At 41.2% G+C, this 144,179-nt stretch overlaps 3 protein-coding genes across 4 annotated transcripts; 2 read left to right on the forward strand and 1 right to left on the reverse strand.

Annotated features, from left to right (window-relative positions):
* Nucleotides 1-867: 867 nt before the first annotated feature.
* igdcc3 (immunoglobulin superfamily, DCC subclass, member 3) lies at nucleotides 868-68,706 on the reverse strand. Its single transcript, XM_004543237.3, has 14 exons — nucleotides 68,415-68,706; nucleotides 62,678-62,983; nucleotides 37,263-37,407; nucleotides 37,038-37,168; nucleotides 36,554-36,691; nucleotides 32,802-32,960; nucleotides 27,625-27,790; nucleotides 15,624-15,871; nucleotides 11,987-12,151; nucleotides 11,527-11,715; nucleotides 11,212-11,316; nucleotides 9,297-9,432; nucleotides 8,938-9,148; nucleotides 868-8,816 (listed from the first exon to the last, which is right to left on the reverse strand). Exons 1-14 carry the CDS (start codon nucleotides 68,476-68,478, stop codon nucleotides 8,691-8,693), a joined length of 2,289 nt encoding a protein of 762 aa, XP_004543294.1. The 5' UTR covers nucleotides 68,479-68,706; the 3' UTR covers nucleotides 868-8,690.
* An 11,310-nt stretch (nucleotides 68,707-80,016) lies between these two features.
* On the forward strand, nucleotides 80,017-111,031 carry ano5b (anoctamin 5b). Of its 2 annotated transcripts, XM_004543238.3 has the most exons (21): nucleotides 80,017-80,312; nucleotides 84,940-84,984; nucleotides 90,471-90,529; nucleotides 95,157-95,264; nucleotides 98,648-98,716; nucleotides 98,893-99,177; nucleotides 99,369-99,488; nucleotides 99,564-99,670; nucleotides 99,751-99,885; nucleotides 103,348-103,453; nucleotides 103,726-103,786; nucleotides 104,105-104,256; nucleotides 104,582-104,656; nucleotides 104,742-104,988; nucleotides 105,087-105,265; nucleotides 105,391-105,488; nucleotides 106,920-107,050; nucleotides 107,156-107,361; nucleotides 107,482-107,660; nucleotides 108,414-108,519; nucleotides 108,637-111,031. In XM_004543238.3, the coding sequence occupies exons 1-21, from the start codon at nucleotides 80,246-80,248 to the stop codon at nucleotides 108,862-108,864; spliced, it is 2,763 nt and encodes a 920-aa protein (XP_004543295.1). In that variant the 5' UTR covers nucleotides 80,017-80,245; the 3' UTR covers nucleotides 108,865-111,031. The 2 variants fall into 2 exon arrangements, with proteins under 2 accessions (XP_004543295.1, XP_004543296.1); XM_004543239.3 differs by lacking the exon at nucleotides 84,940-84,984.
* Nucleotides 111,032-113,029: 1,998 nt separating this feature from the next.
* slc17a6b (solute carrier family 17 member 6b) lies at nucleotides 113,030-129,261 on the forward strand. The gene is made up of 12 exons (XM_004543240.5): nucleotides 113,030-113,720; nucleotides 115,752-116,007; nucleotides 116,859-116,977; nucleotides 118,658-118,772; nucleotides 119,949-120,036; nucleotides 120,150-120,236; nucleotides 120,645-120,787; nucleotides 120,985-121,134; nucleotides 122,317-122,449; nucleotides 122,804-122,914; nucleotides 125,409-125,536; nucleotides 126,275-129,261. Exons 1-12 carry the CDS (start codon nucleotides 113,647-113,649, stop codon nucleotides 126,614-126,616), a joined length of 1,746 nt encoding a protein of 581 aa, XP_004543297.3. The 5' UTR covers nucleotides 113,030-113,646; the 3' UTR covers nucleotides 126,617-129,261.
* Nucleotides 129,262-144,179: the final 14,918 nt, after the last annotated feature.

A 144,179-nucleotide genomic window follows, 5' to 3' on the forward strand; every position in this document is an offset into this window, starting at 1 on the left:
AAAGCTAAATAGAAATCCTTGGCAGTTATAAAAGGGTCATTTTATGTTGACTTAAGTGGAATGTAAAACTGAAAAGTGAGCACCCCCCCCCCCCCCAAAAAAAACAAAACAAAACAAAACAAAACAAAACAAAACAAAACAAAAAACAGAAAAGACAGCAGGACTGTAAACACAATAGGTCAAATATAGCTGAGGAATTAATTGAACCAAGGTCAAGAGCAAACTTAAAAAATGAGAATTGGATGCAAAAATGCATAAAATGTCCTTTGACTGCTCAGAAATTCAGATTGAATAATCAGTCTTCTAGAATTTAATAATAAACGTCCCGTGTAAGCTTTCCACGTTGCTCTGCAGGACTTATTTATTATTATGTTGCTGAATTCACGATGCATCCATGAGTACAATATATAACAATATTACTACCAACAGGTATGCTAGGAAAAAAAAAAGCAGCAAAAACAAGCAGACAAAAAAAAATGGAATCATATTAAAGAGAGAGTGAGAAAGAGAGAGGACGTTGATTCATACTGGACTCTTCCTTTGTCTGCAGTCATGCACTGGGATTTACAGTGATTAGAAGTCCGGCACCACCCTTTATTGACCAGGAGCTCTGGGCCTGGTGCTCAATACTCTTTGTCTGGCCACGGAGGCCATGAGTTAATGTGCTGAACACGAGAACAGGATGGTGATGTGGGGAGGGAGAGAAGCAGCCTGCACCAGATTGATCTGCTGCATCTCAGCGGACTGCAGGAAGCAAGCGAGCAAACTCACGACTGTGCTGTAAATTACACTATTTTGCACCAGGTGCACACACTCACTCATGCACACTCACACACACACACACACAGAATAAAGACAGACTCTGGATTCATTATCACTAGAGCTAGTTTATTATCACTGTTATTGTTTTTTTTTCTCCTATCAGTGTTGCACAATGAACCCTAAAACAATACAAACCACTAAAAATGGTCTATTTTTCCTTTAAAGCATATACATACACACATACAGTATATACACTATATGTGGATATGTATGCAGATTACAATTTATAGTTGCACCAACATGGTCTCTAGAGAGAGCATAGAAACAAAACCTTTTTATACAGCAGTGATCCATGACAGCTCTCTGAGAACACTTTTAAAACTATCTAGTGTTGACCTGAAGTAAACTGTGGGAGAGAAGCAGATATCGGCAGTGACCTCAGCAGACAGACGGACAGACAGACATGATTATGCATGATCATGAGCTAAATGTAAAATATTGTGCTCCTTTATTCCTTTGCAACTTTTTTTTCTTTAACAAAATTTGAGTAACACAGGCTACACCATATAGTTGCTCTTTTTAAACTTCTGGCACCTCATTTGAACCCTGCTGGGAATAAATGGTTATAGAATAGAACAGAAATTTTGCACATTTTAATACAGCATGTAAAGCCAGTAGAAACAAATCTACAGGGCAGATTTTTCCTACGGTGCCCTTTATCGTAGTTCAGACTTGGACCATAAAGACACTGCTTTTAGAACCAACATTAAAATATAATAAGACATTTATATAATGATGCATTTCTTAAAAGATGTTGATTCAAAAAAAGCATCATGAGCCAAATGTGCTTAAAAGTAATGCCTCCTCTGATTAGAGATTACAGTGAGCCCCAAGTCAATGTTTGACGCAATATATTGACAATATATCAGCATGTAAAAGAAGATGCATTTTTACCAGACAGCAAATTGAATGTTTTTGGATGAAGCAGATTAAAACTGAATAATCAGGGAGGTTTCTTTTCTGAACTGTTTGCTTTTTATTTATTCGTGAATATTTAATGTACTAAGGAAATGTGTTTCGTGGGCTTTAAACCCAGTAATTAAACTTCACCGATGGAGCAGTCTCGAGCTCTGCAATCACTTCTCAGCTCTGGAGGTGGTGACAAGGTGTGGGAGGTTTAAATCCTTGGCGTGGAAACATAGTTCATTTAAGAGGTTTAATGATTAAAAATAATCCCATCAGCATTTTTTTCTACTTTTATACAAAATTCTTGGTGAAACCAGAAACTCTGGGTAAGAACAGGTCACACATTCATACGCCTACATGGTTTAGTATGTCAACATCATATTGACATAACTTTCTAAATTTCGTTTTGCCTGCAGTGCTGCAAGTTGAAGTTGCTGTGCATGTGGAAATTTAGCAATGCATCTCTCGTACGAAGCTGTTGCTCACTACAGTGCTTGGCACTGGGGTTTACACCTGCAGTGTAGATCCTACTCAGGAGCTCTTTTTTTCCATTTAAGCAGCTGATTAAATGATGACTGAGCGGCTTTAGCTCATGCTGACAACATCAATATAAAACACACATTGTCCTCAACCGCAGATGCTTTGTGAAGGAAAACAAAGACACCTTTTTCACTTTAACTGTGACAGCACTGGCAGGACCTCAGCCTGAGTCACTCATGTGAGGATGACTGGTGGGAACAGGATGAGAATGAGGTGATCATCAGGCATCAGCGAGGACAAGAGAGACTTAGATTTGTCAACAGAAAAAAAGGTCACTCAGCCTATTTCATCAATATACACCAGCAAAACAGACTGACAATCAATAGTACCATATTGAGAATACAAGATTTTTTTTTGTATTTTTTTGTCATGATTTGGCTAAATATCACAGTGTTGCCAATAAGGATTAACTAAAACTTTTCAATTAGGGCTAAAAAAACACATCAGCTTTTTGTTTCTCATGCAGACTCACTGTAGGGTTTTTTTCTGCCTTCTACTTTTAAACATACTGAATTCAATCTGCTTTCTCAACAGGAGCGTGTAAAATATAATACTGATATCAAACATTAAAGTACAGTTACAATAAACCACCATTTGACAACAGTATAAATCACTCAGAAAATCCTGAAACTCAGCATTATTTGACACATACAGTCATCAGTGTATCAGAGCAAAACACCATAGAGATAAATGTACTGGAAATGTAATCAATTTACAGTCAGCTCAGATAGTCATTTGGTGCCACAACAATCAGTACCACATAATGTAAAGGACTTTTAAAAAAGGGCAAAGTTTAATTAGAAAAAGAAAAAAGTTAATATTTCGGGTGTGCTAAACGTCTTTGTCACTGAGATCAACCACAGAGTCACTAACACTCATAACAGACATCATAGAACAATACAGTGCCAATCTAGCCAGACTAAGCCTATCTTACCCCCCTGACTTGATCTGGTTACCTGTGTTTAGTCAATGTATTATAAGAGCATGAAGAGTTGGAGTCATATTGGCACCATATGTGAAAGAAACCCTGCACATTCCCAGTCCAGGATGTTTTATTTTTAAGAACCTGAGGGTATAAGTATGAAGAAATGACAGGTTTTTTTTGTTCTAAACACTTTCTTAGTCAATTTGATCAAATATTTGGTCCATCTAAATTTAAGATAATGGTGCTTTTACTAATTTTTCTAAAGCTCAGTTAACTTATTTAAAATGTTTTTTGTATTTTTGTTTTTTCTTGCCTGACCCAGAGTCGAACCCCCAAATTAATCCATTTAATATACAAAGTAAAGAAAAGCAGCATATTCTTATAAAAATCTAGATTGTCCTTGTGAATGTTACTGTTGTCACATGATTTCTTCTGCCGAAATTGTAACATGATGCTAATGTGCCTCCCTGTTTTCATCACCCCTCAGTACGCTTAAGAGGCGGATGAACTGTTTTATGACAAATGTTCCCTTTCCTATCAGAGGAGCCAAACAAAGGCAAAATGACAGTTAAATAACCATTATCCTGCCAACACCTGTGGACCTATTATGCTCATTTATAATTGAATATGTTTGATGAGGATAGCTTTGTACGATTCACAGTTCAGAGTAAACCTTACCTATCTTATGCTGGGCTTTGATGAAGCTCTTAATTTTATCTTGTCTGAAACAAGTAGTACAAACTTCAATTACCAACTTTCTTCTGATTGGCTGCCCTTTGCAAACACGACGTTTAAACATAGCCGGAGAGACCTGGTATGGTACCTGAAGTGACCATACCAGGTATATCCCTCTTTTTTTTCTCTTCTTTTTAGAGTAGAACGATCTGTCTGAAATTGAGAAATTAGAGCAGAGCCTGAGATTTTGGGCTTACTTGCAGATATTTTGAAACCACTGTTTGAATCTTTGGTCATGACCATTGCGACAGCCATTCATATCACAGAAAGCAGTAAAAGCATAACAATTCCAGTTTTAATGACAGACAACGATGGCATTCCTTGCAGCAAATCTGTCTGAACTGGGCACAAAGCAGAAATTGAGGAAATTCAAGTTCAGTAGGCCAACTGTATGGCCGGCTGAGATGCATATAACACAGGATCAGAGAGTCCCTGAGCACACGCCCTCCCTGACCAAAGGTCAGGATTCTTGAACAAGGAACAAAGGAGGCTGTCTCATTGACAAGAGCAGCGTTTAGTGATGAAACACTTCTCAAAACTGCAGAATACGTAAGACAAAGGCCTCAGTTTGACTAACCATATCAGCAAAGGAATCATCTGCTCCCCACAGCTGATGGATTACAGCACCAGTCAGTCAGTGAGTACAGCTTTAAGCACCCCAATAAATCACACAGGTTCTAATATTATACAGCTATATGACAACCTGACCTATCAAAGTCTAATCAAGTAAACATGATGATCACCGCACCGCATCCACGGTGAATCAGGTTAAACGTCCGTATGACACTAACGCCTGTCAAATCCACAGTGGTGTACAATTTCCTGCAAGAGGACATTAACCTTAAATGACACCAAGGGACTGAGGAACAAAGTAAGGAGGAAAAAAATACCCATTGTGTCCTTTGTGAAAGTTCTCTCCACAGAGGTGAAAACACTGATTAAAGCTGCAGGAGCCCCGGAGAGAAACTAATCTGCAGTTAGTGAATATACACAGAGGAGACATTTAGGTCAAGCATTTGTTCTACTGTTTTGACAGTTGCCATTTCTTTTTTCCCCCAGCGCTGGTTATGATATCAACAACATAGTGTACAATTAAATGCAGGAAATAGATACCAGAGAAATGCAAAGAAATACGCATATGCAAACAAATTAAAAAGGCATAAAACATAGTACCTAGGATGATCACTAAAGTGAGATTGACTCTAATGCTGGTTTGCATAACACAATAAAATGACAGGTGAGTTACTGTTTTTGTGGGGACACGTACAGCTCTCAGTTTGGATGTGGTGGAGGACCAGACGGTGCATGCTTTTCAAAAGTACTCCTACACTGTATGTATGATGCATAAGTAGAACACAGGTCATTTTGCATTAGTTGGCTCCACTGGACTCAAAAATGCTGTGACCTTTAAACCATTGCATGCCCTGCCACCTGTCAGAAATGAAGCTGTTAATATGCTTCTTACTATTAAGGCTGATGAATGGATAACACAAAGCTGCCTGAGGAGTAGCACCAGGAAGCATTTTGCATTCAACACCATGGATTCAATCAAAGGTGTTTGCTGATATTAAATGCACTCATCTTACACTAATGTTAGTTACTTAGGGCAGCAGAGACATGACAAGCTCATTTTCATAAAAAAAGTGCTAGTGTCAGCATTTTACTGTTTACAGTATCCCATACCTGGATGCACCAAAGAGGTCTGAAAGTGTTTTTTTTTGTGTGTACATGATGTCGAGTTGTACGTGCCACCCACTTTTGATTCAGTTAAACTTATTTATGTCTAGAGAAGACATAAAGTAAATCACTACCGAAAAAAATTGATGTGCTAGTAATAAAAGTAACAATCACTACAAATTAAGCATGAACTTGAACTGCTTAAATAATTAGTGCTCAACATAAAGGTCCTAAAATGTTCCCCCTCCTATTGTGTCTGTTTCTATTGACTCTGTCTGTCCAGCATATTTTGCCAATTGCAATTTTTTATGTATTTATATTATACAGTCGTGTGAATTTATTGATCTTTTGACATATTGGGGGAAACATTTGGTCCCTTAGGAAACAATGCCTGTAGATAAAGGTGATATCTATAAGGGGGGCGTACCAGTTGAAAAATCCACCTGGGAATTCAACTAAGACGCACCACAAGTAGCCACAGACACACAGCTCACAAGCCGCAATACAAAAAGGCTCTCTGGCACTAGAGCGCTCCTCTCTCTGGCTTTAAGCACTCGCCACAGAAATAGCTGCACAAAGATTTGTTACTCCAGGCTGGAGAATGAGCCGGATACATCCTCTGGAGCAAAATCACAGCAGGCCCTGCTAGGGTGCCGATAACAGGCAGCTTTTCAGGTGAAGAGCCTCGTTAAAACTGAGCAGGTGGCTTACATGATGTAATTACTGCTATATTGGGCAACACTAGCTTCTGATGTATTTGATTTTAAGCTTAACTTCTTTTGCTATTTTTGTTCAGCAAAAAGTTGAGCGATTATCTTCAGGCATTATTTCAAAGATGACCTGGTTTTTGCTTGCTCCAGTATGTAATAAAAGCTAGCAATTTCCATGAGATATACTTACTGTGTCACACGACTGTAGATATATATATACATTAAGTTCATTGTTTATACTCTGTACGTGTCCTTCATTAAGACCTGAGAGAAAGGCCAACAACAAGATTGAGGTAGGTAACCATAATGCATCAAATCAGTACTTGTGCAGCAAGTGACAACACTGAGCAGAGAGCCGGCGAGAGAAAAGCCCTGTAATTGTTTAGCTACCCAACAACCGTCCATCTCCCTCAGCCAGCTCTCTGTCTGTGCTCGTCAGCATTCAAAGATATTATAAGCACCTGAAGCACATAGTCAGCGTTGACAGGAGGGAGAAGGCCGAGCAGCAAGTATAGTTTTGAGAAGAGTAACAGTAAACGAGCTTAACCGGCAACTGTTACGTCTACTGGGCACCAGAAGAGAAATAAAAGGCTACTGCTGCGTTCGTGAAGGAGGCTGGAAATGTGATGTGAAAACAAAATAAGAAAGTGATGCTGACACAAATATTCAGAAAAAGTTTAGAGATACACTGCTGTCAAAAAAAAAAATTAGAGCTTTTTTTGCTTTCTTTCCAGAGGTCAAATACCGCTCTCATATCTCTGTTGTCAAAACTACAGTTAAATATTAGATAACAGGACAAAATAAAAGCAATAGCACATACGTGCATTTAATACATAAATCTCTTCCAAATAGTTGTTTTTAAGCTTTGGCTTTTTTACATATTAAAAAAAGATATATTTAATAGCATGTGTTAGAGAATTTAGATTTTTAATAGCTCATCTAAGCGTCTAAGAGACCGGGGATGGTTAACAACAATTTTGGAATTAGGGCTAGGCTACTTGCCAAACAGCTATGACCTTAAAACTGAGAAAGATCAAATGAGAGCGGTTTCATCTGCCAACAAGAAAGCCAATAAGCAGATTTTCCAGAAATATGATCCAAACTATTCGCAGACACAGGCCATTTTCTGTTAACATTTGTGCTCAATTTAGCTTTATCTTTTTAAAAACACATGACATCTCATCTCATGCACAGTTAGTCTTTAAGATGTCATTGACAATGCAGTGTATCTCTAACAGCCTTGTCATTCAACTGAAGCAATTACGGTGGAAAAAAGAAATTACAATCTTTAAAATAAAGTCAAATCTATCAAAAGGCTTACAATAGATTAGCATAATTCATACATATTTCCAACACACCGTAACCGTACAACATGTTATCAGTCTGTCAGCTTGCATGAGGTACTGATGCTGTATCTACAAACACCATATTCACCAACAGAGGGAAGCCAGGACTTCACAAAGGGCCAAAAGAGGGTTTTTCATTATGCAATAAACAGACAAACAACAACAACAGCGACAACATTAACATTGTTATCTTGAGGTAGAACATTAATTTCAGCATTTGGAAGTGCTTTATGTTGGATACTTTTTTTTTGTTTTCTTTATTTTTCTGTTTTACTTCGACAAGCAGGAGAAGAGAGATGATTCTTGACATCTGAGGTAGAGCGGCACCTGATTTTGTCACTTCCAAACCAATTCCTCTGCATGTAAAGTAACTGTGAGCTCAGGGGAAGGTAAAGTCCCTAAAAGCTTCCCACTACACATTCATTCCGGCTGAGGTAGGTTTCTTTCTTTTCTTTCTATCGCAAGGTTCACGCAGCCAAGTCTAACGCCTGCATGAAGGCCGAAAACTCATAAAAAAAATTTTCGAAATCACTGAAACAAAGTCCTGAGGCAGAATATATCGAATCCCTGGAAGAAGGCTGAGATCTTCTGTGAACAAGAAGGTGGAATCATTGGTAGGTGAGAGTAGGCAGCAGGAGTCTTTGACATCCACAGAAAAGTAGAGATAAGACCAATAACTTATAACTGCTTTGACATATAAGTGATAAAGATATAGTGTATATATTTATATATATACATATATTTATAAACTTAAAAATAAAACCATTGTATAACAAGGACATTCTGGGGCCTCTGTCTTAGGTGCTGCCCAACACCAGCAAATTAACCAAAGACCAAAACAAAAACTAAAAATTCATCGGGCTTCAGATATACAGTCCTAGATCCTCCAGAACTCCTTTATAAAAGAAAAAAGTCTTTGCACAAAAGGAATGACGACTTTGAAAAAACAACAACAATCTGTCAACCTGAGTGAGAGAAAAGTCTGCGTGGACACTGGACAGTGTCGTGTGAATTGGCCTTCATACATTATTAGCCTTGGTCCTGCTGAGCTGCTCCTGCTACAGGAGTCTCTCGGAATTGGGTTTCCCTCTCCACGGCAAACTCATCCAGCGGTATCGTAGACAGCTGGGTGTTATTCAGCATGTAGGAATCAGACTGAAAACACGTGCAAACAATCAGACTGAGTATATTTCATTTAGTTTCAGCTTAGATAGAATATACTTTTTTTCCTTTAATTAACATAGCTTTCCTCACTCTTTTCACTCTGAGGACCTACCATGCACATTTCTCTTGTGTTCGGCTGCATGAAAAGGCTCTCGAGCTCATTGCTGTCAACCGCTTTCTTCCTCGCCGCGCTGCCATTGACCTCCATCTCTCTTCTGGCAGCCCCGTTAAGCCCAGAGGCTCCCTGGGAAGACGAAGAAGAGTCCACAGCAGCGCCGTTCCCTGCCTGGGGGGTGGCCTGAACTGTCTTACACATCATTAATCTGGGGATTACACGAACATGCACACATTAAACGTTTGCCTGATTCTATACACACGATAGAAATAGACCCTTTAACAGCAACTATTGGCAAGTTATTTCACTGGCACCATTAACTGCCGCATGAATGTGCACGTCGTGCTAGTTCTGACCTGCCACGGTAGCTGAAGACGAGGAAAAGCACGCAGAAGATGATGCAGGTAATGCCGATGTGAATGCCGATTATGATGCCCGTGGTGGATGTTTTGCCCTGCTCATCTTTCACACAGTCGCACGGGCCGTCCAACACTGAGGAGATATTGCACACAACACGGTCACATCACAGCTGGGTGAGCTTGGACTGTTTATGTGGCATGAAGGTCAACTTGACTGATACAAAAGATGCTATGTGAGACTAATCTACTTTCATGCTCCGTATTGATGTGGGCAGTGTGTAGCGGTGTGAAAATATTTCCATATTTGGTGGGTCACTGCAGCGGTATAAGGGGTAGTGGCAACAAGTAAAGACATCTCTTCTGTGAGATCGATATACGGTCATATTTAGCTCAAATCCACACTGTACTCCAACCACGTTTAGCCCTTATTTTGAGTGATGATTCTTGTGATTTATTGGGTTTTTCGAGCTGTCATCTCAGCTAAACCATGCCTCAAGTCCTGGACCAGTCTGATAAAGATTAAACTTGGAATCCAAGTAACAGAGAAACAACTTTGTGGAGGATGGCTTTGGTGATGTACACCCACAGCATGCTAGATGATGCAAGATTTGCTTGGCCTTCACTACACTTCCCCAGACTGCTCGTAGAATCTTGCAGCCCACACTGGGCAGACCTTTTGTGTTAAAGGTCCACTTCTTCCAAGATAAAGTGGAACGATAGAAATGCAGCAGCAATACTTGAAAAAAAAACCCAGCGAATCATTTTTAGTGAGGATGAAGTGAGTCAGGTATGTCAGCTCATATGCGCCATACTGAGGATCAGAGGGCAGAAATCATTTGATGAGCCTGTGTAGGCCAAAGTCTACACTTTCAGACAGATACGAGATTGGGAGAAAGAGAAAGAGGCGAGAGCCCCAGTAAAGATACTCTTTTTATAGCAAGATCAAAGGAAGGCGTGATATAACTGTATTTCTCTTTATCTTTGTAGTACATTAGTCTCTTGTATTCAAAAAGCACACCTCGAGAGATCCAAATTGCAGGATTGGCCAGGACTTTTCAATTTTCTACATTAATATTGGGCAAACACTTTTTCTAAATAAATATACTAGACAAACAGACCCTCTGTGATCTAGTTTTTCTCGCTGGCATCACTGAAAGCTTAAATCCTGTAGTTCAAAATGCATTAACTCAAAATGCAGATCCAATAAAGAAAACATTTAAGTTTTTCAGAGACACTTCGCTTCTCTCAAATGACCTTTAACCATTTATTTCCACAGTTCATTCTGGGATTCAGATCATGAGTCCTGGTTTTGGATTTGTCTTATTTGCTGACCCATCTTGGAATGACACGCCATTCATTACTTTTTTCTTACATTTCCAGGCAAACATTTATTTTTCTTGAAATATTTTTCATCCTACCTAAATACCGTCAGAAAGACTTATCACATCAGGCTCACAAAATCAATCAATATAAAAAGGATTAAACCCGTGGACACGTAGTCTATGATATATAGAGATGATGCATATGGGAAGCCTCTCCACCTCTGGAAATAGACATTGGTGAGATAATCAGATGACCTGTGGGACAGCGCCATCTCACTAATCCATACATCATCATGTGCATGATGATAATATTTGATTTATTTTTTAATTCACATCATAGTATTTGATTCAAACTTCAGTTTTGTTTTTCCAATGAAACAATAAATGCATTTCTATTATTCTCAGTTTATTATTTTCCTTTTTGTTAGGTGTATTGTTATAATCTTTTTTCTCCACTGTCTGTCTTCCTGAGATTTTTTTGTCCTTGGACAACGTGATATGGAAATGTGGGCAGACTGTACATTTCCATATATCCACATTTCAAGATGACTGTATTTTAAATGATGGAAAAATGATAAAGAAAAATTCACCTGATTTGGCCACTGCCTCCCGAAGTGAAACAAATCGTATGGTGGCATTCCCGTCTCCATGCTGGTTGTGAGCAATCAACTTTATCTCATAGACCAGTGAGGAGTCTGAACAAAAGGAAACAAAGAAAGCAATCAAAACTAAGCACCACGAGCTGTTAGTGACACATATTTTTAGCTCTTGGCAAAAACAACTATGTAAACCCACTAAAGTGCATTAACAAACCATTCTGCATCACAGGCCCGCTCATCAGCGCTTACGACGCGTGACGCTAATTACCAATAAAAGCAATGATACAGTCAGCTGTCATGTCTCACCCAGATGAGTGATGTTGTACTGGGTGACGTTGCGAGGGAAGGCGATGGGCCCAGTGAACAGTGGTGTGTGCGCTCTCCTGTAATACAGTCTGAAGCCCTGAGGCTGGCCCATCTTGGAGGAAGACTCCCATGTTGCTTGTACAACACTACCGTTCACCACCTTTGTGTAGAGGGAAGGAGGAGCTGGCACTGCAACACAAAACAAAATGTAAGCCAAAGTAGTTAAACAACTATCAGAAATTTGATCAGGTGTGGGAAAAATAAAATGTGAGCAATAATATTTTTACTTTTTTCCTCAGGATGAACAAGCTCTAAAATATAAAGCAATGAGAGCAGCCCAATTTGTCTTATGTTTTATGGATGTTCTGCAATAATTAAGGTGAAATCGTGTGTTTTACCTGTGCTACAAATCTTGTGGGAGTCTTGATATTTCTAATTTTTTTTTTTTCCGCCAACTCACCCTCTCCGTGAGTGCTCTCTGTGACACTGTCCGAAGGTTTGCTGGCCCCATGGGATGTGTAGGCCTTCACATAGAAGGTATAATTGGTGGAGGGCTCCAGGTCCCGGATGATCTGCTGCAGCGTGACCTTACTGACAGCCTCCTCGTATTCCATCTCCGCCGGGTCTGAAGGAAGAAGGGTGGAGGGAGAAGAGGGGGAATAAAAGAAAGGAGGAGCCAAATTTTGAAACGATTTGTAAGAAAAATAGGAAAGACATAATTGGGAAAAGGAAGAAAAATGGAAAATAATATGTTTCTATTAGCACTTGTGCTTACTGCCCACTTCAGTGGGTTTTATCAAAGCATTTACAGTATTTAATAGCTAATTTAGTATCGCTCTGGGCCTCAGGGTGAATTGCAGGGGCGGCATAAGAAGATGGAGGGAGGAATCGGGAGAGTTGTTCAGGATGGGTTAAAGCATTTTATTGCTTTTAATTCAGCAATTCATCCAACCATAACCACTATCTACATCTAGCCCTCAATCCATTGGGCCACGCCACGCTGGAGAGGAAATTACAGGAAATACTATTAGTCGTCTCCCAGGTCCCTTAATGATCAGTTAATAGATCAACTGAGGGGAACATCAGCAGGTGCTACAATGGTCTCCCCATAAAAACAAGTAAAAACATACATAGTTAATTGTACCATACCCACAAGGTAAAGAAAATAAATAAATGACACATGCATTTATCAAGTAGGCATGTAGGGACTTTTCTAGACACCAACTGACAGCGGAGAACCAATGTAAACATCCAAAACAGTTGGGGATCAGAGATCAGTCAGTCTGTAACCCCCTAACACAGAGTGTTAAGTTGATTCTGTTCATCTGGACGTAGCATTTTCAATAGGAGACACTTTTCATCATCCAAGTGACTTCTTCAGTGCAGGTTTCCCCACCTTATAAACAGTACATGTGCATAACAGCCGACACTGGCACCATTTGAGGCAAAGTCGGTTTCATGACCTTTAATAAGTAAATTGTCATGATTATTGACCAATGACCATGGTGAACCTACAATGTTCCTACAATGGTGGATTCTGAGTTGGTCTTTCCCTTCTCACGTAAATGGCATCCTGGACTCAAAGCTCAAACTAGCCTTCCTCTCTGTCCCGGATGTGTACATCACAAATAAAATGCAGATATAGCAAATATGCTATAAATTAAAACTCATATATGGAAATTTTTTGTGAGAAGGTTTAATAAACACTCCGGCACTTATTTCATGGTTCAGGCTTTAAAGGGCTAATCTACAATTTTGCAAAGTTGATTTCTCCCTGGAGGTTTGAGGTCACGTTGTTGAATTTTGCAAACAGTTTGATTCAAGGTGTGTGTTGGTTGCATCTTGTGAGAAAGGAAAACTGAAAATCACCACAAAAACAAATTATCCTTAAATATTATGAAGCTGACATGTGAAAACAGCTTCTTGTTGTTTTTTGATTTTTTTCCTTTCTGTAGACCTTGGATCCACCTCTTTGTTTATCTTTAAACAAAAGTATGTGTCAAGGTAATTCAGTGTAAAATACTAAAACATGAATTTTCCATAGGCACCATATCACCTTGGTCGTTGTTTCTTGTTTCTCATTTAATATTGACGCGATAACTCTTCCAAAGTCTGACACACCAAACTACACATGAGATTTGACATCCCTCATACTCTACTACTAGAAACCTGCGCTTACCACTAATGAAGGGTTTTACCTTACCAATAATTTGTATGACTGTTACAACGATGGCTGCTAGTTTGAAGTGGCGTGATAAATAAATGAAATAAACTGAAGTAAAGCATTAGCCTGAAGTGATGTGTGCGTGCGTGTGTGTGCTTACAAATCGCTTTTGTGCCTCAGGACTAGAGCTGGGCGATATGAGATTTTTTCATATCACGATATGTTTTTTTCATTTCAGTCGATAACGATATCTATCACGATATAAGCCAAATAACTATATTTGTAAGATTTAAATGTGCCGTTGCTCACAAGTAAAATGTGAAATAATCAGCAGCTTGTTTTGATTTAAATATTTATTTCTCATAATAAGTTCAACAGGGTAGATGTACTTAAGGAACATGAGACTTTTTCAGATAAATAAAGGCAAATATTGCAAACTACACAAAAGGCAGCCGCTAAAGCGTTTAAGTTTCAAAATAGAACAAACAAAACAGACTAAATTGTCAATTCCACTTAGAAACAAAATATTAATTCTAAAAATAAATCTTAGTTTGTTTTACAGAAGAAGAGACAAAACTGACTAACTTTTGTCAATATCAAATAAACTGAGAACTAAAAGGAAATTCTCAATCTCTCCTTGTTGTATAGCTTAGCTTTTCAAACAGTTTTAACAGTTACTTTAGTCTGACAAAAGCCGAATGACGAATTAGCGCTTCCAGTCAGAGACTGAGGCTACGTCCACACGTACACGGGTATTTTTGAAAACGGAGATTTTCCGTTTTCGTTTTAAAAAATAATCCCGTCCACACATAAAGGCAGAAATGAAGGAAAACGCTGCTATGAACATGCCAAAGCAGCAGGTGGCGCTAGATTCCTAACCGTGCAGAAATGTTGGCCAATCAGAAGTCTAGAAGCCTCGGTGGGAAAAAGTAAACAAAGCTGGGGCATAGAAGCAGAACCGGGTCGTATGTGTGGAGGGACAGTAACTGTGTGTATATATGTAAGCATTTAAACACTGCAGAGAGTAGAATTAACAGTAACAGTATTGTAGAAATTCATTTCACCGAAACAATAACGTGGCGCACAGTGTGACGCATGCACCAGTTTATTGTATTTCCAGACTTGCTTTCGGCACAATTTACAGTGCACGCTACTCTGTTTTTTGTCAGACTTGAAATAGCCGAAATACCTTCACACTACGGAACTTCTATGGCTCTTCCGTTCAACAATCTCTCCGGCGTTGGAACCATCATCTGTTTTCTCTTCGGTCACGCTCGGTTGATTTTTCTAGTCGGCACACTCATTTCCTCCATTACGCGCTGGCTCCATTACCCGCTGGCTGCTTCCCAAACAAACACACGTGCGGCTTGGCACTTGTGCTGTACGTAACAAGTCACGCGACGTGACGCTGCGGCTGTGATTGGTTCGGCTCTGCGCTACTTAATTTGGATTGGCTGACCTTTTTTTTTTTTTTTTTAAAGAGGACAAGAGCGGCGAGGTCTATCGCGATAGCTTAATTTCTCTATCGAGTAAAAGTTATATCGCGATACATATCGTTATCGTTCTATCGCCCAGCTCTACTCAGGACCATCTTTGCCTGTGTCAGTGCCGTTCCTCATCATTTCATTACTGTAGCAGCTTATTTACATAATTGAATTATAATGAAAGTGTGGCAGCGTTCTCTTGTTTGCTGCCATTTGTAGTTATGCGAATGAATTTAGCCGCATCCATTCCTAATTCTTCAGTGAAAATGTCATGGGGCTCCTCAAACACTTATTTACTTTCAGAGCTGATTTATTCCACGTTAAGAGGCCTGTGTTTTTTCTGCCTCCTCTCATCTCACCTGGCATGCCTTTTGACACTGACATCATGTCACACTTGTTTTAACTAAAGCTTTGCTTTAAACTGTATCTGGATCTTCAAGAAGCCCCACCTGAGGTCCGGCGGATGTGGAGCACATAACCGATGATGTCCTGAGTGTTTTTATCAGGTTCCCTCCAGGACACCTGTATGGTGGTGGGGGAGAGGGCCTCTGCTTCCACGTGGGTGGGAACGCCAGGCAGTCCATCAGCCCAGAGCACCGTGAGGCGGGCACTGGCCTGCGTAGAGCCCGCGCTGTTCTCAGCGATGCATTGGTAGATAGCCTCGTCATTCTGACTGATGCCATATATTGTCAGTGTGCTGTGGAAGCAGCAGAGGAGAGAAGCAGGAAGCAGAGAGTGTGGGAAAGAAGAAAGGAAACAAGGAAGTTTAGTTTCTCTGGTGCAAATGTGGAACATAAGATTCTTACTATTGCTTTACTAGCAGTGCAATAGCTGCACCTCGTGTTTGAGCAGGTGAATTCGCTGCCTTAAATTCTAACTATGAGGAATTTAGGTGCCTTCTTTAGCCTTTAAACCTATCACGTTGATTCAGTGCCAGTGATAGCAGTAATGCTTCTTACAAACTGTAAGAAAGAAACTGTTCTGTATTATGTGACTCACATATTTGAAGTTTAGATGAAATGCTACAAAAACTGTTAAAATCTGGGGAAAGTAACTGCCCATGTTGGCTTAAAAAAACAAAAAAAAACAGGAGTTGCAAACATTTTTAAGTTTAGATTTTGAAATTTTCTGCTCACAGCGTCAACAACATATCCTCTTTAATTATAGCATCGGGGGCAGACCCATGGGGTGGCCATGGCAACCAGACTATAAAGTCTGACCTCCACACAAGACCAGTGGTAATGACTGGTTTTCTCCTTGGAACTTTCTGTTTACAGAACTGTTTCTCTACAGCTACTTTTCCTTCATGTACTCATTTAAACAGTGAACTTTTTAAAATTGTAAATATCTTATGAGCTTTACAGTATCAGCAACGGTTCACAATTAAAAAGGAAAAAAATGTAAATCGTGTATATTAAATAAGAGCGAGTGTTAACAAAGAAAACCCCAAAATACAAAAACTGTTTTTCCTGTAGCGTTTTACCTCATCTCTATGCAAGAAATGAGCTCAACCTCCCCACCATTATAAAAATTGTCTTGCTCCAACACTGTGTAGTATTCTCTGTACTGCTGTCCAAACATTACTACTTATTTTCACAATTTTAATTTTCAAAACCAACTTTTGACAGTTTACACACATAAATTGCAAGAATAACGTTGGAACATTTTTTTTAAAGTTGTCATTACACAAGTGTAGCACACCGTAATGTCTTTGTCCAAGAGAGCTGGTAGATTAAAGAGTGCTTAAGCTGCTAGCTGAAAACATCAGCCATCTATACAGTAACATGCATCTCTGATGGGCAATGTCTAGACAAGTCCTTCTAGGCTCCAGCGCACCTCGAGGCTGAAGTCTTTATATGTCATAAACTAAAAAGTAGTGTTTTTAAATAAAGTCTCAAGAGGTATTCATGCTTGAATAAATCCATTTAATGTAGTATATCTTTCTCCTGGTAAGGACCACACAGAACAAAAGATGACTGTGACATAAAGTCAAGAGCACGAGTTACTGTGTTCAGCTGGGTGAGAGAAAAAGTGATTTGTGGCACAGACAGCAGGCAGCAGCAGTAAGAACAGAAGGTCCTCAATCATGCGGAGCACATACTAGATTCATCATGAACTGAATCTCCCATGGCAGTAGATAAATTTATATCAGTGCTTCAAAAAAATCAAATTTGCCCACATCGGTATAAACTGTGACATTTCCATACACACATGTGAACTCTACCTATGGACACACACAAACACGCACACACTTTTCTATCAAACCTCTGACACGCTGCTCTTTGTCCTCATTTTTCTCTACTTCTATCGCTTCCCTCCTACCTGGGTTGTCCTCAGTTATAGAATAAATATAGGGGAGCACTGTGTGTGTGTGCATGTGTTTACCTTATGTATGTACATGTGTAGGTTGTGTAGGTGTTTTTAGACAAGAATACATAATCCACTTTTCACATTCTGCCTGTCTTCAAGCAAAAGAAATAAATAGTAAAACATTTAACATACTACGGAAATGAGGCACTGCAGTGTAAAGCATTTCTTCATGTCATTGTTATGTCAAGGCCATTTCTGCTGTATTTAAAGTATAATATATGCCGAACAAAACATGAATATGAAATGGACTGAGCTATACCTTGAAGATGGTGCACCCCTTGGTCATATTATTTCTCGAGTTCAGAAGCATTTGCCAGATAAAGGGAAGTAAACTGTCGGGTTTGTGGCTCTCACGCTGTGTTTTAACTTTAAGCGAGGAAACTGAATGCAAACTGCAATATCCCGCTACTCCAGTTTGTATGAGTTGGTACATCAGAATGTGACTTTTCTTTGATGAACAGGAAGCATTATATTAAATAAACTTTCCTCACAATGCTGCTATGAGGAAAAGAAATCAAAATATAGATGGGCTATTAGAAAGTAATGAGTCAATCTTGAACTATCCCTCTTCTCTTTATATTTTGCAGGAAAAATGGGAAATAGATGTAGTGATTTAACAGTTTTAACAACTCTATATATTTTTATGTGATCACCTTTATTATTCAATGAACTCGCTTAGGCAAGCTTTCCTGTAACTTATTGGTTGGTCTTTAGGAATAATTCCTGACATTCAAAGTTTCAAATTTCATCACTCCATCAGACCTCATCCATTTGCTTCTGCTTATCCTTTTTTAGGGTCGCGGGGGGCGCTGGAGCCTATCCCAGTTGACATAGGGCGAGAGGCAGGGTAGACCCTGGACAGGTCGCCAGTCTGTGGCAGGGCTAACACACAGAGACAAACAACCATTCACTCCCACATTCACACGTATGGGCAATTTAGACTGATCAATTAACCTATCCCCACTAACTCCATGTCTTTTGCCTGTGGGAGGAAGCTGGAGTACCCGGGGAGAACCCTGGCAAACACAGGGAGAACATGGAAACTCCACACAGAAAGATGGTGGATGGATTCCTGATGGTGGAATTTAGGCCCTTCTTGCTGTGCGGCAACACTGCTAACCACCATGCCACCGTCCTGCCACGGTGCTGCCATCACACCTATTGCCACTAATTTTCTGTCCAGTTCTTGTGTAATTTGGCAAAACTCAGCCTTTTATTCCTGTTTCCCTTCCTTAAGAATGGCTTCTTGACAGCCAGCACTAGATGGATCAACTGAAGAGCCAGATGCATCTGTTAGGTCTGTGTCAGGTCTTTGCTGCTTATTCAGATACCCTTCATCAGTTTTTTAGGCCACTTCTTCTTTTGTTTTCCACTTGTCTGGTTTTATCAGATTTTTAAAGGACATGCTGCACACCATGTCTGACAAACTGTGTTACTGTTCACAATTTTCATAGAGTCGCATAGATGGGAACAAATTATGTGTTTTGTGACAGGCTCGTCCTGTGCTTTGTGCTTTAAGATAGAATTTGTTTTGGTTGTTATGTGTAGACACAACGCAGGTTCATCCTTTGAGTAAGGTGCCCTTTTTATGGTGACTTATGGTTTAGGGGTCAGTGTTAAATGGCTTAACAAACAACAACAAATTCCTCTAAAAATTGTATAAGGAATGGACTGAAAACGAGTGAAATAGCAGGTATTGTCCAAAGACCCCGGTAACATTACAGGGAGTGCAGAATTATTAGGCAAATGAGTATTTTGTCCACATCATCCTCTTCATGCATGTTGTCTTACTCCAAGCTGTATAGACTCGAAAGCCTACTACCAATTAAGCATATTAGGTGATGTGCATCTCTGTAATGAGAAGGGGTGTGGTCTAATGACATCAACACCCTATATCAGGTGTGCATAATTATTAGGTAACGTCCTTTCCTTTGGCAAAATGGGTCAAAAGAAGGACTTGACAGGCTCAGAAAAGTCAAAAATAGTGAGATATCTTGCAGAGGGATGCAGCAGTCTCAAAATTGCAAAGATTCTGAAGCGTGATCATCGAACAATCAAGCGTTTCATTCAAAATAGTCAACAGGGTCGCAAGAAGCGTGTGGAAAAACCAAGGCGCAAAATAACTGCCCATGAACTGAGAAAAGTCAAGCATGCAGCTGCCAAGATGCCACTTGCCACCAGTTTGGCCATATTTCAGAGCTGCAACATCACTGGAGTGCCCAAAAGCACAAGGTGTGCAATACTCAGAGACATGGCCAAGGTAAGAAAGGCTGAAAGACGACCACCACTGAACAAGACACACAAGCTGAAACGTCAAGACTGGGCCAAGAAATATCTCAAGACTGATTTTTCTAAGGTTTTATGGACTGATGAAATGAGAGTGAGTCTTGATGGGCCAGATGGATGGGCCCGTGGCTGGATTGGTAAAGGGCAGAGAGCTCCAGTCCGACTCAGACCCCAGCAAGGTGGAGGTGGAGTACTGGTTTGGGCTGGTATCATCAAAGATGAGCTTGTGGGGCCTTTTCGGGTTGAGGATGGAGTCAAGCTCAACTCCCAGTCCTACTGCCAGTTTCTGGAAGACACCTTCTTCAAGCAGTGGTACAGGAAGAAGTCTGCCTCCTTCAAGAAAAACATGATTTTCATGCAGGACAATGCTCCATCACACGCGTCCAAGTACTCCACAGCGTGGCTGGCAAGAAAGGGTATAAAAGAAGAAAAACTAATGACAATCTGAACCCCATTGAGAACCTGTGGTCCATCATCAAATGTGAGATTTACAAGGAGGGAAAACAGTACACCTCTCTGAACAGTGTCTGGGAGGCTGTGGTTGCTGCTGCACGCAATGTTGATGGTGAACAGATCAAAACACTGACAGAATCCATGGATGGCAGGCTTTTGAGTGTCCTTGCAAAGAAAGGTGGCTATATTGGTCGCTGATTTGTTTTTGTTTTGTTTTTGAATGTCAGAAATGTATATTTGTGAATGTGGAGATGTTATATTGGTTTCACTGGTAAAAATAAATAATTGAAATGGGTATATATTTGTTTTTTGTTAAGTTGCCTAATAATTATGCACAGTAATAGTCACCTGCACACACAGATATCCCCCTAAAATAGCTAAAACTAACAACAAACTAAAAACTACTTCCAAAAACATTCAGCTTTGATATTAATGAGTTTTTTGGGTTCATTGAGAACATGGTTGTTGTTCAATAATAACATTATTCCTCAAAAATACAACTTGCCTAATAATTCTGCACTCCCTATATTGCTAAGAATTTTACACAGTACTGCAGGTATCCTCCTAGATTGGTGAAAGGGAACATGAGCAAAGTGGCATTTCAGTTCTCAGCAACACTGACATCACGCCAGCCTCAGTGCGTTTCATGCAGATGGATTTTTAAGGTCAGGCGAGCCTCTTCTGGGTCAGCAGGTAGGACAAAGAACTGAATTATTCCATTTCCTTTTCAAAATTGAAGTGTTGTTACTGGAGATTTCTAATCTGGGTCAGAGAAAGCCGCGAGATGGAAGAGTCATTATTCGCTCCAGGCTGCCAGGTGGACTCAATCTGTATAATTATCAGGTCAAAGAGGTGTTCTGCATTGCAGCCTCTCTGAGCCAATCTCACCTCTGACCCCTGAAGTGGCAGCAGTCACCAGCCCTCAGCTCGCTACTCAACCATCACGTTTCTGACAGCCTTTCATATCAGCGATGGATGGAGTGTTTGCAGACAAGCAGCCTGACCAGACGCAGCAAAGAGGCCCCCAGGGATGCCCTACTCAATGCCACCGCGGCCGGATGCGCCCCATGAGTGTGAGAACGGAAGGCAGCGAAATTTCACAAGAAGTCGCTTGTTTGAGGAGGTACAGTAGCGTCCAGCTGCATGTATGCTAATTCACACACACCCACGCACTCACACATACATTTCATAAACACATGGATGGACGCTGTTAGCTGGTCACTTGTGAAATTCCACAACTGCTGTCAAAACCTGCTTTATAACTTCCAGGAGGAAAGCTCTAGATGTTTTAGACATTTTAGAGCAGGGATGTTAGTTAATGGGGCACAGTCAGTCGACTTTGATCCTATATGTGTTGTACTCCCCCCCCCCCCCAAAAAAGGTGAAACATCTTCAAGAAACTTGATGATTTATATGATTATAAAAAAGCCGCAAAATTTCCGCTTTTTGTTACTTGATGCAGAAAATGGTCAAATTTAACTATTTGTCTGTATTTTACTTCTTTAAAAACAAACCAAATAATTGCAGGAATTTGAATCACTTTCACTTCACTTCACTTTCCAGATGTTCCAGCTATTAATAAGAACCAACTACTAATAACTTATATGTAATTTTCATTTCACATCTTGTACTGTTTGACGCTTCTGATTTAGAGTTTCATTATCAAGTTCCTGTTTGATCTTGTAATCATATTCATGAAGATTTGCTTTTTTATCTCTGTTAATTATCACTGCACAGTGATGACTGCATTAATTTAGGTATAATGATTTCAGTGCTGATGCACGTAATGTCTTGCATTTAATTTTGGCTTAATGTCTTTAGTTCAGCCTCAGTGTCATTTGACAGTTTAGTGACACGATGTTTCGTTTCTGAGGTCTTTTTTTCTCTCTGTTGCTTCAGCTGGAAATCTAAATCACATTGCTTTTTGTATCAGATCACTGCTGAGGAATGATGTGACAGATGGCGGATGTTTAGATAACTACGTCACAAGTATTTGTAAAGACCAAGAGGAACAAAACATTCCAGGAAACTGTATTAGTTATTGAAGAAATTCTCTGCAAGGTTTGATGCTGCTTATATGAACTCATATATGGACAACTCTCCTATCGCTACACATTAAAAGAAACTTTTTCCCATTTTCATGCACACAAGTTGATGAAAGGTTTTACAAGTGGCATGCCCTCTTTATTAATGATGTCAAGGTTTTCAGCACCGACTGATTTTCTAACAGAAATATTAAAAATGACTTGTTTTATAGATGCACTGTTGATGAATGGCAGCGGTAAATGCTAAGCTTACTCAAATCAAAACCTTTGAAACCTTCGCCATGTTCAAATACTTTCTGACTCAGTTTCTTTTCAAATAGATCGGTCTGTATTTATAAGCAACACCTCACCAACGATCCAAACATATGTGAAGGGGAAAAGCGAGTGACAGAGTTGAAAACACACGGGAGGTGTATGGCCTAAATTTGGACTGTTTGCTTGTCTCATTGGAGCTCCTGAACTGAGCTGTCCCGTCCTGACAGGTTGACACCATCATTTACTCATCAGTTCAAGGTCACTTCACAGATTGACAGATAAGGCTGTGGACCGGGGGGGATAGCTGACAGTGGGGCTTTGGGTCTGTTGTTCAGCTGCTAAGGCTGTGTTTACTCTCCGTTGTCTCCGAGCAGCACCCCATCAAAAGCCAGCTTTGCCATTCTGGATTCAGTGAGAGTGAAAGGAAGAAGAAGAAGAAAAAAGTCTGGGGACAAAGAGAGAACAGGAGGAAGAGGCGGGGAAGGGTGGAGGGGAGGAGTGATGAGCTGTCTGTGGCCTGAGAGGAGGGAAGGGCCCAGGGATATGACTGATTACAGGCGAGGTCAGAGTTCAAGGCCAATGCTCAGGCCAGAGCTCGCTGTAAAGTGGGCAGGAAAGGGGGATGTGGGGCACAGAGAGGGGCCTGCAAACAAGAAAGGCAGGTCTTGGTGAAAGAAAGTTTAAAAAAAAAAGAAAAGAAAAAAAAAACCCTTTGAAAGGATTCTGCTACAAAATGACCAGGTTTGTGTGGTGCCCTGTTCCTTCAGATGTTGGCTATTAATTTGAAAATACACCACGCCTCTCACACACAATTGAAAATGTTCTTTTAGTTACTACATAACTTTCTAAACAGATAAAAAAGGATTGTTAGTCGATCTGAATGATTAAAATTTAATGATTTTTGTCATTCTTCTCTTTTTTTTACCACAAGGGAGAATTTAATTTTCATCCACTGCAGTAAAACTAAACAGGCTGACTTTCAACCTCTCAATTATTAAACTGTCGGAGATCACAGCTTGTGTTTGTCGAGGGATCACACACGGCAGCTTTGGTGATGTAAGAACAATGTATAATGATCCAACTCTGAGAGGGTTTAAATAACCAGGATAGCATATTTCACAGGAGGCTGGCCAGCAAACACTAATAATGAAGGGGCTTCATAATAATGCTGGCAGTGTGTGTCCGTGGTGTCACATTTGTTGGGTTGTGTCAGGAAGAACACACGCCTCGCGTGTTTACAGAAGCAGCCAATCAGCTTATTTCTGACATCACCGCATATTGCCGACACAGCCTCGTCGGTTTCCTGCATTTGGCGAGAAAAGCGTTCGTGCGGCTGAGGAGTAAAGGGCATCACACTTGTGAATTGTCATGTTGGATTATGTGTGAGTGCAAAATGAATGATGGCATGCACCGTGGGGCTATTTTGCACATACAGACTTGCTTTTTGATTAATGTGTGTGCGTGTGTATGAATGAAATGCACAATCGATTCCCCTTCCTTCCCTCTTTGCTCTTGAAGGTCAGCATCATGAGAGTCGGCAGTGTGTGTATATACTGTTACACCGACCACACACATTAATTAAAATCTCTCTCCTAGGTATGTTGCATTGTGTACTCAAGCCTACACTATCTGATAGCCTCTGAATATATCTATATATATGTACGTATCTGTGAAAACAGAATAATTGTGCTACCCGGAGCTGTTGAATGAATTTGCATATCATTATATATCATTTGTTTTAGCTTGGATCAGCAGGTAAATTCTGCCTGATCCCATATATATTTTTTAGGACCTCCAGAAAACACACTACATCATAGGTGTCAAACTCTGGCCCGCGGGCCAAAGTTGGCCCGCAGCCTAATTACATTTGGCCCGCGAAGCCATACCAAATTACTATTAGAGCTGGCCTGCTGGTATTATACAGCTAATATATATATTGTTTAGTATTAAGCTTTGCTTGTTCCATATTCAGTTTTTCAGCAAAACGTGTTTGAGTCCATAAGAAAAGATTCATTCTTATATCTTATATTTTTTTTCAATAAATATTAATGTTAGCCTGCGACTTTGTTCCAGTTTTGAAATTTGGCCCACTGTGTATTTGAGTTTGACACCCCTGCACTACATGGTCTTTCAGGCTCTCGGTAAAACTCACCCCACTGTGAATTGCCAGCTGAGTGAATTTAATATACAGCTAAAATCTGCAAGATGTTTATACCTCAGTGGGAAAGTCACATGTGTTTTTACCCTTTTGCCCTCAAATGTATACACATGAGATATAATGAGTGCAGTAGATGAGTAATCTTATGTAATTATGACTAAAAAATGTTCTTTTAAATATCCAGAGATTGACTAATGAATCTAAAAGTGTTCAGAATTTTTTTCCACATCATCAAATCTTGGCAATTAATGCATGATTAATCTTAAATGTAGACATAACCTTCAATTCAGTTCTGCCCATGTTTATTTATATAGCACCAATTCGCAACAACAGTCGCCTCAAGGTGCTTTAAGGTAAAGCTTTACCTTTACCGTATAGCACCTTGAGGCGACTGTTGTCGCTAGTATTTTGGGAGAAAACCCTGACAATCAGACGAGCCCCAATGATCAAGGACTTTGTGATGGTGGGAAAGAAAAACTCCCTTTTAACAGGATGAAGGATTTTATGACCTGAATGTGTTTTACTAGGTAGGAGTTAAACCAAGTGATCAAGACCATAAACTCACCAGGAAAGACTTTACAGAGGATGTAAATCAAGGGAGAAGTCAAACATGTGTCTCACAATTTTCTTTACCATCTTATTTAAGTTGCCCCCTGCTGGCCACTATAAAGAATGCAGACTTGAGGCACTGGCTTCACTCTGCAGACGACTACACCCATCTTTTCAATACAGGCTATGTCATTTACAGAGGTTTTTTGTTTAATTATAAAAGGTTGACTAATTCATAATTTTTTCAGCATAAAGGACTTTCCCCTCCTACACTCACCAAATTATTTTAGCAAAATATAACTACTGAACAAATATACAGCATCTGTGAGGGGAAAATTATACAAGGAACATATAATATAGATTCTGGATTTACTACTGCTTGAGCCTTGCAGCATATGTTTATATATGTTATCTGTCAGTCAAAGAGAAAATTTTCAGTTTCTAAGCACAAATTTCAACATGATTCAGTTGTTTTATAAATGTGAGAATTTCTTGATTTTCATTAAACAAACTCCCTGAACAGAAAGAGTTTAACATTACACTGCAGACAGACAGTGCAGAGTCTTAAGATGCACAACAAGCTGCTCGGTTCTCTAAATAGCTGATTGCAATTCCTGTTTAACCAGCTGAGTTTGTGATGTAATTAGCTAATGGGAGATCTCAAGCTGAGGCCTGCCTCCTTAACCAATCAGATGGTTTGCATAAGATTCATGTAACAGCAGGTCATGCAGTAATGGTGTAGAGTAGAAATACTGTAATGCTCTGGCTACCCTTTTTCTTTTTCTCGTCTCATCTATTCTTCCTGCCAACTCATCACTTCTCTATTGAACACAAAGTGAGATTCATTTTTCTCACTTTTTCACCACATCTAAGTCTGGCCTCTCATTTATATCTTCCCACTCTTCTTTCCTTCTTTGTTAGCCCCTCAGTCCATCTCGCTGACAAATAGAGACTGGTGGAAGGCAAGTAGGAGTGCAGCAGTGTGTGTGAGCGATGAAGGTGTCTGCTCGCATCACTCACTGCGATGTAGTGTGAGTATTGATTCTTTTTGTTGCATACTGACTTCATATTTCGTATAATATGAATAATAACAGCATATAAGGATAATTGGAGTATCGCAGGTTGAAGTTATGCCTAGCAGTGTTAAGAAACAGGCTGGAAACTTTGGGTTTCTCCAGAAATATCATAAAATCAAGCATGGATTTTTAAAAAAGCCCAACTCTTGGCCATGAAGTGTTAACAGCCAAATATACTATACACACACACACACACACACACACACACACATATATATATATATATATATATATATATATATATATATATATATACACATATATATACATATATATATGTATATGTATACGTATATATGTATATATATGTATATATATACATATATATGTATATATATACATATATGTGTATATATGTGTATTTTTGCATCTTTATGTGTGCGCTGTAAAGGCTACATTATGTATATATGTATATATACACGTGTATATATATATATATATATATATATATATATATATATATGTGTGTATATATATATATATATATATATATGTGTGTATATATATACGTGTATATATACATATATACATAATGTAGCCTTTACAGCGCACACATAAAGATGCAAAAATAAATTGAGGCTCACGCCTTGGCAGGAACGTATTCCAGCAGCTGCTGCGTTATAGAAGCAACACAAATGTGGTGAAAATGAGCATTTGATGATGCCAATGATCAGATCAAGGCAATAGCAATTAATACTGACAACCATATTAGTCCTGTTAGCTGGGTGCAGCTTTGTAAGTGATGGCTGGAAAGAAAGAAATCTGATCTGTGATAAATGCAGTTATCACGTTATGTAACAGCCCAGATGATGATGACTTAATGAAATCGCTGTAACATGTGACAGATTCGTTACAGATCATTTTTAAGAAGAGTTTTTGGGTTGTCATTTTTGTTTTTCATGTAAATATAATATCATAAGCATATGCGGGGTTTTTAAGCTATAAATAAGTTAATATGAGTTAATAAGTTAATAAGATCCTCTGTAGGTTGTTGTACACGGTTCAAGTGGCAATTTCTATGGGAGGAAATGCACTTGACATTTTTGTTGGGCTGCCTAAAGTTTTAGGTGAGGAAACAAACAGCTGTTTAAACAAATTTATGGTATCAAAAGGGACCATTTTGTAGAAAACCTCTGACAGAATGAGCAAAAACTGAGCGAACTGTCTTACTACAGAGCTCTGTGCCTCTGTGAGCATTTATGTATATATGAATAAATTTGAATATGATTAAAGTAAATTTTTTTGTTTTTTTGTTTACCTGTTGTTGTTTCTGAGTTTGACGTGCCCCCCAGGCTCCAGAATCTGCCCGTTCTTCAGCCAGGTGAGCTGCGGCTCAGGCTCACCCCGCGCTTGACAGGTGAAGATAGCGGTGGTGCCGACGGGGCGGGCGATGGACTGTGGAGGCTGAACGAATTCTGCTGGAGCTGTAAGAGAAGGCAGACTGAGAATCAGATCGAGTAACCTCAATCCGTCAAGCAAAAGATGTTGCTGGATAGATCGGTGCCAAAAAAATAGAAATACAATTTTGGCAGAATTAAGAGGTGCAGAAAAAGAAAAAGCCAAAGGGTGAGAATGAGGAAGGGAAAATATGAAAGCCTAGTGTATGCATGAATGGTATAAATACTGCTGTAGAGATATAATTCAGGGTCAGTTGGCAGGATTATGATAGACACCAGATCAATGCAGATGCAGGAAAAGGGGGAAGCAGGAAAGCAAGATAAAGCCATAAGACTTGTGCAACCAGAGCAATACTTGGGAGTAATTTGCCTTAAAACAGCAGTTCAGTTTTTATCATATCTGCTCTCATCACTTGATTCAGGCTTCCAGCCATTATTCATTATTCAAAATGGCAGGTGCTCTATTTTAATTTAAAGAGTAATTAAAATTATACCTGCTGGATTATAATTTTCTACGTTGGTGCTTTTGAATTATCTCCTCTGTGCTTATAATTGTCCCAACAGATGTAAGTGATCTGACAGCCTAATTTATTTATGACAACATTAGCCGAGAAAATTTGATGGTATTATATATACACGGATTTATATAATGCCTTTACTGGAGGCGTATCATGATGCCTTTAGTAAAAAATACCACACTGTTCCACCTTTTTTTTCTGTCCCTGTCATTTTCTTCATCATCATCAAGAGAGGATGAGCAACCTGAGAAAACCTGAAATAACTTGAACACAAATACCGTGAGATCAAAGTGACTGAATCATAGAGGTGACTCTTAAAGAGAAACTTTTGGACCTATAATTTGATGGGATTATAAGATTGCTTAAAAAAGTATTAAAAAAGGTAATGAGTAATGTGCAACAGATTACTGTTTATAAAAAAAGGCTGCACTTGTTTTAAATAGGTTAAGTAATTTTAGCTGGCTCTCTTAGGGACAGCACATTTATGACATATATGGAGTATTGAGGGCTACATATTAAAAGTCCAAACTAAGAGGAATGAATGAAGAAATACAGTATTGTGCAAAAGTCTTTAGTCACGTCTTAATATTTTGCTTCCAATGGATCTAGACTTTCCTGTCTTTTTTTAAAGCGGTCATGAGCCATAGTTCCTGTAAAATGGACCTAATATGCTCATTTTTATGCATATTTTTAATTCTTGGCATCTATTAGTGTACATTTACATGATATACTTTTTTGAATAATCCTTATTTATCCTATACTGGCCCTTGATGACCCTCAGTTCACCGTGTCTTCTGTTTGACTGCCTCTAGCAAACAGAAGGTTTTAAACAGGCGCTGCGCTGGCCAGAGCTGTACGCTTGAGATAAACATATTAACCACATCCTGCTTCTACTGACATCATACAGCCAAGAGTGGGAAAAAATCCCTCGAAATAGGGTCTTACACATACGCTGGCCTTATTTGAAAGTTTGGCCATATATAACGTGGGCATCCACCACTCTATGTGCCTTTATTTGACAAAAAAATAAAAAATATATATACTAGGAACAAGTCAAACAGGTCAACTTTAAAAGATCTGTCACACTTTCGGTTGTCAAGTTGAATTCCTGTTTATTTTGTTTTCCCCGCTCTTCTGCCCTCCTTCTTGTTCCAACACTAATAAATAAAATGTTGTCTGACACTTTCTCAATGTAAGCATTTTCATTCTTCCCAGTGGAAAAGCTAAGGGGCCGTTAGGCACTTGAATGAGGGGGGCTGACAGCGTGAGATGGTCCTTTCATTCATCTCAGTCCTTCCCAGCTTCATTGTCTGTTTTGTGCACACTTGCTGTGTGCTTTGAGGGCTGACTTGAAGGTGAAGGTCAGAGGGAGCTCAGGAAGGCATTGATTTGCACCTGTAAGGGTGTGGGGTAAGACCGTGAGCACCAGCTATCCATCTTACGCTTGTTTTTCGCTTCTTTGGCCGCTACAGTTTTACTCTTTCATTCTTTGTTTCTCTCTTCTCTCTTTTTGTACCCCAAAGGAGCCAACATAAATCCAGCTTGTTTACTGTGTAAGTGCTTTTTTAAACTGTGACTGTCTTCTTAGCTTTGTGCTTATTGAAGTTCCTAATCAGTGACAGCCACTGAAGCCCTCTTATAGTAGCTTATTATCTATAGAATAATGAGAATTACTAATTAAAGCACACTATTCCATCATAATGGAGCAGTTCTAACACATGTGTTTATGTGTAGTTAATGAGGCATTTGTTGTTTCCTTAAATCAATAACAGAAACCAAAAACAGACAGCGGCACATCATGAATGTCCACATCTTTTTATCCTTAGCAGGTGAGGGGCTCGTCGCAGACTTGACAAGCAGATGAAATGAAATATTGTCTGCGATCGATGCTGCTATAGGCTGGAGCAAAGTATGGTCCGTCTGATCAATATGTGAGTGAGGCAGACACTGGATGTTTCCTGCTTGGTGGCAATTAATGCACAGGGCAGCCCACACCTGCCATATCCTTTTGGTCAAAAGCACCTGTCTCTTAACACTAACATCAAACACCTTCATGATACTGGCTCCAGCTCTGTGGAGAATAGATGAAAAGAACAACAACATTTCAATCAAAATGTTAGAAAGCACACAGAGAATGAAACTTCAAAGGACTATATTTCTTCTGCATGCTGTGGCAGAGCAACAGATTATTGACCTTTAAGTTTTTGTCTAATATTAAAGTTCCCCACATTACATAAAGTATATTTTCTTTAAAAAGACTTATAGGATGTATTAAGAGTTGATTTGTCTTGTTTTCACATAACCTGTACATACAGTAGTGTGTAATCAGCTAGTACAAATAAACTAATGACTATAACTACAGGAACACCTACACGTAAGACTGGCAAATCAAAGATATGTTATTATAGGATATTTTGAATTTGGATGTATCTTATAGTATCTAGTATATTGTATTATATATTGAGAAGAAGAAAAAGAGAGGTGCTATGGGTTTACCACTTTCACCAGATGATGGTGTTACTTCTTATTTATTGTAGAAAATCTGCATATTTATCTCCTGTGAGACTCACACAACTGTGTTATAAAACAAACAAATCTAAAATTGAATGCTAATGGCCTGTTATTAAAAAAAAAAACTGATTATACATGTCATTTGAGTGAAGAAAGGCTCGCAGATACAATACTGCAGAGGCATTGTCTCTTGTTGCAGAGCCTGTGAAGAACCGCGGAAGAATTTTAAAAAGCTGCAGACACGAAGGCGCGGCTTTTGAGCTGAGGATACCAGTGCCAAAACAAAGACACAATAAATCAATTTCTAGGCATTTTGAAAACCAACAAACAAAGAAGAAAGAATCCGTGTTGCTGGGTTTTTTTTTTTTATCCTTCTAGTGTGGCATCTAAAATCTGCAAATCATATCTCCATATGTCATTCTCTAATTTAAATTTGATGGTTATATTTATAGAATTTCCCAGAAGTGCCCACAGTGTGCATCTCATTTTTGTAGCTCAGACTGTAGTATAACAATTTTTATAACGTGGCTTCACTAAACCTCACCAACCTGAATCGAATAAACAGGGCAAACTCGACTGGGCAAATCAAGCCAGGTTTGCAATGTCCTTTAAAAGTGGGCAGTGCTGATGTTGATGTACATACTTTTCACAGGACTAGCAAATTATAATGGCTGTGAAGGCTGACTTGCACATCTTAGACCAACAAGTACAAGCACTTTGTAGTCTAAGGTGCTTTCAGTGGTCAGCAAGACGAGAGAAGTACTATATAAATGCAAGTCCATTACATTACAAGACAATGAAATTGCTCTGAAACTGCTTGCAGCAAAGCAAGCAGAAAGGCTGTGAATCTGTATCTCTTAACGATGCTTGTCAGGAAAAATGAAAAGGGGTTTAAAGAGTTTCTAAAAAAAAAACAAACTAGAGCTCCTCTGAAAACGCATGGTCTATAGGATCTTCTAGGAATGGTGTCACAGAACTGATTAGTTAGTAGGCTATGCTTTGATACAACTTGATCTGTAATCTCCAACATAGCCTCTTAACCTCGCTAAACCCCAAATCCTGCTTCACGGTACACGTCCCCTGACTCTCCAGAGTCCCATCTCTAATCATCAAGTATCTCTGTGCTCAGTGCCTCCAAATACAAAACAATCTTTGTTCATTCTATCTAAAAAAAAACCCTATTTGCCATAAAAGATTTAATCACATGTGCCTCCACAAATGCAATATACTGTACATGATAACTTCCCAGGGTTGGTAAAAACTGCGCCTGGTCCCTAAAGTGTATTTCAGAGACCACAAAAGCCGATGTTGCAGGACTGTCTGCTTCTCGGTGTGATGCTGCAAATCTATTTTGCTCTGTGTTTTTGTTCTCCAATATTAAAGAAATGATGATTCAAATAAACCTCTGCAGTTATTTATTTTTTTTATCTCTTCCTAACAGAGTGTTGAGGATTTGAAACCTGAAACTATTACTGAAATTGCAAAAGCTGAGAGTCGGAACTCTTTGTGAAATGTTTGTAATGCCTACCATACAGACTCTAGCTCTGAGCAACAAGCAGAGACATTTTAGTGGTCTTGTATCTTGCTGGTGGCACAAAAAGGTGTAAAAGTATGCTTGGTATACCAGAAATAGCTGATAATTACTGCTTGGAAGGTAGCAAAATAAAAATCAGCCTGAAATGTTTTGGTATGCTTTGCTTTGCTTTGCTTTGCTTTGGGGGAAAATCATTCAAAACCTTCTCCCTGAAAAATCTGCACCAACCACTAGATCAGAATGAGGGTTTTAAACTAAAGACCACCTACATAAAACACGCTGGTGGCACAGGAGCAAAGCACTTGTTTATCAATGCAGCAAAACTGAGGTTTCAGTCATGGTACAGTAATCATGTTGCCTGATCCACCCACATAGTGCTGAGCTGTACCTCGTCACGTTCCCCAGGATGTTTCGCAGGTGCTTTTAGTTTCACCCAACTGAAAAGAAAATGTCATTGCTTTTATCCAGAGCTCACCTTGGACCACCAGACGTCCTTGAGCAGTCCTGCGCACACGGGTCCCTGGTTTGTTAGCGGCACATACGTAGACCCCGGAGTGCTCCACACCAACATCTGAGATCATCAGGTTTCCTGTGCCGAGCACCTGGATTCCCTCCACCCCGATGGGACGGCCATCTAATCAGGGAGAGAGAAAAAGAAAACAGTTGAGAAGGATGAGTAAGAATCTATGGAGGTCAGCATAAAAAGAACCAGGTATATGGGCACAGTGGGTGTTTATGTTAGATGGGGGTCAACTGAACTATAGTAAAGATCAGAGTGGGTGTAAATCACTAGCAAGACATCTAATTAACATCATGCAAGTTTACGGCCACGAGCTGACAGAAGCAGCGCTAATACTGTCCCCCCAAGGATGCAGCGCTCACAGCGTGTGTTCCTCAGGACTATAATGTGATAAAGCTGCCAGCACACCATACACCAAGAAAGGTCAGCGAGTTTGTGTTTGAGTCATGTACATGCTGCAATTTTTTAAAACTTAATTGGGACTTTGTGATAGCTTCCAGTGAGAATCATCTGGCTTTTGGGTGCTTTACAGTAAATCAATGCTGCTTTTCTGCTTCTCCCTAACGGATGTTCAGCTAATTAAAACTTTTATGCTCCAGTTGAGACATTCACCTTTTTCAGGAATTTGTCTGAAAAATCCTCAGAGTACATTTTCTTTTAAGCTGGTTTGCTTCTTGGCACTGGAAATGTTTCAGCTGCCAGTCTGGGACCAGAAATTCTAACTGTAACTTCTAATCTTATATCTACACAATCCATAGCAGCCTCCTCTCTGCTTTTGCTGTAATTACATGATAAGCTCACACACTTTCCTGTGCTCCCTTATCTGCAGTGTCAACTCCAACAATGGCTTCAGTCTGCCTATGATGTTAGCTATGGGGCCAAAGGGGCATTTTAATCCCATCTGTGAGTTCCATCTGCAGCCTGTAAGCCTGTACGTTCCAGATATGATACACTGAAAGGCCAGGAATGGAGGGAAGGGAGACAGGTACCACAGCGGACAAAGGAGCTCCAGTCAGAAATGCTAACTATGTGGTCAATAGTCAGTGAATACTTTTGGGTTCGTCCCTTATCTTCAAACTTAAAGCAAGTCACTTTTCAACAGAAAGGTTACTTTGGATAATGAGTTTGACTGAAATTCACTTGCACATTAGCAAGTGAATTTCAAAATAATGCCACTAAGCCTAAAAATGAATTTGCTAATCAGGATTATCAACAAATTATTTTTTTAAGGTTTTATTAGCAAAAGACTGTGAAAACATATTGTTAGTTTCATTTTTAAGGACTAAGATATATGATGTTGAATGCCCATCACAAACGTTTAAGTTTACTGTCGTGACCCACATGACCAAGAGTTTTGTGGAATACTGAAACTGCCATCAGAACAGCCTTCTATCACATACTGCTGGTTGCAAGACAAATGAGAGATGATGGTCTATGGGACTACAGATCTCAGAGTCCTCTGTGGTGGTAAAACTGTTGCTGATGATAACAGTATGATCACCACTTATCTAAGTGAAAAAAAAGACTAAAAAACTGTAAAAGCGTACTTTGAAAACATAATGGCATACTCCAAACCAATACACTGTGGCATATGTTGGCCTAATCAAATTATATGATGACAAAAATGATTACCAGACTCATGATTTTGTGTGTATATTGTGCATGATAATATATCCCATTACTGCACATACAAATGTGCTTGTATCAAAGATACTTAGATTATATAATGGTGTGTATTTTACATTACAGCCATATGTGACATGAATATCTCACTAGTGTGTCTACACAACGAGTTGATGAATGTCTTAATTCATCAAGAGTACATGAAATCTTCTAATATTTTAAATTTTATATACACTGCCTTATCAATGTGGCAAAAACATGTTATTACTGTGTAGCTAGTGCAAGTGTGTAGGCATTATGAGCACCTTTGTCTTGCAACTGTTATTTTGGTTTCTTCAGCCAAACTGTAGTGATGACACATAGTGTCATGAAATGTAAAACAATGAAATCAAAGCAAGCCTTTATTCTGGGTGATACAACAGGTCCAAAACCTAAAACTCCAAAGAAGTGCAGGTAAAACAGAAAGCAAAACATACATAGAGCCAAGGAAGAAGGCTGCACAAACAGATAATTGCTACAAAAGGGTGACAAGATGAAATTAATAAATGCAGGTGAATACAACAAACAGAAAGTGACCCAGATCATGACGCAGGAGACACCCAGCTACTGGAGTACAACAGGAAACGACCAAAAGACAACTACACTGACACCAAACATGATGACAGAGAGAAAAGGAACCCAGGAGGAGAAAGGGACAAGCCCTGTAACAACACAGAGATTTTGCACACCAGGTTTTGCTTTTAAATCAGATATGATCACCAGCCCTAAACTGCAAAAGGAAATCATCACAGCAAACACACAGACCAAACCTCATCACATCTCAAGCTCACCATTCAATTCATCAGAAGTGATGAAAAAAATCCTTTGAGTTCGCTTGAATCTTCAAACCAGCCAACACACACACGGCTCGTGTGATAAATGCCGCAGCTTCAATTAGTAAATGTGCAATTATGTGGCGATGCCTAATGAAGACAATACATGTAATTAATGCAATTAATCACGACAAGTCATTGAGATCTAATAAATGTCTCCAACTTGTGTGACACGTGTTCGTCTTCTTCTTCTTCCACATTTTTTTCATTATCGCACTGGGACGTTGTCCTAACAGAAGCAGTCTTGTTCTTTTCTTGCATTTTCCTGTTATATTCCTCTCTCTCTCTGGCTTTGCCATCACTTTCTCCCTGTCAGAGACTAATTAACTTAGTGTCAGAAAAAAAAAGAGCACAAGCTAGGAGGCCGTGGTGCCGCTGTTCAATGAATAGCAGCAAACCAACTCTGGCATTAAGGAGTGACTGATGTGAAACTATAAGATTCATTATGCGGCTTATCCTAGCCTCCCTGCTGTAATCTAATACATACAAATCCCATCGTGTTAGCATTTCATTCTGGTAACACTGTGTAAGGCAATACTGGCAATCTGATTACACCCAGATGCTGGGGAGGGGCTGTGATTTACATTTGGAACAGAAAATCAGATTGAATGAGAAGTAAAGTAAACAGATAGGAGATTGAAAAATTGTTCACGACAGAATCTGAGTGGTAGTCAAGAAAAGGAAAAATCCGCATGAAGAGAGCTGTCTGTGCAGCAATTACTCAGAGGCTCTCCGCTGCTTCCAAGGAGGTTTTAGCATCGTGAGGACACGAAGCAACAGAGTCGAACATCATGTTTAGCCCTAAGACTTAACCTTCAATCCCACTGCCTCATGTGTACACAATAGATCTGTGCTGTAACAAATATATTCTAGTAGAGTATGACCAATATAGGAATTTTACTGACCGATACTGATACCGATATTTGGTGATTTAAAAATCTGACATGAATATCTGATATAGTATGAAAAACTATGCAAGCATCAGCTTGTTTGCACATGCTGTTAAACTTTTTAAGTTTCGATTTATCAGCTGCCATAAATGCTGATGCCAGTGAATTCCATATCGATATCAGTGAATAACCAGTATCGACTGATATATCAGTCTGGCTCTGTATACTTCACAGTGGAAGACAGAACACACAAATGCCACCTAATCTCTCAAACACAAAAACAAGAACACCAGGTCTGATCTGATCAGGACTTTTTTCTCACCTAGTCTGCTCCATGACACAATGGGCCGAGGGTATCCAGTGGCAACACACTCCAAGATAGCCGTTTGGTGAACAGTGAGGGTTAGGTTTTCTGGACCGACCACGATGACAGGTTCTTTGTAAACAGATGACTGAGAGCCTGAAGGGAAAAGGGAGACGAGAATTCAAGATTGGAATGAGCATGATGGATAGCTTCTTTTAATTGGATTTCTCCAAGTGCATTAGCTCAATATGCTGTATCTCTTAGATCTGGCAGCAGGACAATAGGTTTGGAAAAGTCTAGGAAATGTGCTATACAGATAAGCAGAGGCGTATTAAGTGACTGTATTTGATCAGTGATACAGAAAACTAAAGATCCGAATAAAGAAAGCTCATTTAAACCAAAGTCAATTTACAGTGAGGATATGTAGGCTTTCCTCAAATGACAACACACAAACAAAAAACCAGAGGTTTACTCAGATGCGTGCTCAACTATAGATACCAACCGGAAACTGTTAGGAGTGCCTCAGCACTGTGTTTCACTCCTGCACTGTTATGAGCCACACAGCAGAACCTTCCACTGTCCTCCTCACGCACTCCTGTGATCTGGAGAACGCCTGTGGGCAGGAGAGTGTACCTAAAAGACAGAAAAAAATCATGAGACTTGGCACCTTTAACCAAAGTGCTGCAGTTTCTTAAAACAAGAAGCCCAAGTGGTATTTTGATCTAACCTCTCATTACTGGTGTCCACTGGACGGCTGTCTTTTTCCCAGCTGATGACCGGCTCTGGCAGGCCGTGAATCTGGCACTGGAATCTGGCCACGCCGGACTCCTCAGCGTGCACCGACTCGGGTTGGACGTGGAAATCTGCCATGGCTGTGAGATAGAAAGAGGAGCAGTTGAAATATTAGGTCATAGCTTCACAAAACAGCTACAGAGCAATAAGCTCAGTTGCTTACAGAAAAAATAAGCAGCGCTGCAACAGATGGCGTGGCCCCCACAGATCCCAACATCAGAGAACCAATCTTGGACTACATAAAGAGACAGAATATCTACCAAAGGAGTGCTGCAACATGCTTGGAGCAACTGGCACATTTTCTGCAAGGGAAATTTATTTTAGTATTTATATTTATTTTTAGTGTGTTGCTTTTTCACAAATAAAGAGCAAGTACTACAATTTCATGGAAAATCCACACTTCAACTGTTGACAGAGATACTTGGGTTTTTGCACAAAATGGCACTGATTCACTAAATGCACTTCATTGTTGAGAGCTTTAACCTACCTGCTAACCTTACTATTTCACATAAGCCAATTCAGAGACAAGCAGAACGTTTCTGACATCACTACAAATGTGTAAAAGGAAGCTTTTGTAAAAGAAAACAATCCTACAAATAACAACACAATGAAACACATTCAAGAAGTAAAAGCATAGCTATTTCTGTGAGAGCATGCAACCTGCTTGAGAGGATGTGATACATTTTTCTGCTGCCACTGTGCCTGTCCTTCATATGCAGCTGATGAAACATTTTGTATGCAGGTAAGAAACATATGTTTCCAAAATGGATGCTAACGCAAATAAAGACAACATAGATAAGGCCAGCACCATATAGCCAAGCTAGTATCAATATCCCCACAGAGAGCCTCATTCAGCTGCAGTTCACATATCCACTCCCTGCAGAACAAAGGCGGCATCGAAGGTGGAGCCAGCAACAAACTCAATTAGAGAGAGGCCCTCTTCTTCCACAATTCTCCCACCTTCTTCAACAGAAGTGCATTTAAATGTCAACCATAATTAACTTGGAGGAAGAGGGGTTTCTCCGAAAACTGTTAGCATAACAACGGGAACAGACCCCTTATTATTTCATAAGACCCCCCCCCCCCCCACCCCCTTCCAACATGTAGCCTGCATTAAATTATTACTTGCAGGACCTTTATTTTGCAGGCAGCAATACATAATAAGCGTATTTATGCTTGGTTGCTGTCTGGTAGTTCTTTCTCTGACTTCTTGGGCTGGTGTAGCATTAACTTTGTTGTACTGAACTACGGACTGTGTGCACTTTGAATGTTGTCAAGGTTTTCCTGTTGTGCAGAACCAGAAAAGAAATATGTATAGTTTAAAATAAGCATATAGAAATGAAGAAAACAAACCTTAACCACTGATGCTGAAGGATGAGAGCACAGAGAGAGAGTGGATACTTCATTTAGAGAAGCACTACTTTATACCAGCGGCTGCAACACTGTGATTATTACATTTCAGAGCTTAATGAGAAGCGTGGCATTCTCAAACACGACTTGACCTTAGATCTTGGAATAGATGCATGGCGCTCTAATGAAAATTAAACCATGGTAATCTACTTTTCTTCCAGTAGTTCGCTCTTCATAAGCCATGACTTATGAAGCTGTAGCATATTTCTCTGAAGATACCATGTGAAATCATTTCTCTTAAGAAATGATAAGGCCTCACAAAAGCAGCGGTCCATTTTTACTGGGGTAATTCAGTTTGTTCGTCAGTCTCAAAGGGCCACACGGCCCTCACAATGCCCTACCTAATAAATGTAACATCACTCTGAAGCATACGTGGCTTTAAAGTCACCGAGAGCATCGGAAGTATTTTATCACCAAATCACCATTATGGTCCATTTCAGCTCTTTTTTTTCAATTCTTCCTTCTGACACAGTAAACTGCAAGCTTGGGAACACTTCAGTTTATAAAATGATGAAAACCCACTGTAAAGTTGTCAGAAGTTATTATTGTATATTTCAAGTTGCCCCATAGAAACACTTTTATGGGCTTGCACTTCATTTCTAGACAAAAGCAATCAACAATACGTTCTGCCCTGGCCTGTTGTCATACTGAGCCTGGGGCAGAAAGACTGGCAGAAGGCACTGAATTAAAGCCCTGAAGGTGCTGCCACTGCTGATGAAGGACGCTTAGGTGAAATGGCTAGAAATCCTTCAGAAAAACAATGTGCGGAAAACAAGAAGGTCAAGGTGACCGATATGATGCAAGACGAGCGCTGTCCTGGAATAAAGTCTCAAATTAAGATACAGGCATGCACGCACACAGCTGTGTGCACTGTCCGTGTGTACTGGGAACACTGAGGCACTTGAATGCTGCAGGACAAAGGAGGACCAGTGTCTATAGAAGTCTTTCTTGTGCATCTCTGCCAAGTAGTCAGGATGTCTGCTGATCTGGCTGTTGTGTGTGTCCACTGACACAACCCCCTAACGGGCCCCACCCTTTGCCCTCATGCATAAAACATAGTCTCTCTAAGAGGCCCACAGTCCTCCTATTATTGAACCCTCGCAAAATCAGACACAATTTCAAAAATCACAGCGGGGTCACACCCACAAATGAATGCATGCGGCAGAGAATTTGATTAACTCTAAAGAAAAACAGCCATTTATAATCTGCACTTTAGTTGACTTTTATGGTGTATGCTGCAGAAGCAGATCAACGTGATTTAGCAAAGCTATAGCAAACGCATACGAAGACATCCAAACACACAACCCTATCAAACCTCCTCCTTGTGCTCAAAGCACAATAAAAGCAGTAGACAACAACAATTCATTTTACTCATCCAAACACACACCTCCAACAAAACCTGTTCTGCCATTGTTTGTCTATCTCCTGCTCTGCTAAGTGTTGACAGACACTCTCACATGATTAAAGACTGTCCACTACCAGCGTGATGCCGCCGGCTTAAATGGAGCAGGTCTAATTACTGCAATAGGGGAAAGAATGGTTGGGGTGCATACTAAATGGAAATCCATACACAGGCGCACAGTGAGGAGATCACTCCTCGAACATATGTTTGACAGTTTCTCGGTGACAACCACAAAAGAATGATTGAGGGAGTAATATGAGGGAAGGTCACAGAGAGGAAATGTGAAACAAGGAGCTAAGCTGTAAATCAGATCTTGTCAAAAGTGACTGGCACTGTCCTGCTGCGTTTTGCACAATTTACCATGAAGTCGCATAACAATAAATCGGAATCGGGCAGAAATTAACATGAAAATCTCTTTGAAAGGAAAAAATGTCACCCCCGCTTTCCCACAAAGACGCACAAAGGATGAAATATGAAAGCAAGTGAAAATATACCATCGCTGACTATCAGACTTGAGGGCCGATGATGATGATGCTAAATGAGAAAACCAAGTACAATGGCTTCAACGTTTCGATAGCAGATTTTTAGCTCTGTCATGTGAGCAGCTTGTATCTATCTAATGAAGAAACGTAGATTAAACGGTGATTACTGAAATGACCCTACTGGTGAAGTTTTGGCTAATAGCCCCAAGTAATGATCCATTTCTTTATCGCTCTGTGAAACACTCACACAAATACTCCACAGATAATAATTAACACCATTACTAAAAACTGCCCAAAACTACCTTATTTTTTGGCATCTCCAACTGCAACAACTAAATCAGGCAGCCAGATGAGAAATTTTCATGATTTCCAAGCACCTGTGGTCACATGTGGGTGTTCAGTGATATGACAGCGCTAATGATGCTAGCAGAGGGGCAGATATCCTGCAGTACTGTTCAAAACAGCAGCTGTCGTGAAAAAGCTTCTCCGGTGAACCCCTATGTTGTAATGTCATTGCCCTTCCTTCCATTTGCCTGCGGCCACCCTCCTGCCCCACTCCACATTTTAACCGTTCCCAGCTCTTCATCGCACCTCTCTCCCCACCCCCTCGGGTCCTCTCAAGTCTGTGACATCATTAAGCACATGTTGTTTGAAGCGGCAGTGATGACTGCAGTGCCCACCCCACCCCCAACTCAGTAAACCAGAGATGAGACCCATAAATAATGGAGATGGTGTACATGTACGCCGCTATAACGGCGTGCAGAGTCCGTGCTTCCACGGCCTTTAAATAGGTATCCCTGAAAAAGCAGGCCGTGTGCTGGGACCCTGGACTTGGCATTTTAATGCAGATGTGATATTTTATTAGCTCCCTGCCCCACTAGCCCCCCCACCTCTTTCTCACCAGTCCCGCTATCAGGCTTTGGTTTGTGGTGTGTGATGCTTATCACCTACGATACGTAGGGCTACACCTGGTCTTGTCTATCTGCCTCTGACACACACACACACACACACACACACACACACACACACACACACACACACACACACACACACACACACACACACACACACACACTTATTTCCCTCCATTAATGCTTCAAGCCGACACATGAACATCAGAACCTGCAGGAGCAAAAGCATGAGCTGAGGTGCAACACCTGCCACCTGAGCCCAGAAGTACCAGATGTTCACATGAATGTGAAGCTGAGAATCCAAACTGATTGATCATTTATATGACAAGTACTCCAACTAATATACTATATGGGTAACAAGATTTATAAGGCAATTTGCATGTGTACGATCCTCTTATTTTTTTTCTGTCAGCTTCACTCTCCATTTTGAGAAGAAAAAGGCCCTGTTTACCTTTTTAATTTTTTTGTGATATCACCTACAAATCGGATTTTTATGGTTAATAAATATCAGCGGACGACTAAAATGAAAACAAAATTAAATCCCTTCAAATCTCAGCTTGAAACACAGCAGTTGGTAAACCACTCAACAGACTGACACTACATTTCCAGGACCACACCGCTAACACAGTGCGCAGTGTGACTCTGCTCCATATAGACGGAGAATGAGTCATAGTCTTGTAATTGAATCAAACACCAAGGTATGAGGCCTTTGTGCACAGATGGCATTGAAAAAACACAGAGATTAGCTAAAATTTATACAAACTAAGCATTGTGTCCACTTCAATTTTGAGTGTAATTTTTCTTAGAGGGAATTACCAACCTTTTCTTTGCTTTTCTAACAGCTAAACATGTGAACTCTGCCCCTCTCACATTACACAACAGTTTTAATAAGATTATAATGGTCTTCTCTGATTGTGTTGCAGGCTTGTTTGGCTTTCCGGTGGTGTGATTGTGTGCAGTTTGTTGTGCTGATCAATAGTGTTAAACATATTAAGATTGATGGCTGCTATTAGGGGTCCCTGTCGGAGGTAGAGAGAGCAGCAGTCCTACAAGAGTTATCCCTCAGGAGAATGAGACAATATAAATCATGACAAGAACGATGACAAAATATGATGACCAGAAAAAGTGATGAATAAAATCATTTTCACAGTTAGACAGCTAAAGTTTGAGGGAATTAAAGCCAGTCTGGTGACAATGAATTGAAAGATACAGTAATTTCTCACAGCACTGTACTGTATTACCTGGCGATGAAGACCTTAAAAAAATTAGTCAATTAATGAATTACAGTACAATGCAAAATATTGCTTCCAAGAAGTCAGACTTTCTTGTCTTTTTTTTTTTCAAGTCAACTCATGTAACAGTTCCTTGACACTGGCTGCTTTTTCAGAAGCACCAAATGTAACAAAGTAACAAAACCTTTCAGAAGAATGTTTTGTTACTTTGTTAAGCCACTTACTAGTGACCTATGAATCCTTCAGGTATAAACAAGGGAACTAACTGAAAGGATGAACCCATCTTTGTCTACACGTGACCGAAAACTTAGTGAAGAACTAATTTTAAATTAAATCTTTTGTCACTTTGTTACAATTAGCCTGGGACAAAAATTTCAATTAGTCCCGAGTCTGTAAAAAATGCCAGTTAGTATTTTTGTATCAAAAAAGGTGTTTCCCAAAACTAAATACTGTCCATTTTTTTCCACGTTTCGTCCACATTTCTCCTGCCTCTGCTCCACCCACAACACCCCCCTTGCACTCCCACTCTAGACCTTAGCCCCAAATCTCCATGCTCACTACTGCAAGTAGACCCTAATTAAAGAGAGCAGATGCTGTAAATTAGGGGATTATTCAAATAATTCCCAGGCACAGCTTGGGTAAGATTAGAGACAAGCAGGAGAGACAAGAGGAGAGTGAGAGGGCTGAGTGAGGACAACAGAGAAAGGAGGCTAAAATAACAGACAAGCCCATAACAAGAAAAGTAGAACTGATTTGAAATTAACTGCAACTCCTTCTCCCTGTAGCTGTCAACCTTGTTGATACCGTTTCCTTTTTACTGATTGAGGAAAATAACAACTGCCAAATAAGAATTTTGTGTATTCAGAGACTCGCGAGCAATTAAGAAGGGATTTGATGCAAGAGAACAAAAAAAAAGTGGGCCTTTTGTAACATTTAAGGCCAAACTAAGCGTAAAACTCCACACTCATTAAAAAAACTTCAAACATCTTCTCATGACCATCGCAGCCGGCTTTCCAAAGACTTACGTTGTTTATTCTAGAAAACAGCTGTCTCTCTTTAACATGCAGGTGCATGGGCCTAAGCTTGTTCTTTTATCGCATGAGCACATGTCCAGGCTCAGTGTCGCCCAATGCCTGGATTATACTCTGTTGGACATGCACGTGGGCAGCTGTGGATAGCGTGGACGTTTTGTTGTTTGTACTCTAATAATTATAATTCCACTTGAAGGATGCGTGCGCAGTTGGTGCCTTTGCAGCTTATTTTTAGGGCAAACACCCCCCCACCCCCGGTGATAAAATTTGCATCATCCGGACACTAGAGGACCCTCGCACACTCGCAGGAGAGGAAAGTATATCAATAACAGTGACGCAGGGTCTCGCGGGGGTTCATCCAGTGTGCACTGTTTATCGTCTCAGACACAGAGCCCAAGGGCCTGGATGAATAAATGATGAGTATGCACAAAAACCATGCGTATGCTTTTTCCCACACGTGAAATGGCATTCATAAAGAAAGAATGTGTAATTAGATTGTGTGCATTTAATGCATGATTCACACCATCTAAACCTTTTTAGAGATTAAGCCTGACGTGGTGAATTAGACAAAGAATGAAGTAAAAACAGAAACAAAGTGGCCAATTTCTTTATTGGTTATAATGTTATTAGTAATACATTTTTAATGCTAATTGTTAGGGGTGTAAATAGCTGCAGCTGTGCATACTAATCATTCACTGGTCTGATGACCTTGCTTGCCTCTCTTCCTACTGTGACCATTTCTTTTGTACATCTGCCAGAGTCCTTTGCTCTGAGCTTACACAGTTAATAACCTCAGTCCCTTTTTTTAGTCTTTGGTGGTTTTTGTTCAATGTTTTTTTATCATCCCGGAAAACCACCTTTCTTTTTCTCCAATTTTCCAATGATCATTTAAAAAATCACATTCCATGAAATTGTGTTTCTTCTTTGCTGCTGTTTTCATGGGTGAGTCTAATAACTTGTGGGATTGGGATGGAAATCAGTCTTGATCACATGCATGCAGCTTCACAGTGATTGAGATTTATCAAAGAGGACCACAGATACACACGGCTTTACAAAGCTGCCAAAAAGAATGCAAACGCACATTTCTGCCTGTCGTGTGACTAAAACGCAGTTTTAGCCGTTAGCCAAAGCATTAATAAGGTTTGGCCCTGCTGGCCGTCTTTATTTGCGTGCTTACATTTTGTGCACTTTTGTATTCTGTCCTCCTGCTGAGTATAGAAGAGGAGAACTGAGTTATAGGATTAAAGCATGGCACCAAGCCACCCTGTCTTGCTTTAAGTAGGAATGAACACAGCAGTGATGCCACTAGAGTACATGGTGAAGGAGAGCTCCACTTCACACATCACACATGAAGAGAAACATTATCTGTGCTCGCTTTCCAGGTCTTCAAAGTGTAGAGGAGGTGCTGTGACTCAAGTCATGTTTGCATAATTGTTCAGTTTGGAAGCAGCTTGGCGTCCTCCTTGATATGCTGCTCATATTTTCCACTATATTGCCACTGTCTGTTGCTCTTTCTGAGTTTTGTTTTTATCAGTCTTTCCCTGTTAAATGTTATTTTTTTGCATATCTGAATCAAGAATCCAAGGATGGGGACCCCCCCAGGGTATTTTTGTGTAATGTTCATTTAACCAGGAAATGAAACTCTTCATATTTAGAATCTCATGCGCGAAAGTTTCTGGGGCCATAAATAGGCGAGAATGCTTTTTGTGGTCGTGCGTGAAAACAAATGCTCAGAGAAAATGTGAAAACATCAGACATCACATAAATACCATACAGAAAGGACCAGAAACCCGAACACAGGGAACCAAAATCACTAACCAGTGAGCCCCTGTGCTGTCTCTGATATGAATAACATTCGTCTTGACTTGAGTTTGTGCCTCTTGTCCACAATCTAAATTTAGATTAAGAAAAAGATCAAATAAATGAATAGTTAAAGAGGACATGAGGACACAAACGGGTCAGTGAATGAACATTTCTCCCATTAGTAGAGCCTCTCTTAAAGAATGTGATCTCTTCTTGCTTAACTTGACCCACTTCTTTGTTTATCCCTCGGACACATTACCATGTTATTATGTGTGATGGCCTCAAACACATTAATTCATATGGCTCAAAAAAAAACTAAATAAAAGTACCAGCAGTCTGGTCCAAGGTAAAATCATTATTCAGCTTACTTATGTTGATACAGGATGCATGGGAGGAAACTAGATGTTTTGTACCTTTACAGTACAGTCCTATAGATAATTCGCAGAAAAGCATATTCAGTTTTTCGGAGAAGATAATAAAAGAAAAATGAGCAGACAGTTGAAAGCGGGTCAGGTTTTGGGCTGTTAATGTCTGACTTTTTCCTTAACTTGCGAGGCAGCTGAAAGTAAATCCTTAAACATAATGAAATTCCTTTCTCTGGAGCGTTTCAGGGAACAATGGGCGCTTTTTCGTAAGCGTCCTCAAATTCATTTAGTCGTAGAGGAATACATTTCACTCGCAGTTCCACTCATGCCGTAAGCATCGTGATGATTTTCATGTTTTCCAGTTGATTTTTTCTTTTTTTTGTTAAACCTCCTACTCGCCGCACATTTATTGCTGACAGTAAAAAAGACAAAAGAGTCTACAATCTTTTTCACACCTGATTATTGCTGGGAAGCACCATATGTCTTCTCCATGCAATTGTCTTCTTCCCCAGAAGTCACATATCTAATTATCACCAATACTTGTGCTTCAGAATTCAAATGAGTCGCCTCTCCTATCAGCCACATAGCTGCATGAATTATGTGCTGTCCTCCATTCAGCTCATTCGCCGTATGCTCTCTGCACAAAAGTAAAACTCTACAATTCTTAATCCTTGACTTGCCGTTTGTTGAAATATTTTCCAACGTTTAGAGTTATCTGGGGTTAAATGAGATTTATATTCAAATGGAAATGCCACTAAATTCCTCTTTGGATGGTCTACGCCTCTTGTTTTGTGAAGCCAGAAATGAGCGAGGACCTCGGACAGCAGAGGCTCTGAATAACAACCTGGGTGAACATTTGGCATCACAATTCTCCTCAGTCTAACACTCATTACTTCCCCCTCATTAGAGGACAACTGTTGGGTTGGTAAGCCACGCTGAAGAGGCCACGATGAATCTCCCACGAAAAGGTTTTTTTTAATTTGTGCTGCTGTGTCTTGATAACAGAATGCTGATGAAAAGAACACAAATGTAAAATTAGAATTTTTTTAGATACATATGAACGTGTGTGTATGTGCTGCTTTCTGAGAGTGCAGCACGCAGCATTAACTACACATCTGAAAATGACTTTGAAGGGAGGCGCTTGGTCTGAACCCTGAGTAGATGGATGACCCCACATCTGGCACTCCCATGGGAAATCTGAAAGACGCAGGGCGGGACCGGTCCGTGCGCTCCACTGCATCTCATAGCACCCTTAAATGCTTGCTCCCCAAATGGCTAAAACGGCTGTGTAAATCTCACCTCTGCATCACTCCATCCCTTACAACACAACAGAAGTCCCAAAAGGGAGGTCCAGTTGGCCTGGGCCCCCAGTTGTGCAGTTACCACTGGGAATTTATCACATCACAGCTTCCAAACATGCAAACCCGCGAAAAGTTACCCGAAACAAATCAGTCACTGTGACAGATTTAGAGTTTTAATCCTGCTTGCGGGGTTTCCAATACATCCACTTTTTGTTTCCCCCAACATTGTGGATCAGAAAAAACCTTAAAGGATTTTTCTTTGCACAAGCTAAAGCTAAATCAGCAAAATATGGATTCTTGTTAGGATCGATCGCTTCTTGAAGCTATACAAAACAATAACGGCGTCAACAGCAAATATAAGCACTAATGCTTTTCTAGATTCAGCATTAAGACCCATAAATTTCCCAAGACTGAATTATAATTTACTATAAACAAGATTTATGTGGCTGCTTTCCATTCAGTGTATGAGTGGGCTTTGCCTGAAAGCAGGTAAACAGCCACTGTAGACAGCAAAAAAAAAGATACATCTACTGAAATAATTCATCTTTTATTGGCTTTTTTTTTCTTACTCTATCTGCATTCATAAATAATGGCTGACTCACAGAACTGTAACTCTTTGCCCTGATATCGACTGGTTACACGAGAAGCGGTGCCCAGAGACGATAATGGATGGGTTTCCAGGATTTCAATGTAACTTCTCAAAAATACAAAATTTTAATTGTTAAACAGATCTGTGAACAAGGTCTCTCGTGACTGTCTGCATTAATGGAGAATTTAGATAACATCATAATTATGTTATATGGAAATAACATGTAAATATACTTAAAAGAAGCTGATTTCAGCATTTTCTTCTCATTGACATTAAAATATATTTGCTTTATGTAGCACATCAGAGTATTCCAACAATGAACGATATCATAGTGATGCTACACAGAGTGAAACCCCTCAGTGAACCAACTCCAACCATGTACTCTTAGTTAGCTGTCCAACAAGCTGATATCTTTGCATCTTTTAAATCTCTGCAAGTCCATACCTGCCATTGTCACTTTCAAATATTCATGTATTTGGTGTTTAAAGCAAATAATTTGATTTAAAAAAATGTTTGACAGAAAACTAGAAAAAGAATCTAGAGCAATATACTGACACTATGTATATTTTGCAGGCACCAAACAAATAGAATAACTTTATATTGTTTCCAATCATGACTCAGTGTCCTGAACTATACAGCAAAGCCACACATGCAGTTAATTTTCATCCATGCGGTCTGTCTGTACGTCCTCAAGTCTTCATTTTCCCCCCTTTGTGGTGTCAGTGAATGTAGATAGCTATCTCACAGGGAAAAGACACATGCATTTGCTTATCCGTACTGTGCAGACTTACTCTCATTTTAGACATCTTTCTTCCTTTTTTATCTTCATTCTTGCTTCACTCTCTCACCATCACATCCTCATCAATAAGAATAGAGAGGTAATTATAGTTTTTAAAAAGATTTTTTGTCCATTATTTAACAAGAAATTACTTTAACAGAGGACACAAAGACGTAATATTTAAATCACCTGTTTTGTGCATCTTAGTAGCGATTAGAGACTGTTTTTATGAATGGCAGATTATAAAAATAAGAATACATATATATGCCAAGTATATCTAAGATATTATAAAGTAGAATGGTTGTTTGATGAAGCAGTGGTGTGCACGAGATTGTCCATTAAAGACCTGAAGCTGTGGTGGTTGTGTGCGGTGAGTTAGGCTCGTTCATTTCTCAGAAATGATCCATGTTACTTAGACACCAGCCCTGGGACACGCTGTCACTTTTACCCTCAGCTTAAAACACGTGGACACACTTATTCACGCATGATGGCTTCTATATGAAAAAAGGTGAAGAGACTCAGTAACATGCACAGAAATTAGTTTCTCTCCCTCCCTTGCACGGACACGCACACGAGCACATGTACAATTGCTCACACCCGTCTCTATGCCGTCAGCTCAGCTGACAGCAGTAATGAGTTTCTTCTCTGCGTAAGCCAACTGGCACCCACTCAGGAGAATTTATCAGGCTGAATTGTGGCCATTAATCACAATCCTGGGCAACACATTGCCATCAAGTGCATGGCAAAGAGAGATGCATTGATGGGGGGGGGGGGATACACTGATGAGAACGACATGAGAGAAAAGAAAACATAACAGTGCTGGTTGGGTAAACCGCCTGCTTCTTTTTGGGCTTTGCCTGATGCTGAGCTAAATGGAGGATGAAAAGACTGAGAGAAAAAAGATCAGACCCTGAATGCTGTAAATATCAGCTCAATTACTCCAAGAAGAGATGCTGTGACATCAATCACGGCGACAAGATTGGTGGAAGATATTTCTAGCAATTGCTTTGTGCTGTTCTTAACTTCTCACAGCAATACGCACACACATATCCATGTGCACTGAAAGAGATGAAAAAAATGTATGCGCTGAAGACTGGAAAATATTGCGTAACAGGAAGAGAAGCAATAGGGAATAATGTCACAGCAGCTTTTAAAGCCTAAGGAGCATCTTAGGTAACAGCAGGTGCTGCTAATGTATGGAAAACTGCCATCACCTCGTTTTCCAATACTGAGTCACTGACACCAACACATCCTCTCGGTGAGATGCCTGGAAACTCAAAGCCTGCCTCCCATTCCTCTCTTTTGACTATCTTTTTAACCCTCCCTTCTTTCCTCCATTCATGCTGCCAGCTGACTGCGGTCACCAGGGATATTACTGCCCCTTGCTCATTCAGGGAACCCAGCCCCCAATGCTCGCCTCCACCCTGAGCCCGATGAATCCATGATAATATGCAGTCAGTAACCTCCCCCCCACCATAGCCCCCTTTGTACGCACATGTGTGTCTCCCCCTGCCACGCCCACCGCATGGAGCTTAGCTCACGTGAAATCATGAGAAAAAAATTACCACAGAGGAAGAAGAGGAGCAGAGACAGGGAGGAAAGGCAAGTGCAGAGCCTGTCACGACCACTTAGTGTTACAAGACGGTGGGTGAGAAATGAAAGCCCTTTGTCTCTGCCGCTACCTATAGCGGGTGCAAACAAAGCCTGTGCAGACACTACATTCAGCGACAATTTGCTCCATCTGATAACGCGACACTACATGCGGGGCCCGAATAAACAAAGAGCAGCTTTGGATTTACATAAATTGAGAGAAATATTTTGTTTCTGAGGTCCAGTGAACAATGAAATTAAATGAAGGCCTTATCTTTACAGTGATTCCTGTAAATCAAATTCCTGTCAATCAGTGAGGATTAACGCAAGATCACAATGATTAATTGTGTTTTCGAGCAGCCGAGAGGGATAATTTTAGTAACTTCCCTATATAGTCTCCTGTCAGGAGCACGCCTCTGGGCTGCAATTACAGATTATATTTATGGTCGATTAATCTTCACCCGGGAATATGGAAAGCCACCGATTGATTAATTTAATAGCACTAAGAATACTCAGTTGATATTTCTTTTCCACTGAGATCACTTCTTTAAGGTGAAATTTTGTGACATGCTGTAAAACGCGTCTTTAATCAAGAGTCCTGTCTGAGGAAATCCCTCTCAAAAACACGAGTGTTTCAGTATTCATATAATTTATGTCCACTGACAAAGAACGCAAAAGCAACCTGTAACATGGACTCTGTTGACAGTCATGCTCTCATCTCATCTGTTCCTTGCAGTGGATAGGAGGGGCACAACTATAAGCTGTCAGACATAAGCACATATCACCGACGCGTCCAAATCACCATCAGCCGCCTAACCCTCTAAAGCTGTCTTACCTCTCACAAATAATGCCCATGCTGGAAAATGGAGAGGGCCATTACACCGCTAGTGTCATGTTTCATCTTTTCAAGCTGTGGCAATGAAATGGTCTGCCTTATGACTTACTAACACATGACATGAAACCACTTCTGCAAAGAAAAAAAAAATCTGAGATACATTCATAAAAATGATTAAAGACTGCATTCAGACGGATGATACAAATTCTTTATAAGTTTACAAAATAAACACATCTCGCCTCGCAGCGCTCACTGAAAGACGAATTTTATAAAACAGCTCTTGCAAAGGATCCGACACTCTCAGCTCCGTCACTTGAGGATTGGAAATTAAATGTTCCATTGATCCTTTCAGAGTGAAACACACCTTCATGTTAAGGGAAAGCGGCAGGTCAACGTATTGTATGTGCAGTCTCTGACCGCAATCCTGCGCACATGTCCTTGTCAGATCATTTAATTGATCGCAAGCGAAGGTAATGTGCGAGTTACAGAGATGAATTACGAGCCCGGGGTCGGGGGAGCAGTTTTCCGGCATGTTCAAACGGCAGAGACGTGCTTCTTTGAGCTAAGTGAGCCCGATGTTGCCTTGTACCCCTGGTGACTGTCGAAATCAGCCCTGAAAACAAAGCTGTGGGGGTCAGAGGTCCCGGCACAGCATCGGAATGGAATGTTCCTTCCTGGTTCAAGGTCCAGCCTTCAGAGCCGGAGAGGCCGAGGGATCACTCGAGACCACCGCCACATGCTCCACCTATTTCACTTCCTGCTGCGCTCCACTTTCATCTGTCTCACCTATTCCCTGCTTGGATTTTCACGCGGCTTGTTTTGCTGTGGCCTTAGGAATATTTTCTTCATCCCTCCCCCCGTTTTAAATCATTTAAAATGCTCAAAGATTTTATAAGTCTCTGAGCATCATCCGCACTTGTATAATGTGTTGGCATTCTCAAATGCTTTATTTCATACAACCCAGTGTCCAAAACCTGTGGACTATCAGTTCACAACAGCGGAAGAAAATGTTCTACTATAACCTCGACTGCTCTGTATCTAATGTATACTGACGAGAAATCACTCTAAACAGCAGAACTCATAATTTATAATGCAAAATTGTAATGAAACTGCGCATTTTTCAATTATTAGATTTCCCCAAAGTCATACAGAACAAAGCTAACAGAACTATAGACACTGCAAACAGGTTGCCAGCAGGAAACTGGCCATCTCAGAAATCTTTCATCCTATGCCAGCAGTAGCCGCTTCTAATTGGTTCCTGTGGAATTCGTTTTATCCCTGACGACCAACTCTGCACACACTGTGGAGCCTGACAGGCTTTTACCCCCAAACGCTTCAAATACGTGTAGTTATAGAGGGAAGAAAGTAAAGATTATGGACCTCAGTGAGTTTATGCTGTTATAACAACTCCTCGTTTCAGACTGACTGTAAATGCAACAACAATGCATGGATGCTCACATGGAAGCTAAAGGATTTCAACACGGCAAAAAAAGAAAAAGTTACAAAAGAATTTGGTCAGCCCAACTTATCTTACCCCAGTTTACTTATTGAAAATATACACACTTTATTTTTTTTAAATCAGTTTAATTATCTAGATTTTATTTTTATTTATTTATTTATTTGCACTGCTCAGAAATGGCACAAATGGCTTCACAGGCTGTGAGTTGCAACCACAGTTGTAAGAGGCTGGAGACAATAGCTGACCCAGGACAGGCTGCGAGTCTGTCACAGGCCAACACAGAAAGGCACACACTTCACATCTACTCCGCCGCCAATTTAAAATCAGCAATTAACTTAACATGCATGTGTTTGGATGGAGCACTCTGAAAAAAACCCACGTAGGCACACACAAAGGCCCCAGCTGGCCAGGAAGTCTGAACCCAGAGCCAAAAGTTCTCAAAGTCAGCTGAAGAAGAGTGTACGCTGAACCCTACAGTATTCATTTTATATGAAACTGGCCTATATAAACTATGAAAGGAAGGATAATTAAACTTAGATAAATTAAGTTTAAGCATTTCAACAGACTTCCTGTGACACTCATAAACTTCTTTTCTCTTTTGAAAACAGATATAAAGGAAATTAGACAGCTTTAACATGTTTTACGATTATGTCACAGTTTTGTGATGTCATGATAACAAAAGTATCTAACTACAGCAAAGGTTAGCATTAAATTCAGTATCTATGGAAGCAGGGTTGCAGGCTGTGCAGCAACATGTAATTCAAAAACAACTTATCTGTTCCATTTAGACGTTACAGTAGCAAGAGCGCTCATTTTTTTTATATGTCTAAGAATGGAATTCCCTTTTTCTTAGACTAAACAACAATATAAAGTTGACATGTTTACTTTGAGGTCATGACTTAAAAGCTGTAGTGTGTAGTCACTCAATCCTGTCACTTTAGGGCAAAAATAGCTCTAATGCGCAACTCAGTCATTATCGTCGCATGAGCAGTGTAAAACACTGCCATGCATCTGTTGTAGGTTGTGTATCCTTCAGGTGTTAATGGGGTTATTGAAAATGTGTATATGTGCGTATGTGTGTATATACGTAGGTATGGATAGATAGAAACATATATGTGTATATATAAAAAAAAAAAAAAAAATTACACATAACATATAATGTAATTACAAGGAGGTATTTCTGTAGTCTATTGATACTAGATAGTGGAAAAGGGGTGGGATTAAATAAGCTTATGCTTCTTCCTGCTCCTTTTTGAACATGGACGTTATTTGGAGTTGTGGTTGCTCGTTTTCCTTTTGTTTGCTTTGTTCATTTGTCTCTTTTAATTCTATTTTTTTTTTTATACTTTTTCAACATGTTCAAAATAAAGATTCAATCAATCAATCAATCATCTTCCCTCTTACTGAATCAATAAATTAATCGATCAATCAGTCCTGCAGCCAGTATTGTTTGAAACGTGTAAATATCAGCAAAAGCAACACTGAAAATGTGACAGGCACAAATAAATATCTTTACTGATATTTACAGAAAAAAAGACAGGCTGCTGCATCGCTTATTTGGGAAAGGGCGGGCTTAGTTCTCTGGTGCAGTGGCAGGGTTGGGTCATTTTATTTCACAGCCAAATCCAAGGTCACTGCCATTGCCCCGGGGCAATCATACTAGGGGGATGGGTCCCCACTAGGGAATAAGACCGAGTGTTGGAAGAGGCGAAACGTGATGGGAGTAGAATTTAAAAGAAAAAAGGGGAGGGGCATTCTGCCCTAGTGCACACAAAAAGGTCACCGTTTCCCAGATAAGGACCCCCTCTCATCGTCCAGCCCCTTATGACCTCTGACCCTTTTATTTCTACGTCAATGCCGAAACAGAGGGGGAAGAAAGAGGCAGGAGGGAGCATGGGGAAACACACCCACCCAGAGTCAGGAGTGACAAAAGGGGGCCTCAGCCACAGCTAGCTGTGTTGGTCAGGAGAACAAACGGTCAGGGCCACCGTCACAAAGCAGAGCCAACAGAGGCTGAACATCTCCACAGCCTCTGCCTGTTCCCAGCCACTCCACTGCCCCTGCATTTCATAAATGACAATAGCTGCTGGTCTGCTCCGAGAGGTACCCCAACACACACAAACACAAACAGAGCCGAGATAGTGGGAAAGAGATGGCAGAGGCCCAAAGGAGAGCTGCTGCCTGCCCATCACTGACAGGCCTTTGTCTCAGACTCTTCTGCTTGTTGGCAGAAAGATTTCCTGATCCCTGCTTAAACAAAATGCAAAACTGGACTGAGGGCCCCCCTGTGTGTGCATGTGTGTGTGTGTGTGTGTGTGTGTGTGTGTGTGTGTGTGTGTGTGTGTGTGTGTGTGTGTGTGTGTTTTGTGAAAAACTGAGAGGGCGATAATAATATCCACAACTGGCTCCACCTCCCGCCTGTCTTTGTCCTTATTACACATTTTCACAGATGCAAAAACAGAATGCATGCCAAGAAGGAGACAAAAAGAGGGGCCTTATGTGTTTTTATTGGTGGATGGTGCAGACCCCTGTAAAGACTTTTAACTGCACAATCTGGCCATAAAGGCTCTGTTAAGTGTAGTGAAGCGCGGTGACGGGGCAGGAGCGAGAGCTAACCAAGCCCTTCGTCAAGCCTGGAATCACAGGAACAACATAACACGCGCTCAAAACAAGCTCACACATCCTTATCTTTCTATCCCTGGGAGGACGCGATTGATAAAAATGACTTCCTGCAGCCAAAAACCTACGTGGTTCAAACCATAATATAAAATCTTAATGATGTGGGGCCAAAGCAAAATTCCACATTTGGAGACTAGTCCGCCTCTTCCAACCTTTGGCCCGGCCTCTGCTCTCTCTTCTTTCACCTCTCACCTCTATTACTCAGGAATTCCTCCCATGAGCCTTAAAAGCAGACAGAAGGAATTTTAGGCCCCCTATTCATTTGTTTGTTTGAGAATAGCTGGGGTGGTCCAGAGACGGCCGCAGACTTCATTAACAGAGTGCCACTTTAATCAAGACACACAAGCAAAGGTAGCACCATATGTACGTACAAACAGAATCGCGTACACGTCCACTGACAGTCATAGACAGGTTGAACTTGAATTTGAGACTAGAGCTAACCTTTTGTTTCTTCCTTTTCACTTGTTTGTTTACCACACTGTCAAATTCAAGGCACATCGAATAATCTACATCGAATAATGTCTAGAATCTACCCAGCGATGAGCTGTTTCTTTGAGGCATTTACTTTCTAAATTATGTTATTCCAGTCTGTGTTTTCCAGAGACACAAAGAACTATGAAATATGTAGAACAATGAAATCTGAATGAGCTACAGCGTACACAGCTGCTGAGAGCAGCTGCTTAGAGAGTTGGCGCACTGACAAAAAGAAGCAAAGTTTGTGTATGCGTAGATATCTGTTTTATCAATTTGTTACATATGGTGCACGCGCGTGTGTGTGTGTGTGTGTGTACAATGTGCGTACGTTTTTTTCTTAGGTTTCTGGCGGACTAAGTTAAACACATTTAGTCTCTGAGCGGCATCGACACCTTTCTGCATCCTTTTCCTTGTTCGTGGGCTTCACTTGCCAAGTGATGCTGTTTATGCAGGCAGTTATTTTTAAAGCTTAAGGATGCTGAATCCAGCTCATCCTTCACATTATCCCATATGGAAAAGATATATATAAATCTTATAAAGTTTTTATCTGTCTTGTATGAAACTTGTATGAAAAGCATACAAGAGTGAAAACACATATAAGATCCCTTGAAAAATTATATAATGAAACTTGTATGTTTTGTATACTTACTAAAAAAATATATGAAAGTAATGAGAAAGTGGCCACTTTCATGAGTAAATCATATATGTTTTTACTATTTTTTTTCCATATGGGATGGAGCAGCTAACAGTGGATATTTAGAGCTCTCCATGCATGTCTGTGCTCTGTACATGGCTGAAATCGTCTGAGCACAGCTTAGGACTTGAGCACAGTGGCAAACATTGCACTCTTAATTTTGTTGGTTCAGAAATTGTTAAATGGATAGAAATTCCAAGTTTTTTTTTAATAATGAGTAAATGAAGATGATAAGGCATGCCATGAGCAGCATGGAATCCCTTGGCGATTTTCCACCGCTTTTAGGTGAGTGACGTGCCATCTTCAGACGTAATAGAGATTCACTCCGCTCCTTCCCCACAGGACTGCTGGACAAGTTTCAGTGTTTGTCAGCATAACTACCCACGGGAGGTTTTTAGTATTGCTGTTCACTTAGCTTGCTGACAGCAAACAGCATCTTTACTTGAAGTGGAGCGTGTTACAGATAGTCAGATGACCATCGTCGTTGCCTTTCAGAAAATGAACCTGCTCTCAAATCAGAAAAATAGCGTGCTGTAATAAAACCGCTTTGTTGTTTCCGATTTTTTAATGAGCCAGAACTGAGCATTCATAATCAAGCAATGAGAGCTGCAGATTGAGTCAGCAGGTGCAGAGTAATAATCGGTTTCTGGTGCAATTACACAACCGAGGTCAGAGCTCTCATTAGTTTAGCTTGCTCGTTATGAGCAAAAAAAAAAAGATATTCTTTCTCCATCAGTTCATCTGAGCTATGCTGGCAGACAGATGGAGGAGTGCTGACCACACAGCAGGAGGGAGCACTCTCAAGTTAACATCAGCCTATGTACCTGCCCACACGAAAGGGGGCAACAACAACAAGTCTGCAATGTTTTCAAAGGGATACAGATGGATTACTGTTCTATAAGTGAAAATATGCTGGGTGCTTTGGGTGCCTTGAAAAGGGGCAGCACGGTGGCACGGTGGTTAGCACTGTTGCCGCACAGCAAGAAGGTCCTGAGTTCAATTCCACCATCAGGCCGGGGTCTTTCTGTGTGGAGTTTGCATGTTCTCCCCGTGTTTGCGTGGGTTCTCTCCGGGTACTCCGGCTTCCTCCCACCGTCCAAAGACATGCAGCTTGTGGGGATAGGTTAATTGATTAATCCAAATTGTCACTAGGTGTGAATGTGAGTGTGAATGGTTGTCTGTCCCTATGTGTTAGCCCTGCGACAGACTGGCGACCTGTCCAGGGTGTACCCCGCCTTTCGCCCTATGACAGCTGGGATAGGCTCCAGCGCCCCCTGCGACCCTGAAAAGGATAAGCGGAAGCGAATGGATGGATGGAAGTGAAAATATTTATATTAAACTCATTCTCATTTGGCAAGAGACAAAGGAGCCCGCCAAGAGGCTTTATGTTAAAATATTAAAGCTATGTTTTGCTGATCAATATGACAAAAAGATCACTTGCTTCACGGTAAGGCTAGGAGGAGCAAGGGAGGTGGAACAGGGAGGGGGTTGATCGAAGGCAGGGTTTGGCCTGCAGACAAAGGGAGCTAACAGGATGTAAGGATGGAGCTTCAGCGGTCACCCAGGCAGGAGCTCATTGAAAGGGGTGGGGACAGGAAGGTCGGAGCGTGATCAAGAGCTACACGTGCACGCACAAGTACAAACACGCTCATGAAACCTACCATCAGCTCCACATAAATCACTCTTCCTCGCTGCTGTCTGAATCTGAGTGGCCGCTTGTGGCAATCTGTCCACAAAGCTCTGAGGAGTGGCGAACTGCAATTTTGCAGCTTCTACCACATGTAGACTGATGAAAACATGTTTCTTTACATTTGCATCCAGAGAGGAGTTAAAGTCACATGAATGAGTGGCGTGGGTATAAACTGAGGCACTTTTACAGGCTTCCTCTGTCATGTCCTTTAACCCCCCCCCCTTCTCGGTTTCTTGTTTTTTTCATTACAGTCTTGTTGAGAGGCCTGCCATATAACAGTAGTTCAATGGTGGTTTTCGGACTAAACAAGGTGGATATTATGCATACTGAAGCGATTTGTAAAATAATAACATAGTCACGTGCACATATGATGCTATTTTACTACTTATTACTTCATTCCCGACTCATATTCACAGTGAACAAGCTTATTGCGTGCACACTGCTGGCTTTTTAGATCTCTTCAAACAGTCCCTGAGGTCAACTGCAGTCTCTATATAAAAGTCGAACAGGGTGAACACATATTTCCTACCAAAGCTTCAGCTCTTTCCAAATAATTCCAGACAAACAGACAAAAGCAAGTCATTTCAATTGATCCTAAAAGCTATTTTGTAACAGAGGGCTTTTGTGGTGTGTTGCCTGGTGACGAGGGTGTGCTTGTGGGGGAGGGGTGGGAGCCCTGGCTGGGTCCACTGTACCGGGCTTGTCATTCATCCAAATGATGAAAAGCTTCCGGAGCCTAAGCTAATGAGGAGGTCTGAGAGAAAGTGAGGAAAGAGAGAGAAATGGACTATCAAAGAGATAAAATTTGGGAGGGAAAAAATTCCAAGTGTTTCCTGGACCGACTGTCGATTTAGAGGGGCAACAGGGAGTCAGTCCTGCACCAGCTCCCGACTGTGAGCTCACACAAACGGTTGTCAAGCAAATAAAAAGTAAAATTTATGGAGGGTGGTAGTGTGCAATAAGATGGAGGATTCATCCACTGGGAGGGCTATAAAGAGGCTTCAGTAATCGCACCACCTATTGCATCACAGTGGTGCAAGTCACTCTCTGTTGTGAGAGGGACTATAACCCAGCAAATTACCACTAAAACACAAAGACAGAGGCAACATTAACAAACACTGAACAGGAAAAGAAACAAACACGAGTCACTGGCCCTGTTAAGGAGAGCATTTCCTTATTTTGTTCCATTTGTCTTTGTAAAAATGTTGAAAACACTTTGTCCTATTTAATCCATGCCCACTGCATAACTCTGGCAGGCCAAGACAAGATGAAATAGAACAAGGTTTTATGTTATTTACCTAATACCTGGTGATGAGTGCCACGAGAACACATCTGGGCTAAACAGGTGACCTCAGAAACATGGAGTTGGAGGAGTGCCAGAAATTAGGTTTAGTAATAAGGAATACTATTTCACTCTTTACAGCAAATGTATAGTATTTCAGACACATACTGCAACAGAAATAATACAGGCATGAAAGCCACGTCGTGTTTCCTGTTTCAAGATTGGGAAAAAACAAGATCTCAATTACAACAATGAAGAGAATGAAAGATAACAATTAAATGAAACTGTAGTATTTTATGACATATGTACTAAAAGTATCAAAGACATGACAGATAAAAGAGTTTATTTCATTTTAAGACTACAAGTTCTTGCTTTTAGTGATGGCTTTTCATCGAAACTCTATTAAGGAGGAAGACTGACGACAAGAACAAAGCCTTGTCTCATTCAACGCTTTGTCAACAAACTGGTCAACACAGCTCAGAGGGTCAAAGCTCAGAGGTCAGAATGTGACTTTCAGTAATTCACTAGTCCCTACCTAATCAATACCAATCAAGGGTAAACCCGAAAAAGGTCAGAGGGAGAACAAAGCCAAGTCAAAACAGGATAAATCAACCGTGAAAGATTTTGAACTTGAGCTACCATGTTCACTCAAGATTTGCTTTGAGGTTTGCTCCTGGTTAAATTTATTCACTGTTCACTCATTAAATCTGTTTTCATTCATCGAATTTTCCAGAAGCAGAGGGAGCGAGAGGACTGCTTCACACTTGCATAATTCTTAATTGTTCATGCTAAAACCCTAATGAACCATTGAACTAAAGAAAGATTAATTTGCTTTACAGTTAAATAACAATTAGAAAGGCGTAGCTTGACGTTGTTGCGCCCTTAAAATTAAGTGTGATTATGATATGGTTTGGAATCATCAGAAAGGATTTCAGATATATTCAAGGCAGATTAGTAATGCAGAGTGTTGCATGGTTGGAGAGTGGAATAGATGCTTTCACTGGATCACACGTCCATCAAAAAATATTGCTAATGGAATCGACCCAGAGAATAATAACCATGTAGCTAATGCTATACATACTGAAATATTTAACAGCTTTACATAAAAATGCAAATTAACTATATTTGAGAATAGTGTATTTTAGGTCACAAAACCTTATTATCCCTCCAGGACCATGTGTTAGTCTAACTGGGATTCAAACTGAATCTCTAAATGAGTAGAGCCTGACTCATATATCAGCTTGAGTCAATATATCGCCTATTTCCCGGTATGTGTTAGCTATTTGCCGTTATATCTGCGGAATCTGCATTTCTAATTGTCGATAAATACAAAGAAAAGCAAAAATGGGGGAAACAACCTTCAACCACTGTATAAGTGTTGCCAGCAACTTTTCTGCTAGCAACACATGTCCTTGAAATGACACAAAGACAACAACCAGCTGATCTGAGCAGAGTTGGGTAGAGTATAAACGAGCAATCCACGACTTTTTGTCACATTTAAACATGATTATTTTTAAATTGTGTTGTTATATTAGATCAGCAAGGATTTAGATCTAGTTACACACTGCATGTGTGAGAGAAAAAAATATTCGATGATATATTGTATTTTTCAAATCTCTAAATATCGGTGTGGGCATTGTTAAAAACCGTACATCAGTCAGGCTCCACAAATTAATGTGGGGGGGGTTTTTCCACCAAGTTTTCCTACCCCTGATTCATTTTGTGAAATGAAGGGGCACTACTGTTGACTTTTCCCTCATGCAGAATCAAAAATGTGCCGCAACAGAGGATTCAATATGACCTTTGAAAAGAAAGACCTTTTAGGGAGGCTGTGAAAGGTTGCATGTGCTTGACAACGCCAGCCACTGAGCTGCAGTGACTTTTCCCTCTGGCCAGTGAGACGTCCATGCTAACCTCCCTATCCCACTGGGTTAAAAGCTGTATTGGGCACAACAGCACAGCAGTACCCTGTCTACATATAACCACAGGAATCAACAGGCTTCTGTGAGCCTTTGTCCATCTCTGTGTTTGAGAATATACATAACAGAGCCTTCGAAAAAGACTTAACTCGGCACAATGTGGAGCAGTACAGTATCACTAAAACTGCAGGAGGAGTGTGGATCCTGGATGCCTTTGACTTAAAGTAAGTGGAGACATGCGAAACGGTGACAAGATTAAAAATGCAGTAACAATTAACCATGGCAACAACGCAGGGAAAACGGGGTTGAACTAGAGGGACTTCAAACAAAGGGTCTGGTCGTCATGCTTGAGAAAATGCACCTTGATGCCTCTACCACTGAGTGGGTTGCTGGGTTTCTTCGAGCTTATTGCACTCTTACAAAGCAGCTTGGAGACTCTCAGTATGAGCGCTTGTTAATGCTAAATTCAAAAGGCTTCTATTTCTAAGCAGCACTGCAGATGAGCATCAGAAAGTTCATTACACTCAAAGGCGTAGATTAAATTATTCAAGCAGCTGGGGATATATTAAGAGCATTTACTTGAGCATGCACAGCAGCAATACAGAGACTAAACCAAAATACCTGAGGTAAGCTTCCATTACAATGTTTACATTTTATTTATAGAAAAATGATCATAACTCAAAATCACAAGTAAGTGCTTGTGATTCTGCTTGTGTTGTAACTGCATTGACTTCCATTCAGTTAAAACAATCAGTTCGAGACAAACTGATATATTGGTATCCTGATATAGGATAATGTAGGATGATGAAGCCAGTATCTCATAATGACAACAAAAGAGCAATATAATAAACAGAGACGTCAATCATAATCATGGTCAGCTAATTCCAGAGTGAAGGAGACTTCCTCTACACGACCATCAGCTGGACTCTTTTTTTTTTAAGTCCAAAAAAAAAAATTCTTAGTGTAATTCATATATGTCGTCAACTTTTGCTGTTTATTTCACCGTGCACTTTAATATACTGCAAGGGAGCACCGGTGTATTCAAATAAGTGCGACGCATTTAAACCAACCCATATGGAAAAGAAATAGTAAAAACTTATATATGATTTACTCATGAAAGTGGCCACTTTCTCATTACTTTCATATATTGTTTTAGTAAGTATCCAAAACATACAAGTTTCATTATATAATTTTTCAAGGGGTCTTATATCTGTTTTCACTCTTATATGCTTTTCATACAAGTTTCACACAAGACAGATACAAACTTTATAAGATTTATATATATCTTTTCCTTATGGGAAGAAAAATCCTCCCTGGCTGAAAAATTTCACTTCCAGAAACTACCCCCCAAAATTCAGTAGTTACTGGGGACTGCTCGCTGCTACTACCATTTATTTATGCTGATGACCAAAAGAAAGACTTACTGGCTGCCTGAATGCGTGCCTTACGGCTCACCACCAACCCAAAGGAATTCTGGGCGATGCACTCGTAGTCGCCCTCATCAGAGGAGCCGTCAGATTTGGTCTTCTGGAAGTGTGCAATCAGCAGCGAGCCATTGATGAAGGTGGTATGATGCTGGTCCTGAGTTAAAAGTAGGCCATTACGCCTCCACTGTGTCGTAATCGGGGGGATGCCATCCACCTGGCAGTGGAGCATGAGAGGCTGCTCCTGCACAGCAATAATGTCACTGGGCTCCAAGGTGAAGGACAGCTCTGCCTCGCACATCACACCTGAGGAAACACAAACACATACATTTTAACACAAAAATAAATGGTAAAATGGACTAATGTTTATATATTTATATAGCGCTTTTCTACTGTAACTCAGGACTCAAAAGGCTTTTTACAACAAATTTCCTTCAACCAATCACAAACTGTTTGTTTCTATACCTATTCACCTGGTCACACAGATGCACCGGGCCAACTCAGGGTTCATCTTGCCCAAGCCAGGGACTGAACCACAGACCTTGCAATCAAGTTCCATTACAGCTCCAGATTGAGCTATTGAGTGTGCGTGCAAAATGTGGTGGCGTTGGCTGTGTATGATTACTGGAAACCACACGAGCTCGAGTTGAGTAACTTGCGTTACCCATGTTATGCTCTCACTTCCTTTAAGTCTATTTCATTCACACATTTTTACTGTTTCTGCTTTACTAAACTACAATCTCATTTTCATTTTTATCACCAATTCAGTGCTCTCCATTTAAATGTTAGCAGGAAGAGCGCTGCAGAGTTTGGAGTAACTGTCAGTTTAAAGATTCTTCACAGCTTTGCTTTGACCTAACATTAAACACAGGTGCATATAAAGCTCAGAGGAGTCAGCTTTAATAGTAATGAGTAAAAGCTGAATTCCTAACATTAAAAAAAATCTACACAGTGAGTGTAATAGTTGTAAAATATGTGTTATGTGACCTCCGCGATAGTCCTTCGGGGCCTTACTGCAGCATTCTATGTAAGGTGGAGAGATGAATGGACCCAATACCTATAATACATAATCCTTATGAAAACTCCTTGTGAAATCATACATTTATTATCTTATGTGCGTCACAAAATATCTTCCTTTTAATTTACATTTATTTTTCTCTGTCAAGTTAGTGAAGCTTTTTTAGCCTTTTTCAATGCCATCCATCCTTTTCAACAACCCTTACTACCCGGGGTCACAATGGATGCCAACCACTGCATCAAAGCTGATAATTTCCACATTAACCTCTGAAGCAAACAGTAACCATGTTCCTAATGTCCTTATAGCTGCTCACCAGGCCTCACACCTGATGAATACCCCTATGGAAAAGAAATATTAAAAACTTATATGATTTACTCATGAAAGTGGCCACTTTCTCATTACTTTCATATATTGTTTTAGTAAGTGTCCAAAACATACGAGTTTCATTTATATAATTTTTCAAGGGATCTTGAAACAGGGGATATCTGTTTTCACTCTTGTATGCTTTTCATACAAGTTTCACACAAGACAGATACAAACTTTTATTTATATATATCTTTTCCATATGGGTAAAACGCCTTGGCTGAGCCACCTCCGGGCTACAGTCCCAAGAGGATTCACCGTCTGTGGAGTGAACGCACCCCAAGCGAGTGTATTCTTGTACTAAAGAAAAGCACTTGTAGTCTTCTAGTGACTGTACCGTTTAACCTGTGGCTGTAACACTGTCACAGCTCTTTCGCACTTTCATTTTCATCCGTCAGCACAAAATTATGCAGTTTTTCTTAACCGCGCTCACAAATCTAATGTGGTTAGTGCAGATCAGATTTTCAGTGTCTGCAGTCTCTGAGGGTAAAAGAGGTTGCCGGGAGAATAATAAATAAAGGATGTAAACAGCCTGACTTGGCTTGGTACTATAAAAGAGGAGCTTAGCGAGCTCTCTTGGTATCACGTTTCAGCTGCTGATGGACTGAGCATTACCAGTTTCTGCCCCAGGCCTTGGAATCTGGTGGGACGGGCTAGGGGAGGGCAGCAGAGGGGGGCAAAGCACAGGGGTCAAAACACAGAACCTCTGGCTTCATCATTTCAAATTCCAGAAGAGAACCACTTCCCCTGAGGAAAAGGCAGGGAATTCACTGACACACTCCACGAAGATCACATATGGAGCATAATGTAAAGAAGCAGCTCTCCCTATGTTCTGTGTCCCTTCCTTACTCCCCCCCCCTTACACTCAACAAGCACGGTAAGTGAAATGACCATGAGACCAGAAGAGACATCAGTGGTACCACTTGTGAAAAACAAGGGGGTGGTATTGGAGGAATAATTAACCCTTAGCTGTCAGATCCTGCTGCCTGAGCTGCTGCTCTTTAAAATGATGCCGGCCACAGAGCTCCATCTCGTTTGATCCAAATAATATCCCGCTTTCAAACAGAATCAGTCGGCAGATTTAAAAGAAAAAGAAAAAGGCAGCAGCCACACACCCAGGATGTTTTCCACTCAGCTCTACATTATTTGTGTAAACTGAAAGTATATTGGAGGCTTTTTATTCTCCTCTTTCAAAGCTGGCAAAAAAGACATTAATCAATGTTATCAAGCCTCGGAGCAGACAGGATAATAACATTTTAGTGTTCAGTGTGTATACGGGCTCATTGATCTGGAGTGGATTAAACAACTTTAATGATTTTGTGTTCAAGCAATCAGAGTTTCTTCCATTAGCTAAAACAATCTGAGGTTGCTGGGCTCTGGCTTTCCCTATAAATATAGTGTGCTGCTAGAGTGATTGTTTAATGCCATTCTGAGCACTGGCTCGGTAGAAGGTTACAAACAACAGTATGAGAAAGGTCAGGGAAAATAATTTTCACCACAGCAGCAGATTATAAGACAGATAGATCCAATAATGCACAGGCAGAAGGAGGACAACAGAAGGAGGGGAGAGCCGGATTTTGCGCTCTGTGTGCTTTAGGTTAAGGTCATCTGTGAATGCCGAGCATCCAGGGGTGTGCAGAGGGAGAGGAAATCACAGCTGTACAAATTAGTGGCAAAACCAGTGGCCTAGCCACAGAAACACGTTTGCGGGCATCAGGGTCTTCAGGCTTGGCTCTTCGTGCCTTGACGAGGAGACAGACACACATTCACACAATTTTATGCTCTTTTCATGCCCAGAAAACAGGCACTAGCGCAGGGGATTAGCGGGTAAGACTAGAGACGACCGTCAGCTAAGTGCAACTCATGCTTTGGCTTGCTTACTATTGACAGATAAGTGTGGCGGGCTGGCACTAAGATTTATTGCTGCAATAGTAGAGTGAAGATGACACCCAGTGACTCACAGACAGATCAGAGCTAGCAGACACAAGCGCCACTGACAGAGCCAAGTAAGCTCAGGACACACCACAAGCAAAGTGAGGATACAAAGTTACTGATATCATATCACATGATAGCACAATAATAATGGGTGTAGTCCAAGTCCAGACATTATACTTAACTAAACTTAATCAACTAGATTAGAATTACTTACAAAAGGCCTTGTTGAAAAACTACGATCTGTGATATAGTCTTAGAGATTCAAGTTAAATATGACATTAAAGGAAAAGTAAGGTTGACTAAAGCAGTTTTATCAGTAGTTACCTGCGTTCTCTTCTCACTCTGTCATTATGTGCGTGTTAAGTGTGACTCTAAATACTGCATTAACTCAAAGATGGGGTTTATTTTCAATGCATGGCTTGATTGAAATGCTTCCCACACTTCACAAGTACACACACACACACACACACACACACACACACACACACACACACACACATATATATATATGAACTGTAGATGGAAAAACTGCGGCGGCACTATCTTGTGAGTGTCAAGAATTAAATAAAAATAGACTTTTAAAAAAACACCAAAAACTTGAAACTTTAAGTATGATTGAGTGCGTAAGTGCAGATGAAACAAACGAGAGTTGTGAGCATGAATAAAACCATTAAAATGAACAACTTCAATTCCTTTGCTGGTTATAAAGCCTCTAATGTCTGGCTAAAAACAAACAAACAAACAAACAAACCAATATTTATTTCTTTTCCTGGGGGAAGACTATATGTGCAGGACTGATGCTAAATTTCCCTCCTATAGGCTTCAGCTTGATATATTATTAATCAATACTCTGGTTTTCTAGCTACCTTTATGCTCCATCGCATTAAAGAGCGTGCTGCTTCAACTGATATTTACCCATTATAATAGAAGCTTGGAGCTGTTTAGTTATGGTAATAATGCTAAGAAGTAGCCCATGAGGTGAAAAGAAAGTAGTTGCACAGTTCAGCTCTCTCCATTACTCATCTGTTGCCGGTGAACTGCGCAATCTTCCCTCAGATTAACCAAATCATTTTGAATTAAAATGCAAATCAGTTTGGATTTTTGATGCTCTCGTTTTTCTCTGAAGCTCGAAACTCACAAGCCACCTCAGAGCCGTCCATTCAAAGCAAATAATTAACCCTCTGATAAACTGAACTTTTTTTTAATCGTGAGATCTTCAGAGTGATGCTCTGAACTCTTCCTGGCTCTCTGACTTCTTCAGTCCCCATGAGATCTAAGGCCAGCTTTGGTCTGAATTCTTTTCTCTGTGTTATCAAAACTGCCTAAAATATCATAAAAAGTGCCTTTATCTAAACTGAATCTAATCTCTGCGGCGGCCAGGCACTTGAAAGCGCTTCATTTCCTTAATGTGATGGGAAGATTGGAGCTTCATCCATCACAGAGCTCTGTTTCTGACGTTTTTGTTCCCAGCCCTCTCGCTGAACATGTTATGAACCACTGTGTACAGGCCTTTATGATTCCAGTGGGGCCTTTGTGGGTCCCTGTGTGGTATGCTTTGCAAATACTCAATACTCTCTCTTGCCTTTGAATTAAGGGGGCCCCACATAGAGCGAGAGAGAAACTGTCTGTCATATTGAACAAAGGGATGTGAAAGAAAATTTGAAAAGAAAGAGAGAGACAGTCTTGACATTTAATCTGTACAAATATTCTCCCCAGCAGGCAATAACTACAGTCGTTTAATCTATTCTGAGAGCAATAACCACTGTCACCTCACCCAGTCGCAGGGTGGTGTGCTCTGAGGACTGGACAGTCAAGACCTCCATCTGCTTTGAAAAAGTCCCCTGATATTAAATGAAACTATTTATGAGAGGCGCATAGTCACTTTTTACAAGTTAGCTGTGAGTTAAGCCCTTCTAACCTGCACACTGTTGGCTCCTGTTGGCAAGACTTTCTCTGTGTAGGCAATCATAGTTCACCCTTAACTTTAATCTAATGTGGATCAAAATACGTGCAAATGAGATATCGACCCTCATTATTGGGGAACTACAGCAAACTTGGGTGGGATGCCTCGTATCGTGGAGCTACCTGGACATCTGAGTGCTCCGAAGCATCTGTGCGTAAAAACACTTACAGTACAAGCGCTGCAGAAAGCACAGAGTACAACTTTAAGCACACTCCAGGTGTTGGTGCACATGTCGGCAAAGTGCACACAGGCATTCCGCGGTGCACGAGACACAAGGGCGCTCACTCCGGCTCTTACTGCCCAGAATACAAACAGACACCGGAGAGGGGCCAAGTTCAGGGTTACTGGTCACTAACAGGCTCGCTGCTTGCTGTAAGCACCGAGCTGAGAGAGGCTGTCCTCCTCTGTCACGCTGTTACACTCTGCTGCATACTACGCTATAAGATAATGCCACTTACCGATTAAAGCGTTCAGGAGTATTCCCAAAAAGCACAGAAGGCGGCGGCGCCTTGTGGGTGCCATTTAAACACGGAAGATATTCCAGCACTCGCAGAGAACAACGTGAGATGAACAAACACGGGCCAAAGAAAAAAAAAAGAGCGAAAGGAGCGCAGACGTCCAGCTTCAGATACTACATGTTCCGACCTACAGTGCTACATTGAGGTGGTGGGTCGCAGGGGTCGAACGAGATTTCGCCATTTTTAACCATCTATCAGCAGTCTGTCAGCATCCCGCTCTCTCTCTCTAGCCTCCTCACTCACTCTGCTGTATCCTAAAAACTGCCTCAACCCCCCCTCCCTCTCTCTCTCTCTCTCTCTCTCTCTCTCTCACACACACACACACACACACACACACACACACACACACACTGAATCTGGTCTCAAACAAAAGAGCCGACTGCAGACTGTTTTGCTCTCAGTGCACGAGAAACCTGCACAAGCGGCATGATTTCTGCATGTCAGGAAAACAAAGCCAACCTTGTATCAGTACAGATGACTGCTCCTAATTACAGCAATCAGTCATTATCCCAATAATAAAAAAGAATAATTAATTGAGATTATATCGATTTTCATACGGGAAATATGACGTAACAAGCCTCAGATATCAGTAAATTAATAAATAAATTAACAGACTGTGACAATGAATGATTTTTATTGTATGAAATAAAAAATAGCAACCATCTGGTTCCAAACTGAACACATGACATCTGTGTCTTTAATTGTTCGTTAGTTTGCGCTGGTTTGGGTTTGTTTTCAGCTTCAGTTCTACGAGGACAATGAAACCAAAATGGTGTAACTGTGTCAGGTTGGCTGTATGTGTTTTATTTAAAGCTGATGGTTCAGCACAAGTAAACCTGATATGATAAATAAGGAAGGAGGGCTTCCGAGCACAAGGTTACGACAAAGCTCAGCTGTTTAGCTGTAGACGAGCTCCTCCTAGTGGCGGTATTTATGAATCTGTGTACACCTTATCTGTGTCAGCCATGCGCTCCGTTATTTACTGGACTAACACGTGTCACATGTTTAAAAAACCACACTCAGTGATGACTTCATTAGGTGCAGCCTGCTAGTACCGGGATGGTCTTCAGATCGATTCTGCAAGTTGCAGGAAATTCTGGTCCATGTTGACATGACAGCATCACACAGTTGCTGCACATTTGTTGGGCTGTACATCCATGATGTGAATCCTACCACATCCCAAAGGTGCTGTACTGGACTGAGATATTTCAAGCCTTTATTTGTTATAATTTTGTTGGCCATGGCTTACAACTTGTGAAAACCCCCAATTCAAAAGCTCAGAAAATCAGAATATTACACGAAAACAATAAAACAAAGATTTTAAATAGAGAAATGTCGGACCTCTGAAAAGTAATCATGCATATGTACTCGGTACTTGGTTTGGGTCACATGAATTACTGCCTCAGTGCGGCATAGTATATATGCCCTATGCCACTGAGGTGTTATGTAAGCCAGGATGCTTCAATAGTGGCCTTCAGCTCTTCTCCATTGTTCAGTCTCATGTCTCTCATCTTTCTCTTGGCAATGCCCCATAGATTCTCTTTGGAGTTCAGGTCAGGTGAGTTTTCTGACCAATGAAGCACAACAATCCCATGATCATTGAGCCAGGTTTTGGTACTTTTGGCAGCGTGGGCAGGTGCCAAGTCCTGCTGGAAACTGATGTCAGCATCTTCATAAAGCTCGTCTGTAGAAGGAAGCTGGTAGACGGCTGCGTTGCCACAGGATGTCCAGAACTCAAAGGACAAATATCAGCCAGAGAAAATTCATTGAATTTATTTAAAATAGCTGTTTTCGGTCCTCCTCCTTTAACCCTTTCATGCATGGATTATGACAACTTCAATCAGGATTTTTCTCTTAAGTACTTTAATTCATCTTTTCATGCCTAAAGATGAAATCCCTATTGAGGTTGGCATACTTCATGCATGACAGGGTTAAATAGCAATAATTACAATGAAACACGACATACATCTCTAGTAACATTAAACGACCAGTGGGTGGCAGGGTATGGCGTGACACATCAGTGTCCGGTGTAGTGGTTTATGTGCAAGTATACCATCAACACTGACACAAATACAAGAAAACAGCCTTTGAATAGCTGTCCACTGTAGTGACCACTATGCGTGAAAGGGTTAAGGAGCAAAGTTAGCTTTAAGCCAACCCTGCTGTTATTGGCTGCCCCTCGCAAACAGAAGGTTTGAACACTAGGTATCTGTGTGTCTAAAACTATGTATGGCTGTGGTTCATTGGGCAGAGCTAGTTCAGTCCCCAGTTCTTACAGTCTGCATGTAGAAAGTATCCTTGGGTAAGATGCTGCTTCCCAAGTAATATCTCTGTCTAAATAAATAAATAAATCTGGGTAAATTCCCAGATGATTAAACATGGAACTATTTTCCTGGTAATACCTGAAATGAGTAAAGAAAATCAACTTATTTATACCTATTTATGCAAGATAATTCATAACTTTATTGAGGGGGTTATATTGGTTGGGTCTGATTATTGGGGGGGTCATAACCTCCCTAACCACCCTGGAAATTACGCCCCTGTTCCCAAGTGTCCTCAGATGCTTCTATCAGTGTGTGTGTGTGTGTGTGTGTGTGTGTGTGTGTGTGTGTGTGTGTGTGTGTGTGTGTGTGTGTGTGTGTGTGTGTGTGTGTGTGTGTGTTTTACCCAGAGTTTGGTGGCTATAGCATTGGCTTGTGGAGGGAGGAGGAGGCCTTTTCTGTCAAGCAGACAGAGACCTTGTGTGTGCTGCGAAATAGCAACAAGGGTTGAGAGCAGTTTATCAGATGTAAGCATCAGCAAGGTCTCAGCAAAAAAAAACAATTAGGCAAAGCAAAAAGCTTGTACTAATGTGTGTGAATGAGTGAAAGATGTGTAGAGTAGAAAGTGCTTGAGTGCTCAGTTAATGTAAAGAAGTGGTCTACGAGTACTAAAACATCCTCGTCAGCTACTGAAAATCATCTTTAGCATCTTTAGTTTTTGCATTTGTTGTGGTCAGGAACTGGCGGGAGAAAATGAATGAGAATATTCCTCTGGTCTTTAAGATAGAGTCATTTTTTTCTGCTCATTTCCAGTTAAATATTTTATTTGTGGATTCCACTATATCGCTTCGCATAACTCACAGTTTTCTCTCTCTCTCTCCACATATATAGATATAGATATAAAATATCCCCCGCTCACCCCTGCAGGCAGTCTATCCTTCAAGCTCAGGTCTTCTACCAGAGGCCTGGGAGCTTGAGGGTCCTGCGCAGTATCTTAGCTGTTCCCAGGACTGTGCTCTTCTGGACAGAGATCTCCGATGTTGTTCCCGGGATCTGCTGGAGCCACTCGCCTAGCTTGGGAGTCACCGCACCTAGTGCTCCGATTACCACGGGGACCACCGTTACCTTCACCCTCCACATCCTCTCGAGCTCTTCTCTAAGCCCTTGGTATTTCTCCAGCTTCTCGTGTTCCTTCTTCCTGATATTGCTGTCATTCGGAACCGCTACATCGATCACTACGGCCGTCTTCTTCTGTTTGTCTACCACCACTATGTCCGGTTGGTTAGCCACCACCATTTTGTCCGTCTGTATCTGGAAGTCCCACAGGATCTTAGCTCGGTCATTTTCCACCACCCTTGGGGGCATCTCCCATTTTGACCTCGGGACTTCCAGGTTATACTCGGCACAGATGTTCCTGTACACTATGCCGGCCACTTGGTTATGGCGTTCCATGTATGCCCTGCCTGCTAGCATCTTGCACCCTGCTGTTATGTGCTGGATTGTCTCAGGGGCATCTTTACACAGCCTGCACCTGGGGTCTTGCCTGGTGTGATAGACCCCAGCCTCTATGGATCTTGTGCTCAGAGCTTGTTCTTGTGCTGCCATGATTAGTGCCTCTGTGCTGTCTTTCAGTCCAGCTTTGTCCAGCCACTGGTAGGATTTCTGGATATCAGCCACCTCCTCTATCTGCCGGTGGTACATACCGTGCAGGGGCCTGTCCTTCCATGATGGTTCCTCGTCTCCCTCCTCTTTTTTGGGTTTTTGCTGCCTGAGGTATTCACTGAGCACTCGGTCAGTTGGGGCCATCTTCCCAATGTATTCTTGGATGTTCGTTGTCTCATCCTGGACCATGGTGCTGACACTCACCAGTCCCCGGCCCTCTTCCTTCCGCTTAGCGTACAGCCTCAGGGTGCTGGACTTGGGGTGAAACCTTCCATGCATGGTAAGGAGCTTTCTTGTCTTTATGTCAGTGGCTTCTATCTCCTCCTTTGGCAAGCCTATTACCCCAGCAGGGTACCTGATCACGGACAGGGCATACGTGTTGATGGCCTGGATCAACATATATATATATATATATATATATATATATATATATATATATATATATATATATATATATATATATATATATATATAACACAAATGCTACGGCAAGGAGGAGTCAGGACGCCAGGTCAGGGGGGAGATATCATCACCCCCACCCGAGATTGGGTACATAGCCCCAAGTGTGATAGGAGAAGGATCGTTGAGTGCGAGAGGAACTGACCTGAAAAATAGGATCATGGCCAACCTTGAAACCTGGATCCCCCGTAGCCGGTTACCAAGATTACGTGAAGTACCCTCAGAAGGTCTGCTAGATGATGTTAATGCAGCACTACGGGCAATACCTACAACCACGATTACCGACACTAACAAGCTGATCTACAATACAGCAGCAGTGATCAGTGAGATGCTTGGCTACAAGTTGAACAGCCACAAGGGGCAGTACCCTCCATGGAGAAGGAGGCTAGAGGGCAAGATCAAAGTAGCACGGAGGGAGGTTAGCCAACTAACGGAGTTGCAGCAAGGTGCGACAAAGAAGGTGCCTAAGAAATACAGCAAGCTGTCCATACCTGAGGCCTTGGAAACTGCCAAGCAAAGACTCACAGCCTTGGCCAGCCGCTTGAGGAGGTACACCAGAGAGATAGAAGGCAGGAGAATAAACCAGCTGTTCTCCACAGAACCAGCAAAGGTGTACTCTCAGTGGCAAGGGAACAATAATAAGAGAACAGCACCACCAAGGCTGGAGACGGAGCAATACTGGAAGAGCATATGGGAGAAGGACGCAACCCATAACGGCAATGCTCAGTGGCTAGAGGATCTGAGGGCAGACCACAGCGACCTCCCTGAACAGGGTCCAGTAACCATCACAGTGGCAGATATCCAAGAAAGGGTCTCCAGTATGAAGAGTTGGACAGCACCAGGGCTCGACATGGTTCACGCCTACTGGCTGAAGAAGCTAACTGCACTCCACGAGCGTCTGGCAGCACAAATGAACCAGCTGCTAGTTAATGGGAGACACCCGGAATGGCTAACTGAAGGCCGGACGGTCCTGATCCCCAAGGACCCCAAGAAGGGACCGGTCCCCTCCAACTACCGACCAATAACCTGCCTCAGTACTACATGGAAGCTCCTGTCAGGCATCATATCGGCTAAGATGAACAGGCACATGGGTCAATACATGAGCGGGACACAGAAAGGAATTGGCAAGAATACCAGAGGCGCAAAACACCAGCTACTGGTAGACAGAACAATCAGCCGAGACTGCAAGACCAGACTGACCAACCTGTGCACTGCCTGGATTGATTACAAGAAGGCCTATGACTCAATGCCCCACAGCTGGATACTGGAATGCCTAGAATTGTACAAGATCAATGGGACCCTAAGAGCCTTCATCAGGAACTCAATGGGGATGTGGCGTACAACACTAGAGGCCAACTCCAAGCCCATAGCACAAGTCACCATCAAGTGCGGGATCTACCAAGGAGATGCTCTGTCCCCACTGCTGTTCTGCATAGGCCTGAACCCCCTCAGTGAGATCATTAACAAGACTGGCTACGGATACCGACTACGGAACGGAGCAGTTGTCAGCCACCTCCTGTACATGGATGACATCAAGCTGTATGCCAAGAGTGAACGAGACATCGATTCACTGATCCACACTACCAGGCTATACAGCAATGACATTGGAATGTCGTTCGGACTGGAGAAGTGTAGTCGGATGGTAACAAAGAGAGGGAAGGTAGTCAGAACTGAGGGGATTGAACTACCAGAAGGCAACATTGCAGACATAGAGGACAGTTACAAGTACTTGGGGATCCCGCAGGCGAATGGGAACCATGAAGAGGCCGCTAGAAAAGCTGCAACCACCAAGTACCTGCAGAGGGTCAGGCAAGTCCTGAGGAGTCAGCTGAATGGTAAGAACAAGATCCGGGCCATCAACACGTACGCCCTGCCCGTGATCAGGTACCCTGCTGGGGTAATAGGCTGGCCAAAGGAGGAGATAGAAGCCACTGACATAAAGACAAGAAAGCTCCTTACCATGCATGGAGGGTTTCACCCCAAGTCCAGCACCCTGAGGCTGTACGCTAAGCGGAAGGAAGGGGGCCGGGGACTGGTGAGTGTCAGCACCACAGTCCAGGATGAGACAACGAACATCCAAGAATACATTGGGAAGATGGCCCCAACTGACCGAGTGCTCAGTGAATACCTCAGGCAGCAGAAACCCAAGAAAGAGGAGGGAGACGAGGAACCAGCATGGAAGGACAGGCCCCTGCACGGTATGTACCACCGGCAGATAGAGGAGGTGGCTGATATCCAGAAATCCTACCAGTGGCTGGACAAAGCTGGACTGAAAGACAGCACAGAGGCACTAATCATGGCAGCACAAGAACAAGCTCTGAGTACAAGATCCATAGAGGCTGGGGTCTATCACACCAGGCAAGACCCCAGGTGCAGGCTGTGTAAAGATGCCCCAGAGACAATCCAGCACATAACAGCAGGGTGCAAGATGCTAGCAGGCAAGGCATACATGGAACGCCATAACCAAGTGGCCGGCATAGTGTACAGGAACATCTGTGCCGAGTATAACCTGGAAGTCCCGAGGTCAAAATGGGAGATGCCCCCAAGGGTGGTGGAGAATGACCGAGCTAAGATCCTGTGGGACTTCCAGATACAGACGGACAAAATGGTGGTGGCTAACCAACCGGACATAGTGGTGGTAGACAAACAGAAGAAGACGGCCGTAGTGATCGATGTAGCGGTTCCGAATGACAGCAATATCAGGAAGAAGGAACACGAGAAGCTGGAGAAATACCAAGGGCTCAGAGAAGAGCTCGAGAGGATGTGGAGGGTGAAGGTAACGGTGGTCCCCGTGGTAATCGGAGCACTAGGTGCGGTGACTCCCAAGATAGGCGAGTGGCTCCAGCAGATCCCGGGAACAACATCGGAGATCTCTGTCCAGAAGAGCGCAGTCCTGGGAACAGCTAAGATACTGCGCAGGACCCTCAAGCTCCCAGGCCTCTGGTAGAGGACCCGAGCTTGAAGGATAAACCGCCCGCAGGGGCGTGCTGGGTGTTTTTTATATATATATATATATATATATATATATATATATATATATATATATATATATATATTATATTAGCAGCTGGATAGCGTAGTGGTTAAACTACACAGAGGATCGCAAGTTCGATTCCTGCCTGGGGCGTCTGTATCCAGTAAGGGTCCTAAGGCTAGACCCCCTATGCTAAGCAAGCCTACCGCAGACATGAGCGAGACAGATAAATATGAAGGCATGCCGGCTCGGACGTCGCCCGGATCAACAAGGTCCGCGTCAGGTGTTGAGGAACCAGGGCACCCTGACGAAAAGTGGGCTACTGGAACAAGAAGGCATCGGTGGGCAAGAGACGAAAACAGGGCGTTGTTGGAATGCTACTATGCAAGTAACCCTGGCGGAAGGGGCTACATGAATAGGATGAGGGACCTATGGATTCTTCGATACCCAACATCCACAATGACGGCGAAACAACTAGTAGCTCAGTGTTCCAACATTCGAAAGAAGGGACTGCTCTCACAGCTAGAGATTGACGAGGTACAACACAAATGCTACGGCAAGGAGGAGTCAGGACGCCAGGTCAGGGGGGAGATATCATCACCCCCACCCGAGATTGGGTACATAGCCCCAAGTGCGATAGGAGAAGGATCGTTGAGTGCGAGAGGAACTGACCTGAAAAATAGGATCATGGCCAAGCTTGAAACCTGGATCCCGCGTAGCCGGTTACCAAGATTACGTGAAGTTCCCTCAGAAGGTCTGCTAGATGATGTTAATGCAGCACTACGGACAATACCTACAACCACGATTACCGACACTAACAAGCTGATCTACAATACGGCAGCAGTGATCAGTGAGATGCTTGGCTACAAGTTGAACAGTGACAAGGGGCAGTACCCTCCATGGAGAAGGAGGCTAGAGGGCAAGATCAAAGTAGCACGGAGGGAGGTTAGCCAACTAACGGAGTTGCAGAAAGGTGCGACAAATAAGGTGCCTAAGAAATACAGCAAGCTGTCCATACCTGAGGCCTTGGAAACTGCCAAGCAAAGACTCACAGCCTTGGCCAGCCGCTTGAGGAGGTACACCAGAGAGATAGAAGGCAGGAGAATAAACCAGCTGTTCTCCACAGAACCAGCAAAGGTGTACTCTCAGTGGCAAGGGAACAATAAGAGAATAGCACCACCAAGGCTGGAGACGGAGCAATACTGGAAGAGCATATGGGAGAAGGATGCAACCCATAACAGCAATGCTCAGTGGCTAGAGGATCTGAGGGCTGACCACAGCGACCTCCCTGAACAGGGTCCAGTAACCATCACAGTGGCAGATATCCAAGAAAGGGTCTCCAGTATGAAGAGTTGGACAGCACCAGGGCCCGACATGGTTCACGCCTACTGGCTGAAGAAGCTGACTGCACTCCACGAGCGTCTGGCAGCACAAATGAACCAGCTGCTAGTTAACGAGAGACACCCGGAATGGCTAACTGAAGGCCGGACGGTCCTGATCCCCAAGGACCCCAAGAAGGGACCGGTCCCCTCCAACTACCGACCAATAACCTGCCTCAGTACTACATGGAAGCTCCTGTCAGGCATCATATCGGCTAAGATGAACAGGCACATGGGTCAATACATGAGCGGGACACAGAAAGGAATCGGCAAGAATACCAGAGGCGCAAAACACCAGCTACTGGTAGACAGAACAATCAGCCGAGACTGCAAGACCAGACTGACCAACCTGTGCACTGCCTGGATTGATTACAAGAAGGCCTATGACTCAATGCCCCACAGCTGGATACTGGAATGCCTAGAATTGTACAAGATCAATGGGACCCTAAGAGCCTTCATCAGGAACTCAATGGGGATGTGGCGTACAACACTAGAGGCCAAATCCAAGCCCATAGCACAAGTCACCATCAAGTGCGGGATCTACCAAGGAGATGCTCTGTCCCCACTGCTGTTCTGCATAGGCCTGAACCCCCTCAGTGAGATCATTAACAAGACTGGCTACGGATACCGACTACGGAACGGAGCAGTTGTCAGCCACCTCCTGTACATGGATGACATCAAGCTGTATGCCAAGAGTGAACGAGACATCGATTCACTGATCCACACTACCAGGCTATACAGCAATGACATTGGAATGTCGTTCGGACTGGAGAAGTGTAGTCGGATGGTAACAAAGAGAGGGAAGGTAGTCAGAACTGAGGGGATTGAACTACCAGAAGGCAACATTGCAGACATAGAGGACAGTTACAAGTACTTGGGGATCCCGCAGGCAAATGGGAACCATGAAGAGGCCGCTAGAAAAGCTGCAACCACCAAGTACCTGCAGAGGGTCAGGCAAGTCCTGAGGAGTCAGCTGAATGGTAAGAACAAGATCTGGGCCATCAACACGTACGCCCTGCCCGTGATCAGGTACCCTGCTGGGGTAATAGGCTGGCCAAAGGAGGAGATAGAAGCCACTGACATAAAGACAAGGAAGCTCCTTACCATGCATGGAGGGTTTCACCCCAAATCCAGCACCCTGAGGCTGTACGCTAAGCGGAAGGAAGGGGGCCGGGGACTGGTGAGTGTCAGCACCACAGTCCAGGATGAGACAAGGAACATCCAAGAATACATTGGGAAGATGGCCCCAACTGACCGAGTGCTCAGTGAATACCTCAGGCAGCAGAAACCCAAGAAAGAGGAGGGAGACGAGGAACCATCATGGAAGGACAGGCCCCTGCACGGTATGTACCACCGGCAGATAGAGGAGGTGGCTGATATCCAGAAATCCTACCAGTGGCTGGACAAAGCTGGACTGAAAGACAGCACAGAGGCACTAATCATGGCAGCACAAGAACAAGCTCTGAGCACAAGATCCATAGAGGCTGGGGTCTATCACACCAGGCAAGACCCCAGGTGCAGGCTGTGTAAAGATGCCCCAGAGACAATCCAGCACATAACAGCAGGGTGCAAGATGCTAGCAGGCAAGGCATACATGGAACGCCATAACCAAGTGGCCGGCATAGTGTACAGGAACATCTGTGCCGAGTATAACCTGGAAGTCCCGAGGTCAAAATGGGAGATGCCCCCAAGGGTGGTGGAGAATGACCGAGCTAAGATCCTGTGGGACTTCCAGATACAGACGGACAAAATGGTGGTGGCTAACCAACCGGATATAGTGGTGGTAGACAAACAGAAGAAGATGGCCGTAGTGATCGATGTAGCGGTTCCGAATGACAGCAATATCAGGAAGAAGGAACACGAGAAGCTGGAGAAATACCAAGGGCTCAGAGAAGAGCTCGAGAGGATGTGGAGGGTGAAGGTAACGGTGGTCCCCGTGGTAATCGGAGCACTAGGTGCGGTGACTCCCAAGCTAGGCGAGTGGCTCCAGCAGATCCCAGGAACAACATCGGAGATCTCTGTCCAGAAGAGCGCAGTCCTGGGAACAGCTAAGATACTGCGCAGGACCCTCAAGCTCCCAGGCCTCTGGTAGAGGACCCGAGCTTGAAGGATAAACCGCCCGCAGGGGCGTGCTGGGTGTTTTTTTATATATATATATATATATATATATATATATATATATATATATATATATATATATATATATATATATCTCGATCGATCGATCGATAGATAGTGATATTAAAACTTAAAAAAGTAAAGTTTCACAGCTCCTTGGTGCAGCCCCTCAGCTCATCCACTGTTTTAACTCCCAACCCTTTAAGCCAACTTTCTTCTGATTTGCTGCCCCTTGCAAACAGAAGGTTTGAACAAAAGATGGGATTCTGTGCTCATATCAAGAACTGCACGCCCATAGAGATCACTTGCACATATACTGAACTCAGTTATTTGAACCTCTAGCTGTGTTGAATCCATTGTAACACTATATGTATATATATGAGAGAAAATAAGTCCTTTTAACATGAGCCTGAATCGAACAAAGTAGGATTTTTAACTCTTTATTTTCAAACTCTTCATATGAAATATTGGCTTGTCTCACTACAATAGGAGGCCATAAAAATAAAGGAAGTTAAGCTTCAGTACTACAAAATGACCACAAGATGGTGCTATTTCTCAAAAACAGCCTCGCCACATGACAAATTTTTCCTACACGATCTCTCTCTCTCTTTTGCACACACACATACACCCAGTTTTGCCGACGTAAAAAAACAGAAAAAAAAAATCAGAGCCACTCCCCTTTATGCCTGGTCTCCTCGGTTAGCACTCAGGAGCCGTGTTGGGACCGTTTCAGTGAAAATCGATTATAGTGTAAATATGATCCATCTACCCTCCCTTGACCTGGATCTCTTCGCTGATTTCAGTGTGTGATCACCCAGTGCTGGTCTTCACAGACACCGAGAGGAGACAGCGGCATCCTCACCGCCTTACCCACTTTCCCGAGAAGGTGAAGCCGTTATAATAACAGCGCTAGCCGCTATGAGACGAATAAGTGGTAAGGCGAAGGATGAGACTCTGATCGAGCTGCAGAGCGCCAGGGCTGCAGGTAACCGCATAAATGCACGGTTTTATTTCTAAATGTGGCAGCTGCTGTGGCAGAGCGACGCTCTACAAGTTACAGTAATCCGAGGTTCATTGTAAACTCGCAATTCAGCAGTGAAGGGTGAATATATATATGTCCTCTAGTTGTTTAGTCTTACGTGGCAAAACCATTTCTACATGTGGCTGTAATTTGGTTACTCGGCTTGTGCTTGTATACAGCCCAGTTAGTGATGCTGGGTTGCACCAGAGATCCCATGACCAAAACACACATGCTGTTTGTTCTTCTTGTCTACTGCTTTGATACAGCCAAGTCCCTTACAACTGCAGGGTGACACTGAGGTCACACACATAGTCTGTTTCCCAAACTGAGCCAGACTGCATATTTATTTTTAGCGCACAATATCTCAGTGTACACTGTAGTAAACTATCCTAGAAGCATCTCAGGCATTTTTTAACGAATTAAATTAGAGAAGAAGACAAATTGATCCATGCTGTAAAGCATGTGAGTAAACATACTTTTTGCTATCTGTCAAGCCTAACATGTGTCACCTTATCTAATGGGACTAGCCCCCTGTGAGATAGTCAGGCTTTACTGACTCTTCGCCTATAGTCACATGAAGTCACCTCTCTGGAGGTTCACAGTCTGAACAATGTGCCACCACAGGAATGCTTTCAGACGTGAATTTGGTTGAATTACGTCGGCTTACCGTGATTTGTTGCTTCTACGTGGACATTAGAAAGTCAGTTAAGTTGATGGAGCACTGTGAAACCTAATGGTTTGGTTCTGCGGTCGTTTTAGTCCTGAGAGGATTGTATGACATTGCTGCACAGGACTTGTGTCCTGAATGAATCTTACTAATGAATGAATGAATTAAATGACTTGCTTTCACTCCAGTATCTAAAGTAGCAGATCTATGAGTTAATGACACTTTTAATGTTTTGAGCACTATGTGTCAGTCCATCCCAGTCTGAATAACCCATGTCTTTGCCTCACAAACACTAAATCTTCATTTTTATGCTGTCCTCTCGCTGACATTTGAAACTCTGCACGTGTGCAGTGGGAAACTTTTCAGCATTTCTAAAACTGAGCCACAGACGTCTGGAGGCATCCAGCAAGATTTTGCATAAGTCAGGAGACGCTCTGGTTTCCAAAAGAAACACAAATCCATAACAGGAAAAATACAAGTATACTCAAGTTGCAGTAAGAGCATGGCATGTGCTGATATCTGCTGACCTGCTGGAGGACAAGATGAATTAGGTTCACTGGAAACCTCTGTTGCTTTTGTGACAAGAGCAGCCGGGCCTTTTAATTTGTGAGCCTGCTTACCTCTGCCTAACAGACCACTGCATCACAACAAGACCATTATGAGAAGAGAAAAACAAAACGTTTATAGAACACATTTTCCAGCATTTTCATTCAATCAAACCATGTCTGAGTTAAGATTACGATGCCTCAATTACACCTTTCCCTGTTTGTATTTGCATATCCTCCGCTGTGTGTATTAGAGGGTTGTTTATAAGGACACGTGGCTGTTTATTTAGAGTGAGCAGTAGATTAAAAGACTGCTGTTCTACAGAGGCTTTGTTCGGGCTCTTATCAGGCCAGACTTTCAGCCACAAGTGAAAGGCTAAACAAAGGAGAGGAAGGATTCAGTCCTCACTTCAGTGTGTGTGTCTGTATGTGTTACCTTGTTCACAGCTGCCCAAACACTGATTTATAATCGTACATGACATTCTGCTGCTGGATAAACACCAGATGTCCATGGACAGCGTATACCGTTTGGTGGATGGTTTTCTAAAATCAACCTGCTGCTTGTTGTCACCCTCTGTCACTAAATCTTTTTCTTGGCCAGTTCACAGTCAGGGAAAAAATCTTAATGACTCCACTTTTAAGTGCCCTCAATAGTTATTAATTACTCATTTATATCGGGATTTGCCTCCTTTTAAGGTGATCTCAATCTGCAGTCCAGCTGATGAAGTCATCTGCCAGTCAGAGGTGAAGCAGAGCCAAAGAGTTGCTATGGAAACAGGCCTTGTAATTAAATTACTCCCTTTGAGGAGGCAAACAGAACAGAATAACACATGGCAGGCAAGCAAGACGTCCTCTCACCACAACCACAGTAAGACTAGATGAGGTCTTATTGTGCTGCCAGAACTATTTTCAGAGTACAGACCTTTTGTTTTGGGCATGAAATACATTTTTTGCTCTATAAATTTTTAATCATAGGTGGCATATGCCTCTTTTTTTCCTCTGGGCTTTCACCTTTTGGTACGTTTTTGTAGAGACAAGTGACAAATAAAAAACCCATCATGTGTCTTAGTAAGGTGTCGGGCCATCGCACGATGCCAGAATAGTTTTAGCGGATTTTCAAAAGTTGTTTTCACACTTTCAGACTTCCCTGAACGTCTCTAGCCACTGCCTGACAGAGGTGCACGTGAGAAGGCTGATATCAGCTGGATCAGGCATTAGACACTCTTTAAATGTCAGTTCCCAAGTGCAAAGGATGCTTGATGTTACGCTGTGCTGATGTGTGAACAGCGCTGTTTAGAATTCGTTGCATTTACAGCTAGTGAATGGGCGTCGTCTGTGCCGCCTCCGGCATGCAGGGAGCTCCCTCGCCTAAACCACACAGAGCATGTGCAGTAGCGCGAAAACAGCTGAAGGGAAGTGTTTCCTGTTGTGTTTTGTTTGAGAAAGAACAACAACATCTATCCTGACTCAATTTTTGCAAAATTTGCCCAAAGCGCACATGTGAAAACACCTCTGAAAAGTCGCTGGGACTCTGATGAAAACTTGGAATATCGTTTTTCCAGAAGATACGCCCCTGATTTGGTGCTTTGATGACTGTAGAGGAACGCACTATCTGTCACCACCATCACCGACTGGGTGGAGATCTTGTGAGGGAAAGTTCAGTAGCAAATGATTCGTGTCATTTTCATACTGATCAAAAGATTCAGTGACCCATCGTGCCAGTCCCACCAGGATAGACGTGTTTTATCAGGGCAAAAGGTAACACCTCCATATTGATTCTTTTCTTAGGTGATAAGGGCACTCAAAGCAGCAAACCATTCCCCCTCACCAACATCCTTACTGTAGGAGTGTAGGAGTTTTTCCTTTAATATGTCACCAGTCTATATGGGTGCTCTTTACAGGGCAGCTTTGGATGCAGGAACCTGACTCACTGTTGTGCCGTCTCTCATTGGTTAATGTTGTTAATCTACTTATTGGGCAAACAAAACGCCCAAGGCCTTCATATCATAGACGCAAGGAAGCTACTTTTGTGCCCTAATCTGTCTCGTCCAGTCATCCTTTCAAAAAATTTCGTCAAACATCTCTTCCTTAAAAGCCCGTCAGACACATCAAGTGTTGAAGTCCAGGCGTGTTATGTTGTGTCTGTTTAACGCGATGAATTATGACTTCTGCTCTGCATATGACCTCTTCAGCTGGCACTGTTCAAGCTTTCCGGTAATTGTCAGGAAAGTATCAACAATTTCCTGATGATAAGAAAGGAAACTTGTGTTCTTGGCAACAACATGAGCATGATACAAATGTGAAAACACAACTGTCAACATTTCAAACAATGCTTTCTAGAAATAAGACACCATTAAAAAACAACCCACTTTATCAGTAGTGTTCCCTTGTATATGTTTAAAGCCTCACGTATTCAATGTTTTCAAACAACATTTATATTAATCTGGATGCATTTTGAATATAGTCAGCTGTATTGACAGGAAATGTTGAGTGGCAGACTTTGAGGATGCCTCGTCCTAGAAGACAGAGGCCCTGGGTTTGAGCTCAGGATGTTGTGGTTTGACTGAAACAGGGTGTGCACTGTGCTTGCAAGATTAAAAGTTCTTATTTGCGTTTTTGCATCAAATTTTAAAATTTAATTCAGTTCTTTTTGTAAAAACCTGACATACTTGCCTGATGCTCTCATCAAGACTCACTTGTGGTTCGCGTGATCCTGCATATTGGATGACTTTGAGTGGGAACCCCTATTTAGACTACAGTATTGTTCATCGCATTAATATTTCATATACATCGATTTGCAATTGAGCCCTCATGCCCCATCTGGTATTATTAAACTCATGAATAGAGAGAAGTTGTAGAGCAGTCTGTGATATGTTTGTATTACTTCTCTTGAGAAAGGATTATGCTGTCATAATAAACCAGTGCTGTGTTTTCCATTTGTCAAAGTGGAAGGTCGAACGACACTCTGAAGAGCTCTTAATCGAGTAAAATATAGAACGCCTGTTTCAGTACAGCAAGCAGGACATTCTAGCTCTGTGCCAGGCACACTGAAGAGCTACACGAGAGTTGTTAGCGGGGCCTCTTCTGAACCATAGGCGCCCACGCATGTTGCTTGAGTCATAGTAAAAACAATTTGCTTGATACTGAATCAAAGGTACAAAAACACAGCGAGTGCTTTTCATCAGTGGTCTCGATGATCTGCAACATATAAAAGCTGTGGTCTGATTTCCAGCAGTGATAGGACTCTCTGTTGTACTTTTATGCTGTTCTTTTAATGCTTGTGTAAGTGAAAGTCTGATGGCTCAATATTTAACCTTTGTGTTGTCCTGATCTACAGTTTAATTCCACCTCCTAACCACTGTCTGTCTGTCCCTTAAAGATGTTCCTGCTGTGTTGACTGCATTCAGGATTAATCTCCACCCAGGTATGGGCAGATCAGAGGCTTTATGTGACGCCTGTCTGTCCGTCCTCGCGTCATTGTAATCTCTGCTATTTCTCTTCGCACCCTCCATCGCGTGCCGTCATCATGTTTAATGTCACTGCGTATGCTCCATTTATGTAAATTTGTTACGGCTTTCCTGTTTGTTTGCTGATCAGAATCAAATGCCTCTCTGTCTGCTATCTCAGCTTTCATATTGTAGCCATTTGCTTAAGTGTCTGCCGTCTGGTAGCTTAATGTGCTGTGTACTGTGTCAAATTTGTACTATTTGTACTGGTGCATGCACCCAGACGCTGAATTAAGATATGTGCCCATGGTATTTCAACTTGTGGCTAGGCTATTTGATGATTTATATCATAAGCAACATGTATAACTTTTTATAGCAAAGTTTTGCTAGTACTATAAAAGCAGAAAAACTCCTGCATGTATAATTTTACTCACAAATGCGGTATGTAGCACAGCCTGTGGACTCTGTGGGCCCAGGAGAGATATGTTGAAGCTCTAACAAGCTTCTGCCTGAATACTTTGCCTCAGTGCTTCCACTACAGCATCAAGAATGAGCAACCTTTGATAACATTACCCAAAAAGGTCCACTAATCACCGAGAAATTAGGGACTACCATATTCAAACATAAGTCTGACATAAGAAGAAGAAAAACAAACTCATTTGGCTTCAGATAGTCTTTTGCTGAGTAAAGAAGGATAGCTACTACAGCTAGCTTTTTCTTTAGGTAGCCATCAGTCCTTCTGCAGTAGCTTATTCTTAGCCTGTGGTATGTTAGCCTGTAAAGTATGCCTTCATTATTACAGGGAGTAACACAATCATACTTTGAATGCATTCTTATAGTTCAAAGTAAAAATGAAATACAGTGTGTTCCTCTCAAATGTGGTGGCACAGAAATGCAAATAAAGCCCAAGCACTGAAGTAAAATGTAAGCGCAGTCACAGGACTCCATGCAGGTTTGTGAAAATCTATGTTCACCCCACGAGTGATTAAATTGTATAACCGTCCTTGAGAGCAATAAGTTGAAGTGACTTTATCAGACTCTGATATCATTTTGGAGAATGCTGTTCTTCGAGTCATTGTCCTGTTGCATGATTAAGTTTAGCTTTTGGACAGATGACCTTTCATTTGACTCCAGAATTCTTTGGTATACAGAGGCGTTCACAGTGGGAATGAGGTGTTTGTGTCATGTTGTGTGTGGTTTCTGCCAAACGCGGTGCTGTGAATTATGACCAAGCATTTCCACTTTGGTTCCAGAAGTCTTGTGGTTTGTTCAAATGTAACTTTGCAAACCTAAGTCTTTTAAAGTCTGAGATTCAACTCTTTTTTGAGCATCGCATTGAGGTGAATTTGCTAGAATGTGTTCTTGGGAAGAATGGAAGCTGTCTTGTGTTTTTCACTTGTGGATAATGTTTCCCACTGTAGAAGGATGAACTTCAGACGGTGTGGAAATAGCCTTATAATCCTATCCAAATTAATGAGCAGCAATTGTTTTTCTATTATTGATGTCCCTCTTGGTAATATGTAATAACACATATTGTGTGTATTGTGATAATAACACACACCTAGACCTCCAAATTGCCCAAACATCTGCTTTAATAGAGGTGTTCACACTTACAGTGATCTTTAAATCAAGTGTATTTGATTACCAGCACCTGCCTGCTATTCTTCCTCTTAATTCCTAGGGAAGCAGTAAGGGGCTGTACATTAGCCATTCATGTGGCTAACGTACACATGAGTGGGTGACTGAGTGGGTAGGTGATGTAAACTTTCACATCCTCATGTTAGATAAACACTAAACCCAGGATGCTGTTTCAGATTGAGAAATGCAGGTTGACTTTCATAATCTTTGTTTCGGTGACTCAGTGTGATGAGGCTGCTAGCCTTACAGCGTCACACAAAAAGTGAAGCTATGTGTGCGTCTCATCTGGGGGCTGCATGTGTCCCCAAAGCTGCAGAAATTAGAGACACCTTTTCTGTAACAGGCAGTCCTGTAGCAGAAATGATTGTGATTGTGCAGAGGTACATTTGACTACTTTGGTTGTACCTTAGTCCAGCTTTGCATATATCTTCATGAACACATATCCTTCGAGCAGGCTGCCTGCCTGCAAAGAGTGGAGCGAGCACAGAATCAAGTTTTGTCAGTTTACTGTAAATAGAAAGGCAGCACGGGCTTGTCTGTATTTTCATATCATTAGATTGTCTGGATAAAGATAGATTATTGTTAGACGATAGCAGTGACAGAAGTGTTATAGCCCCTGCTTTCTTTTCTTTCTATTCTGCAAGATCAGTGCTGTCTTTAGGGAACCGGTATCCTGGCACAAGGTCTCCTCTTCTCTTCCACTCATGTAATGTGAATTGATTTCTGATTTCTTTAATTATTTAGAGTAATGGAGATTTTCCAACTCTGATGCTGGTCACTCCTCACTGTTCTTAATCTTGCTGACGGAATAAGTTTGATGTGAATCAGTAATTGAGGGGAGATATTTGTCTGGAACGCAGCGCCAAACCAGGACGGCGCCTCCACTGTGTTTTACAGATACAGATGTTGTATCAAACCAAAGGTCTGAAAATTGGATTCATTTAGTCCATTCCTTGTGTAATTTGGCATACCTCAGCCTCCTTTCCTGGTTCCTGTTCGTTAGAAATGGCTTATTGATATTTCTGATGTGGCTTCAGCAAACATTAGATGGATCAGTGGGTGCATCTCCCAGGTCCTGTGTCAGGTTCATCTCTTGAGTTGGTGATTTTTTTTTTTATTGTTGAACGATGATTAGGTCAGTTTTAAGTGGCTTATACAATAAAACAAATGTTCCTCTGAAAGTGGGGATTTGTAAAGAGTAGACTGAAAATAAGTGAAAAAACAGCTAATGACAAAAGAAAACTTTGAGAGACCTTTGGAAGGTCTGAAGAACTATTGCTGAAGCCCACTATTACAAGAATGAGGGGTGGCTCAAGACTTTCGCACAACACAGATAGACTTTATCTTAAAGATCTTAATGATTGTTATTTCCTAACACGATTCAAATTCCAATGATGCAGAAAGTAAAGATGCGAAAATAGTTTTTCGATTGTTCTTATGATAAAGCTCTGAAAGCTCAGTGCATACATCTGCTACAACCTTGTTCTGTTTACAGCTCATAACACCAGCAGATGCCTCTGCTTCGGCTACATGTGAATCTCTCGCCTTCCTCTGCTCCGTCTGAACATCAGTACAGCATCATGTCTCTGGATAGAATCAACTCATTTAGGAAAAGAGATTAGTTGATTCTGTTCTTGGCTGCATCGCACATGTATAAAGTCACTACCTCCTGGATGAGTTTGCACTGATCTACTTCCAGTTTTGGCCTTGTGGTGTGTCTTACAGGGCAGGACCTATGGGCATGAGGTATGCACAACTTTTTATGAACTGGAATCACTAAAAGCACATCTCTCAACTGCATCTCAGTCATGCAACAGGTTTTGAAATGCTGTTTGGCTATATCAGGGTCAATACTCAGCAATGGTGCTCTCATTTGTTTTGGAGATGGTTCAAAATGCCACTGTTCATTTCCCACGAAGTTAGTAACATGTTTTTTGACAATCATGCTGACGAGAGAGTATCTCAGCTCCTGTAAATAGATAGCAGGAGACGTGTAATTGGGTTAAATGGGTGGAAAGTGGGTAGTTAAAAGAGCGCATGGCACTTCTCACTTATTCAGTTTTGCCCAAATTAATAGCTGTCTCATTTTAATACGTGGTAGTAATTTCCAGTGAAGACTCATTTATGGCCATCTGTTCTAGTAAGTGTGTCTGTTGCCCTGTTTCACAGAGGGAACGCTACTTTGTGTTTTCCTTCAGTCTGTCTCTCTGTGGAAGTTGCTGGCCTTTTGCCTTTGTTTGCTCTAAGCCAGGTTGTGATAACTGTGGACGGCTTGGCACAGTTGGAGTTAGACCAAAACAAGTGGGATAAAAAAGATAGGAGAGGAAAAAAGCAGCTCACACAGGGTTAATTGGAAAGACGGTGTAATATGCTACTTATATTTCCTGTGGATTCTTATAGTCTAACTGATATGCCATATTCTTACTCCAAGTGCCTCTTTAGGCCTCTCAGTGAAGTACTGCTGCTATTGGCTGTCACTGCTGTCTGTCAGACCCTCCTGCTTAACGAAAGGTCTCTGCCAGTGCAAGCTGAGGGAGACTGAAGCGCTTTGTGTTCTTTGTGTGCTGCGTGTGTGCTTCTTTTAGGAGGAGGCTGGACCCTTTGATACAACAGCAACCTCAATGGCCAGCTCCTCCCTCTCACTGATGTTTTTGTCATGCAGCCTCCCCCACAGGAAGTGCAGCTTTCCCACCATCCAGGAATAATAGGGAAGCAGGCGGCTAGCAGAGCAGTGCAACATGAGCACATTTCCTCTGCCAGAGTCTGCCACGCAGGGCCGGAGAGGCTCTGCTGGAATGTGGCGAGCCATTGCATAAGTGTGTATGTGCAATGTGGCCTTTGTGTTTTCATCTCTCTCAACTCAGTACTTACAAACATGGTGATAGTCAGTATCTCCTGATATTGCCTCCTGTAGTCTTTTTTTCATTGGCTCTTGTTATATTGATGCTGTCTACTATGCATTTGTAGCCATAACAGTAATTTGGCAGCTGATTCTTCTTAAAGGGATGTTTTTGTTATGAGTGAGCTTTAATTTATCCTGCGGTCCAAATTATTTGAACTAGTTTAACAGTTACTTACTGTCAATTTAGATGATATATATGCAACTATTGCTTTTGAGAAGTTAGAAAAATCAATCATGTTTAATTCATTAATCATGTTTTTTGCTTAAAGTCTGCAAATTTGTAAGTATGTGCATTTTAAGCTTAATTCACTTCAACCAGGTACCCGTCTCTGGGTTACCTGTTTAAGATTGGCTATGTTTGAGTTTATGTGCTGCTAATCCTTCAGCAACACAAACTAACATGAAAAAGACCACTAAGTCCTACGTGAGACAACCATTTACTGACATGAACAAATATATCATTTAATGATTCGACTTATTCGACTGGGCAGCAAAGTGGTGGAGTAGTTAGCATCTTGTTGCACCTCAGAGCAAGAAAGTCTGGAGTTCATGGGACCGTTCTGTGTGGAGTTTGCATGTTCTCCATGTGCCTGTGTGGTTTCTCTGCAGATATTCCTCACACTGAGTTGTGTGTCAAGTTAACTCCTGTCTAAGGTGTATGCCACTTTTAACCCTATGGCAGCTGGAGGAGGCTCCACCACCTCCGTGACCCTGAATTGGATTGGAAGCAAATGGATGGATGAATGGATGGAGTGTATTTAGACCAGTTCAATTACAATACAATAATACGATAATAACTAGATAATTACTATGCTATTACATACCAAAGACTGAATTCTAAAACATGAACAGCATTGTTACTGCACTCTTCTGTACAGCTGTATAATTCTCTTGATGTTATTCTTTTCTTCATTTATTTTGCAGATGAAAGCAGCGGAAATGGTTCTTTATCTGAAAGGGCACCACTGCCAGGAAATACAGAAGTGAGTGCTGGTGTATCTGTGAGCATTTCAACACATTCCCTTTCTATCTAGCTAGCTAAAAAAAATTAAGACATTTTGGGAATGACAGTTAAAGGTTTATCACTTTTTTGCTAGTTGTATGAGAGGAGCTGGTCAGCTCAGAGCAACTATTTTTCAAAAGTAAACCGATGTGCACACAAAGCACTGGTTAATGTGCTATGCCTCCTTTGTTTAATACAATACATACTGGATGCATTGAAACGCTGCTAGTTGCTAACTTCATGATGATTCCTATCTCCCTACTAAATGTAAACAAGCATATATAAAAATATCTATTTCCATTAAGATTTCCATTAACAGTTAATTGAGCAGCCTTTTGTCTGTGTGTTATTTCCTTTGTAGTCAACTAAATTGTTTATGTCAGTGTTCACTGTATGTATGAGTAATTTTAAAATCTTAGATGACCCTTTGGTGACTCACCCCTCTGATTGATGACTCTGATGAGTCACAAGATAGCCATGTTATCACAGAGTGCCGCTCATTTCAGCAAGACTGAAATAAACTGTCTCTTTGGTTTTTCAGTGACATAATGAGGTCATTCCACAGATGCACTATGTATCTTAATAATACAAATGATGGTATATTTCTGATATGTGTGCATGAGGTTTCAGTGCATAACCATTGAACACTGAATCGCTATATTTTTAAAATTTTCTCATTAGGTCAAAAGATGTTTTATTAACCGTCCAAACAGGGTGTAGTTGACCAAGCTGTATTCCTCTGCCTCTGGTCTATATGTCCCTGCTTCTGCCAAATTATTTTTACCGCCCCATCTGATTTTTAGCACTGCATCTGAAATGATCCACAGTGCAAACAACACTTAAATCAGATGCTGTCTTTCACTTTCAGCACTGTGATCCTGTGACAGGTATGACACAAAGTAGGGGAGGGGAATGATCTGGAGTGCTTCTATTCTATTTTTTTTTTTATTAAACCACTAAGCACTGTTGTTTCAGAGTTAGCTAAATTACCTGGAGAAATCAACAGGAAACTCACAAGAAAATCCTAGAAATATTTCTACTTCGTGTGGAAAAAAATACTTGAAAAATACTGATTATCCCCGATTGTTAACATCTGAATTTCCTACAACTATGAGTTCTGCAATGCTGTATTTAAAATCGTTGAATTGCACTCAACAGGCCGCTGTCTATGAAGAAATGAAGTGCACTGCTTGCTGGCTTTGAAAGTAATGGTGCCGCTACTGTGATGGGCCGATAAAGAATAGCAGCCACACTCCTGAGTGAAAAGATCGAGCCTAACCTGAGAGTCATTCACATATGGTTCAGGATGCTGTAAAACACATAACTTGCATATATGTTAACTCTAAAAATCAGAAAACAGACTTTTTCTGCAGGATTGCAGAAAAAGTCTGTTTTCTAAGCCTAATATTGCTGCATTATTTTTAAACTGGCAGCATTTTGTGCAGTTGAAATTTAAGATTTTTTCATTTAAAACTGAGGTTAAATAGCAATAAGTGGAAATGTGATTTAATCTGGGATGTTAAACAGTTTGTCTCGACTGGGTCACCTGTGTTTAAAGCCATAATAAGACAGATAATGTCACAGAAAAATGTTGTAATATTATTTTAAAGGCTGTGGTTGTGTGATCTTGTTTAGCTGAAGTTATAATTAGTTTAGTTGTTATAAATGGGAAACTGACAGCAGTAATAAACACTAACAGGATTCAGACAATAAACCCTCTGTGGTTTTCTCCCCACAAATTGCACCCTGAATATAAGAAGCTGAGTCACACTCCTTTAGAGGAAAGTCTGTTAGTCAATGACAGCGTCTGATAAGAAAGAAAAAAAAAAACCCTGGGTGGAGTGCAGCAAACTGCTCAGGCAACATGGCACTTCAAGTCCTAGTCAAGTCACTGTAATAGTATATAGTTCTTAAAGTATGTTTTGTTTTTTTTAAACATTTCAATTCAAATGTATGTTACCTTTTTTATTTTGTTATTCTTTCATTGCAAGACGGGTCATGCAATCAATGACAGACAAAAATGATTAAAATAAACAAAAATGGAAAAGCAGCAAAGATTTAATATCATAATAAGAAATGAAGCCATATAAATGTGAAACATACTAATAGAACAACAAAGCTAATCCACAAAATGACATCATTTAAACTCAAGTTTTCCATGTAGTGTGTTTTGGGCATTAAATTAATTAACATTATTTTTAGACTTTATCTATAAACATTAAAAATATATATACAGGCAGTTCACACTAACTAGCTCAAAGTGGAGTTAAGACATGCTATTTCTCACTATTTTTATTGAATATCAGCTCAAATATCTCGTTTTGCTACCTACCATGCAGCACCAGTTATTTCGAGATCCCAAGCTAAATTATTTAATGTATAGTACAAACTCAGATTGCCTTTATATGCAGAGAAAACTAACATACATTCAATTTCTTTTTTTGTTTAATGATCGTGCGTGCATGGATGCATGATAGATGAAATTAGAGTAGCTGAAAATAATGGTTATTGTTTATTTAAGCGTAAAGGTTTCTTATATACGGAAACAGTAAAGATGAATTTCTACATTAATGGAAAAGTATTTAATGTTAGAATTCTAAATGCATTCAGGTAATCAAATACTGAAATTTAAGTAACGATACAGACACGACACATTTTTCCTCTACCGTCCGCTATTTTTGTGTAATGTTAGGCTTTGATTGTGTAGCGTTCAGGCTTTGCAGTTAAATCTGGTTTCTTTACAGTCATCATTGTTGCCCTCTAAATGTTTCTAGTCAGAGAAAGTGTTTTTTTAAAAATGCTTTTCGGCTGAAGAGCCAGAACGGGTTGATGTCTCTGTAATCAGTGGTCTAAACTGCATATATCATCCTCAGACCCAGCAATTAATTTTTTTCCTATGTTGGGGACATGAGTTTACGATCACTTTGTCAAGCAGCATTTATGGAATCTGCATGACTTCTCTGACTTCATTTCAAAATGATGGAAATTTCAGCTTCCATATTTTATGGCCACAAGAGAGGTTAAGTAACACTGTTTGTTTTGGGGACTTTTTGCAGATATTATAATTCGATTGCATAAGAATTGTTTCTTCAATTTGAGAGTCTTAACTTTGAGTTAGTAGGATATCAAAATTGCACAGTAATTTTACTACTTCCAAAACTAAACTTCATTGTCCTCCGTAGTGGACACCAGGACTTACTGCCTCTTGTCATGTAGTCTTCAAATAGTCCTAAAATAGAGTGTATACTGATAACACACAGACTTGTTTCTCAACTTCTTACCTTTGAAAAATGCATATCAAACTTCTCTGCTGCTATATGATTATGGCACGGCTACCATGTATTGCTAACTTTTGGAAATTTAGCAAAGCTCCGTGCTCCACCATTGCTGTAAAACAATGGCCAGTTGGAGTGAACAGAGATGACGCGACTTTCTATTCAGCAGCTCTGGTTTCAGCATGATTTAGATAACCTAAGATCTGAATTTACTAGCTCCTAGTTATAGCCGATTCAATAAGCTGAGACAGATGCTTCAAGAGTAAGCTGTCAGAGTAACAAATGATCTTGATGTTTCTGATAAGTGGGAAAACCATAATCAGAATGCTTTATTAATCCCAGTAAAGAACAGTAACTAACTAAACTAAATCAAATAATATAATCAATAAATATTATACAACAAAGTTATAAATAAATAATAATGCATCTAATAATAAATATCCCAGTATATTACACAAAATTAAATATATATAGATCACATTGTTATATTGACTTTGTAATTTTCTCTGCAGAGGATGTGATGTTAAGGATGTGCAACGATTGCAGTGCGCACGTGTGCATTAGATGGAGAATTGTACAGTGAGATAGTCACAGGCAGGAGTGATTTCCTGTGTCTCTGAGCGATGCATTTGGATAATCTCAGTCTCTCACTGAACGTGCTCCTGTGACTGACCTCACACCCACTCATGGAGTGGGTGTGAGCTATTGTCAAGCACTGTCTTTATCTTGGACAACATCCACCTCTCCGACACCACCTTTAAAGAGTTCATTTCCACCCCTACAACATTACAGGCTTTACGGATGAGTTTATTGGGTCTGTTGGCATCCAGGATCCTCAACCTGCTGCCCCAGCATGCAACAGCATAGAGTATGGCACTGACCACAACAGATTCATAGAAAATCCTGAGTATTGTTTGGATAAAGAAAAAAAGAATAGAATAAAGCCCTCTGGAAAGTGAGAACTCTCTTAAACAAAGTGGAACAAGGCTGCCATGGAAAGATTATTTCCTTCAAACATCTATCATATACAATACTTCTTATCCATAATGGACTTTTGAAGTTGTCATTTTAGCCCCTTCTCCAAATTTTGACACAAGGTGTTATGTCATCTGTATGATCTTTAAGTATGATTTCAGCTTAATGTCAAAATATTTTTTTCTTTGTGACTCAGGAGGGTATATTTCCTCTGTGCTTTTTATGTATCCAGTTGTATGAGTGCAAGCCTGAGTCAGTTTAATTTGTTTCTGTCTGTATCTGTCAAGGGTGGACGTATGTTTGGCTTCCCAATGTTTCAAAGCTAAAAGCTCTACTTTGTGGTTGTTTCTCCTGCAGACAGACAAACTAGACCCAAGCAGAGACACTGTGTTCTTTAGGGACGGAGTACGAAGAATAGACTTTGTGTTGTCCTACGTAGATGACAAGGACGGAGAAAAGAAACAGGTAAGCGTAACAGAAAAGGGCCAAATTGTCATTACTTGCCTACTCAGCGTTTTAAAATGCTAGCAGACAATATTATTATGCAATTTCTAACTGGAACAGGAATCCATGCTGTAAAGAGGAAGTGAGAGTCAACCCCTTTTCTGTGAACATATGACATTTGTAAATGGAAACCCAGGCTGTTAATCATGTGAGACATCCTATGAGCCAAGATATGAAGCAAGGCCAAGATGTGAAACCTCTATAAGACACTGTGCCTCCTCCTCATCATGTAACTTATTGAGATCATCTCAAGCAATGTGAGAATGGGGCTTTAAACATCCTAATAGCAGTGGGTCAACAACCCTCCAAAGAGAAGATCCTCTCAAGGGGTTAAATATCTTGAGTTCTCCCTCAGTTATTTAAGAAGTGAAGGTACACGAAATATCTTCGTGAGCCTTCATGAGTTGCCTTCCTTTCAAGCAGTGAAGAGGGAATAGTGTCATACAATTGCAAGCTATGACACATCCTTGATTTAGTGCTGACTGTGCGTCAGCACTAAATCAAGATTTCAGACACTTAACTGGTCATCATCAACTTTGCATTATTCATCACAGTCATCGCTGCGGTTCCATTATGGGAAGAAACTATGTTTGCATAGTTTATGTTTGCAGAAACTAATATACAGGCCTTGGAAAACTACTATATGTTGCATTGTGGATTTGGTGGGTATTGTAGAAGAAACAGATTAAACAGAGAAAGATAACATTGTGGATTGTTATATCGTGCCCTCGAAAGGGGCTCTTTTGGACACAGAAGCTGGATGGTGAACATAGCGGATCCAAACAGCCAGATACATCCTTCAGGAGACTTTAAAGGCCCAAAAACAAACCTTTAAAGAAGTGAATACCTGCAATATTTCGCTGTGTGCTTCTTTTGTACTCAGAAATTTGTTTTTACTGTCCCCAAGTGGTCAAAAAATTGCTTGGGGAAAAAAGTAGACGTGCAAACATCACATAGATACAAAGCTATTAAAGAAACAACAAGGGAGTGGTCACCTGAGGAGTGGAACAAGTTTAACATTGCCAGGCTTTGCTGGCTAATGCCATCTAGCTCTGTTTATGTACAAAATTGGGTTTTTACTCCAGTCAGAGACAATATCAGAGGAACTGATGAGAGTAATTCTGTGGAAATTATCACAAGTGCACAGAGTGGTAAAATAGGCCTAAATATATTAATATATTTCTACTACATTGGCACTACTGCTTATTTCTAATGTGAAAACTGCACTTTAGAGCTCTGAAACTTAAAACTGCATGCACTTAAAGATTACAGGTTGCTCAGTGTGTTTAGCTTTTACACTTTTCCTTAGCCTCCTAAAGGAGAATTGCTTAAGTTTGTCGCCAGATCAAAGTGGAATTAATTTTGTTAATTGAATATCTTCAGTGGTTAATATGGTGCAAATATAAATGGACAGTTTTCTCATTTGTGTTCTAGAAGCTTCAAAACAAAGCAATGTTTAAAAAAAAGGCCAAATCTAAAAATGTACACGACCTTCTGAATATAAATGAAAGGAAATTACTGTGACAGTGTGACACAAGGCTAGGCTTTACTCAGTAGCGTTTAGTCAGCTCTACTGATTATATTCTGAGTAGTCTTTAGCTCAAGAGGTAGAACAGGTCATCTGAGTGGAAGGTTGGTGGTTCAATCCCTGGCTGCTTCAGTCTGCATGCCAGATACTGAACCCCAATGTGCATTTACCAGGATGTGAATGTTACATTAGCACTCAGGTGTAGAAAAAAGTGCACGTTGTATGAAATGCTTTGAGTGCTCCAGTAGAGTCAATTTACCGTTTATGGAGCATATTCAAAGTATCTATATTACACTTACAGGATACGGTGTCAGAGAAAATGCAGCTTACTGAAACCTACAGTAATCTGGTCTGGAGCAGGTTATCTAATAGTTACTATGCTGATTTTCTTTTATAGTACACCCCTCTGAACACTTATTATGTCATGCTTAAGTTTACCACATAAGAGATCTGATTCACTATTTAATGGCAAATTCCAGTATTTTCTTTTAACAACCTCCAAACTCGAGACAAATGGCAGTAGACTGAGTCTTATCCCTTTTAAAAATACTTTCCTTAATCCTCCAGGAGGGACTTATCAGTGGGGTGCATACTCTCAGAGTATCACATACACCCACTGGATAACAAGGAAAACCACAAAGAGACACATGCTCCCACAACAAGTGGCATCTGTCTCATCTAATGTCCACGTGGCCTAGCATATATAAAAAAGACACAGAGCTCTAAGATCCAGGATAGCAGAGCACAGGAGCTGCGTCTGGATACAGGGCCAGTGCTGCTCAGTTGCATTTCAGGGAGAAAAATCACTGATGCAGTGACATAGAGCACACTAGATCCCCAAGGAAGTGTTATAAATACCCTTGCACTCCGAGGAGAAGATGTTTACATTTTCACTCTCACAGCCCTCACGGATAAGATTGTACGAGATCAAACATTCATATGTAGGTATGATCTTGGTAATACAGTTTTTTGTTAACTTTGCTGAAATGTATTCACTCAATCAAATGCAAATGTTTTGTCATTTGCTAGGGTACCCTCATGTTAACCACACCTGGCACCACAGGGCGTATAGGGGTGCGTGATGTATAAATATGGGCGTGTTCACCTCTGTTCTAAAAGTTTGATCTGACCAAGATGATGCTGGATGTTGAATAGCAAAACGACAACGTTCAAGCTCACGTGGGTTTTAGCAGACGTTAGAAAACCAGACATGGTACACTTTCATGATGGCATCTGAAATGTTCTGCATGAGTTTCCAAACATCCAACACAAACATGACACTTTTTGTCATTTGCTTTAAGAGGCTTGCCAAGATTTCAACTTTAACCACATTTTTGTATCTGTCATTTGAATACACTGAATATATACATAAGCTATTTTTTATAGCTCACTGTTGTCATGTTTTATTTTGATTCATTCAAAGTGTATCAAATAAAGGTACATTTTTATATTTTTAAATGTTTTGTTATGTGGCCATCCCTCCCTACATTAAGGAGTGAAGGTCACTTTTGTGCTTCTGTAGCAGACATGTGGGCAGTTGTGCTGTCAGTTACTGACATGCTCAGTGCCTGTTGTTGATTAAGATGTCAACTTTTCCCTGAATAAGTTGCTGGTGCTTTACCAGTTTTAATCCAAAACCCGTGCCTGTAGGCCTTCATACCTTCATTTGGGAAAACTGTAAAGGTTTGAGTCGTAAATACTCATAAATAAATAGGAAAAGGCTTTGGCTGAATGTCCCTGTCATGGATCCGTAAAAAGGAAAACAGGCATGAGTCTGTTGAGCGCCAATGTTTTTGGTTTGTGTGTTTATCCACAGGAGAGAAGGAGGGCGTTTGAAGCCAACCTGGAGAAAAGAGGACTGGAACTGGAGACAGAAGACAAATCGGTAAGAAATTCAACTGTGTAGTTCAAGCGCCACCTAGTGGACAGTGTGCTAAGGCACACCTGAGTCCAGATATAATTGTCTTAAAGGGATGGCTCAGTGTTTGACAATGCCATGATTATTGCCTCAAAAATCCTAACAAAGATGCTTCCTTTAAGTGTTCCTTATTTTTCCACCAGGACTCCAAGGACCAAAAGACCTATTTCCTAAAGATCCACGCTCCAAGGGATGTACTGGCCACCTACGCTGATGTCTTGAAGATTAAAGTTCCCTTCAAGAAGAGTGACATTCCTCAAAGTCAGGATGTCGCTCTGGAGTGGCTCACGCAGCCTTTTCGACTGCCGGGCAACATCATGCACCCAGAACCGGACTATTTCACCTACCACTTCGACAAGACCAAGACTGACTTCTTCCTCATCGGGGACAAAGACACTTTCTTCCCACCATCCACAAGAAATAGAATTGTTAGTATTTCAAAGATATATTTTAAATCTCTTAATGATTTTGTTTTTTATTAATTAAGATCCTTTTATGGGTTTTACCCCAATGACCACAAAAGTGTTTTGTATCAGTCAGGCAAAACGTAAAATGCATTTGGCTGAAAGGGTAAATCCAAATCCTTTAATCTTCTGTTAAACCTCCTTCTCGTTGGTAGGTGTTCTACATCCTGTCTCGTTGTGCGTACTACAAAGAGGGGCAGAAAGATAGAGAAAAGACGGGAATCAAGCGATTACTCAGCAATGGGACCTACACGGCGGCCTTCCCCCTTCATGATGTAAGACACGTTGCCAACTTCAAAGTGTGTTTTGTTCAGCGGGTCCTGTTTTGACATTGTGTCTTTCGCTTTCAGTGTCGGTACTGGAAAAAGGGCAGAAATGCAGAGGAGCGTTACAACCTGTACAAGCACTGGGCCAGGTTTCTCTGCTTTTATAAAGAGCAGCCCCTCAACCTCATCAAGTAAACAAACACACGTCCCATATCATCTTACGTCTAAAATTTCCATTTGTCTTGATGTTAAACTCTTCATTTGCTTGCAGGAAGTACTACGGAGAAAAGATCGGGATCTACTTTGCCTGGTTGGGTTTCTACACAGAGATGCTCTTTTTGGCAGCTGTTGTGGGCCTTATATGTTTCATCTATGGAGTGCTCAGTTATGATGACAACATAACAAGGTTAGTGCCACCAGGGGGCATCGCAGCTGTTTGGACAAACCTAAGTAAACAATTTACTTCATCTACTTTATACAGGAAGAAGTCTTTTTATTACTGTAAGTACACCTGGCTAAAAATAAGCTTATCTGATGTTGCAGTAAATCCTGCTTCCTGTGAAGGTTATAGTTTTTTTTTCTTTTGTTTTGCTTAAATTATTTTAGAAAGAGACTAATTACACTTTGCAGTCAATTAAAGCAAAGTTATATTTTGTCTGTTATATGTAGTCTATATTGAGCAGAGTAGGCTAGTTAACATACACAGCGCTCTCTATAATGTAGAAGGTCATCAGCACCACAAACTGCAACCTTCCAAATAATAATAGCTCTCAGACTGTTTACTGTAAATCATAACAATAAAACTTTTCATGATCTGACATTTTAGCTGACTGCAATAGTTCAGGCTAGGGGAGACCATTAAACTGCCATTTAAGTGTATGTAATTGTTGACCACAGGCAGAGAGGTGGTACAGTGAAAAGGTCCTGGCTTCAAATCCATCCTTTCTCTGCGGGTATTCTGGCTTCCTCCCACAGTGCAAGGACATGCATTTAGTGGGGTTAGGTTAACTGGTGATTCTAAAATGCCAATAGGTATGATTGTGTGTGTGTTAACCCTGCGGAGCTGGTGAACTTTCCAAGGTGTACCCCGGCTCTCACCCTGTACTAGCTGGGATGGGCTCCAGCTGCCCTGCAACCCTGAACTGGATAAGAGGAGGAGAATAGATGGATAATTGCTGACCAGTGAAAACTAAAACCAGCAGGCATATTGTATAATAAGAACCTGTGCTCTTTAAGGAAGGCACACTGATATTTTTTCTCACATTCACCAACAAGGGGGCTGGTGGAGTCAGTGATGGACTACTTGTTTCACCTGTTTAACAGTCATAAAGTGTGTGCTGGGATTAATGTCAGGGCTCTGTGCAGGACTTTCAAACTGGTTAATTTCTATATAAACTATGTGGACAAAAGTATTGGGCCACACCGCTTCACCTGTGAATTCAAGCGTTTACAGTCCCATTACTATAAATATATACAGTGGGGCAAAAAAGTATTTAGTCAGCCACCGAATGTGCAAGTTCCCCCACCTAAAATGATGACAGAGGTCAGTAATTTGCACCAGAGGTACACTTCAACTGTGAGAGACAGAATGTGGAAAAAAAAGTCCATGAATCCACATGGTAGGATTTGTAAAGAATTTATTCGTAAATCAGGGTGGAAAATAAGTATTTGGTCAATAACAAAAATACAACTCAATACTTTGTAACATAACCTTTGTTGGCAATAACAGAGGTCAAACGTTTACTATAGGTCTTTACCAGGTTTGCACACACAGTAGCTGGTATCTTGGCCCATTCCTCCATGCAGATCTTCTCGAGAGCAGTGATGTTTTGGGGCTGTCGCCGAGCAACACGGACTTTCAACTCCCGCCACAGATTTTCTATGGGGTTGAGGTCTGGAGACTGGCTAGGCCACTCCAGGACTTTCAAATGCTTCTTACGGAGCCACTCCTTTGTTGCCCGGGCGGTGTGTTTTGGATCATTGTCATGTTGGAAGACCCAGCCTCGTTTCATCTTCAAAGTTCTCACTGATGGAAGGAGGTTTTGGCTCAAAATCTCACGATACATGGCCCCATTCATTCTGTCCTTAACACGGATCAGTCGTCCTGTCCCCTTGGCAGAAAAACAGCCCCATAGCATGATGTTTCCACCCCCATGCTTCACAGTAGGTATGGTGTTCTTGGGATGCAACTCAGTATTCTTCTTCCTCCAAACACGACGAGTTGAGTTTATACCAAAAAGTTCTACTTTGGTTTCATCTGACCACATGACATTCTCCCAATCCTCTGCTGTATCATCCATGTGCTCTCTGGCAAACTTCAGACGGGCCTGGACATGCACTGGCTTCAGCAGCGGAACACGTCTGGCACTGCGGGATTTGATTCCCTGCCGTTGTAGTGTGTTACTGATGGTGACCTTTGTTACTTTGGTCCCAGCTCTCTGCAGGTCATTCACCAGGTCCCCCCGTGTGGTTCTGGGATCTTTGCTCACCGTTCTCATGATCATTTTGACCCCACGGGATGAGATCTTGCGTGGAGCCCCAGATCGAGGGAGATTATCAGTGGTCTTGTATGTCTTCCATTTTCTGATGATTGCTCCCACAGTTGATTTTTTCACACCAAGCTGCTTGCCTATTGTAGATTCACTCTTCCCAGTCTGGTGCAGGTCTACAATACTTTTCCTGGTGTCCTTCGAAAGCTCTTTGGTCTTGGCCATGGCGGAGTTTGGAGTCTGACTGTTTGAGGCTGTGGACAGGTGTCTTTTATACAGATGATGAGTTCAAACAGGTGCCATTCATACAGGTAACGAGTGGGGGACAGAAAAGCTTCTTACAGAAGACGTTACAGGTCTGTGAGAGCCAGAGATTTTCCTTGTTTGAGGTGACCAAATACTTATTTTCCACCCTGATTTACGAATAAATTCTTTACAAATCCTACCATGTGGATTCATGGATTTTTTTTTTCACATTCTGTCTCTCACAGTTGAAGTGTACCTCTGGTGCAAATTACTGACCTCTGTCATCATTTTAAGTGGGAGAACTTGCACAATCGGTGGCTGACTAAATACTTTTTTGCCCCACTGTATAATATATATAAATATAAAACCAAGCACCAAGCTATGCAGACTGTAGCTGTTGTGTTTGTGCTCTTTTCTTTGTCACCAGTGTTTACATCCTATCACACTCTTGTCACAGATAGAAAGACACTTTTTCAATCCATTTAAAAACCAAATAAAATATACAGGTTCTAGACTTCCTGCTCAGCCCTCTGCCTCACACCTCCTCCAGTGCACTTTGGGTCAGATTCAGGGTCTTCAGCTGGTAACCTGTCACTAATGTTTCACCCTGTACCCTGTACATCTCCAGGTGAGGCGGCAATTGGCTACATCAGGATATCCCTCTGCCACCCCCTGCATCTGACCCTCCTCTGTAGCCACAAACAGTAGCTCATTTCCTCCACTTCTTCGGCTAGTTCCTTGACAGACCTCTGCAGGCTTGCGCCTCTTGTCCCTGTAGTTGGTGGAGCTGGATCACCGAACTGTTCACAAAAAAACCCTGCACACCCAATTTTAAGTGGATAAATGGAGGCTGCCCAGCCTGCAGTTCACTGCCAGATCCGAGCACTTGAGCCACTTTAGGTCATGTGCCGCTACTATGCCCTCTAGGTCTAGAATGGACGAACAACACACGAGGCCAGAGGAAACCGTGAATGTGCTTTAGAGCGATGAAATGTCCCTTTAATGCTTATACTATGGCAAAATACCCTTTTTAGACAATATTATATACAGACACTTTGAATATTATTGAATTGCCTTCTACTGTGTGTACTGTATGTTCATCTGTGGGTTTCTTTATTTTGTTTTATTTTTAGCAAAGAAATATGTGACCCTAAAATAGGAGGCAGTATCATGATGTGTCCTCTTTGCGATAAAAACTGCACTTTCTGGAGGCTCGACTCAACGTGTCTCTCATCCTGGGTAATTATTCCATTTCATATATTAGCTGGTCGCGTTATTATAATTTCATTTACACATATGTTACATTGTATCAATTTATTTAAATCAATGCGGTTTATGTAATCAGTGAAAAAAGGTCAACTATTATTGCATAGACTAAAATGTTTTAGATTGACCACATTTAATCATACAGCTACATACTGAGTAACCAGCATGTTACCCTGTTTGTTCCCAGCATGTGATCTCTTGTGCTTGTCCGAGGAACCTATACTTTTCCATATTCTCTCTTCCAGCAATCCCATCTGTTTGATAATGAGGCAACCGTGTTCTTTGCCATGTTTATGGGGATCTGGGGTAAGTGTCAGTCTGTGCCGCTCTTGCTGTTTTTGACTTCTGTAGGAGATCCAACGAAACCCCCTCCTGTTGGCCAGATTTTCCCAGTTAAAGCCCTTTCACACGAAAAGAGCGTCCAACTTTGCCTAAACTGCTCCAGTCCGGGAAGATTTGCTGGCACAATTATGCTGTTATGCCAAAGCAGCGGGGCTGTTTGTAGGTAGCATAGCATAAAATGCAGCATAAAGCCAAATGGATGTGAGAGTTATGAGAGTTTTGATCGATCTTGACCAGTTATGGTTTTTAAAAAATGCCGTGTCTTTTTCTTGACTTTGACAGTAACTCTGTTTTTGGAGTTCTGGAAGCGGCGCCAGGCCCGGCTGGAGTACGAGTGGGACTTGGTGGACTTTGAAGAGGAACAGCAAGAGCTTCAAACTCGGCCTGAGTTTGAGATCAAATGCACTAACAGGAGACTCAACAAGATCACACAGGTGCTTTTCAAACTATTAAAGTTATAATAGGCAAAAAGCTTGGACCTAAAGGAAAAAATGGGAATTACACTGAGTACAAAGAGTGCTCCTCTCTCTGTTTTAAGGCTCCCCTTCCCAGGATTTAAACCTCATTCTCACAGGTTAAAGCCCTCATTGCATTTTGCACCCATTTCCCTCTTCCTGCTCCTTTACACTGCCAAACCTCCTGCCTCCCACTCGGCTTTCTAAAGCTGGAAAAACAGATATTGCAGTTAAATTTGCTGAAAAGGTTATTTGGTATTTTTCTGTCTGTCTGAGCTTTAAATAACAACAATTTATCTTTCAGGAAATGGAGCCATATCTCCCCCTCCACACCAGGTGTGCTCGCTACTGCCTCTCTGGAGCCACTGTTACATTCTGGGTAAGCGATTATTCAGCTGAAGTGCATGTGTGTGTGATTTTATAACTAGTCACAGCTTTATAAATCATGTGTGTTCTCTCCACAGATTTCTTTGATTCTGGCCTGTATTACTGGGGTCATAGCATATAGGTTGGCTGTCTATGCATCCTTCGCAAGTATCATTGGCAACCATAAAGGAGAGTCCGGCAACCATAAAAACAAGACCCTGCTAGTCGGCGGATTGATCACCCCACAGCTGGCGACTTCTGTCACCGCTTCCTGCATCAATTTTGTCATCATCATGATCCTTAACTTCTTTTATGAGAAGGTGGCCATCTGGATCACTGATATGGGTACTGGGATTTAATTGGGCAAACAGGATTTAGAAAATACAATAAAACTGATGATTTACTATCTGATCTGCTAACTGATGATGCTTTGCTTCCTGCAGAAATACCAAAAACTCACCTGGAATATGAGAACAGGTTGATTACGAAGATGTTCATGTTCCAGTTTGTCAACTACTACTCCTCCTGCTTCTATGTGGCCTTCTTCAAAGGCAAATTTGTGGGTTACCCGGGTAACTACACATACATGTTTGGCAAATGGAAGAAATTTAGGAATGAGGAGGTGAGTTTTAAAAGACAGCATTTAAGCATTGTTTCTTTTTTTCTAAACTGAGACGTATTTCTTTAAGCAGACATCCTCATAAATACAAGAAATGTGACAGAAAAGCCTGTCTCTTGCTGTCCTAGTGTGACCCCGGAGGCTGCCTGATAGAGCTGACCACACAGCTGTTGATCGTCATGGCGGGGAAACAGTTATGGGGGAACATTCAAGAAGCTCTGCTGCCGTGAGTACCGTCAAATGTTTGTCTTATTTGGCCGAACAATAAGCCACAATCTGTGAAACCATCATCAGCTCCAAAGTCTGGAAAAAAGTCAGAGATTTACATGAAACCACAAAGATAATACATTAACTATCTATGGCGTAAAGTTTAGTTAAAAATATTTTACCCTACCCTTAGAAAGAAATGTCCAAGAGTAAAAAATGTAACTTCAATTTCAGCAAATATGAAGTTAATTTTCATATAAACATTTAATCCAACAACCAAATAACTGTGTGTTAAAGTCCTCTCCAACCTCCTGACGCACACACACACACACACATGTAGACACAGCATCATTTACATATACACACTATTGCTTACCCACACACATCACAGTTAAGTGTATGACACTTAACATGCCACATTCACACAAGCACTGACTCTAAACTGAGTGCTGTCTGAATGCTCTCTTCACACACATTCATACTCCGATGGATGCATCAGAGAGCAACTTGGGGTTAGTGTCTTGCCCAAGGATACTTGGCATGCAGACTAGAGGAGCCAGCGATTGAACCACCAACCTTCCGATCAGTAGGTGACCTGCTCTACCTCCTGAGCTACAGTCACCCCACTCCTAAGGACCCGAGTCCCTGCTTTAACACACCTAATTAAAGTGATTCGCGTATTAAACGCCTGATAACAAGATGATCACTTGAATTAAGTGTGCTGTAGCAGGAAAGCACCTAAAAACCTAAACAAGTATCCACAAGGATCGGCATCTAGAAGCACTAGCAAAAATTGTCAAACCAGGGCCTAACATTGGGGGTGGAGCCTATCCCAGCTGTCATAGGGCAAGAGGCCAGGTACACCCAAACCCCTCCATTTAACGCACGGAGCCACCACATCCAGTTCCCATTGTGAATTTGACTGTATTGCTCTTTGTATTGCCTCACCTTACCTGATTAGGTAGAAAAATGCCTTGCTTGTTGACAGTCTTCCATCATACAGTAAATTTTCTAAAGCCTGAAAACAAAGCCCAGAGGCAGTTGGGAGAGTTTCCTCTCTTGAATTACATTAAACTGAAAAGCTGTCGTGCATTTTTTGTCCAGCCATGCTAAAAGAATTTCTGCCTATTGCAGCTTAAAAGTGTAAGTGAAGATCATTAGCTGGATTTTAAGTGCCTGGCGCATAAATGAAAGCGACTTAACAGAAAACAGTATTTATAAAAAACTAAAAAAAATCACACTTTTTACATGAACCCATGACAAAATGAAACCTTCTTGAACCTTTGAAATTGCTACAAAACAAGCAGGGACTTTAGAGGTGCTGAGGTGGTGTCTTAAACTCCCAGAGGAGAACTGCATCTTAAAATCTGCAGCTTGACGTCACCATTCTTGCTCTGAAAATCTCGTTGTGGAAAGCTCCACCATATTTTTTCCATATTTTTTTTGCTAGGTTGATGCGTAACTGGTGGAGCAGCAGAAAGGGACGTCACAACCCCGAGAACCATTACAGTCGATGGGAGCAGGATCATGTTCTGCAGAACTTCAGCCAGCTGGGCCTGTTCTACGAGTACCTAGAGATGGGTGAGATGCTTCACTAGTCTCTCTGATAAATTCAAATATCAATTAAAAAGTCACATTAAACAGGAAATGTTTAACTTGTCCTGACTGCTTTCCCTGTAATTCCAGTGATCCAGTTTGGCTTCATCACTCTCTTTGTGGCCTCTTTCCCCTTGGCCCCCCTTTTGGCCCTGTTCAACAACATCCTGGAAATCAGGGTGGACGCCTGGAAGTTCACCACCCAGTTTAGGCGACCAGTGGCATCCAAGGCTCGAAACATCGGAGCATGGCAGGAGATCCTAAATTCAGTGGCCATCTTGTCTGTTGTTACCAATGTGAGTTTTTTTTCCCCTTTCATCGCATTTAAAATGAGGTTAAACTTCATGAGATAGTGCTTACGTATCAGCCTGGAAATAAGCTTCAGAAACAACTTTTTGTGGTCCCTTTTCATCCAGGCTTTCATCATGGCCTTCACCTCAGACATGATCCCCCGTATGGTGTACCTGTATGCCTACAGCAACAGTACCAGCATGAAGGGCTACATCAACAGCAGCCTGTCAGAATACAGAATACCGATACGACCACAAAATATGACTGAGGACAACTGGTTTCGTCACTTCAATACGACCTGCAGGTATTAGAGCTGAAAGAAGCTCTTTAGATATTTTCAGCATATTTAAAGCATTAATAAATATCCTTTACAAAATATTGGTAGAATGAGTTAACCAATGAAAGTCATTGCAAGACTCTGCAGTTCGTGCCTGTCAATGGAGTGTTTTAGGATCTTTCATCTGAGATTCAGGCTCACTAATCTTACAGTGTTGTTTCCAGCTGCTACATGCAGCAATTGGTGGTGAAAAGGCTTTCGTGAGGCAAAAATCAGAGTAAATATTTGGCATTCTCACTGACTGTAGATGAGTACTAATGTTGTGTTTACATGTTAGCAAACATAACTTTTATGAAAGGCATTTCATCAAACTTGTCAGTTAGGTTCAAATTACTGTTTGCACAGATCTACGTACTTTTCAGTTTATTCATGTTTCTGTCTGTTATGGGAGCCTTATTGTACACTCACTGGTAACTTCATTAGGCACACACTGCTAGCAGCATATTGAACCCTCTTTCGACTTAAGAATTGCCTTATTTCTTCATGGTTGGCTGGAAAAGTTCCTCAGAGATGTTGGTTCACATTGACATGACAGCTTCTGTAGCCCATTCACTTCAATTTATAAGGTTCTTCTGCAAGCATTGGTGGTGTATCGAGTGGTTATTTGAGTTAGTTTCCCCCAGAGATGTCAAACACTGGATATTTTCTCATTTTCAGACCATTCTCTGCAAACCCTTGAAATTTTTGCATGTGACGCCGCTCTCTTGTTGGTCTGTACAGATACCGTGACTACCGGCACCCTCCAGGCCACAAGAACGAGTACACTCACACCATGCAGTTCTGGCACATCCTGGCAGCCAAAATGGCCTTCATTATTATCATGGAAGTAAGACAAAATACACTTTTCCCTCACACGTTCCTCACTCGTAAAAATAAATAAATAAATAATAACCTGAATTAATGTTGCAAAGTGATGATATCTTTACCAACGCTCTCTTTGCAGCATGTGGTCTTTGTGGTGAAGTTCTTTATTGCGTGGATGATCCCAGACGTCCCGTCAGATGTGAAGGCGCGCATCAAGCGAGAACGATACCTGATTCAAGAACACCTGCATAACTACGAGGTGGAAAGGCTCAAACTGCAGCTGAGTGCCAGCTTCATCACAGAGCCGCAAACTTCGGAAACGTCGTTGACGCCAGACAAACACGAAGTGCTTTCTGAGTGCCTGTAGCACCTGCGTCGCACCTCCAGCTAACCAAGCCGAGGGCGGACATGTCTGTGTATTCTCTTCTCCCTGAGAACAGCCATATGCAAGGGCTTCTGTCTTTGAATTCAAAACGCTATTTGTTTCATTTTGGATGGACAATAAAGCCTTCCACATTATACTCCTATGTTAGGAAACGCATAGATACAGCATTTAAAATCCAGTGCAGTATAACATTTTATTTTCCTTAAAATCAGCTTCTTTTGCAGACGAAGCGTTCATTTTCCATAAAAACTGTATTTACATTCATCTTTCTTTGTCATAAAAGCATAATCTCTGTGTTTTCTGATACAGTTAAGGTTTGTTTTCTTGAATGTGTGACAGTGGGTTTGATTCCTCTTTAAAGAGCTGACTGTGACGTCAATTTAGTATTCTGCATGCTAGTCTTTGATGAGAATGAAGGACTGAATATTTAGTCAGTTGTGAATGTAGAAAACACTCATGCTTACAAATATTTAAAAACATATGCGAGATGAAACACAAGTCAACTGGCGGTGCTTCCTCGGACAGCTTCACCATGATTAGTTTTTTATTTTTATTTTAATAGGTAGCTACATAACAATATGTCTACTGATCTACAGCCGAGCTAGTAGACTGAGTTTCATTGTTTGAGTGTTTATTATATGTAGAAAAAAGCTCTTTAAAACTGTGCATTTGAAAACCAAGTACCTCCATCACACTGCAGTAACGCTGTAACAATCAGATGTGTGGTGTTTTTCCACTCACTCTGACCTGAGTTAGCGACAGAAATAATGCGTTAAGACAGCAGCTGCAGGCTCGTGTCTGATCTTCTGCTTGTATTACCAAGTTGCTGCGGGACCAATTGTAAAGTTTCTCTAAAAACAAACAAACAAACAAAATAGACTACATGAAGAACACGTTGTCAGGGCGCTGGACAGATCATGTGTTGGTTTTACTTTTCCCCGTTTATACAATAAATGGCCAACTTTTAATTTTCAACTTTCACATTAGTTATGTCACCACATATTATTAATCGTCCAACCGCAAGCTGAGAACTATACAGGAAGCAGATCTTCTTGTAGCCTGGTGGGGATATGTATGAGTAACATGAAATGGTTTTAGTAACCAGCTCATTAACTATAGCTGACGTCTAAGTGCTGCTGTAGATATAAAGATGCTGTTTTTTTAAGGGGCTATAGTGCAATTAATTTATTGATCCATTTCTGCCCTGTGGCCTGAAGCATTTGTGTTTAGAGTTACTATTTTTATGCTTTTACATTTGCCTATAAAAGACCTTGCAGCATTTGGGTTCTTTCTTTTAGATCAGGGGTCCCCAATCTCAGCCCACGAGGGCCAGTGTCCCTGCAGGTTTTAGATGTCTTCTTGATCCATCACAGATTTAAATGGATAAATGACCTCCTCAACATGTCCTGAAGTTCTCCAGAGGCCTGGTAATGAACTAATCATGTGATTCAGGTGTGCTGACCCAGGGTGAGATCTAAAACCTGGAGGGACACCGGCCCTCGTGGACTGGGATTGGGGACCCCTGTTTTAGATTGTCCTCTTCATCACCTCGTAACTGGCCAAGAAGCAGTGTTAGCTCAGACAGCTCTTCCACCACACTAATGAAAAATAAGACTCCTGCTTTACATTTTACATTGTAGCAAGCGTCTGATTGATTATCTTTTTTAATAAGTTGATCATTTGTCATATAGAGTGCGTATAAATCTGTTATGCTTTTTTAGGTTTCCGTGTTTGTGCTTTAACTTCTTACAGTAAAGCGGCTGATGCAATCAGCAGGATATATCTGACAGTCGACACTCACTCCAGTCTCAGGATTTAAAATCTTTCAGTGTCTGTTGAGCATGACTGTTTACTGAGGCGTGCAAAATCCCGCAACATCCATGATGGACTTCCCAACAAACGAATGCCTTAAACATCTGTCTTAATTTGTTTTTGTATGTTTTTTTTAAAGAAAAAAAATTCCTATCTGTTTCTCAACATCTGTTGCATAGTATTTGTTACTGCTGCAAACTATGTGCAGTGTACCAGTTTTGTGCATGAACTGTGATCATGTAAATATTTTGTCAGTATCAATATGTAAGTTTTCTGTCGACTGTTGAACAGGAACTTATTAAAATTGTTAAAATTCCCAATAAATAAAGAAAAGTCATTTTTTGTTGGAGCTTTATTTTCAATTACAATAAGACACCCAGCGCATCTATGTTTTGCATCTTTCTCCAACATAAAGATCTCATCCAACTTTATTTTAAGACCACGTTTTTCTCCACAGAAAAACATCTGTACAATTTAAACAAGCTTAACAGTTAATATTTGGCACAACCACCTTTATTCTTCAACACAGCCTGAACTCTCTTAAGCTGCTTTTTAGTCATTTCTTTAAGTAGTCTTCAGGAATAGTTCTCCTGTTTTCTTGAAGGACATTCAAAGCTCTGCCTTTTTCTGTATTTTGTGTCAAGATGATCCAACACTGCTTCGGTAATGTTGATGTCCAGGCTCTGCAGAGGCTGATCTATGACTGACAGTGCTCCATTTTGTGTTTTTATATATTTGCTGAAAATACTTTGTCCTTAATGAGGCTCCACTGTGTTTTACAGACTGACCTGTAAATATTCAAGACAATTTGAACTAAAATTGTCAAATCTGGATTCATTGGTCCATCAGACCTCTCGCTGCTGATTTTCAGTCCAGTCCTTGTGGAATACCTCAGCCTTTCCTCTCTGTTTCCCTCTCTTATGGTTTTTACAGCCACCTTTCCATTAAAACCATGTCTGGTGAGGCTTCTGTGAACTGTGGATGAATCAACTGAAGGGCTGAATGCATCTCTCACGTCTGCTGATTTTTTTCCCTATATCTTAAAGACATAACTTTCAGATGCTGTTCATCAGTGGTTTTTAGTCCATTTCTCTTGTCCTCCCCTTGTCCAGTTTCTTGATTTTTTTTAAGGAAACTTTTTTCTAAGGTTTTTATAGCTCTTTGGGGAATCACCTTGTTGATAAATAAGTACAGTTTTATCCCTGTCAAACTGTGTTATTGTCAGCATTTTTCATATATTCAACTGAAGAAAGGGGAACAAATTCTGTGTTTTTGTGTCAGGCTACTTGTAACAAAGTGTCTCAAGATAGAATATATCTCTGGTTCTTTGCTGAGTTGTCTGTTATATGTAGACAACTCACTGGTTCATCACTTGGTTTAGGCGGCTTTTATGCTTGAATGTTAACAACAAAGAAACACTCGAACGAAAGTCTTGCTCCTTTGAAACGTGTGTGCACTTTCATCAGGTCAGTGTAAGAACTATGCACACTGTTGCTCCGGCACATCAGTGAAGACAAACCCAGTTTTTGAATAATGACTTCAGGAGAAGCCAAATATAAACTATTATACAAATGCAATATAAATACAAAAATCTAACAACAGACACACAAAATATGCACGAATAATCTCAAAGATTGTCACACAAAAGTTTCAGACTGCTATTTTCAACCACCAGGTGTCGCCCCATACCAACAAATAAAAAGAGCCTGGTCGCTTCCCCCAGGTTATTTGACTGTGAATAAAATAAGATCTTCGTATTAAAGCATATTATTATTATTATTATTATTATTATTATTATTATTATTATTATTATTATTATTATTATTATTATTCGACGTATGCTTTTGAGAAAGATTTCTTTTTAATTATTCTAAGATTTTCTTCATGCTTCTGTGGGAAGATGTGGTTGTCAAGGAGAGGAAAACCGGGGAGACGGCTAAATTATTGATGGATTCCTGCGTTGAGGAGCTTTTTGGAGGGCAGCACTGGGATGGGTGGGGGAGATCCACTCCTGTTCCATTGGTTTCCATAGCACCGCCCTCAGGAGATCTGCAGCTCTCATATGTACTGTTGCTGTTAATATTCGTTTTTTCTTCAAAGTGTTAAAAAACACAAGTTGATATAAAATAGCTTCATTTAGTTTCACATTTCAGCTGATAAATAAAGAGACCGATTGAGCTATAAAGCAGTTCCTTTTCTTCCCCTCACTATTTTTTTTTATTTGCTATTAGACACAGGCTCATTTAGCCTTTATAGCGTCTATATATAAATATATAGACATGGCGTTTGTGGGCATGTTGTGTTTTGCGTGTGGCCTTTATTTGGGCTGAGCAGCTGGCCAGATGTTTGGACGCGGAGCGTTGCTGTCGCTGACCTCGGTGCTGAACGCGACGTCAGATGAACCTGCGCTCACCACAGGAGACACGATACAGCCTCACTCGCTCTTTGATTTATTGAAGCCACTCCAAACGCCCACTCCCGCTTTCTGAACTTTAACTTTTGTTTTGTTGGATTTTTTTTTTTATTATTTCATATCCATCATTCATTAGCTCTGTTTCTCCCCCCTCTCTCTTTCCTTTTTGGGTGCGAAGAGAGATCCATATCGCTCCACGACGCCGGCTATCAATTTTTTCGCTCGCTTTCGTCGTGATGGCACTTGGCTTGGCTACTGTACGCCAGGCAGGAGATGAGTTGGTGGTGGATGAAGGCGAACTGCTCGCTTGATCCCCCCTTTTTACACCAGGCTCTTTTCGCCTCTGCGCTTTCAGCCTAGCGCTGAGAATTATTCCCGGCTGTTGGATCGTCGCCTTCCTTGTGGGCTCATTTTTTTTCTCGTAATTTCGTTTGTTGTTTTCCTTGCAGCCGCTGCAGTCCAGCCATCCTGCGCTGTAACATGACGCCTGAACAGTAAAACAAATATTGAGAAAACAGGCCTGCATTCAGAAACTGGATATGGAGTCAGTAAAGACGAAAGCAACGGCGGGGGTGAAGGAATTTGCGGGGAAGACCCTGGGTCATATGTACAGGTAAGCACGGGCTCTTCTTTTTGTGGGTAAATCTGGACAACAGCGCGTTTGAAACCGTCTGAGCCCAAAATGCGATTATTTGTATGCTGGATTTTAACAAGGCACGACGTGTGGGTCCAGAGGGCACCCAGCACTGTCTCACAACTTACAGGGATGCTTAGTCACGCCTCTAGAAGAAAATAAGAAAATTCTCTCTCTCTCTCTCTCTCTCTCTCTCTCTGTGTGTGTGTGTGTGTGTGTGTGTGTGTGTGTGTGTGTGTGTGTGTGTGTGTGTGTGTGTGTGTGTGTGTGTGTGTGTGTGTGTGTGTTGCTGGCAAGGGTATGGATGCCACTAGATCCTGATGCAGGGGCCTGCACATGAATCTGATTGGCAGATTAGGTTAAAGAGGACGCGCAGGCCGCGCGAGAAATTTGTGGGACTCCACTCGTGATTTTTAAAGCATTTCACGATGTCGTTATAACCAAATAAAAGGAAATTCTATTCATTTGAATCATTTTAATCTACAGCTATCACTTTGATTAATTCAGCACCTCGATATGTGTGTGTGTCTTTTCTTTAATGTTGATGTTTGGTGATTTAAAAAACCCGTTTTATTTATTTTGTATTTATTTTTGAGTGTTCAGCAGAATAAATGCGTTTTTAGACTTTCCGCTATATTCACATCGGGCCTATTCCCTTGCGAATTCATCTTCTCCGCCTTACATACCCTTGCACCGAGTGCTTGCTCAAATCTGCAGGAGAAATGGAATTAAACCGACTTTCGTTAAACATCAGTGGCTCTCTGTATCCTCTCTGGCTTTACCCCCTGAACCAGGTCTTACGTTTCACCCCAAATACACGCATTTAATTCTAATATTCTGCTGTCCCTTTTATTTAACTTGGAATGTCTTCATTCGTTTGCAGAGACGGAGATTTACATGTTTTGATAACATTTTAGATTTAGACAATTAACTGATTGCGACAAACGCGATTTTCCTGGACAGAAAAAATTAATACATAAAAAAGAAAAGCACGAGGAGTTTGAGGAAAGCCCACAGACGGGTTGTCTGCAGGCTGGAGCTGTTGCTCGGTCCCTGAATGCTAATGAGTGTGAAAGCGAGCTGGGTGCTGCAATGCGGTACAGTCAGGGGCATATTCGACTTAATTCTGCTCTACAAGGGGAACCTTCATTCTCGTTTCCCATTAGAAGCTTTCCCCTCCTATTGGAGCAAATAAAAGCATCAAATTTATTTTTTTAATTCGTTGCAGGAGTCGTCTGACTAAAGCCTCACAGACATGCTGTCCTCAGTGTGAATAAATGCTCTCCATAATGTAAATACATCACAGAGGCCTAAACCTCCCACTACCTCTCTCTCATTATGGTGATTCTACAGGAAATGCTTCCAGGATTTACTTGACTGTTTGACAAGACGTCTCAAACAGTATCCTGGTCACACCCACACACACACACACACACACACACACACACACACACACACACACACACACACACACACACACACACACACACACACACACACACACACACACACATACTCCCAAGCACCCAGCCCCTACTAAAATATTCATGCTAAATGGAAATATTAATGGGCCTCCATGAAAGAAAGAAAAAAATCTGTTGTTTTTATAAATTTGAGAATCTTAATTTCATGTGGTGTTAGTTGGATCCGCAGACAGTGTTATTCTTAAGCGGTAGAAATCAAGATAACTGGACTTTTGTGGTTAGTGAAGAAGTTTCACCTCCCATCCAAGAGAGTCCCAGGTATTTACCCTGTGGACAAAGGGTGGGTTAGATCCTCCTCCAAAGGGACAACCCCATTAGACAATAAATACCTGGGACTCTCCATCAGTTTTCAGAACGAAAAAACCCCCCAAAACTCTTGGATGTGGATGAGGTATGAAATCTCTCCATGAACCTTAAGAAAGAAAGAAAGAATCCCAGTTGGCTTTATTTCAATCGCCTAAGACTGCCATGACCTGGATGAGTGAGGATCCACACAGACAGAGTTATCACCCCCTGGTTGTTGCAGGGTTATAGAAAGGAGGCAGAAAACCGGGGAAGTGATCGAGCTCACGGAGGATGGAAGGCCACGGGAGGCCGCTGAGAAGAAACCCCCGCTGTGCGACTGCAAGTGCTTCGGCCTGCCCCGCCGCTACATTATCGCCATCATGAGCGGCCTGGGCTTCTGCATCTCCTTCGGCATCCGATGCAACCTGGGCGTGGCCATAGTGGGCATGGTCAACAACAGCACGGTTCACCAGAACGGCAAGATCATCATCAAAGAGGTGTGGCAAAGCGAGCGAGCGAGTACATCGTGTACAGACGAGGCACATCATGGCACATGGTTATTAAAACGAGTTTCTCTGCACATGATAAATGAGAAACACATAAAGGCCTTCTATTGCTGGCACACTAGGCCGTGAAATAGCCCCCCTCTAAGTTTAAATGAACCACGGTAGTCATTTCTACAGAGCTTTAGTATACATACATCTGTGTGCAGGGAAAGTAAAAATGCGCCAGAGATGCTCCTGATTTAAATGGCACCAGGCCCCCACAGCTTACACAGGATATTCTTAGGATTAAATAGCATACATTGATGGTTCAATAAGATTTAAGATCAGTAGCGTCACTGTTTCCTGTGTATGGTGTAATAAATTACGTAGAACAGTGTCAGTGTCATGATGTAAAAGCCAGTCTTTTTCTTAAAGGGATATTACATACAAAAGGTGCATTAAAAATGTCTGAATATTTCGAACAATTTCTATAAAACATGTATTTAGTATTCATCCTGACCCCTATATTATACAACTGCATTATCTCAAATTTCGTCCAATATTCGTCTTTACCAAGAAAGCCAAACTGTTACACATAACTAGCTTGCTTTATATTATTTTTTTACGGGAAAATTAGGTGCTTTAGTAATCGGATCAATGAAAATCCAGTCGAAATAAACACATGCAGGCCTTTATTAAAAAGGCCCCCGTTTAGATTTATTCTTCGATAGAGTAAATTCGTTCATTTCTTGGTTAATTAGCCACAATAGAGCTCACATGCAACACATGTACGTTTTTCCAAAGCGCTTAGGCCACTTGCTCATTTTAACTCCACTGCTTTTGTTTTCCATATTATCTGCCAGAAAGCCAAGTTCAACTGGGATCCAGAGACGGTGGGAATGATTCACGGATCTTTTTTCTGGGGCTATATCGTGACACAAATCCCGGGAGGATATATATCCTCCAGGCTGGCAGCGAACAGGTAGGCGGCACCTCCCCTGAATTACCATAAATACGACACAGCTATATTCAGTCGGCAGATTTTCGTGATTTGGTGTTGGGTATTAAAAGAATTGTTTGAACAATTGGCGTGACTTTCGTTTCCTCTTACTCCCTTTGTCTATTCATTTCTATATTTGCAATTTTTATCAACAGTGGGAAAACAAAAAACCCGTTCAGGCGGGGAGTGGAATAAAATCACCTCCGATTAAAAAGAATAGTAAAACCAAATACAGCCAAAAGCAGGCATAAAAATATCCGTGTCTGAACTGTGAAACGGATGAGCAGGTCACGGTTATATGCAGAGCATCTCTGCACAAAGGGAGCAGACAGTCTGCAGATCTGAAGTGATGCAGAGCTGCAGGGAGGGCACTGGGCTGGCAGGCCTGCAGCTCCTGGTGTCAGGGCTTTCTGCCACCTGTTAATGAGCTCCCTTGGGGGAGCCGGGTCTAATCTGTCGCTCTCTCAGGGCATGGATACCAGACCCGGTCCTGTCGCCAAAGGCTTTAATTCACATGAGCACTGCCAAATGCGTCAGTCATTATAATTACGTTAAACTGCAGAGACTGTATGCTGTCATATCAACAACACGGCACACATTTTAGTGGATGGACGTTGATATGGTACCAAACATTTCTCATCCAATCATTTTGCTCAAATAAAACGGAAAATTGTTTTTTTTTTAATGATATTTTTGTGATATTTTTATTTAGGGCCCGCGACTTTTACAATCGTATCTCCCTGCAGTCCGTTTGTGTGATTGACACGAGGATGTAAGCGAATCAATCGGTCTCGTGCTCAACACTAGTCTCCACCGGATTAGGGCTTGTCCCCCCACGTGCGGAGGAGAGGGGCGGGGGAGTGTGGGACGTGACAAAAATGAGAAATAGCTGTGTGTTCGGCCTTGCTCTGCTTGCTCACCTGCTCCCTCCTAAAAATAAAGATGGAAAAATATGGCCTATCTATAAAATAAAAATAAAATAAAATAGCGATAATAAAAGCATTCCTGTTTCTACAACCTTCCATGTAAGCTTTCAGAATAAGCAGTGCTAGGGCTAAATTTAACAGCCTGATGAATAATTAGCCTGCATGAATCTTTTCTCCCCCGAGTTATAATGCAGAGCAGTCATCGGTTAATTGTCCTCTTCGCTCTCGGTCAGCGTCAAAACTAAAATTAAACGCCATTCTTCAGGAGAAACACGTCTCGAGCTGTACGAAAGCGAAAACGGTTGCTAAGCGACACGTGACGTGGTCATTTACGGGGTGTTGCTACTTCAAATATTCATTTACATGACGTCAAAGAGCGCGTGTAAGGCAGAGCCAATCAAATCCGAGGACCGGCGAACAGCCCTGCATCCTCCTCAGGTGCAGTGATGGTTTAAAGCTGAAATGGAAGGTTTCGGCTTTTTCCAGCAAAACAAAGTAAAAACAAAGAGATTTAAAATTACCATTGGAAGTAACACATACTATTTTTTGTTTGTTTTATGGATTTGCTTTACTATGAGTGTCTGGAAAAAACCGGGCAATGTTCACCCAAAAAGCACGCTGTCGACTGTTGTGATACTTGATTAATAAAATGTGTTGCCATACGGTCAGCACAGTTAATAATGAGGCGATTTGCTATGATTGAAATTTAAAACGCTGGTCATTGTGATATTTTCAGGGTATTTGGTGCAGCCATCGTCCTCACCTCCACTCTCAACATGTTCATTCCCTCGGCTGCCCGAGTCCACTATGGGTGTGTCATATTTGTCAGGATATTACAAGGACTGGTGGAGGTAAGACACTGTCAGAGGTGCGTCACAGCAGTCTATGTTTTATTTTATGTTATTTTATTTTATTTTTATTGTGTGCATGAATAAAAAAATCAGCAATGAATTTATTCTCTCACTTTATTCGCTCACTGTATAATTTTAGTTCCCGAGAGAATAAAGAGTATGGCGTGCAGTTCAATGAAATGCGAGATGCACTGTATTGATCCAGTCCACTCCAACTGGTTCCATGGCTTTGTCCAGCTCATTTTTCTTTCCTTTATTGTGCCTTTTTGTGCCTGAATACAAACAACAGTAAAGTGATCCTGCAGAGATGGATAATGGGGAAAATGTTGATTTGCAGAGGGATATCAATCCTCCTGGCTTTGTAGTGAAATTAGACACTCATGTTGATGAAATATACCTATTGGAGTAAAAAAACATGGAGGGCTTATAATGCAGTTCTCACATGGGCTATAAAGTCTGTTGCGATAGATATAAACATACAAAGATACAGCTTTTCCTGGACATATAAACACGTGGTAATGTACACAGTTAATTTCCTTAAAGACCAGCAGGCCCTACTGTAAGGAAGCCTGCAGACTGGATTTAAAATCAGTGAAGTTTGTTCAAATTAGAGGCTGATTAGCATTTAATGTCTGCAGGCCTGTTTTGCTTCTTGAACAGCTCATCAGGTCATCACGGTGCTGAGCTGTTTGTTCATGGTAATTACAAGGGCGAAAATGTTAATTTTGATTACTTATGACATGTCTATTGGTTCAGATTCAAGTCTAACTGGGTATTCCAGATGGACGTTTAACACATCCTAAACCTGAAAATATCTGTATTCATATACATATAATAATACATCTGTATAATAATTTAATTATGCTTTGGTCTAGAAATCCTGAAAGCCTTTCCTGTTATAATAGTATTCATACAGTAGCCTACAAAACAAGTGCAAGCTAATGAAAGTACATGCTCTGCAATTGTGCCATTGTTCAAATTTTGCAATATTTTTCACACAGACCATATAGATTGGCTACATTTATATAATCCCTCTGACCTCTGGGAGACAAGAGTACATGCATCTCTATAACAACAATAGCTTAGAAGAACAGGCCAAAGTGCAGAGAGTTTCACTGATGATTATTGTTTTACTGTAACAAATGAAAACAGACTGTTCCTTGTGGTTGGCTTTAGGGAGTGACCTACCCAGCCTGTCATGGGATCTGGAGTAAATGGGCGCCGCCATTAGAAAGGAGTCGTCTGGCCACCCTCTCATTCTGTGGTAAATACTTTTGTTTCTGTTTCTCCTTCTAGATTCAGATATGATTTGTTAAACTTTACTTTACCTTGATGATGTCTGTCCTTGCAAGCACTGAATCGCTTTCTCCTTGCCAGGCTCCTATGCTGGTGCTGTGATTGCGATGCCTCTGGCTGGGGTCTTGGTTCAGTATACAGGATGGTCCTCAGTGTTCTATGTCTACGGTAAGACTGTAAGACTCAGTGAGGGACTGCATGGGATAGGCATGCATATTGATACAAAAAGAACTGGAGATAAATTTTTATATATGAAAAATACATGTAGGTTATAAATGTAACTGTTTTTAAGCTTGGCGAAAAACTAAGAGACTTCAGTGAAAGTCAAATGGATTTAGCCAGGCAGACTATGTATTGATTTTTCCCCCCCTGATGTTTTGGTGTGTCAATAAATAACCCCCATGTCTTTCTCTGTGGACTGGATACAGTTAGCTTTCCTGTCTGGCTTTTATTCTCTCAGGCATTTTAGAAAGATCAGGCTGCCAGAGTCTCTGCATGTGCTTACTGCTGAGGTCAAAATTAGTTGCAATGCTTCTTCTGTACACCTTCTGACTTGTAATTTGTCCATACAAACAGGATGCTTTGGCATCTTCTGGTATATGTTCTGGATCTTGGTGTCTTATGAGAGCCCTGCTGAACATCCAACCATCACTGATGAGGAACGCTGCTACATTGAGGAGAGCATTGGAGAGAGTGCCAAGCTAACGGGACCTGCAGAGGTGAGGGGACACCAAAAACGTCAAAAACCTGGGCTTAAGTAACCTCACAAAATACCCCGTTTTTAGCCCATTTTTATTTATTTATTTTTTTGTAAGAAGCATTACAAAAATATGAACACAGTTCCAGAAACTGTCAGTCAGGCAAAGCTCTTTACCTTCATGTGAACACAACCATCATTTTTCTTAATCTTTTCCAGAAATTCAAGACACCCTGGAGGAAGTTCTTCACCTCTATGCCTGTCTATGCAATTATTGTGGCCAACTTCTGCAGGAGCTGGACATTTTACCTGCTGCTGATTAGCCAGCCTGCATATTTTGAAGAAGTGTTTGGTTTTGAGATAAGCAAGGTGAGCTTACAAAAAATGTCACAAGACAACCAAAAAAAGAAAAAAAAAGAATAGAGACATGAAAGATTAAAGTCGTAAAGAAAACCCCTCACCACTCAGATTCAGTCTGTTTAAAGCTGAGAGTGACGCTTTGCTCTTGGACAGATTCATTGATTTATTATGAGAATCAGTGTGAGTGCAGCTGGTGGCCAATAGTTCTCTCTCATGAACTGATACACATCATAACAAAGTGATGCAATATACATTTCCACTATATATCCATGCTTATCTTTTAAGGCCTGTGTGAACTTTTTCAGATGATGGAATAAAAAAACACATCAAAGCAACTGTAACTTCAACAGGTTTAAATTTAAAAAACAAAATGCACTGTAGTTATTTTATATATTGCACAGAATCTCTTAGAGCAAGGATGTCAAGGTCATTTTACATTAAGGGCCACAAACAATCCACTTTAATCTTAAATGGGCCTGGTGAGTGAAACGTTTAATTATGTGGGGATTAAATTACATATTTAATCCCTGCGATATATTAATATGAGATAAAGAAGTGCAATTTCAACAGGAGGTGTCAGTTTTTCTACATGATATTGTAGGTCAGTGCCGGGAATGTCCTGTAGTTTTAAAACATTGTTTTTTTGTCAATTGATGAAAATTTTACTTGTTTTTAACTGAAATTTCTATATTAGACAGTAAACAACTAGAACTTTTCAGTAATTTAATTGTTTATCTTTTAATTAACTACTTTGGTGTAGCATGAATGGCTGTGGGGAGGTCTTTATCAACAGAAAAAGGTGTAAAATGTAGAAATATACAGTAAAAATTCCAAAGATTTATGCCATTCATCTTATTTTAGTGACTTTCAAATCAGAAATTTGTTATTTGCTCTATAAGACCAATATATGCTCAAAGTGTGTTTGAGTTTGATCCTTATTAGCTGCTCATTCCCTCAAACATTCATTTGACAAAGTATGAAAATGCATTAAAAACAGGGATATTTTCTATTTTCTGCTCAGCTACTTTGAATAAGTGAGAAAATACGAATAATGAAAAATATAGAATGTCCTAAATTGTAGAGCCTTTTAAAAATTAATGGAGAAACATCTTCAAAAGTATAAATCTTCATCTATTATACTGGCATTCAGCTGTGCATCTAATTTTATTGATTTTCTGTATGGGACTTTAGGTCGGTGCACTTTCTGCCCTCCCCCACTTGGTGATGACCATCATTGTGCCCATTGGTGGCCAGCTGGCCGACTACCTGCGCAGCAAGAACATCCTGACAACTACCACTGTCAGGAAAATCATGAACTGCGGAGGTGAGAAGTCTGAACCGAGGATGAAATCAAAAATTTCCACACCTCTCTTTGCACGGCTGCAGGGTGTTATTTTGATGGTGTCAGATCCATAGTGTTGTTTTTAAGGTGCTCTTAACGGCCAGCTGGGCTGCAGAGATGGTTTTGTTTATATTTTTTGGTAAAAATCTATCCGCTCAATACTTCAGTACACGGGTTGACTCACTGATTGTGACTGTGCATTGATTTCATATCTGACACTTGTGTAATTGAGTGCAGATCATGTATCACGCTTAATTCAATTGGCACCACAATGACCAACTGCCCGTGGGCTTTGTCTGTGCTTGTGTGTGTGACACTACTGTCTCTCCCTGCCAGGATTTGGCATGGAGGCCACATTGCTACTGGTGGTAGGATATTCCCACAGCAAAGGGGTGGCGATCTCCTTCCTCGTGCTTGCAGTGGGCTTCAGTGGATTTGCTATATCAGGTTAGTAGGCGTAAAAAGATCAGAATATATGTGGTATGAAACAAGATGTAAATTAAAAGTGATTAAATAATGTCATCACTGTTTAGATTTAGCTTTATTTCATTTAATGTTTAATGATTTGGGGCTTCAGTGAAAAGGATAACAAGCTAGACAAAGAATAAATATACTTGTAAGCAACACTTGGTGCTACTGCACTGCTTTTTGAGACAATTTATAAAATGACCCAGAGCTTACAAAGAAAGTGTGCACTTTTTTAACATTAATACAGCAGCAATCAGCTGCCCTTTATGGACAAAGTATTGGGCCAAGCCTCTTAATCCTTCAATTCAGGTATTTTTATTTGTTTATCCTTTATGTAATCAGAAAGTCCTTTCAGATTAGCATCTCTTTTTTTTTAGGGGAGTCCTGCCCAAGAAGGCCCACCATTACAATGTTACACTGTTTCAAATTAATAATAAAACATAACATCAACATACATAAAACAAGTCATAGTCAAAATAATACAAGGACAAGCTGGAGAATGCTCTGAACTCACATAGGGCGACAAAATCATTCCACTTCAATGTGCTCTGACGGTCATTCTATGACCAAGGTGCAAAACAAGAGAGCGCTGTTCTACCCAGTTCAGACAAATGCAACCCAGTTACCACAGGAGTGGTCCTCTTCAGTCCTCTTTACAAGTGAACGACTGGGTCATTCTGAAGTGCTCAGTGCACAGTACTGTAATATAACGTTACCACAGCAAAAAGGCAGTTTATGAAATTTCTTCCCTCCTAGTTCTTCTATGAACAACTGTTAAGTGGGATTATTGCAAAGTGGAAGTATTTAGGAACCACAGCAACTGAGCCACAAAGTGTCAGACCACGTAAAGTTACAGAGTGGTGTTGACACTCTAGTAGGCGCTCTTTTGAGGCACATCATCAAGCCCAACCGATGTTCAAGGGGGTGTTAATTATATTAATAATAAAAGCCAATATTACGTATTTGCCACCTTGCCACCATATTGTATCAACATTTTTAACGGCAAATAAAAATAAAATCCTAAAGAAGAGATGAGAGAAAAACCCTTTGATCACTCAGCAAGGACACAACAAACACCTAACTCAAGCTTAATCGGGCAGAATGCAAAAGAGTGATTAATGACTTGCTTTGATAACAGACGGCATATATTTTAAAACTACATTGTTGGGTTATCTTAGTGAGGACTCATAAATAACTACACATAACAGTTGTTAGGAAACTCCTGTAACAAAAATAAATAGCAGCCGAACAAATATATATATGCCTAATATCAGTCTAGATACTGCTATGTATGATGTTAAAGGCAGCTCGGTACTTTTTGTCTATATAATATATGTACAGTAAGGATTTGATGGAGCCATTGCATGCTCAGCAGAGATCATAGTGACACTCCCTCTGTGCGTGTTGTATTACAATTTATGTGCCTTTGTTTCCATTCAGGTCAGTTTCAGAGTCTGCTCTTTGTTTCACCTCAATCTCAAATTTGAATTTTGTCCGAAATAATTGTCATTCAGTTTGTTTTTAAGACTACCATAGGCTGGCAGTTGTGGCTTTGAGTTTTTCAGAATCAGAATCAGAATCCTCTATTGATCCCTAGGGGAAATTATTTTTTGTTACAGTGCCTTTTGGACTTTATTTACAACTTCTTGGTTGAATGAGGCATAAAATAAGACGACGTGTGACAGATGTGCTGATTTGTTTTGGTATTAAATGCTGTTGCTCTGTGTTCTATATTTGATGCTAGAGCTAGAAGACTAGCATACCACAATGAGTAGAACCAGGAGAAACAGCGAGTGTGGCTTTCTCCAGCGTTTTAAAAATAAAACAAGCATTTATGAAGCTAATTAACACATCATATCGTGTCTATTTAATTCATAATAAATAAAAGTGTTTATTTATTATTTCTTAGCTAAGTACAGACTTCAAGTTGGATATTTGGACAAAAAGACTATAAAAATGACCTTTTTCCATGGAAATTATCCATAATTAGAAAGCTGTGGAGAGTAAAAGTAGAAATTTAATTTCATTAATGATCCTAAACCTTTAGGCCAGCTATTCATTCAACAGCTGTTGTCATGTTTATGCTCAGTTATAGAAGCTGCAGATATCTGTGACTACGTGCAAAATCAGTTTCTTGCTGGTGTTCTCCAGCTTTCTCCAAGAGTGTTTAATAATTCAGTGCTAGCTGTCTCGGGAGACTTGCCAGGCAGGCGGCGTGCAGCAGCTCACGAGGACACTTACTCATTCAGCTAGTCAGAGTGGGGGAGGAGGTCGTGTGGCGAGTTGGTGCCTATTTCTGCAACAAGATGGTCACCATTTGTGCTACTTTTATCTGTAACTGTGTCATGCATCAGTTGCCTTTTATACTTTACTCATAGCATTTGCCCTTTCTGTATCAAACTGGCCTTTAAATTATGTTAACCAGGCTTGTAGCTCACAAAGATAAAATCTTTTGTTGTTGTTTTGCTGTCAGGCTTCAATGTCAATCACCTGGATATTGCTCCGCGTTATGCCAGTATCCTAATGGGCATCTCTAATGGTGTGGGCACCTTATCTGGCATGGTGTGCCCGCTGATTGTTGGTGCTATGACAAAGCACAAGGTAAGGGCTTTTCCTCCAAATGTGACAGAATCATGAAAATCATACATTTCAAATGTGTGCAAAAATTAACAAATAACTCTGAAGTTTACTTTAATTTTCCCTGCTTGACATTAAAAAGCATACAGCATACCTTTCATTAATGGTTTCTGGCAACATTTGCATAAACAGTTAAAGAAATAACAGCATGTTATACATTTGCTGTAAAAGTACAGAGAAATTATACTTCACCCAGACATTTACAAATTCAATTCAATTCAGTTTTATTTATACATGAACAAAATCGCACTACAGTTACCTCGAGGCGTTTTGTCTTCTAAGGTAAAGACAATAACAATAAGAGAGAAATGGCCTAAATCTGCATGCAGTGACCTTGTAGTTTTTTTCACGTAGCTATATGAGTATACTATATATGTATTACTATATATGAGTAAACTCTAGAAATGTCTTGATTATCTATTATTTATTTAAATAAATAAGACTAAGACCATCCCTCTGGGAGCTAGCCCACAAAAGTATAACTTGCTTTTACTTGTACTTCTCGGTAGCAAGTATTGTTTTCTACATGGACTGATGTCATTTCTACACATAATTTGATGTGTGCAGCCACAGATTTACAAAGTAGACACCTTTTAAATATTTCTCCAATACTCTGCTCCAAGGTCACAAATAATAAACAGGCAAATTGTTGGTATGATCAGCGTATTTATGAAAACACTATTTTTTTTCTTCCCTCTTCAGACCAGAGAGGAGTGGCAGTATGTATTCCTCATAGCCTCCTTGGTGCATTATGGAGGCGTGATCTTCTACGGCCTTTTTGCATCAGGAGAAAAACAGCCGTGGGCTGACCCGGAACTGACCAGTGAGGAGAAGTGTGGCTTCATTGATGAGGACGAGCTGGCAGAAGAAACAGGTGACATCACTCAGAGCTACGGTGCTTTCGGAGGGCCAGCCAAGACATATGGTGCAACCACACAGGTGAATGGAGGCTGGGCTGCCAGCTGGGAGAAGACAGAGGAGTATGTCCAGGAAGAAGCACAGGGAGGAGGCTATGGATACAGGCAGGATGAGGGATACTCCTAAACCAAACACGCACTCACTGATATATGAGTAGGTTTATTTTCCTGAGTGTCAGATTTAGTCTTAAAATGATCTACAAATGATAAACAAGAAAACCTACAATCCGTTGTCGTATTGATTGCACAAATTCTAAAGAAAACAAATAAAAAATGTAAAAAAAAAAAAAAAAGATCAACTCAATGTTAAAATGAGATCATATAAATAACTAAAGCTATTTGATTAATAGAGGTGTAACACATATCAAATTGGCAGTCTGTTAACGTATTATTATGCATATTAATGATAGATATATTTATTTGGAGTCCAACTGTGTATAAACATGAACATTTTCATCCCATCAGCTAAGGTTTCCTGACCACACTGAAGCCTGTAGAAGTACATAGAAGCTGACCCTTATTAATCAAATGAACAAGTACAGTACAATGTCCTCTAAGCCAGCCATCTCAGTGTGTGAATATGTCACTGCACAATATTGTAAACAGAAACTAGACACTCTCTTGGTATAGATCGTACTCTCTCTCTCCTGAATGCACTCGCAGTCGTGTGTCCTTTTTAATGCACATTACTTTTGATTTCTCATCACCAGCCTCTGTGTGTCTTGAACATGGAAGCGACCTGGTGTGGAGGCTTGTAAAGCGGCATTGTAACTTGTGATGCTCATTTAGTTACACATGCAAACGATAAAAAAAGAAGTGTCCTATCTGTAATTCCTTTTGTGACCCTGTACTGCTGCAGTTGAGCGTTTTTTTGTGTGTGTTTGCAGCCCAACACATCTTAGCAGTGTAGTGAAGGAATTAAGCCGCTCCCATTGTAATACTCAGCATCACCGTCATGCCACTTAGAATGTAACTGTACCAATGCATTGTTTTAAAGATTTATCTAAAATAAAACATATATGAAAGAAATATTGTATGAATTCAGATATAGCTGGATCACAATAGTTATTGTCATATAAGACCTTATCAAGGGTTTGTGCAATGGAAAGTCTTTGGGGACCAACCAAAACAAGTATGAGAGCCTTACTATTATAGAACTGCAAAATTAATATTATTTAAAAAGAGAAGAATAAATAATAATAAGAGATATTTAGAAATTTTAACAAACGGATGCATGAGGACATTTGAATGCATCATATTAAAAACTCCTGAAAGATTCATGTTTCCTCACAGCATCTATTAAGATTTTAACACAGAGGTTTAATCAGATTTGACTGACAGTAACTAAGCAATCCTTCACTACATAAATGTTGTAATGTTGCCCTTTTGTTCCCCAGCTGAACCCCGCACACATAAATCCGTCATCTTACAAGAGTGAGAAAAATGCAGGTGTTCAAAGCAAGAGGTAAAAATTGTTTACAAACATTCCCCCCAAAAAGTATTTGTATGTTAACATACAGTATATTTTCACTTTTCATGAGATTCAGCAAAACGGGAGATTTCTATTTATATGGATGGAAAACCAAAAGCAGCACTACAGAAAGGAGGCAGTTTATGCACTGATAAACAGTGTGGACGTCTGACTTATCGAAAGTGTTTTAGAGTCAGAATTAGACAGAAATGCAAGACAACCCAGAACCATCTGTTTGTCCTCAGTCTGCACTCACACTGACGAGATCTGAAGGGGGTACATTTTCTTTATTTTGTCTCAAGTTGGCACTGCACAGTGTAGATGTGTGTGGCTGTGTATTTATGCATGGAACAAAGTGAAATGTGTAGTGTGTCCTTTTTTAACGTTTCTTTTTTCTTCCAAAGTTTTTCGTCTTCGTCTCTGAAACTGTTACTGTTGCTTCAATTTCTTTGCACAATTTACCAAAGGTGAAAAGCTGAGCTGGGTTTTAGCTGGAAGTCAAACATTTTTAAGGTAGTACAGACCATCAGCAGTGAGGTTCCAGCATATTGGACCTTCAGTGTGCAGGTGGCACCAAACATTACTCAGTGTACAAAGCAATAAATCCATAGTAACAGTTCTGGTCAGACATCATGAACACTCATTGTGTAACTGGTTTTTTTTTTTTAAAAAAGGCATTTGTTAAACATGTCGTGTTTTTTGTGATAACAAATGTAGAAAATAAACACTTGTAAAGAAAAATATGTAAAAAAAAATTACATTTATAAAATATTGTACTAGAGTCCAACGCAAACGTCTTTGACAACACGAAAAGTCTAAGGAGTTTGTGAAGGGGCTGCTCACCAGATGAGAATGATAAACTGAGCTCTGCCTGAGTGGCAAATGCTCTTCCTCTTCTTCTTCTTCATGTTTCTGATTTTGTTTTGCCGTGGTCCACACTGACTTTGTGCTGTCGTTGTTCTTTCACTCTCTTTCTCTCTTTCTTTTCTCAGCACTATGTTGGGTTAATGTGTTTCATTCAGTGGCCGGACCCCCGATGTCTTATTACCCTCCTCTCCTCTCCTGTACAACCACTAATTCAGTGTCACAATATTCATTGACATAAAGGTTGAAACGTAAACATGCGATTTTGAAAAATAGCAAATGTTGCAACCTGAAGTAGTAAGAAGTTTCCTGTTTTTGTGCCTCTGAAGTTAAAGTGTGAGTCTATGGCTTCTGTTGCTGTGTAAATTGAGAGGTTTGTTGATGTCAAAATGAAATACTCTATATCCTTTTTGATATAAAAAATGATGATAAACAAATCTGTTTGTGTCTCGAGTATTTGTACTGGCAACAAAGACGAATAAATAATGCAAAATAAAATTCAGGCAACACTGAATAACTTGTTACTTTTACCTCATGCTGATCTAGTGAAGTAGTTTGCAAAGAGTTTCTGTTTTACACATCCTGCAGGCAATGAAGCAACATCGCCTTTAACTGTATTCATGTTTCCGGCCATCTGCGGCCAGTGTTTCACTTCTATGGAGTCATATAATACCACTGAATCGATTACTGTCAGTGATTTAAAAAAGCTACGGTCACATCAGAAGCAACAATTTGTAAAATGTAGATTACTTCTAGGGAAAAAAAATCTTGGATGATTGAATTTATTGCCAAACAAAAATTAAGCTTTTGACATAGCAACTCTAATAAATCCTACATTCTTTGTGAATTGTTGCTTTTTTTGTCTCCAATTATGAGTTTATATAGTTGATAAAGATTGGACGATAACAAATGTATATACACGTGTCTGTACTCAGTGTCCTGGTGGATAGCTTTGCATTTAAGCGCCTTGAGGCAACTGTTGTCATGGATTGGTGCTATATAAATAAAACTGAATTGAATTGAAAAATGTCATCCAGAGGTAAATGTGGAAGATTAGAGCTTCACTTCCTGTGCTGTGTGGTGTGATGATTAAGTTTAAACCTTGATGCTCTGTCAAACGAGCACTACGTCAGTCGTGCAATCAAACAGGGTCGAACTCTCAAATGCATATTTGTGAATGTATGTTTTGTTTTGCACTGATAAAAAAAAAGGTTTGCAGTGAAGCAGGTCTGAGGACAGAAAACATTATGTGTTTCCCCCCTCGGTGATATTTTTTAACAGCAGAATATAAATAAAAGAAACATGTCACTGAGTTGGCTGTTTTGGATCTTTTGTTCTTTTTATTTAATCAACCAATTTAACATAATTGGATTCTTTCTCATCACAGCTTCCTGTATTAGAGTTCAGACAAACAAGGCCTCTGCATTTGTCATAGTGATGCAGCAGTATCATTCATGAGACCTGCCAAGTTGTATCTTATTGCTTTATTTCAAGTTTATATTCATAACATATGTCAGGTTTTTTGTGGACTTTGGTCCAAAAAACACAAAAGAAAAACAGGAATAATTAAAAGAATTTGCTTTATCCAGGCAATCGTAACTGTAAGGCTGAGATTTACTGTTCCACCAAGGCCACAGGAAGTACACAGTTAATGGCTGCCCTCCTTCCCCCTTCGGTGAAATCAATAGGGTCAGTCTCCAGTGTTCTGCGAGACCTATTGACTGTTCTAACCTCTTAATGGAGATGAGAGGGAGGAGGAGCACTTATTGAGCTATTTGGAAGTGTTACTTCGATTTAAGTGCTGACTCCTTCCTCCATTCTCAAATCTACAGCACATGGTTCTCACAGATGGTCGCACATATTCAACAAACTGAAACAGTGTGTCCCAGCCTGATAAAGGTCCCACTCAGAAAACTTAAACAATTATGAGCTCTTACCAAAAAATATTAGAAATGACCAGGAGGAAAGAAAGCTTTCTGAAAATGTCTACAGTTTACCCCTTAAATTTATTTGGCTTAAAATACTTGAATTAAGCACGAAATCATTCAGCCTTGATGGTTGTACATTGTCCTTCTGCTACTATTTGCTCTTTAAGGACGCTCTTTGACAATAAATACAAAAAAGCTTAAGTGAATTGTTATCACCCAACTGTGGTCACTGATCTAAAAAAAATTAATACCGACACTCTGTTATAACAGAAGGCAGTTATTCCAGTTGTGAATGACTTTAATAAGTAAGGAATCTTTATATTTTGCTCATATCAGGGCTGCTGAATACACATATACAGGGAGTGCAGAATTATTAGGCAAGTTGTATTTTTGAGGAATAATGTTATTATTGAACAACAACCATGTTCTCAATGAACCCAAAAAACTCATTAATATCAAAGCTGAATGTTTTTGGAAGTAGTTTTTAGTTTGTTTTTAGTTTTAGCTATTTTAGGGGGATATCTGTGTGTGCAGGTGACTATTACTGTGCATAATTATTAGGCAACTTAACAAAAAACAAATATATACCCATTTCAATTATTTATTTTTACCAGTGAAACCAATATAACATCTCCACATTCACAAATATACATTTCTGACATTCAAAAACAAAACAAAAACAAATCAGCGACCAATGTAGCCACCTTTCTTTGCAAGGACACTCAAGAGCCTGCCATCCATGGATTCTGTCAGTGTTTTGATCTGTTCACCATCAACATTGCGTGCAGCAGCAACCACAGCCTCCCAGACACTGTTCAGAGAGGTGTACTGTTTTCCCTCCTTGTAAATCTCACATTTGATGATGGACCACAGGTTCTCAATGGGGTTCAGATCAGGTGAACAAGGTGGCCATGTCATTAGTTTTTCTTCTTTTATACCCTTTCTTGCCAGCCACGCTGTGGAGTACTTGGACGCGTGTGATGGAGCATTGTCCTGCATGAAAATCATGTTTTTCTTGAAGGATGCAGACTTCTTCCTGTACCACTGCTTGAAGAAGGTGTCTTCCAGAAACTGACAGTAGGACTGGGAGTTGAGCTTGACTCCATCCTCAACCCGAAAAGGCCCCACAAGCTCATCTTTGATGATACCAGCCCAAACCAGTACTCCACCTCCACCTTGCTGGCGTCTGAGTCGGACTGGAGCTCTCTGCCCTTTACCAATCCAGCCACGGGCCCATCCATCTGGCCCATCAAGACTCACTCTCATTTCATCAGTCCATAAAACCTTAGAAAAATCAGTCTTGAGATATTTCTTGGCCCAGTCTTGACGTTTCAGCTTGTGTGTCTTGTTCAGTGGTGGTCGTCTTTCAGCCTTTCTTACCTTGGCCATGTGTCTGAGTATTGCACACCTTGTGCTTTTGGGCACTCCAGTGATGTTGCAGCTCTGAAATATGGCCAAACTGGTGGCAAGTGGCATCTTGGCAGCTGCAGGCTTGACTTTTCTCAGTTCATGGGCAGTTATTTTGCGCCTTGGTTTTTCCACACGCTTCTTGCGACCCTGTTGACTATTTTGAATGAAACGCTTGATTGTTCGATGATCACGCTTCAGAAGCTTTTTCAATTTTGAGACTGCTGCATCCCTCTGCAAGATATCTCACTATTTTGACTTTTCTGAGCCTGTCAAGTCCTTCTTTTGACCCATTTTGCCAAAGGAAAGGACGTTACCTAATAATTATGCACACCTGATATAGGGTGTTGATGTCATTAGACCACACCCCTTCTCATTACAGAGTTGCACATCACCTAATATGCTTAATTGGTAGTAGGCTTTCGAGCCTATACAGCTTGGAGTAAGACAACATGCATGAAGAGGATGATGTGGACAAAATACTCATTTGCCTAATAATTCGGCACTCCCTGTATGCTGGAAATGTGGATCCTTTTTTGGGGTACTGCTGCTTCGCTCTGAGTGTTTGACCTTGACTGTAAAGAATGATGCACTTTGTGAAAAGTTTGGCTCCTGTTTTACATTCTCCTTCTGAAGATGGAAAGTTACACTGTGTTCACCCAAGTTTGCCTACTTACCTCAGAGTGTAGCACCACAAACTGGGCTGAAAGCCAATCGTCAAGCAACACGTAGTTTATAAAAGTGTGTGTAGAAACATGAGTCACACAAATAGTCATGGACCCAGAATTTATTAAATAAAGGAGTAGGTGTAGATTTGCTTAAGAAAATATGACCAATGTCTAAAGAGGACTTTTTTCAGCAGATAATCACAGTCCGAGGACTCAAGGTCATACTCAAGTTTCACCTTAATGTTGCATATATATCCACGCATCCATTTTCAATGTGTACTTTTTCTTCTTTTTTCTATGGATCCCCATCTGCAGAGCGGGATGGGTAAAATTCAGACCACACACTCTCCCAACAGCTCTGACGTCAAACAACTCTGCAGGCCTTCTGAAAAGCCCAAGGTGACACAGAGATCAGTGTTTGATTGATGCATTTCTGGATCAGGCGGATTCCCAAAACATGTCTCTGTCTCTATCCCCCCCCGTCTCTATCTGCGTGTGTGTTATTCTTGTCTTGGAGTCTTGTCTTGGCTCAGCTCATTGCTCCTGTTAATTTGACAGGCTCAATAAACGTGTCACCATTCACCCATAAATAGCATTTTCTCACAGTCAACCAGCCTGAACCGCCATCCTGCCCCCAGTACAAGCAAGGGAGCTGACCCGTAACCCTTTGTCATCGTCACACCAATCACAGGAAAAAAAGCCACAGCTACACCCTGCTGAAAAGGTAAAAAAAAGAAAGAAAAATCATCATGGGAAAAACCAAGCCAGCATACTCTGTCAGCATACTGATGCAAGTTCTGTGCAGAAACGCGTCATCCAGCAGCCCTTTTGAGATTTAACTTTTTCATTTGCATTGTGTGTTTAAATACAGCATGTGGGCACATGTGTCTGACAGCATGGATGCCAAACTGAGAGAATGAGTGTGCATATGTTCAGCATCTTAAGTTGCTGCTCAGACGTGGATGGGGGGCAGGTGCTGCTACAGCCTCAGGGGAGCTCGGGGGTGGGGGGGTGGGGGTTAGTGTCGGGGGATGAGAGGAGGATGCCAAAATCACTTTTTAATTACTCAGGGGCTGTGCTTGTGTCATGCTCGGGCCCCTGAGATCCTGTGTGGCTCATAAATAAGCTCTGGATTTGCACAATGTGCCTCCAGCACCTGTGAGCATCACACAGGATGATGAAAGACTATCATTTTTTTATATAATTCATGCAATTTTTGCATGAATGAATGAAGGTAGTTTAAGCTGCAATAAGGAAGGGCTCATTAGTACTTCAAGAACTATAATTCCAAACAAAAATATCTTTGTTCAGTGTCACTTCTGCTATCTGCAGTCACATAGACCCACATGTGAGCCGTCCATGGTGCTCACTAAAGGATTGCTGCATAACACAATCATGTTTGTGTTCATCGAGGTGCACACATATGCACACAGCAGGCAAAACACAGCATAGAATCCTATCATGTTGTTTGATAAGTTGAAGTTCTACACAACAGACCAGGATCAGCAGCAATTGGTTTGGAAAGACACAGCGGGATCCTCCTCCTGCACGAGTCAGGAAGCACGATTGGTCCCACATGACAGCCCACAGCTGGTATATATTTAGCAGGCCACCCCATCCTCACGCACACCAACAACCCCTATTTCCTAACCACACCTACGTCTCCTCCCTTTTTATACCTCCTGCCACCTTGTCAGGAAGTGCGTCATCAGCTCGTCAAGGGGGAGCCTCTGGGGCGCGGCACTTTGATATTGTTCCTCCTGCATCATGAGTTCTTCAAGATCACACACACATATGGACGCACGTGCGCAGGCACACACTGAATACATGACGGTGAGATGCTGGGATATGTGCATGAGGCAGAGGGATGTGCAGGCACGTGCGTGGAGCGCACATAAGAACGCAGTCATTTTAAAGCAGTTCTACTGCGTAGCAAATTCTACCATTGTCCAGAATAAAATGTGGATTTAATGTCTCTTCTCAAAAAAGAACGAAAGAAAGAGATTGGAATTTGTTGTTGCTTCTCTCTTACTGACCATATTCTTATTGAATTTGCTGATAAGGGTTGATATTTGGACCCTTCCCAAGGAGGAACACTGGGAATTATGGAGTGAAAAGAGAAAGGAGGGGGTATTTTTTTTCTGGACTAATGCAACTAAGGCACCTGGATTAGAGTGTGCATTTGTGTCTGTGCAGAGACATGCATGCACTTGTGTGCCAGTAGCTCCTTATTCAGACTGGCCTCTTAGTGCTCTATCACCAGATGGGAGCCAGCAGTAGAGATGTGTGTGTGTGTGTGTGTGTGTGTGTGTGTGTGTGTGTGTGTGTGTGTGTGTGTGTGTGTGTGTGTGTGTGTGTGTGTGTGTGGCAAGGGGTGGTGGTGGTGGTGGGGGGGGGCTTCTTTTGTCCTCCTGCCTGTCACCGATGGCTTCACAGTGGGGTGATGAACACACTCCAAATCTCATTAAAAAGTGAGAGAAGGGAGGAGAGGGCTTTTATGTCTGATGGGTTTGCAGGAAACACTGAACAGCAAGTCCAACTTGGTGCGCGCTTCGTTTAGCTTCAAATGGGTTTTTAAATCAGAATCATGTTTCATAGCTGCGAGATACGTTGCTCATGAAACACAATCAGATTATAAAGATAAATCACAAACACACATCCCTTGAAGCGTTATTGATTTCGTGCTGTCGCCACTTTTTGTTCATCTGATTTGATTGGGTACAGTGACGTGACACGTCCTGATAGAGAGGTCTCAAAGCAAAGTGATAAAACAAGCACAACACTATCACCATCTGCCCCTTTGTTCTGCATTTAGAGCCCGGGCAGAGTACACGCTCCTCACTACTAGAGCTGACTGTGGTGAATTCATTTTCTATTACAGTCATTTGTTAGATGATAACAACCCCCAAAATACATGGTAAGCAATCCTAATCTTCAAAACAGGCCTTTCATTATCAAAGTTAAACCACTCGCTGTAACTGCCAGTGCAAATGGCACAACACCAAGCCCCCTTTGTAAAACCTGCAATTTACCCATTAGGGCTAGAAATTGGTTTGAAATTGCAGGCGATTACTTCTCATCTACAGCAGAAATCTCATGCAGTTGATCTTCAACTGAAAAAACGTCCTCAATGCTCCTCACACTCTCTGCTCTCCGCTGTCGACTTCCTGCAGCCATTTTTAATGAGAGCCTACCGACACACATTTGCATTCATCTAATGGATTTTGTGCGTGTGTGTATGTGTGTGTCATTGCAGTGATAAAATATTGATGCCCGGCACCTTTAAGAGGCGAACCCGTGTGAGCAGACACCTTGGGACGAGTGTGTGGGAGGAAAGGGACAGACAATAAACAAATAGGATAAAACACACAGGAGACCCCGCCTCTGATGTTTGCTTCTGAAAGATCGCAGTAAAAATTGTGCAGCTCATACAAAGTAGGGAGCTAATACTACATCTCCCTTGGGTTTCATATAACAGCCCATAAACTCAGGCCAATTGTACTGCTAGATTGTGTGAGTGTGTGTGTGAGTGTGTGCTCTTTATTAAGTGATTGATTTATCAGTGATGACTGTCAATCACATAAATTCATAAAGAGGGCTCCTCATCAGTAAAGAAAAACAAACTAGTTCTTGATGTTCATGTAAGATATATAAATCAGTTCTCTGATTCTAAAATGACATCTTCCTTTGTCATTAACACCATCTCTTACAGAAATGTACAGCATCATTTTGGACAGATGCTGAGAGCCTTGTTAAAACATCCATTAAAAGCAACACCTGTGAGTTCTGCATTAACACAATATCAGTCAGACCACGAGACTAGACCTGTCAGACCAAAGTGGGCTAAGTGAAGGCTGCAGAAAAGAATCAGATGAAAAGGATAAGATAATGTCATGATCTTTCTTTCATCATATCAGCTTCCTTTGTTATCTGGTCTGCTTCTTTTGGCTCTCTCTCCCTCCCCTGTTCTCTTCCTCGCTCTGTCACTGCTGCATGGTGACTCAGACACTGCAGAGATGCTACATCTGAATGATATACCAGATGAGTCACACACTGATCGGCCGCTGTCCGACTTTCAATGTTTTATTTTATTCATTTATTTTTTCACGCATACAAGCACCCACCGGTGGGTTATAACCTCTGGACCACTGCACAGGTTCAAAGTGCAAAGACAGGGAGCTGTCATGATGGACGTACCTGAGAATGCTTGTTTTCAGGCTCTGCTCTGCACCTACGCTCCACACTAAACAAACAATCTGATTTTAATGGTGTTTCCTTCACACCGCCCTGACCGCTGCTGCAGGAGCAGCATGCGCATAGTTGGTAAATCTGTCAATCCTCTGCTCCACAGAGGGGCAAGATTTCTGTTCATCCCTCGCTCTCTCTGTCCATCTGTCAGTCTTTCTCCCGTCTGCTCAAACAGTGAGTCGGCAGACTTGGCATTTAGGGTTTTAAACCACATACAGACTTTATTCTGTGCTCTGACACATTAAAAATAAGAAAGAAGTTTTTCGCTTCAGCCAGTCAGTGAAGTTCAAAAAACTCCCAGGAATATGTCATGCAAAGTAGGGACACTTACCTACTGCACTTCTACTGGTCTCTTTAAGGGTCACCACAGTAGGTCGTCTGCCTCCATCTCACCCCATCTCTAACATCCTCCTCTGTCACGCCAAACCTCTACATATCCTCCTTCACTACATCCATAAATGTCGTCTGTTGTCTCCTTTGTCCAATATATCCACCGTCCTTCATTCAAGCTCATCCAAGCCATGTCAGAATTTTTTTCTTTGTATTATTGTAGGGTGTTGCCTTACAAAACAAAGCACCTTTAGGCACCTGTTGTTGTGATTTGATGGTATATAAATCAAAGTGAATTAAACTAACTTTGTCTCCAAACTGCTCAATCTGTGCTGTCCCTCTGATGTACTCGTCGGTTAAGCACTAAAGCTTCCAGCTCAGCTTCCCGTCATTTTGTCAGTGCCACCATCTCCAAACCATCCTCCATCATAGCAGGTCTCACTAGAATCTTGTAAATCTTCCCTTTCACTGTTGCTGTTATCCTTCTGTTACTGCTACTGTGTTCAAATTGAAGGTGTTTAACTTGAGTTTTTCCACTGAATCGCCTTGTGACCACTTTTGATAGTAAGGTAGTTGCACAGGTCACCTGGTGGAATGCATCCTGCCTCCAAAAAATCGGGGTCAAACTTAGACTGACTGGATTCACTCTCAGACAGACTGGCAACATGTTGCAATCAGTCGGACTCAGTGTGCACCGAACTTCAGTCACAATAATTTTGTTTGTTTTGCAGTCTCCAGAGATAATAATAATGGATTGGATTTATATAGCGCTTTTCAAGGCACCCAAAGCGCTTTACAATGCCACTATTCATTCACTCTCGCATTCACACACTGGTGGAGGGAAGCTACGGTTGTAGCCACAGCTGCTCTGGGGCAGACTGACAGAAGCGAGGGTGCCATATCGCGCCATCGGCCCCTCTGGCCAACAGCCAACAGTAGGGTAAAGTGTCTTGCCCAAGGACACAACGACCAGGACAGAGAGCCCGGGGATCGAACCAGCGACCTTCCGGTTACAGATACGCTTCCTAACCCCCTGAGCCATGGTCGGGGATGTAGCATTGACCAAACAGTAAGTGAAATTCAAATTTAACAGCGCAGAAATAATACAAAAGTAGTTCCACTTGGGACTTTAACCCACGTCTCCTGGATCAAAATCCCTCACACCACAAATCGGAATGCAGGATTTAAATCATTGAGTAAACTTGTTAGATCACTGCTTGCACATAACCTCTGTTTGGGGCTAGTATCCACATCTACAAAAAAAGATCATATATTGTATCTGCTTCAGTGTAGCAAGTAATAAAGTAATATAGCAAGTAGTTCCTACTGCTGATAGAGACTGAAAGAGTTAAGTTGAAGAGTGATCACACTCTTCTGCAAGGGTGAACCTGGATGAATTCACAGAATTTAAGAGAAAGGCATGTTGAACTACTGAAATGGCTCATGGTCTTTTTTTACAACAATAGAAGAAAATTCATTTTTTCAAGGCTAAGCTCCATAAGCCTCAAAGGCTGGAGTGATGTCCTACAGTGGGGCAAAAAAGTATTTAGTCAGCCACCGATTGTGCAAGTTCTCCCACTTAAAATGATGACAGAGGTCAGTAATTTGCACCAGAGGTACACTTCAACGGTGAGAGACAATGTGAAAAAAAATCCATGAATCCACATGGTAGGATTTGTAAAGAATTTATTCGTAAATCAGGGTGGAAAATAAGTATTTGGTCACCTCAAACAAGGAAAATCTCTGGCTCTCACAGACCTGTAACGTCTTCTGTAAGAAGCTTTTCTGTCCCCCACTCGTTACCTGTATGAATGGCACCTGTTTGAACTCATCATCTGTATAAAAGACACCTGTCCACAGCCTCAAACAGTCAGACTCCAAACTCCGCCATGGCCAAGACCAAAGAGCTTTCGAAGGACACCAGGAAAAGTATTGTAGACCTGCACCAGACTGGGAAGAGTGAATCTACAATAGGCAAGCAGCTTTGTGTGAAAAAATCAACTGTGGGAGCAATCATCAGAAAATGGAAGACATACAAGACCACTGATAATCTCCCTCGATCTGGGGCTCCACGCAAGATCTCATCCCGTGGGGTCAAAATGATCATGAGAACGGTGAGCAAAGATCCCAGAACCACACGGGGGGACCTGGTGAATGACCTGCAGAGAGCTGGGACCAAAGTAACAAAGGTCACCATCAGTAACACACTACAACGGCAGGGAATCAAATCCCGCAGTGCCAGACGTGTTCCGCTGCTGAAGCCAGTGCATGTCCAGGCCCGTCTGAAGTTTGCCAGAGAGCACATGGATGATACAGCAGAGGATTGGGAGAATGTCATGTGGTCAGATGAAACCAAAGTAGAATTTTTTGGTATAAACTCAACTCGTCGTGTTTGGAGGAAGAAGAATACTGAGTTGCATCCCAAGAACACCATACCTACTGTGAAGCATGGGGGTGGAAACATCATGCTATGGGGCTGTTTTTCTGCCAAGGGGACAGGACGACTGATCCGTGTTAAGGACAGAATGAATGGGGCCATGTATCGTGAGATTTTGGCCAAAACCTCCTTCCATCAGTGAGAACTTTGAAGATGAAACGAGGCTGGGTCTTCCAACATGACAATGATCCAAAACACACCGCCCGGGCAACAAAGGAGTGGCTCCGTAAGAAGCATTTGAAAGTCCTGGAGTGGCCTAGCCAGTCTCCAGACCTCAACCCCATAGAAAATCTGTGGCGGAGTTGAAAGTCCGTGTTGCTTGGCGACAGCCCCAAAACATCACTGCTCTCGAGAAGATCTGCATGGAGGAATGGGCCAAAATACCAGCTACTGTGTGTGCAAACCTGGTAAAGACCTATAGTAAACGTTTGACCTCTGTTATTGCCAACAAAGGTTATGTTACAAAGTATTGAGTTGTATTTTTGTTATTGACCAAATACTTATTTTCCACCCTGATTTACGAATAAATTCTTTACAAATCCTACCATGTGGATTCATGGATTTTTTTTTTCACATTCTGTCTCTCACAGTTGAAGTGTACCTCTGGTGCAAATTACTGACCTCTGTCATCGTTTTAAGTGGGGGAACTTGCACAATCGTTGGCTGACTAAATACTTTTTTGCCCCACTGTATGTCAGTGACATACACGCCTCACTGATGCTGATATTAAATACGCTGGTGACAAAAGCATTGAATTATAATTTAAAGAAAAAACCCTGACACTGTGAAACTTTTTTTTTCTTATATCACAAAGAAACCATTTGTTAGAGCGGCTTTATGTTGGCTTTTGCAAAACCTGAATCATGTGGTGAAAAGCATCCTTGCATTTCTGTTCCTAGGTTGTATTGATTAGCGCGTCGCTACATGTATTATACCTGTATGTCCTTGCCTATTTTGATTTTTTTCCTTTCTGTTTCTTTTGTCCATGTTTCTAAAACTGAGATGAGTTGCTATGGAGACCAGGATACATGTGTAAAAGGGAAGAGGCAAAAAAGCGAAATGTAGTGTTCGGGAGACACTTGAAGCGTACACTGTACGTCACTCACATTTCTTTTTCTTCTTTTTGACTCATTATGCTTCAAAAACACAAAGGCACAATTTCGTAAAGGTGCAAATGATAATGAACAAATCAGCATCTCTCCTCACGCACCTCTGAGTGTGAGTGACGGTCTGATCTTTCATGTGCTGACAGAGGTTAAGCGACTCGCCAGTGATAATACAGCCATTTCAGGCACTCCATCACTTGATAATTACATTACACCGGTACTCCATTGCTTCCACTCGCTTCCGGTAATCTTGTTAAGATCCCAGTGATTGGAATCGTGGTGACAGAGACAAATGACAGCGGGTTGGCCGCCAGTGGAGCCAAGCCCTCTCCATGTCTGACTGAAGGTTTTGAAGTGCATTAAGCCTTTGTCATGTAACTATGGAGCTGTAGAGGCACACAAGCACTGAAAAGCAAAGGCAGACTCTTTAAGTTCTCTATTAAAATAAGTCCATTTGCTAATTTGCACTTTTAGGAAGAACCATGTATCCGCATTTCTTAAATGCGGATACATGGGTTTCCTACACAATGGCTACAGACCATGTCATTAAAAGTAAACATGGCTTCCCCTTTTTTTCCTTTTCCCCCTACTAACAAGGGCTTGTGATTGAGTTGCTATGCTGCCCTCTGGTGTCCATTTGTTAACACTCCACTCAAACCACTGGTGTTTTAGGATCCTGTATGCTGGTTTGCTTCATATGGAGTACAGACCTGTAAAAATGTACAGCTCTTTTTTTTTTTTAGGTTTCATTATTCCCCGCTGTAGACTCAGAGACAAAGTACAGTAATTTACCAGCCCTGCTTATAGACCTGCTTCACATTTAGATGCTCAGTGTGATAGGTAGCTTAATTAAAGTAAAGGTCTGCCCTGCAGCTATTGACCGCCTGGCCTGCCAGCCTGTGCTGAGTTAACCAGCATTCATCTGTCATCTGCAGCACTGGCTGACATATTTTTTATTAGTCCTTTAAATGAACGCCTCACAGCCTGATATCCACAGACAGGCTGTGACACTGAGACAGTATGAGGGTGATTGACATGATTTAAATCAGAGCAAATACCTGTGAGAGAGAAAAACAAGTGACAGACTTCAACATAAAACGTAACATTATGATGACACTAGATAAAAGGTGCATGGTCATTTAAAGGAGCTACATTTTCTTCTTAAAACATTTTATGACTTGACAGAGAGCAAATGAGGGGTTTAAAAATTAAACAAAGAAAAAAAAACAATAAGACAACAATAAAATTGATTTAAAGGCTACTTTAGTTTCAGGAGATTTTTAGGATTTATTTTTTTCAGGGGAATGTTAAGACCTCAAAACACAGCTATCCTTTAAATTATTCAAGGATGTAAATAACCACTATAAGGTGAATCCAACCATAGAAGACATCACAGAAATGCTTTCATTAGTTGAGAGTTTTACCACAACAAGTGTACTGACTCTCCTTTCTTTCAATTTAAATGGGCTATAAAAATATAAACAGGCAATGATTTGAATGGGAGGAAAACGGTGCATATGAAGTGAATAAAAAGCCAGTGTATTCTTCTCAAATCAGAACAGAAAAACACACACACACAGATGCATTGAGTTATATGAAGGAACCTCATTCCACCTTAAAATGAAATCTGCTTTAATCTGACAGAATGATAAAACACTTGTGAGTCTCTAATAAGTGTGGCCCCATCTGATGGACCCCAGGTCCTTTTGACCCAGGGGACCAATTTGAGTGGTACACAGCACATGGTGCCGGGCTGAATTGTCGACCCCCACCTCCACCACTAGCTCCACTAGCACCAAAATGGAGCAGGATTAGGGTTCAGTTGTCTTGGCAACCTAAGATGCCATCTGTCATGTGTGTGCTGATCCACGTCGTGTAGCTGAGACATTGTTTTAATTCAATCATTTTTTCATTGCCAGGCAGACTTGTGTCTGTGTGTATTTAACTAGGGCGGAGTTAAAAGACAGGGTCTGTGTGGAAATCTCAAATGTGAAGCTTTAAGAAAAGCAATCCAGCAAACGGCCAAGAAAACAAAGAAAGATGTAGAAGAACACGAGGCCAGTTTCGGTTAGGGGGTCTTAAGAGAGGAAACAAAAACATGCTGTGAGTAGCTATGTTGTCTGGCTTTGTTTAACAGTCCGGGCTGTGCTCCAGATGCTGATCAGGGGACTATTTATTAACTCTGTGGGTGCATCTGAGTCATTGTTAAATTGGCTTAACAGGTCTTTAAAATATCTCTACTATACAAGCCTCTGCAATTCACAGATTCACACAGCCTCTCTGAAAACAACTGTTGGCTGTTGTAAGAACTACAAAATGGTTTTATATCTAATCTCATATGGGTGTAGCATGAAGTGAGACTAATGCACACCGTACACACATTAAAATTCAATACAGCAAAGGTCAGCGAATGCTAACCAGTGCAAATGAGCAGGAGGGCAGCAGGGAGGTATACTTATCGAGGGAAGGGGGAGTGTCTGATAGACGTAGGAACATGAGGGGGTTGTCCCCCTTGGGGCAGACTGCAAATGAACCAGCAGCCACACCTGAGACACACACACACACACGCACGCACACACACACACACACGGACAGACACCAAACACACAAAGTGGTGTTAGCTTGTAGCTACCTCCGCCACCTACCTGACTGATTGACGCCCCGGAGCTACAACTATTAAAACAAAACATCATCATCTGAGGAAGTGTAATTAACATCCATGCTGTCTCGGCAGCGTTAATTAACATATTATAATGAGAAAAAAATGTGTTACCACTACAGAGTCCTTAGCAGAAACACTGCTGATGTTCATCTTCTTAACCCTGAAGGGGCACAGGTACAGAGCGGGAGGGAAAGAGAGAGAAAGAGAGCCAGGGACAACAACAAGAGACAACATCGTCACATTACAAAGGTATAGTAATCATCCACAACTATTTTCAGTTGCGGATGATAAAAGTTTATTCATCCCGTGAATCCTATGTATGCAATTCAAAAGCAGGAAAACACTCTCCCAAAAAATCACCCCAGGCGTATATGACAGAGAATGTGCATCTGCTTTTTTGAAATGTAATTAGTTGCTTTTTGTATTTTATAATTTATTTATTACATTTTATGTGGAGTGAATAAATAAAAGTATATTTACGGTGGCCCCTAGAGACAAAGCACGTCCAAACTCTGAACATGTACAAACTCCAAAGCATGTACAGCATGGAGTTTGTACATGCTTCGGAG

The sequence above is a fragment of the Maylandia zebra genome, linkage group LG1 (assembly GCF_041146795.1).
Source record: "Maylandia zebra isolate NMK-2024a linkage group LG1, Mzebra_GT3a, whole genome shotgun sequence".
NCBI lineage: Eukaryota > Metazoa > Chordata > Actinopteri > Cichliformes > Cichlidae > Maylandia > Maylandia zebra.

Bases quoted from the DNA above. Each gene is read 5' to 3' on its own strand.
- slc17a6b (XM_004543240.5), top strand. From the start codon at position 113,647: ATGGAGTCAGTAAAGACGAAAGCAACGGCGGGGGTGAAGGAATTTGCG. The intron at 116,978-118,657 runs GTAGGCGGCACC...TGATATTTTCAG, and splicing joins TCCAGGCTGGCAGCGAACAG to GGTATTTGGTGCAGCCATCG. The intron at 125,537-126,274 runs GTAAGGGCTTTT...TTCCCTCTTCAG, and splicing joins GTGCTATGACAAAGCACAAG to ACCAGAGAGGAGTGGCAGTA.
- igdcc3 (XM_004543237.3), bottom strand. From the start codon at position 68,478: ATGGCACCCACAAGGCGCCGCCGCCTTCTGTGCTTTTTGGGAATACTC. The intron at 32,961-36,553 runs GTGAGAAAAAAG...CTCCCTGATTAG, and splicing joins TGTGTCATGGAGCAGACTAG to ATGGCCGTCCCATCGGGGTG. The intron at 11,716-11,986 runs GTGAGTTGGCGG...TTTGTGTTGCAG, and splicing joins AGAGAGCACTCACGGAGAGG to TGCCAGCTCCTCCTTCCCTC.
- ano5b (XM_004543238.3), top strand. From the start codon at position 80,246: ATGAGACGAATAAGTGGTAAGGCGAAGGATGAGACTCTGATCGAGCTG. The intron at 90,530-95,156 runs GTGAGTGCTGGT...TTTCTCCTGCAG, and splicing joins CACTGCCAGGAAATACAGAA to ACAGACAAACTAGACCCAAG. The intron at 103,454-103,725 runs GTAATTATTCCA...TCTCTCTTCCAG, and splicing joins CAACGTGTCTCTCATCCTGG to CAATCCCATCTGTTTGATAA.